General features: G+C 44.9%; 3 protein-coding genes and 1 long non-coding RNA gene across 16 annotated transcripts; 1 reads left to right on the plus strand and 3 right to left on the minus strand.

Annotated features, from left to right (window-relative positions):
- The first annotated feature begins 293 nt into the window (after positions 1-293).
- TSC22D1 (TSC22 domain family member 1) lies at positions 294-72,300 on the plus strand. Of its 7 annotated transcripts, none has more exons than XM_081191585.1 (3): positions 302-3,233; positions 66,192-66,243; positions 70,931-72,300. In XM_081191585.1, exons 1-3 carry the CDS (start codon positions 448-450, stop codon positions 71,186-71,188), a joined length of 3,096 nt encoding a protein of 1,031 aa, XP_081047711.1. In that variant the 5' UTR covers positions 302-447; the 3' UTR covers positions 71,189-72,300. The 7 variants fall into 7 exon arrangements, with proteins under 7 accessions (XP_081047712.1, XP_081047711.1, XP_081047715.1 ...); XM_081191589.1 differs by lacking the exon at positions 302-3,233 and adding an exon at positions 28,826-28,899; XM_081191587.1 differs by lacking the exon at positions 302-3,233 and adding an exon at positions 64,964-65,342.
- LOC308585870 lies at positions 28,906-32,090 on the minus strand. Its single transcript, XR_014007652.1, has 3 exons — positions 30,386-32,090; positions 29,904-30,006; positions 28,906-29,575 (listed from the first exon to the last, which is right to left on the minus strand). It is a non-coding gene; the product is annotated as an uncharacterized lncRNA (long non-coding RNA).
- A 5,461-nt stretch (positions 72,301-77,761) lies between the features above and the next one.
- CRACR2A (calcium release activated channel regulator 2A) lies at positions 77,762-124,483 on the minus strand. Of its 2 annotated transcripts, none has more exons than XM_081191660.1 (19): positions 124,125-124,483; positions 114,124-114,231; positions 107,208-107,459; positions 106,947-107,058; positions 104,733-104,898; positions 102,581-102,727; positions 100,447-100,537; positions 98,207-98,302; positions 97,130-97,317; positions 96,277-96,348; positions 95,842-95,887; positions 94,068-94,156; positions 93,420-93,741; positions 87,995-88,127; positions 87,313-87,394; positions 86,464-86,578; positions 84,685-84,786; positions 82,182-82,258; positions 77,762-78,455 (listed from the first exon to the last, which is right to left on the minus strand). In XM_081191660.1, exons 3-19 carry the CDS (start codon positions 107,379-107,381, stop codon positions 78,365-78,367), a joined length of 2,103 nt encoding a protein of 700 aa, XP_081047786.1. In that variant the 5' UTR covers positions 107,382-107,459; positions 114,124-114,231; positions 124,125-124,483; the 3' UTR covers positions 77,762-78,364. The 2 variants fall into 2 exon arrangements, with proteins under 2 accessions (XP_081047786.1, XP_081047787.1); XM_081191661.1 differs by lacking the exon at positions 124,125-124,483 and adding an exon at positions 120,975-121,055.
- Positions 124,484-126,385: 1,902 nt separating this feature from the next.
- Positions 126,386-134,359, minus strand: PARP11 (poly(ADP-ribose) polymerase family member 11). 6 transcript variants are annotated; one of them, XM_081191857.1, is made up of 8 exons: positions 134,230-134,359; positions 133,418-133,520; positions 132,202-132,322; positions 131,363-131,438; positions 130,052-130,124; positions 129,834-129,964; positions 128,153-128,304; positions 126,386-126,761 (listed from the first exon to the last, which is right to left on the minus strand). In XM_081191857.1, the coding sequence occupies exons 2-8, from the start codon at positions 133,478-133,480 to the stop codon at positions 126,448-126,450; spliced, it is 930 nt and encodes a 309-aa protein (XP_081047983.1). In that variant the 5' UTR covers positions 133,481-133,520; positions 134,230-134,359; the 3' UTR covers positions 126,386-126,447. The 6 variants fall into 6 exon arrangements, with proteins under 6 accessions (XP_081047983.1, XP_081047980.1, XP_081047984.1 ...); XM_081191854.1 differs by having other exon boundaries at positions 133,374-133,520; positions 134,230-134,351; XM_081191858.1 differs by having other exon boundaries at positions 134,297-134,350.
- Positions 134,360-135,849: the final 1,490 nt, after the last annotated feature.

Raw genomic sequence — 135,849 nt, forward strand, 5'->3', positions numbered from 1 at the left:
GAGCGCGAGAGGGGCGGCTGCTGCTGCTGCTGCCCGGGCTGCGTCAGCTTCCCCGCCCCCCCTCCCGCCTCGCCATCCTGGATGGGGAAGCGCCCGGCGCCCGACGGCCCCGCCGGGACTGCGCGCACGAGCCTCGCCGCCGTTCCGGAGCCGGCTGCTGCTGCTGCTGCGTCGTCGGCGAACCCTGCTCCGTTTCGCCGGGAGGATTGGCGAGGCCGGGGGCCGCGGGGGCTTTCTGATCTCGTCGGGGGCGGCGAAGGGGCCGGGGCCTGAGTGTCACATTGCCCGGAGAGGCGGCTGGAGAAGCCGGGCAGGCAGCGCCTCTTGTGTGTCTGCCTGTCTCTCCCTTTCTGTCTGGGCTCCTCCGCCAGCTGCGCCTGCTCCGCCTGCGCGCTCCCTTTCCCTCCTCGCTCTCCGTCCGGGGCTCCTTAAAATAGTGCTCGTTCAATGCACCAGCCTGACTCAGCGGCAGACACCAGCGTCGGGAAGATGGCGCACCCGGCGATGCTTCCTCGGAGGGGCAGCAGCAGCGGAGGAGGAGGCAGCAGCAGCAGCAGCGTCGCGGTGCCGGCCTTGTGTCCGGCAGGCATCGGAGGCAGCAGCAGCAGTGGCGGCTTGGAAGATTACCCGCCGCCCTTGCTGGTTCAGCCGCCGCCGCCTCCCTCCTCCGCAGCGCCGTCGTCTTCTCCCGGGCTGCCTCCTCCGCAGAGCCTGACCCTCCTCTCGACGCCGCAGCCCCTCAGCCAGGCAGGGGCCCAGATGAAGAAGAAAAGCGGCTTCCAGATCACCAGCGTGACCCCCGCCCAGATCTCGGCCAGCCTCAGCTCCAACAACAGCATCGCCGAGGACACGGAGAGCTACGACGACCTGGACGAGTCGCACACCGAGGACTTGTCCTCTTCCGAGATCCTGGACGTCTCCTTGTCCAGGGCCACGGACTTGGGGGAACCGGAGCGGAGCTCCTCGGAAGAGACTCTCAACAACTTCCAGGAGGCCGAGAGCCCTGGCGCTGTCTCCCCCAACCAGCCTCGCCTTCTGCAACAGCAGCAGCAGCAGCACCCCTCTTTGCCACATCCCTCCCAGCATCAGAGTGTGGCCATCAATGGCAGCATGCACCCTTCTCAGGGACATCATTATCACCACCACCACCATGGACATCACCATGCGCCACACTCCGGGATGGTCGGCCCAGCGGCTCCCGGAGGACCGCCGTTTAGCCCTTCGTTTAGAAAACTGTCTACCGCTGCAAGCTCTGATAGCGTTGTGGCAGCTGCCGTGCCCGTTTCTGCTGCATCATCTGCTGGTATGCCTGTGGCCGCTCTTGTGTCTCATTTCCACGCTGCCGGTACACCTGGGGTCACTTCAGCCGGCGGAGCTACGACCAGCACTTTAAGCAGCGAGACTAGTGGTAGCTCCAGTGGGGTGAGCAGCATGCCTGGTCCCGTTAATGTGAATCTAAGTAACTTCACAAGTACTGGTAGCATAACTAGTGGCAGTGTTAATGTGGCGGTCTCGAGTGGGCTTGGCAATGGCACGAGTACTTCCTCTAGCGCTGGGAATTCCAGTGCAGGAGGAGTTGCTGCTGCAGCAGCAGGAACATATAGTCAACTGCAGCCTGCAGCCAGCACCTCGAGGTTTAGAGTTGTGAAACTGGATTCTAGTTCAGAACCTTTCAAGAAGGGTAGATGGACATGCACAGAGTTCTACGACAAAGAGAACCTCGTGCCAGTTGCAGAAGGAGTAGCTGCAAATAAAGCGTTAGACACTCTCAAACAAAATTCACTTGACGTGACTTCTGAAAGGGAGACCACCAGTGGGAGCTCAGTTAGTAGCAACGTAAGCACACTGAGTCACTATACTGAAAGTGTGGGAAGTGGGGAGATGGGAACACCAGCGGTGGCACAGCCGCCGCCATTTCAAGCAGTAGGTTCTCAGCAGTTGGATTTTGGCAGCACCGGCCCTCAACCCAGCATACCCCAGAGTGCTTCTCAGTCACAGCTTGCACAGCCACAGCTTCATCCTCAAGATGTAAATTATCCTCCTCAAAAGCAAGGGGTCCAGCCTCCTGCATCAGCTGTCCCTCCTCCAGTAAATATAGTAGGTGGCCATCAACAGCCTGCCATGGCACAGCAGCTGCCATACACCCAATCAACGCAGCCTGTGCCACCTGTTCCGGTTGTGCCACAACTGCACCAATTGCCGTATGGGCAAGGACACGCACAGCATCCACCACCACAGCAGCAGCAGCAGCAGGTACCTCTGCAGATGGCCCCAGGGCATGTTAAACCAGTGAATCAGAATTCTGTCACAGGGCCTATGCCAGATTACGTACAACAGCAGCAGATGCTTCAGACTCCAGCTTCTATGCAGCCAGGACCTACAATGGTAGGAACGGCTATGCCTGCGCCTGTTGCTCAGGCACCAAGTATGCAGCCTTCTGTACAAGCACACCTGGCAGTAGCATCCTCTCAGCCTGCTGCACATGCTCAGACAGCAATGCTGACCTCTGGAGCTGGTGCTCAAACAGTGAATGTTGGACAACAAGGAAGTGTACCTCCCATGGTGCAGCAGCCAGCAGTTGCAAATGCAATTGCTCCTTCGGTGGTGGCACAGAGCGCTCCTCCTCCATCTTCCCATGTGGTGCCCCCTGTTCCAGCAGGCGTCGTTCATCCTGGGTTGCAAGGTAGCACATCAAGCCTTCCTCAGCCCTTGGTTATTGTTCCACAGAGTACTTTGTTACCTGTGCAAGCAGCAGAATCCCTTGTTCCAGGAATGGCTGGTCAACAATTGCCTGCTGTTAGTCCTGTACCTTCTGCCAGTGCTGCTTCTGTCCCATGCCAGTCTGCTGCAAACGTGTTGCCCACACCTATGAGTTTGCCTCCTTCAAAGAACATAGCACAATCATCATCAGGTGCGCAAAATGGGAACTTGGTCCAAAATGTGTCTACTAGCATCAATTTGCCCGCAGTCCAAAATGTGCCACAACAGGTACCACCACTGAACTCTGCCCAGTTTTCTGCCCAGTCTCTTGTTCAGTCAATTACAACCCGAAGTGAAGATTCCAAACGCTCTACGGAACCCACCTTGGTTGGCCTGCCCCAAACCACCAGTGGAGAAAGTGCCGCTGGAGCATCTTCAGCCATGTCAGATGGAGGCAGCAGCATGGCCGCCTCTCTTTTCCCCCTGAAGGCACTTCCGCTGACAGTGCAACTTGTTGATGGTGAGGATGAGAGGTAAGATCATGCCAAGTAAAAATGTTGTGATAGCTTGTTGTAAACTCCACAGACCTTATTGACCCGTTTCCCAACCAGATACGGGCTTTGTAAAGTGCTTTAGTAACTGATGTTAGCACAAACTGTGTTTGTTCATTCTGGTGCTTTTGTTAGTTACCTTGTGCTATGAATCCTTAGCAGTAGTGCCAAAAGGACGAACATGGGAGACTTGAGGCAGGGAAAGTAACTTCAAGCTAGGAAGACTCCCAGAATCGTAGTTCATTGTCATTGTCTCTTTGTAGGAGTTAGGGTCTCCTTATTGTCTCTTTACGCTACTTCATCTAGAAAGTGCATTGATTTCAAGAACACAAGGGAAATATAATCATTAGCATAATCAGCAAGATTTGGATCCAAGCTAAGGCTACTTCAATCTCTTAACTTACATTTAGATAAGCCTGAATGCATTCAAAGAAGCTGTCGAAGCATTTACTTTCCAAACACTTTCACTTACAAGTTTTCTTATTTTTTTGGCTCAGAATCGCTTCTGGTTTCTCCTGTGTATGGAATGAGATATTGCAGATGTTCATCACACCCCAGACACTTCCAGTGATAGGGGGCGGGAGCAGGGGACAGAAGGGGTTGGGGGATGAATTGAGGGGAAAGTTACTTCATGAATTATGTCCTAATACATGGAGGTATTCTTTTCCATTATGCTCCCTACTTCTGTTTTGTAACTTCAATATATATATTTTAAGGTGGTGCTCATTGCTTTTCCTTTACAGAGAAACCAGTTGCTACATAAGGTTTGAAACGTTTTGAAAGTGATGTTGTGCTTGACATACAAATGGTGTGGTGCTGGTGTCACTCTCTGTTGGAGCAATCTTGCTATTGCATTACATGCTTCATTAATCATTTGACTTCAATAGATGATTCTAGACTTCTTCTTTACAGCCATCATGGTGCTAGTTAAAAACTACCAGTGATGAAAAGCTGTCAGTACAATCAGGTTCATGGTGTTGGCAAAGGGTTTTTCAGGTGGTAGGTCATGAGTCCCCAACCTTTCTGGGCCCAGGGGCACATTTGGAAGTCTAAGAAGCCGTCTTGAGCACCACATAGTAAAAGCTGGTGATGCTCCAAAACAGGCAAAACACACAACCAAAGTAAAGGCAAAGCACCTCCTTCAAACAAACTTAAGCTGACAAAACACGCAGTTTCAAAAATAAAACATCTAGTGCAAAAGACCCACCAGTTGCTGCACTGTCTCCCAAGTTCGCTAGACAATAGTGCGCTGGGAGGGTGGGTGCGTGGGATCTCTTTTGCAAGTGACTGGAGGCCTGCGCTGTGCCCGGTGCAGCCCAGGGGGCATGGAGGGATGTACCACACCAAGGAATCCAGGAATATGATGTCTCTTGTAAATTCAAATCTTCTGCCCTTTCAGTTGTCTTCTCAAAGTACTCAGTTGGAATCAAACAGGTCCATAGGCTTTCAGTGCATCTCATCTCTCTGTATGGCATCTGGTTCTGAGCTTGCTGTGTCAGAGATATAAAAATATGGCTGGGTTGATCCATTATTTGTTACAGTTTTATCTAGTTCTCTTTTAAGGAGTTCAGAGCAAACTTGTATGTGCACGTCCCCATCCCAGTGTTCGAAATTCCCTGGTCGCTAGTCGCTTTCTGCGGCTCAGGCTCGCCCCCTTGTCACCAGTTTTAGAATACCTGTTGTGAGGTTTGTGACCGAAATCTCCTCTGCAGGCAGCATCCCTGACTGAAGTGTTGCCTTTCAGCCTGCGCCCCAGGAAGCTTTTTGATAACCTTTCCATTGTACGATTTGCAAAAGGAAGCAAACAAGCTGTGAAAAAGCTCTCTGATGGACCAAGGAGATTGGCTGATTTCCACCCCTCCCCTTAAAACAGCTAACTTTGCAGGTAGAAACTCAAAACAGTCTTTCAGTGTTAGACATGTTGTGGTTTGCAAGTTTTACTTGTGGGGCTTCTGATTTCCTGTGCTGGCTGGTTATTTAAGGGTTTCAAATAGTGATCTTGCTTCTCAAAAGTGGAATGGCTCTAGCAGTAAAGATGCGCCTCTTTTCTTGCTTTGCCTTTCATTTCTTCTCATCATAATATTTTTTCTGGCTTGCCTGGAAGAATAATGGTTTGCCCCCTTTATTTAGATTCTGCTGCATCATTCCCCCCTCCCCTAGGAATACAGGTTGAGCATGGAGGTGGGGAGAGAAGACTGGAAATTATGACAAAAAGAGGGTTTTTGCAGCAGGGGGTGCCCTCCCTGTGTACCTGCCCATTCTGAAGTTTGTATCTGATGGTGTATTTGGTATGGAGGGAGAAGTGTAAGTAGAATAACTATTCTTATGTCTTGAAATAGATAAGAAAACCATTCTGGTCTAGTTCTCGGTTCTGGTCTTGCCCATTTGTGACAGCGAGTGAGATTTACCAGAAGCGTGTTTGCTTTTTGAACCCAAGTCTGCAGCGTGAGACAGAACATCTTTCTAGCCTTTCCTGGAGATGAGTTAGCAAAGTCTGCTGATGACACCAAGTTGTTCGGGGTAGTTTTTAACTAAAAGAGGCTGTGAGGTGCTCCAAAAGGATATCTCCAAACTGGATGAATGAGCATTAAAATGATAAATTAGGCTCAGTGTTAAAGTAGCTCAGTGTTTGATTACCACCTATTTTCCTATCTTGGACTATAATTCCCTCCTTGCATCATTTATTCTCCTATCACCAGTTTGGGCACTGCTTTCTTCTTGCGTGAAGATAAAGGCAAAGTAGGCATTGATCAGTTCCACTTTTCTGTCACTCAACAGCATTTCATCATCTTCTCAATGCAGAGGTCCTACTATTTGTTTGTTCTTCCTCTTGCTTTGAGCATAGCCCCTGTAGGGATATCGCGCAGTGGGGAGTGGGGTCTGGAGGGAGCACACTTCCCCACCAGCAGGCAGCCACGTCTGCCTGCACGCGTGACCTTGGGGTGCAGGGAACCCCCCCCCCAGACAAGCCACAGCTGTCTGTACATGTACATCGTTCCACCTATGTCTGACCTTTTGCGGTCTCAGTAGTCAGCGGTGTCCTGTCTGTAACCTTTTGTCCCTGAGACCTTTTGTCTCCTTCGTCATACACTGTGCAAGGGGGAAATGACGCTGTGGAAAACAGGTGCCAAAATAGCTTTGTACCACCCCACGATCTTGGGACGGAAGATGTGTAAAGGTCAGCCCAAAATGTATTTGCCTGGCTTCCATATTTGTCTCAATAAAAGGAGTCTCCGCAGGAATGGCAGTAGCTCCCTCGCTTCAGACCACCTGTGCGCAGCTCACTTGATGATCAACACCTGTCTTGGGCTTTCACTTCAAGCCCCCACCCCACCCCTTTTTATTATTTTTAACATCTTTTGCAAGCCTGAGCTCATTTTTGAGATTTAGCCTGCCTGACCTTCTCCCTGCAGATGTTGGCCACTCATTTACCCTCTTCTTTCGCGATTTGCCCCTTCCATTTCTTATACAAGCCCCTTTTAAATCTCAGCTCATCCGTAGTAAGCTCCTTATATGCAGCCGCACTGGTTTCTTTTGATGCCTCCCACTTTTCTTTCTGGTTGGAATTGTTTGAAATTGTCCCTTCAGTATCTCACCTTTAAAAAAACTCCCATCCATCTTGGACCCCCTTCTCTTTTGAGTATTTCTGACCATGGGGTTTCACCCAATGGTTTCTTACATTTTTTGAAACCAGCTTTCTTGAAGTCCATAGTGTGCATTCCAGCTTTCCCTTTCCCCTGTATAATGAATCCCAAGAGGACATGGCCAAAATGTTTTGTGTATATTGCTGAGAGTTATGAATTTTCACATGTTTGTTGATTGTTGTTGTTGTATATTTCTAGCTTGGTTTCCCCCCTGGCGCTCAAGGTTGTGAACATTGCTTTTACCTTTCTCCTTTTCTGCTCACAATACCCCTGTGAGGTAGTTCAGCTACCAAAGATATGAATGGAATATTTTTTGCTTGTTATTTAGTTGGCAAACTTTTCGCTTGTTTCTTCAATTTGGTATTTTGCTATAAACAGCAAGGCTATGAGATGTTGCAGTGAGAGCAAGGAGGCTGCTTCTCCAATGTAAATTGGGGGTGTAAAGAGCTCCCCAAGGATCAGCACTGGGACTTGTGCTTTTTAACTTGTTCACAAATGATCTAGAGTTAGGGGTGAGTAGTGAAGTGGCCAGGTTTGGTGGTTATGCTAAATCGTCCAGGGTTGAAGAGCTCTGAAAGGACCTCCCCAAACTGAGTGAATGGGTGGTAAAATGGCAATGGCAATTTAATGTAAACAAGTGAAAAGTGATGTATGTTGGGGATAATGTCACATTATACGCTCATGGGGTCTGAACTGGCAGTGACTGACCAGAAGTGAGGCCTTGGGGTTGTAGTGGATAGCTCAATGAAGCTGAATGAAGATGTTGACCCAGTGTGCAAAAGCTGTGAAAAAGGCAAATTTCATGCTCGGGATTGTTAGTAGAGGAATTGAAAATAAAATGCAAATACAGTGGTGCCTTGGTTTAAGAACAGCTTAGTTTATGAACAACTTGGATTAAGAACGCTGCAAACCTGGAAGTGGTGTTTTGGTTTGTGAACTTTGCCTTGGAAGTAGAACACGTTTCGCTTCCTGCTGAGTGTGTTCCGTTTGTAAATTGAGTCCCCCACTACTATGGGAAAGCACGCCTTGGTTTAAGAATGCTTTGGTTTAAGAACGGACTTCTGGAACAGATTTTCGTAAACCAAGGTACCACTGTACCGTAATACCATTTTACAAATCTATGGTGCCATTGCCTTTGGAATACTGTATATAGTTCTCACCTCAAAAAGGAGTTGGAAAAGGTTCAGAAAACAACATCCTGAATGATCAAGGCTCTCTGAGGAAAGGTTGTGGCATTTGGGACTTTTTAGTCCAGGGAAAAGACAAGTAAGAGGCGACATGGTAGAAGTACTTAAATTATGCATGGCATGGAGAATGTGGCTAGAAAAAATGTTGTTCTTCCTCTCTTGTAACTCTAGAACTCACTGACATTCAGTGAAGGTTCATGTTGGGATATCCATGATAGATAGAAAGAAAGGATATCTTCACACCGTGCATAGTTAAACTATGGAGGTAGTGGTAAACCACAACTTGGGTGTCTTTTAAAGAGCATTGGGCAAATCATGGAGGCTAAGCCTAGCTATGTTCTTCCTCCACAGTTGGAGAATGTTGCTTCTGAAAACCAATCGCTGGTGGCACAAGTGCTTTCGGTCCTCCATCTGCAAAACACTTGACTTGCCTTAACAGGGTTTTGCAAGGGTTATAACAAGTATGTGTCGCACTCTGAGCATTTTGAAGTGCTTTATCAACTAAGGAGGAGGAGGAATTGCAGCAGTGAGACTCCTCTGTGCCAGGTACTGAAATGAGCTATTTGAATATGCAGCTATATTAAAACTTAAAAAATGGTCTGTTGGAGTGAAGTGAAGCGAAGCAGACAGACGGAAGCAACCTCATTAAACAACCTATGGAATTTGCTACCACAAATTTTACTGTGTTTTTTGCTCTATAAGACTCACTTTTTCCCTTCTAAAAAGTAAGGGGAAATGTGTGTGCGTCTTATGGAGTGAATGCAGGCTGTGCAGCTATCACAGAAGCCAGAACAGCAAGACGGATTGCTGCTTTCACTGTGAAGCGATCCCTCTTGCTGTTCTGGCTTCTGAGATTCAGAATATTTTTTTTCTTGTTTTTCTCCTCCAAAAACTAGGTGCGTCTTGTGGTTTGGTGCATCTTATAGAGTGAAAAATACGGTAGATGATGATGATGATGATGATGATGATTATTATTATTATACAGCTACTTATACCCTGCCTTTCTGGAAACCATTCCAGTGCATTTTACCATTAAAAAAATCAATAAAATATAACAATTTATTTAAATGAAATATAGGAATTCCCAGAGACCAGTTGGTGGTAGATGACCCTGCTGAGAAGGGGACAATCCTAGCTAGCTAGAGCAGGCTGTGTGGTGCTGTTTGCCTTCCTGCTTTTCTCTCCTGGCATTAAGATGTGTCTGCAGTTAGGGTGGCTTGAAAGGGATTTTTAAAAGTCCATTAAGTGTAGCTCTATCAACAGCTATCGGTTATACAGGTATCTCTCATCTTACATGGGGTTATGTTCCTGATCATCGCACATATAAACAAAATCATGTAAAGCCAGAATGCCCCCTGGAAATGTGTAAAAAGAACCAGAAAACTATAAAAAGCCATTTTAAAAAATCACTGCGCTTAATGGTGAGAGACAAATGCGGCTCTAAATCTTCTGCTTAGTCTTTGTGCTTTCCTCTTGCTCAGCCTTTCTGCTTTCCTCTTCCCCTTGCTGGATGCTGCTGCAGATGATATAAGGAAGGGGTGGGTTTGACTGGTAGCCAGAAAAATTTGTGGCTGTGGCTCAGATCCAGAGGTGGGTTTCCTCGGCACATCTGGTCTCCTTGTTTCTTTGTGAGGAACATTATGATTGACAGCTGCTGCTGTTGTCTCTTGAACTCATCAAACATTTCCTTGTACGTTCTCAAGAGTGTCTGTAATCCCATGGATGATTGTGAAGCTGCGTTCCATGGAGGGGTCAAACTCTACAATCAAATCATTTGTATGCTTTATGACTCCATCTCTTCCACTTCTTCCTGGATGAGGTCAGCAAAGCCATCACTACCCATTTGCCTGGCCATCTACCTCTGTGGCAATTCTTGGAAATCCCTTGAAATTGGGCATACATTACTCCCACAATTTCTGCCGGTGTGCATCCACTGTTTTAGCCTTGATTGCATCCACTGGTTGTTTGATGTAGGTGATGCGACGTGCAATGTTAAAAGAATTGCAGTATGCGGTCAGGTCAAGATCCAGATCAGCATCCATCACTGATCATCCAGGAGAAGGTGAGCTTCGCGTAAGCAGCCTTGAAGTAGCAAATCACACCTTGATCCTGTGGGTGGGTGGGTGAGAGAGGTCGTATTGAAGAGGAGGAAGACAATCTCTACCTCGCTGTGTGCAAAGTGGAGTTCATCGGGATGCCCAGGAGCAACGACCACAAGCAGCATCACTTTAAACTGCAGGTGTTTCTCCTCCAGGTAACGTCTCACCTCTGGAATGAAGCCCATAAATGATGAAGTCGCCCAGGCCTTTTTGTTAGATTGCCAAAACACAGGAGCACATTCTTGTTCTTGTCTTTTAGGGCACGGGGTTTTTGAGGGCTGTACAGCAAGCCTGGCTATATTAAGCGTACAGCCGCATTGCCACAGAGCAGCACAGTCACTCGATGCTTTTCAGCTTTGGCAATATAAGTCCGCTCAGAACTTCCAGAAAAGTCTTGTCTGTGTTGAAGACTTGCTTTGGAAGATATGCCATGACACTCAGCAGCCACTTTAGTTGTGCAAGGTGGATTTTTTGCAGCCTCCTTGTCTTCAGATGCAGCCTCCCCTATCGTTCAGACTTTCTTCAGGTTGAAGCAGAGCTTAAGGCTGTTAAGCCAACCTGGGCTGGCTTTAAATCCCTTGGCAGGCTGGTCCCCATCTGTGGTGGAAGGTTTGAAGTGGTCATCAAAGCTCAAGAAGCTTTTGATGCGAGATGTTGCCATCCACAAGAACATGTTTCTGGTTCATGTATTTCAGCCACAAGTTCAGTGACTTCTCCATTGTCACCAAAGCTTTGCCGTGCACCTGACTGATCACCTTTGCAGTCACTAGTGCACTTGCTGCCACATCCCCACCAATCTCCTCTTCACGCACCTTGATGGCACAGATACTGGGCCTGTTCCAGCCAGATTTGTGTGCCACAGTACACACATACTTGTCATCTCTCAAGTGGTCCAGCACAGCCAACTTCTCTTCCAGCGTGGGAGCCACCATCCGTTTCTGAGCAGCTGATTATGACAATGATGATGCTTTATGTTTTAGGGCTATTCAGCAGTCTGAAGCTCTGCCAAGCACCTCCTCAGCACTCCAGGGCTGCTGCCCCTTTCCCCCTTCTCTCCGGCTCCCTTTCCTCCCACGTGCACCATTTTCTTATTCCTCTCCTGTGTGCACCATTTTTGCATTGTTCTTAAATTTCTAGAATTATTTTGGGGTGGTGTGTTTACTGTGTAAAATGCAAGTCACCTGTAATGTATAAAAAGTACCCCTAGGCCAGGCATGTCCAAAGTCCATTTGGGGGGCCTAATCTGGCCCACTGGTCGGTTTAATCTGCTCCTGTGGTAGTTCCCCCCCCCCCCAAAATCTGAACAACTTCAAGAACTTTGGGGTAAAATAGTAAAAAAAGCTCAACAACTTCTTTGTTCGGCCCTCATGCATGTTCACTTCATCAAATCTGGCCCTTTTTGAAAAAAGTTAGAGCTGCTTTTCTGTTTTTGTGAAATGACGGCTACCAATGCCAAGTATTGATAACACAAGAGCCATTGTGATTTTGATGTCGTCAGTGTTATAGTCTGGTGTGGGGATTTCTTTACAGCCCGAGGGCCACTTTTTATCGTTGGTAACCTTCCAGGGATTGCAGTGCAGTGGTGGATCTATCCAAAGTGGACAGAACAACAGATGTGACTTAAATCTTTACAGAGGAGACTACATACATTCCGGTTATGGAAATATCAAGGGTTTATATATGCCTGGGATAGGCATCCTTTCAAGATGACTGCAAAGCATTTGAGTGGAGCAGTTTGAAGAAGCAGGGCCTATTCACACCAGTAATTTAAATCATGCTACACTCCAGGTGACTGTCTGCAATGAAGATATACCAGGTTTACTGGAAGATCTTTCCTGAGTGGTGCGAATCTCAATGGACTTAAGTTTCTGCAATCTTGCTTAGAGCAGGGTCTGAAGCCTAACACAAGCAGCAGCTATTTCATCAATTTTGGCCAACTGCGACTGCAGCCTTCTGTCTGCTCGTCTGCTGCTGAAAAGGTCCCTGTGTGAAGCAAGGTTGCAGCCCACACCGGTTGTTCCCAACTTCCGTACATGGGACCTGCATAAAATCTTGTGGCTGATTAGCTGTTTTCCCTGTGTAAAGGTCAGAGGGGGCAGGGTTTCTGTTGAGGCAGGGGATTAGCTGTGGGAGGAGCTTATCAGAGTTTGTAGGGCAGCAGTTGAAGAAGGAGCAAAAAGGGTTTTCTTGTGTGTGTGTGTTTCTTGTGGCTGATTAGCTGTTTTCCCTGTGTAAAGGTCAGAGGGGGCAGGGTTTCTGTTGAGGCAGGGGATTAGCTGTGGGAGGAGCTTATCAGAGTTTGTAGGGCAGCAGTTGAAGAAGGAGCAAAAAGGGTTTTCTTGTGTGTGTGTGTTTCTTGTGGCTGATTAGCTGTTTTCCCTGTGTAAAGGTCAGAGGGGGCAGGGTTTCTGTTGAGGCAGGGGATTAGCTGTGGGAGGAGCTTATCAGAGTTTGTAGGGCAGCAGTTGAAGAAGGAGCAAAAAGGGTTTTCTTGTGTGTGTGTGTGTTTCTTGTGGCTGATTAGCTGTTTTCCCTGTGTAAAGGTCAGAGGGAGCAGGGTTTCTGTTGAGGCAGGGGATTAGCTGTGGGAGGAGCTTATCAGAGTTTGTAGGGCAGCAGTTGAAGAAGGAGCAAAAAGGGTTTTCTTGTGTGTGTGTGTTTCTTGTGGCTGGTTAGCTGTTTTCCCTGTGTAAAGGTCAGAGGGGGCAGGGTTTCTGTTGAGGCAGGGGATTAGCTGTGGGAGGAGCTTATCAGAGTTTGTAGGGCAGCGGCGCGCGCCTAGCGGCGCGCGCAGTTATATCCATCTTTTAGATTTAGGGGAGCTAGTCTCAAACGTTTGTTGGGGGAGACCTAGGTTTTTTTTTTGTGTGTGGGCGAAGTTATTTGTCCTGTCTTCAAGCTTTTTATGATGGAGGACCTCTGTAGCCACCCCCAACAACACGATCTCAAGATGGAAGGGGAGGGAACAGCTGCAGTCGCCTGCGATTCCTGCGCAATGTTTGCCATCTTGCCAAAGGTTGCAGGCAGCTTCACCTGCAGCAATTGCATGTTGATTGCCCTTTTAAAAGACAAAGTCCAGCAACTGGAGGAACGTGTAGCTACGCTCCAAAGAAGCAACAGAGCACACCGTCCCCACCAAGGAGGAGACAGGGGACTCCCCTGAGAAGGAGGCTAGTTCATCAACACAGGAGCCAGATATATGGAGAAACGTGACTCAAAGAAGTAGGAGGCCCAGGGTTCACTCTGATTGTTTAGAAATACACAATCGCTTTGAGGTCCTCTCCCCTAGCATGGAAGACGAAGAGCAGACCCCATTTGAGGATCTCTCCTTCATTACAGTCGATCAGGTATATGAAGACGAGCAGCAAAGTCAGTCCTCAGGGAATGTGCAGGCGACCTTGGAACGGACAGCTCACGGAAGAACCCCGACCAAACCCAAGAGGAGGCGTGTAGTGGTGATAGGGGATTCCCTACTGAGGGGAACAGAAGCAGTGATCTGTGGGCCTGACAAGATGTCTCGGGAAGTGTGCTGTCTCCCCGGGGCTAAGATCCAAGATGTAACTGAACGACTGCAAGGAATCATAAAACCCACTGACAAATACCCCTTCCTCTTGGTTCATGTGGGAACCAATGACACTGCAAGCAATAGCCTCCAGAAGATCAAAAGAGACTACGAGGCTCTCGGCAGGAAATTGAAGCAACTAAATGCACAAATTGTCATCTCGTCTGTCCTCCCAGTTGAACGACGTGGCCCAGGGAGAGAGGGGAAAATAGTGGAAGTGAACAGCTGGCTTCGCAAATGGTGTAAACAGGAACGGTTTGGATTCTTAGATCACGGACTGCAGTTTCTTGAAGATGGACTTCTGGCAAGTGATGGGCTGCACCTCACAACGGTTGGGAGGAATGTTTTTGCCAAAAATCTCAGAAACCTCATCAGGAGGGCTTTAAACTGACTAATGTGGGGGAGGGAGACAGTGCTCCTGAAGGTAGGAGTCTATCAATTAATGAAGATGATCATCCAAATGTCATAGACCAAATGGAGCAAACAGCACGCGGACCTAGTGGTGGGAGGAAAAAATCCTTAAATAAGAGACACGGGGGAATGATTAATGGACTTCAATGTCTGTACACTAATGCGCAAAGCATGGGAAATAAACAAGATGAGCTTGAGCTCTTGGTACAGCAAACTAAATATGACATAATAGGCATCACTGAAACCTGGTGGGATAAGTCCCACGATTGGAATGTAATAATGGGGGGATACAATCTATTTCAGAGAAACAGACCAGACAAGAAAGGAGGAGGAGTGGCGTTATATGTCAGGGATGTGTATACCTGTGAAGAGATCCAAGATTTAGAACCTCAAAGCCAATGTGAGGGCATTTGGGTCAAAATTAAGGGAGAGAAGAATAACAGAGACCTCATTGTGGGAGTTTACTATAGATCCCCAAGCCAAACGGAGGACATAGATGATGCCTTCCTGGAACAGATGGCCAAGCATGCAAAAGGAAGGGAGATAGTAGTAATGGGGGACTTCAATTACCCGGATATTTGTTGGACGTCAAACTCAGCCAAGAGCATAAGGTCAAACAGATTCCTCACTGGCCTTGCAGACAACTTCATTGTCCAGAAAGTGGGAGAAGCAACAAGAGGAACAGCCATTTTAGATCTGGTCCTAACCAATGTTGATGACCTGGTTAGTGGGGTAGAAGTGGAAGGATCATTAGGCGCGAGTGATCATGCTCTTCTGAAGTTTACTATACAGCGGAAAGGAGCAGCCAAGCATACTAGGACTCAATTTCTTGACTTTAAGAAAGCCGACTTCATAAAACTTAGGGAAGTGCTGGGTGAGATCCCATGGACAGCAATACTAAAAGGAAAGGGAGTTCATGATGGCTGGGAGTTTGTTAAGAGGGAGATAGTAAAAGCACAACGTCAGGCAATACCAATGAGACGGAAACATGGAAGGTGCCTAAAGAAGCCAGGGTGGCTATCTAAAGAACTTTTAACTGAATTAAGATTAAAAAAGGATGTGTACAAAAAATGGAAAAGGGGGGAAACCACCAAAGAGGAATTCAAACAAATAGCCAGCACGTGTAGACACAAAGTCAGAAAAGCTAAAGCACAGAATGAACTCAGGCTTGCTAGAGAGGTTAAAAGCAACAAAAAAGGCTTTTATGGGTATGTTCGTAGCAAAAGGAAGAACAAAGAAACAGTGGGGTCACTCAGAGGAGAAGATGGTGAAATGCAAACAGGGGACACAGAAAGGGCTGAACTCCTCAATGCCTTCTTTGCCTCAGTCTTCTCCGATAAAGAAAACAATGCCCGACCTGAAGAATTTGGAGCAAATGATTCAGCAAAGGAAACACAGCCCAGAATAACTAAGGAGACAGTACAAGAATATTTGGCTAGTTTAGATGTATTCAAGTCTCCAGGGCCAGATGAACTGCATCCAAGAGTATTAAAAGAACTGGCAGATGTGATCTCAGAACCACTGGCAGTCATCTTCGAGAAATCCTGGAGAACAGGCGAAGTCCCGGCAGACTGGAGGAGGGCAAATGTTGTCCCTATTTTCAAAAAGGGGAAAAGAGAGGACCCAAATAATTACCGCCCAGTCAGTCTGACATCAATAGCAGGGAAGATTCTGGAGCAGATCATTAAGCAAACAGTCTGTGAGCACCTAGAAAGGAATGCTGTGATCACCGATAGTCAGCATGGATTTCTGAAAAATAAGTCATGTCAGACTAACCTGATCTCATTTTTTGACAGAATTACAAGCCTGGTAGATGAAGGGAACTCAGTGGATATAGCCTATCTTGATTTCAGTAAGGCATTTGACAAGGTGCCCCATGATATTCTTGTAAAGAAGCTGGTAAAATGCGGTCTTGACTCTGCTACCACTCAGTGGATTTGTAACTGGCTGACTGACCGAACCCAAAGGGTGCTCATCAATGGTTCCTCTTCATCCTGGAGAAGAGTGACTAGTGGGGTGCCACAGGGTTCTGTCTTGGGCCCGGTCTTATTTAACATCTTTATCAACGACTTGGATGATGGACTCAAGGGCATCCTGATCAAATTTGCAGATGACACCAAACTGGGAGGGGTGGCTAACACCCCAGAGGACAGGATCACACTTCAAAACGACCTTGACAGATTAGAGAACTGGGCAAAAACAAACAAAATGAATTTTAACAGGGAGAAATGTAAAGTATTGCACTTGGGCAAAAAAAATGAGAGGCACAAATACAAGATGGGTGACACCTGGCTTGAGAGCAGTACATGTGAAAAGGATCTAGGAGTCTTGGTTGACCACAAACTTGACATGAGCCAACAGTGTGACGCGGCAGCTAAAAAAGCCAATGCAATCCTGGGCTGCATCAATAGGAGTATAGCATCTAGATCAAGGGAAGTAATAGTGCCACTGTATTCTGCTCTGGTCAGACCACACCTGGAGTACTGTGTCCAGTTCTGGGCACCACAATTCAAGAAGGACACTGACAAACTGGAACGTGTCCAGAGGAGGGCAACCAAAATGGTCAAAGGCCTGGAAACGATGCCTTATGAGGAACGGCTAAGGGAGCTGGGCATGTTTAGCCTGGAGAAGAGGAGGTTAAGGGGTGACATGATAGCCATGTTCAAATATATAAAAGGATGTCACATAGAGGAGGGAGAAAGGTTGTTTTCTGCTGCTCCAGAGAAGCGGACACGGAGCAATGGATCCAAACTACAAGAAAGAAGATTCCACCTAAACATTAGGAAGAACTTCCTGACAGTAAGAGCTGTTCGACAGTGGAATTTGCTGCCAAGGAGTGTGGTGGAGTCTCCTACTTTGGAGGTCTTTAAGCAGAGGCTTGACAACCATATGTCAGGAGTTCTCTGATGGTGTTTCCTGCTTGGCAGGGGGTTGGACTCGATGGCCCTTGTGGTCTCTTCCAACTCTATGATTCTATGATTCTATGATTCTATGATTCTAAAATCCTGATTGCTGTTCAAAAACCACTGATTGAGTCACTGCGCAAAACATCCTTAAGGCTCATATCTCCCGAAGTCCATTTTATAGTGTTTGTAACCACAGCCAGGCTGGTTTCTGATTTCAGTGCTTTCCGTGGCATAATAATAATAATAATAATAATAATAATAATAATAATAATAATTATTATTATTATTAATTTATACCCCACCCATCTGGGCGGCTTCCAACTGAATATAAAAAACAATACAGCATTAGACATTAAAAACTTCTCTAAACAGGGCCGCCTTCAGTTGTCTTTTAAAAGTAAAATAGTTGTTTATTGCCTTGACATCTGCTGGGAGGGCGTTCCACAGGGTAGGCGCCACTACCGAGAAGGCCCTCTGCCTGGTTCCCTGTAACCTTACTTCTCGCAATGAGGGAACCGCCAGAAGGCCCTCGGCGCTGGATCTCAGTGTCCGGGCAGAACGATGGGGGTGGAGACGCTCCTTCAGGTATACAGGACCGAGGCTGTTTAGGGCTTTAAAGGTCAGCACCAACACTTTGAATTGTGCTCGGAAACGCATTTTTTACTCGGACTTAGTGGTCATAAGGACTGGTCCTTCCATGTTAATTGTCACATATAATTGCAGTCAGGGTCCTGCCCTAGTTGGGATTAGCTGTTGTCCAGCCCAACAGTCAAACTCCCACTTCATGAGATTGTATGGTTGGCACCGACCTGAAGTGTAGATCTGTGAGAATTGTGAGTTGGCCTGTTGGGGACATATTCTGTTAACCAACTGCGACAAAGTATTAAGTGTTGACTGCGATCCCTACCTCATTTATGCAATTTTAAGTCCTACCTCAAGGCAAATTTTTAATGCTACAGTTTCACTTTGGGAAGGAGAGTTTTGTTTTCTTCTCGCTATTGTTTCTTTATTCATAATTGTCTGAGTTTTAGTGCCTGATTTCTGCTTGATGAGTGTGTAGACAGAGGAATGCTGGGATCACTGCCTCCTTCCCTGGTCTCTTCCCTGCCTTCACTCTACCATTGGGTCTTTCTTTTTCGAAAACTTTTTTTTATTAGTTTTCACAATATTATAAACAAACGGACAAACACATAAGACAAAGAAACATAAATCATAGACTTATTGAAAATTACAGTTATTAACTTTAAGTGACTTCCTCGCTTCCCCTTGGTTGAATTTCATTGCATGTCCTTTTAACGGTTTTCCAAATCCCAATTCTTATAAAATTTAACTTAGACATCAACATCCTTAAATCTTCACCTTATGGAATTAAACATATTAATTCATCACTTAACATAAATAAAATCCCAAGCCAATTAAGTATCTGCAAGCTGTTTTCAGTTAATTTCACTTAACAAATTTAGCTAGATAATCATTAAATTTAATCCACTCTTCCTGATGATACTCCTCCTTCTGGTCGCGGACTCTTCCGGTTAGGTCGGCTAGCTCCGAAAAATCCATCATCTTCATCTGCCATTCTTCTATTGTTGGTAATTCTTGGGTTTTCCACTTTTTAGCTAACAAAATACGGGCAGCAGTTGTGGCATACAAAAATAATTTAACATCTTTCTTTCTACCATTGGGTCTTTAGGCCCAGCAGGCTCACTCACACTACACAGATCTGCATTTCAGGAAGGTGTTAACCATACTTTTCTTGCTATTGTTCCCCAAATTTCTGTTGACGTTTTGGTGATCACTGAGGTCCAGCACCGAGGGCCTTCTGGCGGTTCCCTCACTGCAAGAAGCCAAGTTACAGGGAACCAGGCAGAGGGCCTTCTCGGTAGTGGCACCCTCCCTGTGGAACGCCCTCCCACCAGATGTCAAAGAGAACAACAACTACAATTTTAGAAGACATCTGAAGGCAGCCCTCTTTAGGGAAGCTTTTAATGTTTGATGTATCACAGTATTTTAATATTTTGGAAGCCGCCCGGGGTGGCTGGGGAAACCCAGCCAGATGGGCGGGGTATAAATAATAAATTATTATTATTATTATTATTATGCTAGAATCTTTACTGTTTCTGCTTCGCCATTTGGAAAATATTCCTTAAAATTAACCACAAAATGGGAATTGGGTTATTATCAGTTTATTTAAAGTAAACTAAAGGAATCGGGGGGGGGGGGATCTGCTGGCAAAGTAGTAACAATTACTTTGTAAATATCAACAGCCTTGAAATGGTCGCATATAACAAAATGTGTGGACTATGTAAGCAAACTGGATCTCTTTATTCTTAGAAAGGCATCAATAATAGATTCGTAGCTCAAACAGTCTGTTTGTGTTCATGAGAAAGGAGTTACTGCTACATGTTAAAGTTTACAAGCAGCAAGTATGACTTTCTTTAAAATAAAAACAGATCAGTCTTAAACTTGTAAATTTTACTGCTTGTGAAGTTTTTGGAGATTTGAGCAGCCTGTGATCCAATAATAGCTAAACTCTGAATGGGGGAATCTTCTTCATACAATAGAGATAAATGACTTCATTTAGTTATGCTTTAGAGAGATGTCATAGTATACATGAGATCTTCATTCATGCAGGGGTTTCTGTCTTGAACTTTGAGCTCCTTTAAAAAAATATTCCAGCACATTAGCTAAATTAACAGTTGACAGAAATTGAAAAATACTCATCTGCCCAGTATGCCATCAGTAGTAGAACAATATGGGCTGTACCCAGTTGTGGTTTTGCACTAATACCCATTTAAACATACATTAACTTCTTCTGTTTCAAATTCCAACAAAAGTTTATATGTGTTCACAGTAACATGTTCATAATCAGTACACAGTTGAATTTCAAAATCCGTCTTTACATTCTCTGAACCAAAAGTCTTTTTATCCAATTTAAACCTCTCTGCTGATTGCATATAAGAAAACCACTTCAGATTATAACCTTCCACTATTTGTTATTCCCTTGTTTTAATTTTATATTCTCCTTGATGCAGTTCTAATAATTCTTGGTATTTTGTCCATTTCTCTTTGCCTCTCATCTCTTTTCTGTAGAAGACTTCTCGTGATGAAATCCATAAAGGTGTCTTTTGGTACAACCCAAGTTTATATTTATGGACGCGGATGGCGCTGTGGGTTAAACCACAGAGCCTAGGACTTGCTGATCAGAAGGTCGGCGGTTCGAATCCCTGCGATGGGGTGAGCTCCCGTTGCTCGGTCCCTGCTCCTGCCAGCCTAGCAGTTCGAAAGCACGTCAAAGTGCAAGTCGATAAATAGGTACCGCTCCGGCGGGAAGGTAAACAGCGTTTCCGTGCGCTGCTCTGGTTTCGCCAGAAGCGGCTTAGTCATGCTGGACACATGTACACCAGCTCCCTTCGCCAATATAGCGAGATGAGCACCGCAACCCCAGAGTTATCCATGACTGGACCTAATGGTCAGGGGTCCCTTTACCTTTACTAGGAGTTTATTCTGGATTCTTAATATGGCACTTCTAATAAAGTAGCTTTTAAAGTCCACGTTAAATGTAACTTTGTCGTACTGCAAATATCCAAGCCATCCGAACCTTAAATCATGTCCTTCTATTTCCAGGAGCCTCTTACTTCTCAAGTAAGGGGTGCCCAAACTTTTTTCAAAGTGGGCCAGATCTGATGAAGTGAACATGTGTGAGGGCCAACCTTTTTTCTTTTTTTCTTTTTTGGATTTAAGTTGTTGAGCTTTTTGGGGAGATTTTACCCCAGGAAATAAACTGCCACAGGGACCGGATTAAACCGACTGGCGGGCCAAATTAGGCCCCAAAGCGGACTTTCAACATGCCGAATCCACACTAAACAGCAGGCTGCAAAATAGAATACAGTTTCCCTCACACAAGACCCCCCCCCAAACCAGATTTGTTGTTGTTTAGTCGTTTAGTCGTGTCCAACTCTTCGTGACTCCATGGACCAGAGCACGCCAGGCACTCCTGTCTTCCACTGCCTTCCGCAGTTTGGTCAAACTCATCCTTTCAAGAACACTGTCCAACCATCTCGTCCTCTCTCACTTCCATACATCACTACTGGGAAAAACATAGCTTTAACTATACAGACCTTTGTTGGCAAGGTGATGTCTCTGCTTTTTAAGATGCTATCTAGGTTGGTCATTGCTTTTCTCCCAAGAAGCAGGCGTCTTTTAATTTTGTGGCTGCTGTCACCATCTGCAGTGATCATGGAGCCCAAGAAAGTAGAATCTCTCACTGCCTCCATTTCTTCCCCTTCTACTTGCCAGGAGGTGATGGGACCAGTGGCCATGATCTTCGTTTTTTTTTATGTTGAGCTTCAGACCATATTTTGCGCTCTCCTCTTTCACCCTCATTAAAAGGTTCTTTAATTTCTCCTCACTTTCTGCCATCAAGGTTGTGCCATCTGCATATCTGAGGTTGTTGCTATTTCTTCCAGCAATCTTAATTCCGGCTAGGGATTCATCCAGCCCAGCCTTTCGCATGATGAATTCTGCATATAAGTTAAATAAGCAGGGAGACAATATACAGCCTTGCTGTACTCCTTTCCCAATTTTGAACCAATCAGTTGTTCCATATCCAGTTCTAACTGCAGCTTCTTGTCCCACATAGAGATTTCTCAGGAGACAGATGAGGTGATCAGGCACTCCCATTTCTTTAAGAGCTTGCCATAGTTTGCAGTGGTCGACGCAGTCAAAGGCTTTTGCATAGTCAATGAAGCAGAAGTAGATGTCTTCTACTTCCAGATAGCATGTGGCAAATTGTAGACATTCATTTAATTAGCAGACAGTGAGGTGGGCCCGCTATATTTAATTGGGAGCAGTTAGTGAGGTGGGATCTGTGACAGCTACTGACATGTGGTCCCATTGGACTGCCCCACTTACTATCTGTATTAGCTTCAGCCTGCGGCCTATTTTATAGGGCAGCCCCATAATAGATCACATTTTTCTAGCCTAAGCAGGTGGTCACTAGACCATGGACAACCGAGGCCAGGCTGGTCCAGGAGTGGCTGTGTTGTTGTTGTTGTTTAGTCGTGTCCGACTTTTTGTGACTCCATGGACCAGAGCACGCCAGGCACTCCTGTCTTCCACTGCCTCCCACAGCTTGGTCAAACTCATGTTGGCAGCTTCGAGAACATTGTCCAACCATCTCGTCCTCTGTCGTCCTCTTCTCCTTGTGCCCTCCATCTTTCCCAACATCAGGGTCTTTTCCAGGGAGTCTTCTCTTCTCATGAGGTGGCCAAAGTATTGGAGCCTCAGCTTTAGGATCTGTCCTTCCAGGGCTGATTTCCTTCAGAATGGAGAGGTTTGATCTTCTTGCAGTCCATGGGACTCTCAAGTCTCCTCCAGCACCATAATTCAAAAGCATCAATTCTTCGGCGATCAGCCTTCTTGATGGTCCAGTTCTCACTTCCATACATCACTACTGGGAAAACCATAGCTTTAACTATACAGACCTTTGTTGGCAAGTTAATGTCATAGAATCATAGAATCATAGAATCATAGAATCATAGAGTTGGAAGAGACCACAAGGGCCATCGAGTCCAACCCCCTGCCAAGCAGGAAACACCATCAGAGCACTCCTGACATATGGTTGTCAAGCCTCTGCTTAAAGACCTCCAAAGTAGGAGACTCCACCACACTCCTTGGCAGCAAATTCCACTGTCGAACAGCTCTTACTGTCAGGAAGTTCTTCCTAATGTTTAGGTGGAATCTTCTTTCTTGTAGTTTGGATCCATTGCTCCGTGTCCGCTTCTCTGGAGCAGCAGAAAACAACCTTTCTCCCTCCTCTATGTGACATCCTTTTATATATTTGAACATGGCTATCATATCACCCCTTAACCTCCTCTTCTCCAGGCTAAACATGCCCAGCTCCCTTAGCCGTTCCTCATAAGGCATCGTTTCCAGGCCTTTGACCATTTTGGTTGCCCTCCTCTGGACACGTTCCAGTTTGTCAGTGTCCTTCTTGAATTGTGGTGCCCAGAACTGGACACAGTACTCCAGGTGAGGTCTGACCAGAGCAGAATACAGTGGCACTATTACTTCCCTTGATCTAGATGCTATACTCCTATTGATGAGGCCCAGAATTGCATTGGCTTTTTTAGCTGCCGCGTCACACTGTTGGCTCATGTCAAGTTTGTGGTCAACCAAGACTCCTAGATCCTTTTCACATGTACTGCTCTCAAGCCAGGTGTCCCCCATCTTGTATTTGTGCCTCTCATTTTTTTTGCCCAAGTGCAATACTTTACATTTCTCCCTGTTAAAATTCATTTTGTTTGTTTTTGCCCAGTTCTCTAATCTGTCAAGGTCGTTTTGAAGTGTGATCCTGTCCTCTGGGGTGTTAGCCACCCCTCCCAGTTTGGTGTCATCTGCAAATTTGATCAGGATGCCCTTGAGTCCATCATCCAAGTCGTTGATAAAGATGTTGAATAAGACCGGGCCCAAGACAGAACCCTGTGGCACCCCACTAGTCACTCTTCTCCAGGATGAAGAGGAACCATTGATGAGCACCCTTTGGGTTCGGTCAGTCAGCCAGTTACAAATCCACTGAGTGGTAGCATAGTCAAGACCACATTTTACCAGCTTCTTTACAAGAATATCATGGGGCACCTTGTCAAATGCCTTGCTGAAATCAAGGTAGGCTACATCCACTGCGTTCCCTTCATCTACCAGGCTTGTAATTCTGTCAAAAAACGAGATCAGGTTAGTCTGACATGACTTATTTTTCAGAAATCCATGCTGACTATTGGTGATCACAGCATTCCTTTCTAGGTGCTCACAGACTTTTTGCTTAATGATCTGCTCCAGAATCTTCCCTGTTATTGATGTCAGACTGACTGGGCGGTAATTATTTGGGTCCTCTCTTTTCCCCTTTTTGAAAATAGGGACAACATTTGCCCTCCTCCAGTCTGCCGGGACTTCGCCTGTTCTCCAGGAATTCTCAAAGATGACTGCCAGTGGTTCTGAGATCACATCTGCCAGTTCTTTTAATACTCTTGGATGCAGTTCATCTGGCCCTGGAGACTTGAATACATCTAAACTAGCCAAATATTCTTGTACTATCTCCTTAGTTATTCTGGGCTGTGTTTCCTTTGCTGAATCATTTTCTCCAAATTCTTCAGGTCGGGCATTGTTTTCTTTATCGGAGAAGACTGAGGCAAAGAAGGCATTGAGGATTTCAGCCCTTTCTATGTCCCCTGTTTGCATTTCACCATCTTCTACTCTCAGTGACCCCACTGTTTCTTTGTTCTTCCTTTTGCTACGGACATACCCATAAAAGCCTTTTTTGTTGCTTTTAACCTCTCTAGCAAGCCTGAGTTCATTCTGTGCTTTAGCTTTTCTGACTTTGTGTCTACACGTGCTGGCTATTTGTTTGAATTCCTCTTTGGTGGTTTCCCCCCTTTTCCATTTTTTGTACACATCCTTTTTTAATCTTAATTCAGTTAAAAGTTCTTTAGATAGCCACCCTGGCTTCTTTAGGCACCTTCCATGTTTCCGTCTCATTGGTATTGCCTGACGTTGTGCTTTTACTATCTCCCTCTTAACAAACTCCCAGCCATCATGAACTCCCTTTCCTTTTAGTATTGCTGTCCATGGGATCTCACCCAGCACTTCCCTAAGTTTTATGAAGTCGGCTTTCTTAAAGTCAAGAAATTGAGTCCTAGTATGCTTGGCTGCTCCTTTCCGCTGTATAGTAAACTTCAGAAGAGCATGATCACTCGCGCCTAATGATCCTTCCACTTCTACCCCACTAACCAGGTCATCAACATTGGTTAGGACCAGATCTAAAATGGCTGTTCCTCTTGTTGCTTCTCCCACTTTCTGGACAATGAAGTTGTCTGCAAGGCCAGTGAGGAATCTGTTTGACCTTATGCTCTTGGCTGAGTTTGACGTCCAACAAATATCCGGGTAATTGAAGTCCCCCATTACTACTATCTCCCTTCCTTTTGCATGCTTGGCCATCTGTTCCAGGAAGGCATCATCTATGTCCTCCGTTTGGCTTGGGGATCTATAGTAAACTCCCACAATGAGGTCTCTGTTATTCTTCTCTCCCTTAATTTTGTCTCTGCTTTTTAAGATGCTGTCTAGGTTTAGGAGTGGCTGTACCTGGGCATTAAATGTTGCTGGTCACAGAAGCCGCTTGAGAATAGTGGCAAGTTAGAATCCAAGAGCCAGGGCTGTTGAGAGGGGGGGGTGCACATATACCAACCCCGAAGCCAGGAGGGCCCCAGACTCTTAGCTTTCTTTCTTTCTTTCTTTCTTTCTTTCTTTCTTTCTTTCTTTCTTTCTTTCTTTCTTGTCTTATCAGACCCCTAAAGCAAAACGACAGGCAAGTCTTAGCTTTTTAAGCAGTTTCTGTGGGCTAAGCCAGCCTTGCTCTTCCTGCCTTTTAGATAATAGGTAGAGTCAGAGCTATGATTGATGGGCGAGTTGTCTGGACACCAGGAATCCCTGGAGTCCTAAAAACTGCAGTTTCCCCCTCCTTTGCCTTTCATTTCTGGCCAGTGGCTTCTGTTTCTTTGTAATCTTGATTTCAGATCAGATACTCTCATTTTCTGCAGAGTTCACTACACAGAAAGTGTAGAGGATTGTTAAAGAATCCTCCACCCCATGTGGGGAAAAGCATCTGTGGGGAAAAATAAATCTGTAAGCATTTTGCTATTTTGAGAGGGCAGGCAGAGAACAAAATCTGTCGCTGTACAAAGATGCATCACTTTGCTTCAAAGGAAGGAAAATTTGGTGACTTTTCATGCATTTTGTACCACTTCCTATAGCCTTACAACAGCCGTGACAGGTAGGTTTGCATGAGAGTTGTTGAGAGGAAGTGAGAAAAAAAGAACGATGACTTAGGTGAGCTTAAAATGTGGAACAGCATATGTTCATAGTTTTTGTGTGTGTGTGTGAAGTTGGCAAACTGGTTTTTGTTTCGCTTGCTGTCAAGCATTAGGAGTTGAATGTAGCAAATAAAAGTTTGGAGGGGGAATTCCTGGTTTCCCGGTTTAGTGTGTGTTCTCTTCTCCCCCCCCCATGCTATATTATAAATTATGCAGTTACAGATTTTAATATGCATCAAGTTGCCCCAATGTTTCGTTGCTGTTGTTTTCACAATGTGGATCAAGGGGGTGGAAAGAAATAATCACTGAGCGCTTCACAATTGGAGGGTTATTGATATCCAGTCTCTTGGTTTGTTGTCTTTTCTCCTATGGAAATGCAGCAGTGGTATTGGGGAGGGGGGGCGGACTGGCTAAGTTGATGGTTAATTTTTATTTTATTAAATTTCTATACTGCCTTTCATCCAGGGATCACAGGGCTGTAACACAGGAAATTTAGGAAAGTAAATTATGTAATCCCAGCTCCACCTTTAGTGATGACATGATGGCCTGTGCATCTCAGGAGTTGTCCAGGGAGCTTCAGTTGCACAGCAATTAGGAGTAATTATTTTCAGCAGCAGCCTTCTCTATTGCCTACTACTCTCCTAAAAGCTGGAATTGGGACCAGTTGGCTTTGTCATAGTGTTGGAAGTGATGCATGTAGAAAATTGGGAAGTGCGTGTATTTAAGAGTCTCCAGATCTTGGTCTTGGTGTAAAAGCCACTTGCCACACTTTCTGGACTTTGCCTCTTAAACACATATGCTCCAGAAGATTTAGTTTCTTGTGAAACAACAACAAAACCATACATCTATAAAAAAAAACCATACTCAAGAACCAATTAATCTTCAGCATGTCTTGCTTCTTCCCACCTATGTTCTGTGTTGGCGGTAAAAGGAAGCATACTTGGTTTCAGTGATGATATATGTTTAGTCAGAATCTCCTTGCTTGCAACTTGAAACCATTAGTTTGAGTCCTACCCTCCAGAGCAGGGGAAAAAAAGCTTGTTCCATCTTCCTTGTGACAGCCCTTTGGATATTGGAAGATGGCTATGGTATCTCCTCTCAGGCTCCTCTTTTCCAGGCTAAACATACCCAACTCCTTCAGTTATTCCTCATAAGGCTTGGTTTCCAGACCATTGATATTCTTGGTCGCCCTCTTCCGCACGCATTCCAGCATCTCAATACACTCCTTAAATTGTGGTGCCCAGAACTGGAGACAGATATCCAAGTGTGGTCTGACTAAGGCAGAATTGAGTGGTACTAATACTTCCCTTGATCTGGACACTAGACTTCCATTGATGCAGCCTAGAATAGCATTAGCTTTTTTGCTTCTGCATCACATTGTTGGCTCATGTTAAGATTGTGGTACACTAAGACCCCTAGATGCTTTTCACATGTATAAAGTGAAGTGTCCCACATCTTACATTTGTGCATCTGGTTCTTCCTGCCTAAGTGCAGAACCTTACATTTGTCCCTGTTAAAATTCATTTTTTTGGCTTAGGCCCAGTTCTCCAATCTGTTAAGATCATTTTGAATCCTGATTCTGTTTTCTGCAGCATTAGCTCCTCCTCTTGCAGAGGTGGCACACAAAAACGGGTCTCAGATTATCTCAGGGTCCAGTTCAATTCACTATACTTCTGCTAATTGCATAGAATTGCAGTTACCGTATTTTTCGCTCTATAAGATGCATCAGACCACAAGACGCACCTAGTTTTTGGAGGAGGAAAACAAGAAAAAAAATATTCTGAATCTCAGAAGCCAGAACAGCAAGAGGGATCGCTGCGCAGTGAAAGCAGCGATCCCTCTTGCTGTTCTGGCTTCTGGCATAGCTGCGCAGCCTGCATTTGCTCCATAAGACGCACACACGTTTCCCCTTACTTTTTAGGAGGGAAAAAGTGAGTCTTATAGAGCAAAAAATGCGGTAGCTTTATTTGCTGCTTCATCACTCTGTTGACTCATGTTAAGCTTGCGGTCTGCTAAGACCCCTAGATTTTTTGACAAGCCTGGTGTCCCCCATCTTATATTTGTTTAGCTGGTTATTCCTGTCTCAGTGATCCACACCTTGGTGTGTTTCCCCCCCCGTTATTGGTTTTCTAGCGATGGATTTCCCAGCTCACTTGGTATTCTAATGACTAGGTTGAGTTGAGGTTCCTTGAAGGATGATTCTTGTGGTGTCTTTGCACATTGCAATTATGGCGACAGAAACAATGGATCAAAGTCTCTCAGTATTTACAAAAGAAACAAAAATCCTAATATGCCAATCTCATTTTTGAAACGCTACATGAGGCAGTTGTTCCATTCTGTATATTCTGCAACGCATGAGTATTGATGGTCAGTTCAGGCAGCTTTTGTGTGTTCAGACATGTTTGATACCAGGGTGTACAGCAACGAACCAGAAAAAAGTTAGCAAACAGCAAACGACTGTCCTACTGAAAGGGAATAATTTGTTGTGTTTTGAAGGTGGGTGTACCGGGGGGCGGTATTTTATATAAAATAGGTTGATATAAAATAAAATATTTTTCCCATTTGCCTGCATTCTTATTGCACTGAGACTGATTTCCTTGGCTGGTGCCACTTCTTTTTAACCTTGTTTTCAACCACAGTGTGCGCTGCTTCGGTTATATAGATCTTAATGTATTCTGTAAATATAGCATGTTTGAGTTTTACATCTACTTGACTTTATCTTTTGTTTCTGGGATACTGTGAGAGCCAAAAACACGACATACACATAAAAATGGATTTATGTTTCTACTGCATTTTTCTTTTGTAGTTGTTTCTTCTAATTTGCTAAACTCTCTTAACTTCTGACTGGAGAAATGAGTGGAGAAATGAAACTTCTTCAGAGGCAACAGACAACACTTTCCCCTGACTTTAGAGACTGCCATGAAGGATGCATTCCATAACTTGAATGCAAAGCGGAACACAGCCGTACATCCTTACAGGTGTGTGTGTATCAAACTGTGCTTAAGTTTGAGAACAAACACTGGCTTCATGTTGTTAACAGAAAGCAAACTATAACAGTGTCGATTATTTAATCTGGAACTTAATGGCAGGCAAGTGTCTGGGAAAAAACCCAGTGGGAATATTGCGATACTTCAACAGTATAGTAGATATTTGAAAAAATTGAACAGAGAAGTTCATGGATTATGGTGCACCTTCCCCTTTGCAGGTGGCTAATAATAATAATAATAATAATAATAATAATAATAATAATAATAATAATAATAATTTATTATTTATACGCAGCCCATCTGGCTGGGTTTCCCCAGCCACTCTGGGCGGCTTCTATCTAGAGATTAAAAATACTGTATTTTTCCATCTATAAGACGCCTCCATGTATAAGACCCCCTTATTTTTAGCGACTCAATTTTAAGAAAATGAGGGGAGATGGCCCAAAGTTGTTGAGCTTCTCCCCCCCCCCCCAATGCAGCTGTGGGCAGGAAACACTCTGTGTATTGGACGACCCCTGTTTTTTGAAATGATTTTTGAGTCAAAAAAACTCGTCTAATACATGGAAAAATACGGCACATTAAAACATCAGTCATTAAAAACTTACCTAAACAGGGCTGCCTTCAGATGTCTTTTAGACTTCGAAGTGCAGGGCCAGTACAGTGGTGCCTCGCAAGACGAAAAGAATCCGTTCTGTGATTCTCTTCGTCTAGCGGTTTTTTCGTCTTGCGAAGCAAGCCCATTGACGGATTAGCACTATTAGCGGCTTTTAGCGGCTTATCTGCTGATCGGATCAGCTGATAAGCAGCTTAGCGGCTTAGAAAAAGGGGGGGGAGGAAAAAAACCAGCAGGAACTCGCAAGACATTGTCGTCTTGCGAAGCAAGCCCATAGGAAATTCGTTTTGCGAAGCACCTCCAAAACGGAAAACTCTTTCGTCTAGCGAGTTTTCTGTCTTGCGAGGCATTCGTCTTGCGGGGCACCACTGTATATTGGTACCTCTCAGGTGGGTGCCATTGCCATTATTAAAAAAAGAGGGAGGCGTTCATGGTGAGTTCCGGCAGCACCTTTCCCCAGAAAAACAGCACCGGTGACATCAAACCTATGGGGACGCGGGTGGCGCTGTGGGTAAAAGCCTCAGCGCCTAGGGCTTGCCGATCGAAAGGTCGGCGGTTCGAATCCCTGCGGCGGGGTGCTCTCCCGTTGCTTGGTCCCAGCGCCTGCCAACCTAGCAGTTTGAAAGCACCCCCGGGTGCTTACTGGCGGGAAGGGACAGCTTACTGGTGGGAAGGTAAACGGCGTTTCCGTGTGCGGCTCTGGCTTGCCAGAGCAGCGATGTCACGCTGGCCACGTGACATGGAAGTGTCTCCGGACAGCGCTGGCCCCCGGCCTCTTAAGTGAGATGGGTGCACAACCCTAGAGTCTGTCAAGACTGGCCCGTACGGGCAGGGGTACCTTAACCTTTACCTTTAACATCAAACCTGGTGAACTTGTTAGTAAAAGAAAAAAGTACTTAGTATGTAACACTGGCACTGCTAGAATTGAAAGAGGGAGTGGATATTGATAACTCTTGCCTTTCGGAGCGTGAGGAGTGCTCTCATTCCCTCTGCGCATTCCCTCCCATCAGTGTGCCTTATGGGGTGGGGAATAATCAATGGCAAAACTAATATTTAACATTTTTTCATGTAAGAAGAAATGGTAGTGGCGATTGACCCTTTTTGTGGCCATGAAAGGTACCTTGTAACAATTGACTGACTTCTCCAATACATAGAAATAGCTTTTTGGTTGGGGAACTATTTTGAGTGTCCTAATACTCCCACTCCTGTTCATTGTAAGCTCATATAAAACATGAAGAAAGAAAAATCCTAGTTTGCTCCTCTCCCCCCCCCCATGTTTTTTTTCCTTTTTGTTATTTGTATTTTGGGATTTTCAAACTGAGGATTTTGTGTTTTAGTACACATATTCTGAAGAGAAACGTTGCTTTCTGATAAAAACGACAGATTTCTGCCTGCTTATTTTTATTTATTTAAAAAATCAGGTAACTGAAACTGGTAAAATTAGAAACTCAGCAAGTGTAACCGTACTGGAAATTTTAGTTCAAAAGAAACTGCAACATCTAGAATAATCATGATGGATATTTAATAACGAATGTAACCTTTTGTACTGTGATCCAAGTAAATTTGTGAAATGCTTTGGTTGGGAGAAGGCTAGGAGAAGCCACAATTGTCTCTTCAAATAGGCCGGTGATCTCTGTTCGTTACAGGCTTTATTCATCGTACAAGGTAAAGTTATGTTGTGTCTGCTGGTTCAAGGAAAATATATAGGTATAAAAGGAGAATTCCTGGATGCTAAGATGCAAGTTGAAAATCACAAAATATGCAGCAAAGCAAAGCATGGAAAATAGGCTGTTAGACCTTTAAAAGATATCTTTCCAAGTGAGTTCCAAATAGTCCCCTCTTCCCTCTGCATAGGAAAAACCAACATGTTAATAAGTTAAAAATGGTTTACCAACAAACTCTCCAAAGGTAAGGTTCATGCGCTTTTCAATACATCACAGAGAAAAGTTGCATAGATTGTAAAACTTGGCTTAGGAAGTGGTAAAGTTCTGAGATTATTGGTATAGGAACACAATTATGGCTTGTGAGGGCCATGTTGCTCCAGTTTAGCTTAGCTCCAGCTTAATCACATGCCGAGTTCATCCTCCTGTAGACTGAAGGGGAACAAAGGCTTGATTACCTAGTCCCTCCCAAGGTGAGCTGAACTTGGCAGGACAGCTTTCTCTATGGTCTTAACCCCTTCTGGCATTAATTAGACTTCAGCATGTTGGTTATATGAAACTGGTTATCCCACAGTAACGTCTGACGTGCATGAACAAATAACTAGCTCTACAAAGCTAAAGTTGACAGACTTTCCTGCTTATATCCTAGTATATAACCCTTCCACTTCAGGGACTCTTGATTCTGCTTTTTCCAAAGGATACATGGGAAGTACCGGTAACTGACCTCGTACAGCTAACTTTAATTGCAGATAATAGTGAATTGTGTGCTTGCTGAGTCTTCTAGACAATGAGCACCACATATCTATTTTCCTTTTGAGTTCTGTGATTATCCCCCTCCCCCAATTTTACTTCATGATTTTGAATTTTAGATCAGGCCTTGGTGGCAGGCATATCGGAACCAGTTGTTTAATTTTTTAAAAAAATAATATTGGGTTTTATCAATAGAAAAATTTAGAAAGATACAAAAATGAAAAAGATACAAAATTACAAAATACAAAAATACATTAAGCACAAAAAAGGAAAAAGGAAAAACACATATAAAAGAAAACAAAAATTCCCTCTTTCTTGATTTCTCCTCTTTAGTTAACTTATTTTCCTGACTTCCTCACGTCTCCCATTTTTGTATCCCTTTTAAGAATTGGTTCAGCAAATTCATGTCCTATTAGTTTGTCTATTGTTAATCCAATCTTACATTTTACCTTGTTGCTAGAACCCCTGCAGTTCATTTCAATGTCATCAACATTCAAAAATTTTACAATGTTTCTGCAAATAAGTTTTAAATTTCCTCCAATCTTCTTCCACCGACTCTTCTCCCTGGTCTCGGATTCTGCCAGTCATTTCCGCCATCTCCATATAGTCTATTAGTTGCATCTGCCATTCTTCCAAGGTGGGTAGGTCTTGTGTCTTCCAATGCTTTGCAATGAGGATTCTTGCTGCTGCTGTAGTGTACATAAAGAAAGTTCTATCCTTCTTTAACACCGATTGGCCAACTATGCCCAGGAGAAAGGCCTCTGGTTTCTCGGTTGTTTAATTTTGATTAGTGTCGCTGGTGGGAATTTGTTATTGTTATTATTAGGGTTCCAAAACAGGTAACTACAACCCACTTGGCCCCAAAAGCATGCAGAGCAGGAAAAAACAAAAACCAGAAGTCAAGGTACAGAGGCAGTTCCTACATAAGTATACAGCAATTACATCCAGAGGAGATGCAAAAGGGGTTATCATGGGTACCCTGTTTCCCACACAGTAGCAGTAAATGGCTGGTGGGAAATTTTATTTTGTGAGAGGCTGCATATATACAATTTACTTTATATAAATTTACTTTCCACTGTATACTAAGTCTTAAGCAATGCTTCTTCAATTTTTCATTGTGCGTTTTTTCTAAAATAAAGAGATGTGCTCCTGCTTCTGAAAGGCTTTCGATGAATGGTGGTATATGTGTGGATTGGAAGGACGTCTTAAAAGACTGATCAGAAAACTGACCAAAGGAACATGGGGATTGTGAAGGATCTTTTCGGCTAGCCTTCCTTTTATTTCCTGAGCGCCCTAACAGTGTATGATGGAAAGTCTTCTATTCTCACACTTACTACTTAGGCCTCCTTACCCTCTGAGTTGCACAGGGACCTCCATGGGTAGTTGCCATTGCGCTGCTTATGTGTCATTTGGAAATAGTAGCAAGGTGTTTCAGCCTCTTGAGTCAGTTTTCCTGCAGGCTGGGTATGGGGCTTTGAGAAATTTGGCCCTGGCGTCACTTGCCTATCGCTCCCTGGGAGCTGGTATGGCCCTGGTAACAAGAATCTTGTGGCTCCTTAAGGTTTTAAGAGCGACTGTTGTAGCAGGATCTTTTCTGGATCAGACATGCATCAGACGAAGTGGCTTTTGGTCTAGAAAACGTCTTGCTGCAACAAATCGGTTAGTCTTTAAGGCGCCACCAGGCTCTTTGTGTGTTTCTGTAGCAGATTTATCATGGCAAGCTTTCTAGACTTTGCCAAAGACAAGGTGCGCAGTCATAAAACGCTAGTGAACTACTTTTTCTCTAGTTTATATACTCAAAATAATTTGCATATGAAGCAGAGATCCAGAGAAATCAATGTATTTTTTATAATTGACAGACTCTCGAGCCAAAATCAAATAGGGACATTAAGTAAATAGTTGATTTATTAGATCTATATCTTGGCCTTCCTGAAAAGATCTCATGGTGACATACGTGGGGTTGTCCCACTTTATTTTTGCAGTAGACCTTGGTTAGGCTGAGAGAAGAGCTTTTCCTAGGTCACACAGTGGGTTTTATGGTGAACAAGTATTTAACCCAGATTACCTTCATGCAACATTTTTGCCATGTTACAACATGCTGGCTCTCAAATTTGTGGGAATATTTCATGTGTTTTCTTGATCTGGACTAGGCCTTTAGTCCTTTCTGTTTCTGATTTCTTTCCCCTCGTTCTGTTTTTTTGTAACCTTGTTTTTTTGTGCTCTAAAATGAATGCTAATATTTCAACAGATACAGAGTGACTGAGTCTTAACATTGCTCACTAGTATGCCCATGAAGAGGCATGGCCAAAGTTAATTATGTCTAGAGCAAAATCTGGGCGGTCTGGCTGAGCCAAGCAGGTAGGTAAAGATGCTTTGTTTGTGAAACAAAATAATGTAAGCCAACACATACTTGATTACCAGTATTGCAAAAACCACAGAATCGCTCTAGAGGTGATTTTCTAAGGACAGAGTAGCCCCTTTACATATTGTTGCAGCTATATTTGTGATTTACATTTCCCCCACTCCCAAAACACCCCTCTTCTATAGGAGTGCAATGTTGCTTTGCCAGTTTAGTAGGTCTTTAGCAAGAAGAATCCACGATTATGGATGCCATAATGATATGCCTTTAAAACACAGGCAAACTATTCAGTTGTATGCTTAGCAGTGATTCAAGAATTTGTGGCTCCTCTTTTTACAGGCATTTCAATTTGGCATTTCACGAAAGTATACTACTGTACATATGCATGGAAATAAAATTTAGCCTCCAGTAGATCAAAGAGTATATTATATTCAGGGAATGTGTGATTAGATCACTAATCCGCTTTGAGACTACAGCTAGAGATAAGAGATTGAAGAATATCAATAGGAGAGGTAATTTTGTGTGAAATAAAATTTCAGTAACATGGAATTGTGGTCATCCTCTGAACGATGACAGTATAAATATTTGAAGCCTTCTCTGCAAGAGATGATCACTGTTTTCAAGAACAACAGTATTTCTGAACTTCCTATCAGTTGCAGAGATTCCCAGTTTTGTGAGCTTTTATCTCCCAGATTTATCCCTGATGATGTTTCAGTTTGTAACTTTGCATTACTAGTACATCCATTGGAATAACATGACATTTTCTTGTTTCAAATAGTGTACCCAGTCATGGCTTAGCTTGCTCAGTCTGTTCTGGTGGTAAATAAATACGTCAAGGGAATATTGTGATCTCCAATGTAAAATCTGCTGTTCAGATGTTAAGTTACTGTTAGAGAGCTAGGCTTGTCCAAAACAAATTGTTTTATGAAGTATCATGGTGCCATTTTCTATACAGCCCCTGTTTAGAACAAGAATATGTGCATTCTTGAAGAGGTGCATATTAATTAAGAGACTATTCTCTCTTCAGTGGACGTGTATCATCTGGCTAGAATTAATTAATTTTTTGGAGCATTTCTGATTGCATGTAAAGAAATAAGCATTTCACCATCACTTACTTTATTTGAGTTCTCTTTAGAAGATAAACATCTGAAGAAGTTACAGAGAACATGGGATAAAATGAGTCAATAGCAAATCTGCTAAATCCAATTTTAAGAATATTGATAGAATGACTGAGCAGGTTTCCTTAAATGTTTTGCTCTTCCTGGAACTAGGGGGAAAATGCCACCAGAAATAAATAAGTAAAGGCAGAACTGAAGTCCTGGAGGGCTTGGACCTTTGTATGGAAGAACTGCGAGGATGGCAAACAGCTGAAGAATTAAAGAAATCTGTCTCTTCTGGACCCCATTTTTAGTCACCAAAGCGAATGGCATCATGTTTTTTATTATTGTCCAAAATAAGATTAAGTATTGGACAAAGCATGTAATGTTCTAAGCAATGTTTCATGCTTGCCACTGTTTGGGAGTGGAAGATTATTTTATGACTCCAAGCAACATTTTGAAAATATTTTAAGAGCTCTCACTTGTGCAAGGTGACTAGAGGTTAATACTACCAGAGTAATTGGATTACTGCTAATAAATATTTAAAGCCAGATAAAACATGCTTTTTGGTTGGCCTGTAGAGCTGTGTGGTTTTATTTGCAATTTGGCGCACTTAAACTTGGAAGGTGGTGCTTGGCTTTGCATAAGGGGTTGAATAAGAATGAATTTGAAGAACTTAAAAGTTCCTTGCAAAAAAGTTAGTCAAGTAAATTTTATCATTAGTTCATCTAAAAGATTATATGACTAGGGGTTGTATCCGATGCTGCCGTTCTGCTTGTGCAACAAACTTCTACTTATGCAACAGAAATCCCCCTCTCCTTTCCCCATGCAACCTCAAAATATGGAACAGTTTTTGGGAGCTTGCAGGGTGAAGAAGGGCAAGTTCAGTTGTGTGAGCAGTATATCGCTTATACAGTGTGAAATACAACCCTTACGTTTATAAATGAAGGGGGGGGGGGACACACACAGATTCTGAGATTTGTTACTTTGTTGTATGTACAGGCTGCAGGACCCTATAATACGGTTTACTTGTAATACGAAAAATTTGTTTCCATGTGTTAATAGTCATGGGGTGGACACAGCTGAATCATAGTTTACATGCATTATAGTCCAGGTTTAAAGCTCATTGACTCCATTAAAGGATCTTGCTCAGCAGGATTCAATAGCGATTTCGCTGGATATTTTATTTTATTTTTATTTATTCACAGCTTGATTGTAAAAACCTCAAAGTGGTTTACAAAAGATATAACAGTAAAATAAAATAAAAATTACAACCCAACTTTAAAACATACGAAAGATAAAATACTAAAACAGGTTAAAATTACCTTAACTGTTTTAAGGCTTGTCTAAACAGGAATTTTAGATTAGCTTTTACTAGTCATTTCCTTGGCTATCTAAGCCCAGGCCTGATTGGCAGTAGCTTTCCAAGGTCTCATATTGGGCACGCCTTAAGCAGTTGCTGCCTGTGTACCTAAGCACCAATGTGCGATGCTCAGATAGTGCTAGATTAGGGGAAACTGTAGGATCTGAAAGGTTTTTACGCTCCTCTCATTGCTGTCCTTGAACGTGGTCGTGCAAAGTATTTCTAACTGGTAAATGCTTTTCTGAAACCATAGTTTTGTTTCCTAAAATCTCAAAGGTATTGTTAGCTTGCTTTCACTCATTTCAAATACTTGCATGCTGTTTTGTAGCATTTTGAATTCTGTTTAACAAGCCTCTGTTTCCTTAGCTGTCCCAGCCTTATATCAGGCTTTCTAGTTTAGGGCAACTTCTCTGGTAATTCTGTTCCTGGCGTAGTTTTGGAAAGCATGTTACTCTGGTCTACGTAGTAATTACGTTTGAGAATGTTGTTTTTCACTGTTTGGTTTATGAGCTGCAGGTTGGAATCTGTGAAGGGAGGGTTGGGTACTCATTGTGTGCCTGAGTAGTGAAACACTTAGATGCTGGTATGTGCCAGTACCAAGATGCCTCTTAAGGTCTCTGCAGATACAGCCCTCAGCCATCCACCACGATGCAACTAACCTTTGTAGAAGCCTTCAGATGCTTCTCACCTGAACTGAATTCAGAGGTGAAGTAGTCATGGACATTGCAATTCCATAATGCTTCATGTCTCTGTATTTCTCAGCTGCAAGAGCATTTAGGGCTTAGCATGAGGAAGATTTGACAAAAGCTACTTGAGGTTGTGGCAAACTACAGTCGTACCTTGGATCTTGAACGCCTTGGTTCCCAAACGATCAAAACTCGGAAGTGAATGTTCCGGTTTTCAAATGTTCTTTTGGAAGCTGAATGTCCAATGGTGCTTCCAATTGGATGCAGGAGCTTCATGCAGCCAATCAGAAGCCACACTTTGGTTTCCAAACGTTTTGGAACCTGTCCATTTGACATCCAAGGTACAACTGTACTCCAAAAATCTATCTTTGTTCTGCTTCAGGTAGAATGTGGATATCCAGTGTAAATCTTCACTTGAAGCAAAGCTTTAATGTGGCAAATACAGCCAAAACTTCTGAATTATGGTTAGGGATTGAGATGGACTATGCCTGTGCTTTGTGTTCTGTGAAGACCAGATCCGGTAGTGCAGTGTTGTGGCTTTCTGTGGCTTGCTGCCACTGAGAATATAGTAGTTACGGTCTCAAACAGCAGGTAAGTTTGAAAATGTAATAGTAATATGTGCTCAAGGCTGAATCAAGCTGGAAGAAACTCAACATTACAAATTTCATGATTCGTATGCAAGTTGTTATGCAGAGAGATGTGTCTCTTACTTAGAACAAGTGCAAATATGTTGTAGTTTTTCTAGTCTATTAGTTGTCTTGGTTCTTGTTTTTATTTTCTACTTGCCTTTCTCCCTTTATCTTTTCTCAGTCCCTTATAGTTTTGCAGTACCTCCCATATTTTTAGTTCCTTTATGATACCTTTTTGTGTTACCACTGTGGATTGATTTACAAATTATCAGTGTGTGTGTGTGTGTGTGTGTGTGTGTGTGTAAAATATAAATACCCCCCTTTTTTTCTTTGTACAAAGGTGAGGGGCCATAATTCAGTGGGAGGGCATATGCAAAAAAAAAATTCTCCACATCTCTGAAATGAATGGCATGGGTAGTACTTCCAACGGTATGTGTAAGGTTATTGATAGTAAGTGAATTACTGGAAATCATTTGAAAAAGCCTGATGCAGCTGTGGGACTGATAGCAATTACCTAAACAATACCAAGCCTGATCCTCCTGCTACTTACGAATGAAAACCCAAGAAACACACACAAAAACCAGTGCTTGATTTGCATTCAGTGTATACTCTAATTTTCAAGTTTCACATTTGTGCCCAAATGGTTCGTTTACAACAAATCTGGTTTATGTTTGCACTGGGGGAAAAAATCTTTATCTTCATTAAATTCCCTTGGGATTAGATTTTTTAAAAACATGAAATCCTAACTAATTCCTTTTTACTTATTACAGAGCATTTTCCTGAGCCCCCTTTCTTTGTTTTTTAAAAGTAAATAAATTGTCTGGTGTCATAAGTTACATAGTCATTCACCTATTCTTGCACTGCTTTTATGGACTGCGGTTCCATTCTGTGTCTTAAAACACAGTGGCTGGGGTATAAATTGTGTGTGTGTGTGTTTCTGTGTAAAGAAGAGCTAGGGAAAATTAATCTGATTTACGCTCATGTTCCTAAATTGCCCTATATATCAGACAGGTGAACCTGCATAGGTTAACTTGCATGTTGATGTAAATGCCATGTGTTTCTGTGAACCTTTAAATGTTTTTTCTTTATGTTTCTCTGAACAAGCAAGAATGTAATGTGTTTTTAGTTTTTATAACATAACAGAAAATTCTCCGTACAATAAACATCTCCACATCTCACATGAGAGCAAAGTACGGACATCAGCCAAACATATCCCGCCACAATTGGCATATGTGGCCAGAGGTTGCATGTTGGAATTATTTTCCTGATACGTATGCTATAGAGGCATACCATATTTCTACGAAATCACTTTTGTTTGTTGTCCATTCAATACTGTTGGTCAGTTTTTCCATAAGAGCCAAACTCCAAGTAAGGTAATGGGTAAAGGGACCCCTGACCATTAGGTCCAGTCATGACCGACTCTGGGGTTGCGGCACTCATCTCACTTTACTGGCTGAGGGAGCCGGCGTACAGCTTCCGGGTCATGTGGCCAGCATGACTAAGCCACTTCTGGCGAACCAGAGCAGTGCATGAAAACACCACTTACCTTCCCGCCGGAGCGGTACCTATTTATCTACTTGCACTTTGACGTGCTTTTGAACTGCTAGGTTGGCAGGAGCAGGGACCGAGCAACAGGAGCTCACCCTGTCGCGGGAATCTGAACCGCCGACCTTCTGATCGGCAAGTCCTAGGCTCTGTGGTTTAACCCACAGCGCCACCCACGTCCCTCCCAAGTAGACAGCTGCAAATTATCCAAATCCTTCCAATTCTAAACAATCAGTAGATGATCTGCAACTAGTAGAAATGCAATCAGTTCTTGCTGGTCATTCTGTTAATTTATTAAAATAGGTTATACTGTAAAACCAATTGTAGCATACATCAAACAGACTGAAAGACTGCAATCCAGACTCTATAAACCGTAGTGCAAGTCTATCGCGTATAGAAACCCTGACTCCTCTAGCACAGCAGTAATGTTTGAGCATTAATCAGATGACATTTTTGTAGGGTCAAATATTATCGATGTAAGGTTTTGAATGTGTTTTCTCTAACTTGGGCAGATACAATGGCTGTTTAATGCGCATTCTGCCTGATCACTCTCCACTGACCAATCTCCAGCATGGCTGTTTACAAGAGCAGTTCACAACAAGCTGTGGATAACTTTGTGCAAGATCCCTAGTCATTCCTTACATAATACGATCCTAACCATAGCACTTGATTGTTAAAGAGAACAATAACACCTCAACACAGGCGTACACATCGTTTTCATATACTGCTGTTGCTCCTCCCTGTTTGATCTAGCCCTTTAAAATTAATATATTCCAATTATGGCATTCCAGTAATGAGTCTCATCCCACCAGGTTTCAGTAATGCCTATTATATCATAGCTGCCACCCTGTAAATAAAGATACACCCTGTGTATCTGAAGAAGTGTGCATGCACACGAAAGCTCATACCAAGAACTAACTTAGTTGGTCTTTAAGGTGCTACTGGAAGGAATTTTTTTATTTTGACCCTGTAAATAGCATTTAATAGGTTGGTATCTGTCCGTCTTGGGAGACAATGGAAGAGTGGGCCTTTGGGTGTGAAGTTTAAACTGTTGGGAGAGTTACAGCGCTTGCTGTGGCTGTAGGGACCAATATGGGAGAGACATGTTTTATTGCAGCTGGAGCTGGTGTGCCATGGGGTTTCTTCTTTCTGTGCTCCTTCCCGCGGTTATTTCTCATTCTGCAGTGGATACAAGGCCTGACTGATTGTCTCCAGGCACTGTGTTCAACTGCAAGGGATTCCCATGTGGCTGACTCTCGTCTCCTGGCTGTTACAGCCCACCCCCCGATCACCGATTCCTTCTTCCCAGCCGGTCTCCAACCCCTCTTCTAGTGCCTACTTGTCAGTATCCAACCATCACTCCTCGGTCTTCAGCCAGTCCCTGACAATCAATATTGTCCCCAATATTTGGTGTCCCTGCATCCTCTGAAATATTGTCTCCCTCCCCTTCAGGATTTATTTCAAAGTCCTCCTGACCAGGATTGCGAGACTCTTTGCAAACACATTATTGTGTGGTGCAACCCATCTCTTGCCAGAACTCCTTCTTCGTGGTCCAGGAAGCCAAACCTTTCCTGATCACACGATCAGTGCAGCCACTTGTTTACTTCCAGTATTTCCCCCACCCCTCTCTTCCTTAGTGATGACTTTAGGAAGGCGTGATTCAAAGACCACCTGTGTCCCATGGCTCTTCAGCTTCCTTCCCAGAGTCTCATAGTCCCTTGCTATACATTGGAGGCTGTGTGTACCCACATGAAACAGAAGGGGTCTTGTGGTCAGTGGGCTTCATAAAACTTCTCTGTCACATCATGAATCTTTGCACCTGGAAGACCTCATTGGACATGCTGTTACCTCCACCCACTGCTGTCTCTTTCCCCTTCAGTAGGGAGTCTACTACCACCTCCACATGTCTCTTCCTCCTCAGGGAATTGAACAGGAATCCCATGCTCCTCTGGCCCAGAATCAGTGTTCAAGGGGACGGCCTGGAATTGATTGTGCCGCTCCAGTGACACAGCACAACTCCCGACAGTCCTGCTTTCATGCGCCGCATTCTTACATGTGTTTAACGCCTCTTGCATGTGGTGATCGTCCTTCTCCCTAGAGCAGGGGTCAGCAACCTTTTTTCAGCTGTGGGCCGGTCCACCATCCCTCATACCATGTGGTGGGCCGGACTATATTTTGAAGGAAAAAAATACGAATGAATTCCTATGCCCCACAAATAACCCAGAGGTGCATTTTAAATAAAAGGACACATTCTACTCATGTAAAAACACACTGATTCCTGGACTGTCCGCGGGCCGGATTGAGAAGGCGATTGGGCCGCATCTGGCCCCCGGGCCTTAGGTTGCCTACCCCTGCCCTAGAGTCTTCCCCCATCTTTTGCCCTCCCAGGACAGCCTGCTCTGCTCTGCCAGAACGTCTTCCCTGATAGCTCAACTGTGTCAGGCAGTTGTACTTTCTCTTCCAGTGGGGAACCAGCTGACACTTGTGTGCTTCCTCAGGTAGGAAAACAAACAAACATGTGTGTTGCAGCTCTGGCTGTCCATGTCTCTTGCACCTATGTACTCCTGACACAGTATTCCAGCTCTCCCCTGCTAAACACCCTTGCAAACACCTCTGTTTGCTATTTCCCAGCAATGTAGGAACTGGGGGCTGCTACTTCCACCCCTAACCAGATCACCGACTTACTTCCTCTGAGCAGCAGTCCCTCCCTCTCAGAACATGACGCACACAAAAGTACACAAGCAACCCTCCAAACAGCTTAGATAAGCAACCAGTTTTACTCCCAAAGGCACAAGCTCAGTTTGTTCTGTCTCGTCGACCAATCCCTCTCAGCTGCCCCAGTTTACTGGCCCTGTTTGCCAGCTCCCAGAGACTGAGAGCAGCTACACAGAACTGGTGTTTTATTCCTCCCGGTGGTTTTGGAAGTGCAAGAGTCCTCCCATTTAGTAACTGAATCGGCTACAGTTTTGCTCTGTAAGTTCTCCAAGCATTGATAGGATCACCTCATTAAACTGCGGGTGACTTGGCAAAATGAATTGGGAGGAAAACTGAAAGCAAAGCTCCCCATCAGAATAAGTTGGCTCGTCACTAATTGACAAGTTTAGGCAGTTCTGCTTCGTTCTGATTATTTTGACAACTCCAGCAAATCTCACTGGGCAGGTCGCATGTGCTCGCAATCTGCAGATCCCATTCTTTGCAGTCCTTTCCCACATTTTTGTGGGAACGTAAAAGGGTTGCTCAAGTCGCTACCACTACGTTGCTCTTCTACCCTTGGACTTATAGAAACATAATGCAGTTGGCACCAATATTTTTTTTCAAGTCAAAGTGAAGAATAGCATGACAGATCCAAGGCACAAAATGAAGTATTTCATTTAGTTTAGAAAACTGCTTATTGGATTCATGATAGTAGGATGATTGGGGGGGGGGGAGTTCTCATTTGTTCCAATGAAGTCCCTGATCTGGATCAGTACCATGTCAGTGAGCAAGTTGTTGAAGCTCCTCCCTGACTTCCTATAAAGGTCTGTGACGGGTCGGCAAACTAAGGCCCACAGGACGGATCAGGCCCAATTGCCTTCAAGATCTGGCCCACAGACTGTCCGTGGATTGGGGTGCTGATTCTGTTCGTTCAGGCTGTACCATTTCCCTCCCGTGCCATTCCATTACCCCCCCCCCCACACACACTGTGGTGGCGGCGCCTCCTCCCTCCTCCTGGCTTCTCCCTGCCCCACCTAGAGGAGGAAGGGAGCTGGGTGAGCGCCATTTGAAGCAGCCCCTCTCCGGAGCCAGTGTGGTGTAGTGGTTAAGAGCGGTAGACTCATAATCTGGGGAACCGGGTTCGCGTCTCCGCTCCTCCGCATGCAGCTGCTGGGTGACCTTGGGCTAGTCACGCTTCTCTGAAGTCTCTCAGCCCCACTCACCTCACAGGGTGTTTGTTGTGGGGGAGGAAGGGAAAGGAGAATGTTAGCCGCTTTGAGACTCCTTCGAGTAGTGATAAAGCGGGATATCAAATCCAAACTCCTCTTCTTCTTCTTCTTCTTCTTTCGCACCACTCATCTTCCCTCCGCCGCCGCTGCCCCTGCCCTGGTGCTCCTGTGGGCCAGAGAGTGGAGCGGATGAGCTCGCTCTGCCAACCACGAGAAGCGGTGGCCGTGGTAGCAGCCCCAGGGAAGATAAGCACAGCGGCTGGGGGTGGGGGGTGAGGAGGAGGACTACTTGCCCCCCTCGCCTCTTCTTCCAGCTACCCCCCCCCCCGGTGCCGCTTCTCTGACCCGCCACAAGGTCTGAGGGACAGTAGACTGGCCCACAGCTAAAAAAATTTGCTGACCCCTGGTCTGTGATCTGGGTTGTCGGAATCATTATTGTTGTTGATGTTGCTGCTGCTGTTGTTATTGTTTTGTTTTTGTTTTTGTTACTATTATTTCTTCTGTACCGTCTTCATCCAAGGATCACAGGGTGATTTACAACAACAATAATAATTTATTATTTATACCCCGCCCATCTGGCTGGGTCCCCTCATCCACTCTGCGAGGCTTCCAACAAAACACTACAATACAATAACCTATTAAACATTAAAAGCTTCCCTGAAGAGGGCTGCCTTTAGATGTCTTCTAAAAGTTTGGTAGTTATTTTTCTCTTTGACATCTGGTGGGAGGGGGTTCCACAAGGCGGGTGCCACTACCGAAAAGGTCCTCTGCCTGGTTCCCTGTATCTTGGGTTCTCGCAGCGAGGGAACCGCCAGAAGGCCCTCGGAGCTGGACTTCAGTGTCTGGGCAGAACGATGGAGGTGGAGACACTCCTTCAGGTGTACTGGACCGAGGCCGTTTAGGGCTTAAAGCTCAGTACCAACACTTTGAATTGTGCTCGGAAACGTACTGGGAGCCAGTGTAGGTCTTTCAAGATAATAAAACCACAAAAATCCTTAACACAGTAACAAACAAAAGCAGTTAACACACACACACACACCCCTACAATTTAAGAGACCAGAAATTGTTTTATTAGCCAGAGAACTGAAAAAAGAAGAATGCTTTTGACTGGCACCGAAATATACGTAACCAAGGTGCCAGGCGAATCTCCCTGGAGAGAGCATCTTACAAATGGGGTGCCACTGCAGCAAAGGCCCCGCTCTCGTGTTGCTTCCCTCTGGACCTGTGCAGGAGACACGCAAAGAAGGGGCTCAGAGGGTGATCTCGGGGTCCAGACTGGTTCATATGCGGAGAGGTGGTCTTTGAGGTATTGTGGTCCTGAGCCATTTAGGACTTTAGAGGTTGAAACTGGCACTTTGAATTGGGCCTGGAAACGTAATTGGCAGCCAGGGCAGTCGGGCCAAACCTCAAATTGCCTTGTGCAACCAGGCCGCTGAATTCTGTACCAGCTGAAGCTTTGGAAACATTTTCAGAGGCAGCCCCATGTCTAACGCATTGCAGTAATCTAACCTAGAGGCTACCAGAGCATGGACAACGGAAGTTAGGCTATCCCTGTTCTTTGGTGTGAACGGTGGCATATCTAGTTTGTCTCCCGAGTATTCCTTTTACTCGGAATTCCTGTAATAGTTTCACTTTGGTGGCAGAGAGATTTGTGTACTGTTGCTAAAAGATGAGACTGAGCTCTGTCCCCCTATTTACCTGGGAGTTACCCCTAATGAATTGAGTAAGACTTACTTCTGAGTTGATATGGTTAGGAGTGCACTTACAATGTAGGGAAACGAAACAAAGGAAATGGGGAGAACTGAGTGCATACTTTATGGAGTGTTCAGAGAGAAAGTGCTAATATCAAAGCGGTTCAGAGAGGTCTGTGTTGGTTCAGAGAATAAAGGCTGTATGGACACCACAGGATGCATTCTCTGATATCCCTGCGGCCATCTGTTTTCATTTTTTAGCAGGATGTGAAAAAATACTGGTCCTCTTCTCTGGCACAGATTATCCACAGTTTATTTCGCTCTGCATTCAGTCTTCCTGAATTCTCCCAAGGATGTTTAGCAAAAAAAATCTATTTATTTGTGTGGTTTTTTGCTAATGGCAGATTCAATTCGTCCACCAAAATTGTAGGTAGGTTGATCTCTGCTTTGGTGGATTAATTTTATTCTAGCAGAGAGAAACCCAAACGCTAGCCTCATTAATGGTTGACCTAGCAAGATGTTGCTTCCATCTCTGCAGATGGAACAAAAAAATTTGCTTGCATCACTTTTTATATTAATGATGCTCTTGGCAGAAATGGATCATTTGTTGCCATATTGGTTGCAGCTCTTAACAACTGAAGAGGAAGGGAATTCGTATTAGATGACAATAAAATCTTACAGTCAGTTTGAGACATTTTTTGCTGTAGGCAATGTGGGGTTGAGGGGGAAAGAGGTGGGGAGAAACTTGAGAAAGAGAAAATTAGGAGGAAAAGTAGGGAGGGGAGGGAAACATTAAACTTTCATTCTTTTTGTCAACATCACATGGACAGGTGTCTTATTTTTGCTGGCGGAGCGAGAGATCAGAGGGCACAACTTGTAGGAAGGACTCTACCGTTTAAAAACAGAGACACTGATTGTAATTTTGTTACTTATGGAAAATCTTTCAATAAAAACATATGTTTTAAAAAATAAAAGGGCAGAAGCCTGTTAGAAGTGAATCTGTCTCCCCCTGTTCAAAACACCAACAACAATAACCCAGAGAAGGCAAAAACTATTTCAAAAAGATTTTCTAGAAACCACCACATCAGTGGCTTTGACATAGAATGTCAGTAATGTCAGATGGTGCATAATTGCAATGCTGTTAATAAACTTTAAAAAAATTAAAGGTTGTAAAATAACTTCGTGCGCAATGTTATAAAACTATCATAATTAGCATTAGTTATACATTACTGTCACGTTGGCTCATTAAATGTTTTCAATCCATATCTCACTGGTTCATTAAATTTCAAATCAGTATATCCTGTCCATAAGAATTTTTTGTGATGATGATGGGATTAAAATGTTTTGCTTTTCATCAGTAAAAGTTAAAAAAAAGGGAAGCCAAACTGTGTCAAAGGTATATTTTTTGGAAATGCCTTTATAATTGCCCATTGATAATGTGTGATGCGTTCTGATAGAGATATTGTTGACTCAAGCCTCAATTTGTGTATTGGAAGTTTCCTTCCATTGTTGGGCAATACCTAGCCTAGCTGCTGAGAACAAGAAGAAAACTCTTTAGATTTGAGAGTAGAGTTTGGAGTCAGGTCTAAGGATCTTGTTTTTGTTTTTATTGTGTTTTTATATTGTGATTTTATCTTGTGAACCACACTGAGACCCGTGGGTAGCAGACACTATACAAAATTTAATTATCATCATCATGGCCATCCAGAAAGTTATATTTTCCTGCTGCCTCATCAAACCTGTGCTGCCAGAATTTGTACCTCTCAAACACAGGGCTTTTCCAGGTCTCACCCAAGATTGCTGGTTAAGCACAACTCAGCTGGAAGCTTAAAGCAGCCCGTTTTATACTCCAGTAAGTAAGGTAAAGGTAAAGGGACCCCTGACCATTAGGTCCAGTCGTGGCCGACTCTGGGGTTGCGTCACTCATCTCGCTTTATTGGCCGAGGGAGCCGGCGTACAGCTTCCGGGTCATGTGGCCAGCATGAGTAAGCCGCTTCTGGCGAACCAGAGCAGTGCACGGAAACACCGTTTACCTTCCCACCGGAGTGGTACCTATTTATCTACTTGCACATTGACGTGCTTTCGAACTGCTAGGTTGGCAGGAGCAGGGACCAAGCAACGGGAGCTCACCCCGTCGCGGGGATTCGAACCGCCAGCCTTCTGATCAGCAAGTCCTAGGCTCTGTGGTTTAACCCACAGCGCCACCCGCATACCTCCAGTAAGTAGGGTGCTCCTAAGTGCAGTGTTTCAATTGTCGGATTTGAGAGGCAATAGAGTGTGCCTCTGGGGGTGATGTCAAACAGCTGACTTAGAGACTCTGCTCTGGATTTGTTTCGGGTTGACTCTTTAGCCTTTTCTTCTGCAAGATATTCTGCAAGGATCAGACTTTTCCTTCTCCTTGATGGGCTACCCCATTTGATGAGCCCCAGCAGCCCCTCACTTCCCTCTACAGCAGGCATAGCCAAACTTGGCCCTCCAGCTATTTGGGGACTACAATTCCCATCATCCCTGACCACTGGTCCTGTTAGCTAGGGATGATGGGAGTTGTAGTCCCAAAACAGCTGGAGGGCCAAGTTTGGCCATGCCTCCTCTACAGCATGTGCAGAAAAACTGTCTTCCTGACCGTTGGACCCACTGTTGGTCTCACCTGCTCAACCCCACTGGAACTTGTCTTTGCATGCTAACTGATTGAGGGTGTGAGACCCCTCAGTTACCTTCACCTGGTTTAGCCAGCCAATTGAAGCAGTTTCCTGGGGTGTGGCTGCTGTCGCATGCCGGCACCTTCTAGGAGCCACAGGTGAGAGCTGAGTGTAGGGTGGGGAAGGAAAGGGGGCAAACTACCCCAGAAGGAGCACGATGTGTCCCCCAACAGAGGTGCTAGGTAAAGGGACCCCTGACCGTAAGGTCCAGTCGTGACCGACTCTGGGGTTGCGGCGCTCATCTCGCTTTATTGGCCAAGGGAGCCGGCATACAGCTTCCGGGTCATGTGGCCAGCATGACTAAGCCGCTTTTGGCGAACCAGAGCAGCGCACGGAAACACCGTTTACCTTCCTGCCAGAGCGGTACCTATTTATCTACTTGCACTTTGTGCTTTCGAACTGCTAGGTTGGCAGGAGCAGGGACCGAGCAATGAGAGCTCACCCTGTTGCGGGGATTCGAACCGCCAACCTTCTGATCGGCAAGTCCTAGGCTCAGTGGTTTAACCCACAGCGCCACCCGCGTCCCACAACAGACGTACTACCTCTCCCCTAACACCTCAAGAGTATTGGCTGTTTTTAGTTTTCAGTACTTTTAGTTTCAGAACTGTGTTTAGATTTCCTCACACTATATGGTATTATTGTTTGGGTGTTTGTACTCTTAGGTACCAGGAGTAGGGAGTGATTAACCTACTTTCTGGGGTCTTTTTACTCCCCTGTATGCCCCTTAAAAGGTAAAGGACCCCTGACAGTTAAGTCCAGTCGCGGACGACTCTGGGGTTGCGGCCCTCATCTCGCTTTACAGGCCAAGGGAGCCGGTGTTTGTCTGCAGACAGTTTTTCCGGGTCATGAGGCCAGCATGACTAAGCCGCTTCTTACGCAATGGAACACCGAAACCAGAGCAGTGTACGGAAACTCCAGGCAGAGGGCCTTCTCGGTAGTGGCACCCACCCTGTGGAACACCGTCCCTTCAGATGTGAAGGAAATAAGCAGCTATCTTCTCTTTAAAAGACATCTGAAGGCAGCCCTGTTTAGGGAAGTTTTTAATATTTAATGCAGTACTGTTTTTAACATTTGATTGGGAGCCGCCCTGAGTGGCTGGGGAGACACAGCCAGATGGGCAGGGTGTAAATAATAAATAAATTATTATTATTATTATTATTATTATTATTATTATTATTATTATTATTATATCAGTGCCAAGCTAGAGTCAGAGTGGCAGTTGTGTTCAGTTTGCTCTGCAATCCACAAGATGGTCTGCTTAGTTCCTGCCGCTCTGTGTTGTTTGCAGAATCTAGTTACAAATGAATGAAGCTTTTTTTAAAAGCTTCTTTTAAAAAAACAGATAGTCTGCTTTGGATTCAGTCAAGGCCAGTGATTGTTCTGGTCGATCTGAAAGGCTTGACTAGTAGAAGGAGGAGTTTAGTTAGCAAAGCCAAAAGAAATGTAATAATTAGTGGTAGCTCTCTGTCTGGCCCACTAAGCAGATCTCCTTGGCCCCTCATTTCCAGCTGAAGTGCTCTCTCTCTTGTGTTGGTAGGGGACTTGTAGCACTCCTCCAATAAAGCAAAAGTAAATAACAACAACAACAACAATTTTTATTTATACCCAGCCCTCCCCAGCCAAGGCCGGGCTCAGGGCGGCTAACAAGCAATAATAAAAACAACAACTTAAATGAATACAACTTAAAAACAAGATTAAAATACAACAATTAAAATATTAAAATGCAGCCTCATCACAGGAGGAGAAAGGACAAAGAAAAAAGAAAGAGGGGGAGGGAATCAAATTGACTCCAAGCCAAAGGCCAGGCGGAACAACTCTGTCTTACAGGCCCTGCGGAAAGAAATCAGATCCTGCAGGGCCCTGATCTCATGAGGCAGAGAGTTCCACTAGGCCAGAGCCGGTGTTCAGAAGGCCCTGGCTCTGGTTGAAGCTGATCTAACTTCCTTAGGGCCCGGGACCACTAGGGTGTTGCTATTTATGGACCTTGAGGCTCTCGGTGGGGCATACCGGTAGAGGCGGTCCCGTAGCTACGAGGGTCCTAGGCTGTGAAATCTGTTTTCATTGATGAATTACTGAGTATTGAGTCCATAGCTTCGAGGGATCTTGACTGCTTTTTAAACAGATGCCTCTGATGTGTCTAGTTCCCCCCACCTTTTCGACTGCACACGATCACCTCTCCAACTGCACATGTTGTGTCCATCGGCTTGACTAAAAAAAGACTCTATATGATTGTTCTTGCAAGATGCAGATGTGAGATATATGAGTTGCATGAGCTGGTTCTGGTGCACATGTGTTCCACTGTGAGCAAGATGGAGGCATCCTGTCTTCAGGTTTTGCACCTGGAAGAGCAAAAAGCAGGTGTGCGGCTAAGGGATGCCCGCTTCTCCAATATCTAGAGCAGCTTGAAGTCATTCTGAAAGTAGCACTAGCCTGGAACCCCGTAGCACACAGCAGTGAAATGGCAGCAAGAATATGCTCTGTCTTCTGAAGTTTATTTGTCGGCCTGGTTTAGAAACTCTCTACAGTTCCTTGTGCAATTGTCATGCATTGCAGCAGAACCTGCTTAATAGAAATATTGCGTACTTTTAAATTAACAAATTAAAAAGTGCCGATCCTCGGTATTTTAGACAGGACATCAGTTATTCCACTGTCTGCAGAGTAGTGAAATCTCTGAAGATCTGAGGATTAGTCCTTTCAGGAGTCACTTAATTCTAATTAGGGATGCTTCTTTAATGCTATTACTGTCAGCGGGGTCATTTATGAAAAATAAAATGAGAGCTAGGTTGGAGATCACTGAGTGGTTTGAATTGGGTGATATATTCTCTGTGTACAAAGGAGGAATACAGGAGGTCTACAATAGGATGGAAAGGAGTGGTTGCCAAAATAGAAAGTGAAAGTTTGCTTTAATTGAAAAGACTGAGAGATACTGAAAAAGTAGGACTCCAGATCAGGTCCCCCCCCCCTCCCTCGGTTGATTCGTGTGTGTAATCTATCAATTAGTGCCACCTATAGGTCAATTTAAAGTTTGTCACTAGTTTTGAAGTGTATGATCTAAAGGGGAGAAAAATGAGCAATAGTTTCAAAGGAAACCCACAACCTTGGTCTTGACAAGAAGAAGGGATCATATGTGAAAGGAATGTTAATCACATCGCACAACAAAACTCAAGTCACTGAGATGAAGTTTAGAGGTATCATTTAAAATAAAAGGGATGACATGTCTTATCTGGTTAGCAATAAAATATGGCTCACGGTTTGGGGTGCTCAAGCCTCCTTCCACCGTTGGGAGGGATGGGAGTTTGGCATTAATTCTGGGTCTTTTACAGAAAAAAAAAATTGATGAATTTGTTTTTTCTGCCACTTTCATATCTCGTTCAGTGAGATCCAAATTTGGAGTGATTGGAATAGAAAAAAAGCAGTTTTGGTAGGATCACCATTTTTACCATGGCTAATCCGTCTGGGAGGGTAAAATGGGTTTTTCTCTTTTTCTTTTCTTTCTTTTTTTTCAAATTTTGAAGAATTGTCTGCCATACAGGGGGACAGAGTCCGTTAAGGTTTTCTTGTTCTATTTATTCCCCAATATATAAGCTTTGTGTGCTAGAGTCTAATGCCTTTTTGAGTTCTGTGAATGCGTTTTGGATTCATCTGCAGGTTTGATAATGTTGCATAGGTGTTAAGCTTTTGAGCTATTGCTGCTTCCGTGTTCAAAGGTTCAGGTGTCCTTACCACTAAATCGTCAGCAAATAGTCCAATCTTAGAGTTTTGTTTTCCAATTCCCTTGATGTCCAGCATTGTTCTGAGGAATATACCGTATTTTTTGCTCTATACGACTCACTTTTTCCCTCCTAAAAAGTAAAGGGAAATGTGTGTGCGTCTTATGGAGCGAATGCAGGCCGCGCAGCTATCCCAGAAGCCAGAACAGCAAGAGGGATTGCTGCTTTTGCTGCACAGTGATCCCTCTTGCTGTTCTGGCTTCTGAGATTCAGAATATTTTTTTTCTTGTTTTCCTCCTCCAAAAACTAGGTGCGACTTATGGTCTGGTGCGTCTTATGGAGCGAAAAATACAGTAACTAATGGTTCTAAAGCTAGGATGAACAAAAAGGGAGAGAATGGACAGCCTTGCTTTGTCCCCTGTCAAATCCTCTCTGGGGATGAATTTATATTGTTTGTTCTTACTGTGGCCAAAACTTCGGAGTATGTTTGTTTCAAAATGTGTATGCATCTTGGGGCAAATTGCATTTTAGATAGGACAGCCACCAATAAGTCCCCTTCCAGGCAGTCAGAGGCCTTGAGGAAATCCTAAGCTCTTGACTACTATCTGTAGATTCAATTTTGTTTAAATGTTTTCTAATTGGTTCAGTGATGTTTCAACCGGACAAAACCAGCTTTGTTAGTTTGTGTGAAAATACCTTAATTTTGTTGACAAGCACTGACGTAAATGGTTTATCATCCTGATTAATCAGAGAGATTGGCTGAAAAATTTCTACCTTCTGGTGATCTTTGGGAACAGCTTACAATCTTAGAGTGGTTGTTACATAGGCAGACCATGTATGATAAAAATGTTTCCTTTATTTTTTTTAATCAAAATCCAGAAATGATAGCATAGGTAAACTTTCTTTAAAAATTTTTTTGGGGATTGCAAGGTATATAATTTAGAACAAAAGGGGGCAAATTCTGAGAAGTAATTTATATGTGTCTTGTGGGTTTTTTGTCTTTATCTTTTAAAAAGTTCCTCCAGGTGGCGCCCTCGTACATTAAAGTTGAAGTCGCCCCCCAGTATAGCTTCTCCCTCAGCAAATTCATTGAATTTGCATTACACCTTTTGAATAAAGCCAAGTTGCTTCAGTTATTTTTTTAAATTGCCATTCATTGTCCCTTTAATTAAAAAAAAAAATCTGTACCATTATTGTCTTTCAGTATCTAGTGGATTTTAAAGTTTATTCCTTTTGTCAAAAATGACTGCTATCCCCGGCCTTTGAACCTGGTGCTGTCAATTGATGTTGAAACCAACTAGCAGCTTTCTATAGCTGGTTTGTGGATCTCTTGTAAAAAGGCAATTTGTGGTTTCATTGCGCACACACACACACACACACACACATTCTGGGTATTTCTTTTTTATCAGATCACTAATCCTTCTTATGTTTAGTTTTACAGCCTTTAGTGAACCCATTTCTAAAACTTAAAGCTTTCTGTTTTGGACTACTAACAGTTAGTGAATTATAATATATAATAAACATTGTAAACACACACCCTTTTCCAACTGATATATTTGGTCTGGTGGTTGTTTTCATATACGTTGGAAGCCACCCAGAATGGGTGGGGCAACCCAGTCAGATGGGCAGGGTACAAAGATGATTATTCTTATTAATATTATTATTATTAGGCAGACCTCTGTCCCTGCCAACCATAAGGGGAAAATCAGTAAGCTACATACACAGTGTTGAAAATTTCCCTTCTCTGGGTTATTTGCTGTTTCTTCCAAATCCCAATGCAAGGACCTCCAGGGGAGAGAGGAAAACACGGCGTGGCATCAACTTGCAAACTGCAGAACAAGTCTATATGATGTTCTTACCAATTTCCCCTTAGATCTGCAGTACTCCATGGAGAAAATGAACGTTAACCGCAATGACTAGTTAGTTGGGTTATCAAAAGTTAAGTTTAAAAAGCAACAATGCCAACAGAAAGCTGCATTGAAAGAACTGTCTTAGAATGCGAATGCTATTGCATTAGTTTCACTGAGCTGATACGATACTCTCTGTCCGGAAAAGAGTATAATTGGCATTGCTTATTATTATTACAGTTAAGCTTCTTAATGTCGTACGCTCCTTCCCAACCAAAGCCCCTGAAAGAGCTTTACGGCAGTGTCTGCTAATGACCAGACAATAAAAGTTGGCGAGGAAGGGTTTTTCTAATTAATCCTGTCCTTGTGGTTGTCCTTGAGCTAGATGGGAGTTCTGAGAAACAATGGGGAGATTCATCTTTCTCTCTTCCAGTAGTGCAGGATTGAGAGTTCAGCTGTCTGTCGCCTCCCCGTTCCAGCTTTCTGTGTTTCAGAAAAGAGAATTGAGCAAGTAGATTGTTTTGAAACGAGGGCAGGAGAGCTTTTGTTGGCCCTTCTAAAACATGTCGATGAGAGATCAGTCCAACTGAAAACCCTTTTCTGTGAAATAACGCAAGCAGGAACAATCAGCGTGCGTCTTTGATGCTGAGAAGAGTGATTCATCAGAACTGGAGTTCAGGAAAATTGCTGGATGTAACTGCTGAGGTGGAATGCTGATCAGGAAGATTTTTAATCTCTCTTGATGCTTTATGTAAGAGGGTAACACGTGATCTCAGGCTCTGGGATGGCATTACTTTTCCTTCTTCTCTCTGCTGGCCGTAACCGGCAAATTTTGAATAGAAGCATCTAGCAGGCATTTTTTAAAAAGATTTCCTTTTAAAATAAGGCACTGCCAGATTCAATTTGTATGATAACCTCTAATCCTAAATGCATTCATGCTTACATGTTTATTTTGCTGTCTGGATGTGCAGCCACTTAGCCAATGGACACAAAATAGAGATTGATGTAACTGTCAGTTCTCCAGGGACAAGTCCTCCACTGAATAGGCATGAAAGTGTTTTTGGACTTGGAGCAGCATCTTAAGAGGTAACTGTAAAATTATGTTTGTTGAATTATAAGCTCTTGTTATAGTTTTCTAAAAAGCAAGCCCTGTCTGGAAGCCCGATTGCTTTCTCTGTATAAAACAATGCAGTGGTTTCTCGAACTTTCTTTTTCTCGGCCACACTTTCAGAATAAAAATTTGCTTGCACCACGCCGAAATTTTTTTATTGCTAAGAAATACATTGGAAAACAAAAAGAGACAACTCCTAGCAGTGCTTGGTTTTGAAAGGATATCTATCCATATTCTGTAAATTAAGAAAAATATTTTGATACTATGCTCCACTGAAATGTTTAAATGTTTATTTGATTGTCCTGGAATCTTTGTATCACACCTGCCACCCTCTCCTGCGACACCCTTTGAGAACCACTGAGATAAGGGCTGCTTAGCTCAGAATTGAAATTATTATTATTTTTAACAGAACGATGTCTTGACTTAGCTAAAGAAATTCTGTGTTATTTATAGCTGTGTATTGTCATTAAAACCAGTACTTTTAATCTCTTCTGAATTGTGCTGAATCTAATAGACTCCACTTCCAAAGCCCAGCCCTGCTTGCGAATGGGCTTGTGCTGGTCCCTAGCCCCGTTCCTGAATTTTATCTTATCAGTAGGTATAAGGCGATCATTCTTAACTTTTTGCATTGCGAACCCCTTTGATGATGAGAGCTATGGACCTCCTCCGCAGAAGAATGCACCTAGAATCATAGAATTGTAGAGTTGGAAGGGAACCCAAAGGTCATGTAGCTGAAACTCCTGAAATGTAGGAATTTCAACTAAAGCATTCATGGCAGATGGCATACATACAATATTTTGTGGACAAATTATTTTATTGCACTGGCAATATTAGTTTATTAGTTTTAGGCACAGTGCACCTGCAGTTTCTATCTTTGCAGCTTTCAGTGTTCCCCATCTTATATTCGTGCAGCTGGTTTTTCCTGCCTAAGTGCAGAACCTTACATTTATCCTTGTTGAAATTCATTTTGTTAGTTTGTGCCCAGTTCTCCAGACTGTTATGGTCATCTTGAATCCTGATTCAGACTTCTGTGACATTAGCTACCGTCCCAAGTCTGCAGATTTGATGAGCATCCCCTCAATTACTTCAAGTCATTTATAAAGACGTTGAGCAACAACAGGCCCAGAGCAGAACCCTGTGGCTCCCCACTTGTCACTTTTTCCAGCATGATAAGGAACCATTAGTGAGCACTCTTTGGGTTCGGTCAGTCAACCAGCAACAAATCCACCTAACAGTTACCTTGTCTAGCTCATATTTTACCAGCTTCCTCACAAAAATGTAATGGGGGATTTAGCAAAAGCCTTGTTGAAATCAAAATACACTATGTCCATGGCATTCCCCTAATCCACCAAGCTTGTAACTCTGGCATGGCTTGTTGAGAAACTCATGCTGGGTCTTAGTAATCACAGCATCCTTTTATAAGTGCTCACCAGACTGGCTGTTTAATTATTTGTTCTAGGATCTTTACTGGTATCAAGCTGACCAGTTGGTAGTTACTTGGGTCTTCTCCCTCCCCCTTCTGAAGATGAGGACAATATTTGCCCATCTCCAGTCTGGAGGGACCTCACCTGTTCTCTAAGAATTATAAAAGATTATAGACAGGCTCTGAGATTACATTGTAAACTCCTTTAGTACCCTTGGATGCAGCTCATCAGGCCCTGGAGATAAGAATTAATTTAAAGTACCTTGCATGGGACGCGGGTGGCGCTGTGGGTTAAACCACAGAGCCTAGGGCTTGCTGATTGGAAGGTCGGCGGTTTGAATCCCCGCGACTTGGCGAGCTCCCGTTGCTCGGTCCCTGTTCCTGCCAACCTAGCAGTTTGAAAGCACGTCAAAGTGCAAGTAGATAAATAGGTACCGCTCTGGCGGGAAGGTAAACAGCATTTCCGTGCGCTGTTCTGGTTTCACCAGAAGTGGCTTAGTCATGCTGGCCACATGACCCAGAAGTTGTACATCGGCTCCCTCGGCCAGTAAAGCGAGATGAGTGCCACAACCCCAGAGTCTGCCATGACTGGACCTAATGGTCAGGGGTCCCTTTACCTTTACTAGGAGTTCCCTTGCCACCTCTTTTCCTATCTTGGGCTACAACTCCTTCCTTGCATCGGTTATTCTGTTATCACCAGGTTGAGCACTGCTTTCCTTTTAGGTGAAGACAGAGGTAAAGTTGGTGTTGAGCAGTTCCACCGTCTCTCTTGTCATCCAACAGCATTTCTCTGTCTTCACGCAGAGGACCTACTACTTCCATGTTCTTCCCTTTTGGTTTGAGCATAGCCTGGTGGAAGCCCTTTATTATTTTTAACCTCTCTTGCAAACAAGATCTCATTCTGAGCTTTAGCCTGCAGCTGTTGGCTACTCTTACTTCATGATTTCCTCTTTCTTCTATTTCATATACATGCTCTTCTTAAATCTCGGCTCACCTGTCAGTAGGGAGCCACCTACCGCCAAGAGACGTCTCTTCCTCCTTTGGAGAGTGGCAGGAATCATTCTGTCCGCTGCCCCTTCTACAGCCACCTGGGTGTATTCTGAGGTCAGCAATGGCTGCCCTTGCTCCTCTGGCCCAGAAGCAGTGTCCAAGGTCAGTTTTGCAGTTCCAGTCTCACAACATGACTCCTGACAGTCCTGTTTCTGTGTGTCATACTCCTCCAGAGATTTCTCTCCTGCGTTGGGCAATCTTCCTCCTCCCTCGAGGCACCCCATGTCACTGTTTCAGGACAGTCCACTCTGCTCTCTGCAGAAATTCCTCATTTTGCCTTATGATTCGAAGTGTCGATAGGTGGGCCTCAAGTTGGTGGACCACCTCTTCCTGCAAGGCAACCAGCTTGCACTTGATGTAGGTGTAATTTCTCACGTTCTCAGGCAGGAAGGCAAGCATGGCACAGGTTTTGACGCAGCTCCCTTGCTACCCATGTTTCTTGGTCCTGTGTACACCATGGGGCAGCACTTCCTGCCTTTCACGCTAATTGCCCTTACAAACTGTCAGTTTGCATTTCTTCGTGCAGAAAGTATTGATCTGATGTGTAGAGATCTTCCCTATTCCAATTACAGTGGTACCTCGGGTTACAGACACTTCAGGGTACAGACTCCGCTAACCCAGAAATAGTACCTCGGGTTAAGAACTTTGCATCAGGATGAGAACAGAAATCATGCGGTGGCAGCGGGAGGCCCCATTAGCTAAAGTGGTACCTCAGGTTAAGAATAGTTTCAGGTTAAGAACGGACCTCCAGAACGAATTAATTTCTTAACTTGAGGTACCACTGTAATTCAAGAAGGTCCTGGATGCTTCTCTGTGTGAAAGAAACAAGCAGAAGGTTCATGATATTTGGGTGATTCCTTCAGAGAAGCTGAGTACAGCTGGCTTAAACTGGTTCTCTTATCTCTTTCTGTCAAGGGCATGCTGACTACGAAAGTAAGGCCAGAAGGAGTCTGGGTTTCACTATCTCTTTCTATCTCTTTTCCTTCCGGAAAACACTAACACTAAACATAGTATGCTAAGTGTTAAGGTTTAGACCAGGCTTCCTCAACCTCGGCCTTCCAGATGTTTTTGGCCTACAACTCCCATGGTCCCTAGCTAGCAGGACCAGTGGTCAGGGATGATGGAAATTGTAGTCTCAAAACATCTGGAGGGCCGAGGTTGAGGAAGCCTGGTTTAGACTTACAGTGGATGCTTCGGTTGTGAACGAGATCTGTGCAGAAGGCACGTTCGCAACCTGCAGCGTTTGCAACCCGCAACGCCGCATCTGCGCATGCACAGGTCACGATTCCACGCTTCTGCACATGTGTGATTTAGTGCTTCTGCGCATGCGCAAGCGCCAAAACCCAGAAGTAACCCGTTCCGGTTCTTCCAGGTTTTGGCGCATCCGTAACCCAAAAACATGCAACCTGAAGCGTCTGTAACCCAAGGTATGACTGTATTATAAATTATTGTAAGTTTAAGTTAAGTCTGCTGCAACTGGATTTCTTATGGGCAGTGCCAATCCTGAATATATTCGGTTTGTGACCATTTGCCTTCAGTAGCAGTAAAGCTCTGCTGGATGAAATACAATTGCCTCTGGTCTATCTTTCGAGAATCCTGCAGTGTGTTTTAAGTTCTCACTCTGCTAACTATACACTGGAATATACTCTGGATCAATGCTGAGTAAAATTTCAATGACAAATTGCCCTTACAAACATCCCCTTTTTACAAATCCTGGTCATGAGCTCCTAGACACAAGCTCCCAGAGACTGCAGATAGAAGCGCTCATCTGTTTAAGGATGTGGTGGTCAGCCAGTTCTAGATGATGTTACTTTCAGAAGAATAATTCACAGTTTAGTAGTGCTCATGGATGTGGCCAAACTAAGCTGGCATGAGGTCACAGTTTAGAAAGGTGTGCAGGTCCAACAGCTTCTGGGCAGAGAGAGCCTGGCTCTCCACACCCTAATAGCATTCAGGTTTGAGTTCTGTTTTGTACATGGGGCTACCATTTGAAGACTTGACAAGAGCACTTAGTCCAAAGTGCTGCTTCTAGATTACAAGCAGGGACCAGACACTGGAACATTTCTTACTACTACTGTTGTTGTTTAGTCATGTCCGACTCTTCGTGACCCCCTGGACCAGAGCATGCCAGGCACTCCTGTCTTCCACTGCCTCCCGCAGTTTGGTCAGACTCATGTTGGTAGCTTCGAGAACACTGTCCAACCATCTTGTCCTCTGTTGTCCCCTTCTCCTTGTGCCCTCCATCTTTCCCAACATCAGGGTCTTTTCCAGGGAGTCTTCTCTTCTCATGAGGTGGCCAAAGTATTGGAGCCTCAGCTTCAGGATCTATCCTTCCAGTGAGCACTTAGGGCTGATTTCCTTCAGAATGGAGAGGTTTGGTCTTCTTGCAGTCCATGGGACTCTCCAGAGTCTCCTCCAGCACCAGAATTCAAAAGCATCAGTTCTTCAGCGATCAGCCTTCTTTATGGTCCAGCTCTCACTTCCATACATCTTACATCTTACTACTACTACTACTACTACCACCACCAATAATAATAATTTTATTATTTATACCCCACCCATCTGGCTGGTTTTCCCCAGCCACTCTGGGCAGCTTACAGCAATGCTGCAACACTGAGTTAGCACAAGACTCTTAATATCTGAGTCACGGGTTCAAGCTTCACGTTGTGCAAAAGATGCCTGCATTGCAGAAGGCTGCACCCAAAGACCCTTGTGGTCTACAATTCTACTGGCTGGTGGTCCAGTCCCAAACATACCTCATTGTGTTTGTTTGTATCTTTTTAAAACCCTGTACAGTTTTGGATAACGTCTATCTTCCTTAGTCCTTTGTACATGATGTAGAGATCCCTTTATTTCTGAGATCCTGCGAGAGGCTGTAGCCAGATTGGGAATCGGGCACCATCTGGTGGTCAATAGTCAACATTTCAAGCTTAAATAAACAAAGAGGAAACTTCCATCTTGGCTCCTCCCCGCACACCTTGAGCCAGTTTTTTTTATCTTTGCCTCACAGAAAGCAGTTGTTTTTCCCTGAGACTCCTGGCTTCTCCTCTTCAACTTTCAGGCCTGTGGTTCTCCTTGTTTTCATATTTTGCCTCCTTTTGTCTGTGTTGCATCCGTTTATAACCATTTAGAAAAACGTCTGTCTCTCACGTCTTTTCCCCTCAGCCTTTTCCCATTCTGGGCCTTTGTTCCTCTATGTCCCACCCCCAGTCTCCTCTCTTGTCCCCTCTCTGCCTGTGTTTTTCCTTTATTCTTCCTCTTTGTTCTGTTTGAGCTCCCCCCACAAACACTTCCTTAATGCTATATTTGCCTCTCAAATGCTGCATCTTTCCCTGCCTGCTCTGCAGCATTAAATTACGTTTTAACATACGGAAAGCTCTTGCATAAAGTCTTACTTCCACTCTTAAGCAGCGGCTAACAGCAGCCAAACTTCCAAGCCTTGCAAACCAGGGCTTGGCCCTCTTGCAAGTTCCTCAGCGATAAAAACAGTGGTGTCCACCTGCCATTTTGAACTTTGGGAGAGGGGTGTCTCCCTCCCTCCCATTAAGCAAAATCCTTAATAATAGATCTGAGGGCCAGTTCAGGTGTCCCTCTGACTTCTCCCCTACTATGTATTGACCTCTTCATTGCTAGATGAGCGCGCTCAGTGGAGGGAGATAGGCAAACCAGAGTCTGATGAAGAAAGGAACCAATAAGGCAGCCTTCAGATCAGTATCAAGGCAGCTCTTCTTCCACAGAATTTGTCATACACTTTCCCCATCTCCTCCAGGGTATGTAATGCAGGAAGCTCAAGACTGGCATCCTCACGTCTCCCACAGCAATCCAGCAGCTGTCCTACCCGGGTTGAGAGCACTGCTTATTTGGCTCCTGATACTCGCCCAGATAATAATAATAATAATAATAATGATAATAATAATAAATTTTATTTATATCCCGCCCTCCCCAGCCGAAGCCGGGCTCAGGGCGGCTAACAACAATAAAACAGTACAAAAGTACAGCACAAACAACACTCTAAAATCATTCATTATAAAATTAATTAATTCAATCTATTACGCTGCCTCAAGGAGGTTTTACTAGGGTAGCAAGAGAGTTGGGTTATGCCCACAGCATCTCTGAAGCTCCTAGGCACTCTATTGCACCTCTGCAAAATACACCCAGCGCTAGACAAGAACAAGCTCCATCTCAGACGAAATATCAAATATTTCAAGTATAAAATATCCCCACAAAAATATCCCAGTCCAGAGGCTCTGCTTCCCCTGAGCTTCAGGATAGGGGAACTCGACCCCAACCCATGAGTTCCACTTCCTCTGAAGACCTTGACTCTGACCATCAGCCTACAATGACAGTGATGACGAGTGGAGTGATGAATCAGAAGTCAAGAGTTATATAGAGTGTTTAAAGACTCATTACTTTGCAGAGCGCAGTAGGAGTAGAGGAGGAGACTGTTCCTTAGCTGCGGGGGGCTGGTAGAATTCCCTCCATCCTCTTCCCCGCTGCTCCCAAGGACCAGGAGGGGTTGGAAGAGGCAACTTGCATATAGGAGAGGTTGCAGGCTGCTTGTGTGCACGTTGTCAGGTATGGGTACTTAAGTTTGGGGAAGGCATGGCCGTGCTGTTGCTCCAACTGTCCATCTCAGCTGTTTGTCCTTCTTGGGCAGAGTATGCTCAGGACATTCAGTAGTGCAGCACTGTTGCATCTTCCATAGAGATAGAGTGATTCTTCATATCAGTCCATCTTTCCTACCAAAGATACTCTCCCAAATCCATTGCCAGCAAGAAGAGCTCATTCTTCCATCCTTCTGCCCATCTCCAGTTCACGCCTCCAAAAAGGCATGGCACTCCCTGGACATGTGCCATTAAAGTCTACCTTCATCCCACAAAACCACTTTGTCAGACCACGTCATTTTTTGTCTCCTTCCACCAGCCAAATGCCTCATCTGATTTACTTGTGTCTGGCTATCATTAAACGCCACGCAACTATCTTGGCCAGCCGCCAGTTGATGGAGATGGTCATCCTACCACCATCCCACCATTCTAGACCATCCTTCTTCACTTATAGTCAACATCGTATCTTTTGAGTTGTAGCTGATAATTTGCATGTGAGCATCTTAAATCGTTTTGCATCTTCTGCTTCTATCTAATTACTTCAGGAGCAGGCAAGTTGCTGAAACTTGGAGGGTATTTTAAAAATTATTTGTAGTTTGCATAGAAAGGACTGCTGTGGAATTTGTTTAATGTGTGCACATGCATGCACACATAAAAATTACTGTATGTCAGGAATGGGAAAAGGGAAGGGATAGTGAATTACATAGCTGTATCACATGCTTTGGTTATTGTATTGTAGTACATTCTGTGGTTGCCTTTTGCTTGATATGTGTTTCAGAACCCTATTCAATGTGTCAGTTGTGCCCTCTATGGTTTGGGTCCAGAATATCTGAAGGACTGCCTGAACGCACCTGTTGAAATGTTCTGGGGATCCTCCGTTCCACATATTGTATGTGCTGTAATGTGTGGGACAGGGTCTTCTCAGAGGTGGCACCGAAGCCCCTGGTCTTCTGAAAGATTGTTAAAACAGTTTTATTTAAACATGCCTTTGATGCTGTCTGATCATGGAACTATAGAGTTTGATGGGACCATGAGGGTCATCTAGTCCAATCCCCTGCAACGCAGGGGTCTTTTTGATCCTCAGACTTGTTTTATGATTTTCCTGTTTTTGTAAGTTAGTTGTTTGTCTGTGAACTGCTTGGGAGCAGGGGCCAAGAACACACACACACACACACACATTTTTATATATACTTATAACCGCAGCTTCTTCATGGGAGGGATGTAGATCAAACACATTTATGGCCTGGTTTCAATTGTTTTATCCATGCAATTTTTAAGAGACATTTCAGACATCTCCTTGGTAAGGATTTTAGTGTTATATATTCCTAGCGCTACAGGCAGGGCTCCTTCGGCAGGAAGGGAATCCAGTAAATAAGTACAAAGGTTAGGACTTCTGTTTACTACTATTATGTAGTTTGCTCATAATGACTCACTACTTTGATAACAACAACGCCTAGTGTCGAATATAATGTATTTGAAGCATTCCAAGCACTGCACATACATTATGGTAATATTTTCAACTCCCTGTTGTATTGTCCCCAATTGCAATTCAAGGGTCCTCTGAGAGCCCTTAGTAAATTTGTGGCTGAAGTGAAAATTGATCAGAGGTGTTTGTGGCTGCTGTGCTAATCCTTCACTGTTGCTGTGCTTAACACATCACACCTCATGTATGTTTTCAGTGAGGCTGCAAGTATCTGTAGTACTTTCCTCACAGCCCTTAGGTTAAGTGGCAAAGCTTCAAGTTCTGAGACGCAAGGATTCAAATTGGGTTCGGTAAGCGATGGAAAGATCCCTTCAGGCTAAAAGGGTTCCCCACCCCTGGGTTATTGTAATCTTGCTCATAAATTGTGAATCAATGACAATCTACAGGGGTCCATGCTTGCGTCACTTGCCAACCGCATCTATCCCTTTGCCAAATCTTCCACCGCACCTGACAGCCCCTCCCTTTACACCTCACCTATCATTTCATAGCTTGCTCAATCCACTCCTCTCCCTCTTCCACCCACCCAGCCAGCCATTGCCTGAAACCAAACTGCTCTCTGAAGCATGTTCTACCCTCCTTTAAATGCTTGCCTGGGCCACCTAGCCCTAAGCTGTGAATCTTATTCCCAATCCATAGAAAGATTGTTGTTGAAGTAAATGAAGTAAATCATAGCCTATTTGTTTTGCCATTTCCTCCTTTTTCTTCTTTTCGGCCGAATCTCTTTAAGGCAGAGATGGGGAAATCATGTGCCCTTCAGTTGCTGTCATCCCTGACTACTGGCTATGCTGCCTGGGGCTGATCAGACTTAAGAGTCCAATGTCTAGAAGGCTACAAAAGGCCTTTATACATATATATATATATATATATATATATATATATATATATATATATATGCAATACATGTGTACTGTGGTGTATGTGGTTTAATCTCCAACATACAAAGAGGAGGAGGAAGGAGACTTAACCTTTGAAGACAAACTTGATGAAAACATTTGGCATCTTCTTGTGTATGGGAAATCAAGAATATATTGCTAAAATCTTCATGGGCAGCAGAGCAAACGAGAGCTGCAGACACTAAGAACATGGTGATAAGAGAGTTGCACACATCTAAGTATGGTGTGGGTATTCTAAATAGCTTGGCTCATAACAGCTTTACTCTTCTAGCAGTTGCTAGAAGTCTTCAAGCCTGCACACTTCTTTAACTTTTTTTTGCTACAGGTACTTTCTCCAGAAAGCTGTTGGACTTCAACTCCCATCAGGTGTAGCCAGCACAGAAAGGTGGGGGTTGTATTCCAGCAACATCTAGGGAAGGGAAAAGGTGGGTGAAGGTTGGCAAAGCAATTGGCTGCTCCTGCTGGGAGTGGATCATATGATTGGAACCGATAGGAGAATAATCCTGGGTGCCAGTGGCGTAGCTCGGGGGGTGCAGGGGGGCCCGGCCGCACTGGGCGCAACATCTGGGGGTTAGGGTTAGGGGGCGCAAATCCACGGGTTAGGGGGCACAAATTACTTGCCTTGCCCCGGGTGCTGACAACCCACGCTACGCCACTGCTGGGTGCACACTGGATCCAGTGTTTTGCCTCATTACAATGATCCAGTGTGTATAAAGATTTGTTGGGGTCTTAGGGAGACGCCCCAATAATCAAATTACGCTTTCGGTTTTGCGATTAACGCCGCTGTACGTAAGATAGCATCTCGCCGTTCTGTCCTATGGAAATGTATGCATGTTAGTCATAAAGGGGTGCTCCTACGATCCAGAGATGAAAAGAGGCAAAATTAACAAACAGTTACCATAAAAGGAGTAGCAACCACTTTCCATGGAAAGGAGGCCCTGGCAGACTTGGCTAGCGAGACCCTTCAAAGTAATATTAGTCATTTCCCCTCCACCTTCGCCTTTTATGTGTCATTAGGTGGCGCTATGGGAGGGGCTGCCCAAGCAACGCAATAACAGGCCTCTGGAGCAATGCAAGGGAGATGTTTTTTTAGGAAAATCGCCTCCCAAAGCGGCATTAAAGGCACGGGGAGCGCCTCGTTCCGCGGGACCCCCAAGGCAGGCGGATCTGGAGCGCGCCCTGGGAGGAGACGCGGCTCCTTTCCGCGCGCCCCTCGCCTTTTCCCCTCGGACGTTTCCGCGCACCGCCTTGGCTCCTGCCCAAACTGGCTTCTGACGGTTCCAGCGAGGCTGTTGTGGCAAGTCGGGCGGGCGAGGGCGGGGCCCAAAGCGTCCAGCCCGCCAATGGGCGCCGGCTCCTTTTGCATGGATTATGCAATGAGCCCGGAGCCCCCGCCAGGTTTTCCATCGGCGGAGCAGGCAGGGAAGCGCTGCTTACACGGAGGAGGAGGACGAGAAGGCGCTTGCTTTTGCGCAGCTGCATCTCCGGCTCCCCTTCGCCCTTTCTCCCACTGCCCAGACCTTGCACCCCCCTTTGCCCGCCCCCCCCCCGGGTTGCGGCGCTCCAGAAGCCCGGCCGAGGATTATTATTATTATTTTTGCCCCCCCCACCCCTCCCTTTCCCTGCCATTGCATGACTGCCCAATGGTGTAGGACGCAGGTGGCGATGGATCTAGGCGTCTACCAGCTCAGGCATTTCTCCATTTCTTTCTTATCATCGCTGCTGGGCACCGACAGCTCTGCCCTGAGGCTCGACAGTAGGTAAATGCGCGCCGCCAGACCCGGGTCTTGATCTCTTGTTGTGCACCAGCCGCGATTTGGGGCGGGGGGTGTCGCAGATCGCTTTCCACCATCACCCACCCCGGATCGCGGGCGTGTTTTCTTTTATTTTCGCCGCGGTGTCGGCGGCTCCTTTTGTCCTGCGGGCGAGAGATCTGGCGTGACACCTCCGGCTTTGCACCGCTGCAGTTCCCCGCATTATGTAATCCCGAGGCCATCTTCCTGGTTTAGCGGGAGAAGGGGGTGGCGGGGCGGAGAGTGGGGGGGGGGGAGGTTGGAAACGTCGATCTGGCCGTGTGCGCGATGCCGCCGCCGCTGCTGCTTTTCGGCCGCCGCTAACGCGCTCCTTTCTCCCTTGTGTCTTGCAGCTCCTCCGGTGCCAGCGTCGTAGCGATCGACAACAAAATCGAGCAAGCCATGGTAGGTGCCCGTCCGAGGAATGTGGCGGCGGCGGGGGCGGGAGAGACGGGGAAGAAGGGGAGGGGAGCACATCGGGAGGCTGCAGCCGCTTGCTGGCTGCTTTCCTGCATCCGAGGCGGCGGATCGGAGCGCGCACTTAACATCGGGGGGCAGCTGGCCGCGCCTGCAACCGGAGAGGGCGCCCCGTTTCCTTGCCTCTCCATGGCGCAAGGGCATCGTGCTTAAATGCTGGGGGATGTAGGGACACGGGCATGTAGGTGTGCTAGGAAACGCCGTCATTGTTCAGGGATCGAGGCCTTTCTGCCCCCCCCCCCCGCCCTCCTTTTGGAGAGGGCAGCCAAAACCCCCAAGCAGGCGGAGGAGAGAATGGGGCTGGCTCTCTGCGCAAAAACCTCTGGTTTGATGCTTAAATAAATACATCTAGCGCACACTCGGGTACCTTTTCCTTCCGAGACATCCAGCCCCCCCCCCCCCGCCTTTGGGCTTTGTTGCTGGAGAACTGTTCTCACGGGATCCTCACCTTCTCCCGTCTCCCTTTCCTCCTCCTCCTCTGTTGCTAGGCAAACTGAACTATAACTCGTGGCTATAAATAACCCGGGGCCTCGGATTGGCCCAGGCTCCGAATCGGGGCGGGCTCCTCGGGTGGGCCTGACGTCAGCGAGGGGGGGGCTGGTGGGGAGGGGAATGCGGCAATCAACCCTGCCCTTTAAGAAGCAGCCAGCTGCAGCCGGTGCTCCGAGGAGGCGGGGCTTTGGGGATGCAGGCAGAGAGGGAAGAGAGCAGCGCAGGCAGGCAGGCAGGCAAGGACTGCAGCAGAGGTGATGGAGAGCTACTGCTGCTACTGAGCCACTGCAAGAATGCAAGAGCAGCTGCCGCTGCTGCAGGCCATGCCTGCAGGACTGGAGAGAGGGGGTCTGTCTCAAAATCAGAGCCATCAAGGGGGGGGAAGGCAAATAAGATGGGCAGGCAAGCTCAGGGATGCCAACAGTATTTTTTCTGGGCTCTCTGCCCCCTTGCACGCACAGATTTGCCTAAAAAGTGCAAAGGTTTGGGGTTATGTGTAAATTGATTTCTTGCTTTCGCTGGTGGTAAGGAGGGCCCCAAAATGAATTGTGTGTGGCACATCCAAGTAGTAAGATGTCTGACAGACAGGAATGTCAACTGGTGAAGAGTTCCCCGTAATTGTATTTCTATACTAGGGAACTGCTGAACCTGTTGAATTTCTGCTGCTGCACGACTATTATTATTATTATTATTTGAATTTATTTGCCCTACACCCAGGGGTTTCAGGGCGGTTCACAGAATAAAATCAAGATATAAAACCACAAAATACATGATAAAAATAAAAACAATAACCCAATAGTACCCCCCCACACAAAAAAAACACATTTTAAAAGGGCATAGGATGTTGCTATTGGCAGCAAAACAGCCTTGCTGCTCTTCATTGCCAATCTTAAAAGAACCAAAGAACTCAGATCTAATGACCTATAAACCGCATTTGTTACTGTGGGTCTTGATCTAAAATACTGCCAATTGATCTACAGTATTGATCTCGGGCTGCTAGCGCTACATTCCATGGCTGGGATATTTCAGATGGAGGGCAAATCTAAGTGATTTAAACCAAATTCAGATTGAAATCGTTAAAAGCAAGCAGTACATAAATAACCTCAACCATTTGTTAAGATTATGTGTGTCATCATAACTGCAACGCTGAAATACAGCCCAGTTCAAGCAGCCACACACTTATTTTTCCATGAGCAAAAAGGATTTGAGCTTTTGATATAAATATACCCAAGAATCCCCCTATTTTGTCCCATAGGTGGAAAAGCAATCCCCTTCAGCTTCTGTGGCTGTTAAAAAATAAACATAACAACCAACTGCATTTCCTAAAAACAAAATCTAAGAAGCTGACTAAAACACAACAAGAAGATTTCGCTGTGCTGTACTATACTATACTATACTATACTATACTATACTATACTATACTATACTATACTATACTATACACTATACTATACTAGGTTCCCCCACTCATTTAATCCCCACAGCAACCCTATATACCTCACTTGGTACCTCTTAACCATAGTATCTTTTTAAATCATAGTATTCCCCCCCCCTTCCAAATTCGGATTATATAAAGGTAGTGGGGGTTGGGCGTACAACTTTTTTGCATGAAATAAAATCTGAGTTAGAAAGAGCACGGCCGCCTCCTGTCTTCTGCTTATGTGTGGATGCTGAAAGGCGAGAGCAGGTTCACATCTCACAAAACAATTGCTTTTCATGGTGCCTGCATATTTTGCTTTGCAAATTTAATTCTGCGAGGGCTAGAGGACTGCTGTTTGCTATTTTGCTAAAATTCAGAGCCCTTGCTGAATCTGTGTCTGGTACAGCAGTATTTATTATTATTATTATTATTAACATTTGTATACCGCCCGTTGCCTGAAGATCACAAGGCAGTTCACATCATAGAAATACAAAATGAGAATGCAAAGAATATAATAAAAACAAAAACAAAACAATAACTTCCCTCCCACCAGCACATTTAAAACACATTACTCCTGTAAAAATAACTGAACAGCTTGCTTCCATTTTTCTCAAGAGTAGTCCAATCAGACACAGTCTGAGACATTGATTCTTTTGTATCCATTGTATCTTGTTATTGAATAACAAGAAATATTAGATGTATCTAATGGTGGCAGCACCATTTCCTGGTCCTTTTCCAGGAATGTGAACTTTTGAATGCAATGTTTTAGATATATTTACCTGCTACAGAGCCTAGGGCTTGCCGATCAGAAGGTCGGCGGTTCGAATCCCTGTGACGGGGTGAGCTCCTGTTGCTCGGTCCCTGCTCCTGCCAATCTAGCAGTTCGAAAGCACGTCAAAGTGCAAGTAGATAAATAGGTACCACTCCGGCGGGAAGGTAAACAGTGTTTCCATGCGCTGCTCTGGTTCGGCAGAAGCGGCTTAGTCATGCTGGCCACATGACCCGGAAGCTGTACGCAGGCTCCCTCGGCCAATAAAGCGAGATGAGCGCCGCAACCCCAGAGTCATCCGCGACTGGACCTAATGGTCAGGGGTCCCTTTACCTGCTACTTAGATATTTGTAAGATATATTCAGCTGCTCCTTACGTTGCTTGTGCAAACAAACTGCCATGCTAGTGAGCTCCTTTCCTTCACAAGGAAATCGCCTATCCAGGGTTGCACATAGATACCTGAACAAACACAATGGGGGAAAACACCTAGCAAGGATTTCCATTTGTGGAGTGGGGCTCCCCATCACCATGCGTGCCCCACTAAATTTGTTCTGAGGGTTCCTCCAACCTCCAAGAGCAGATTTGGGAAGGTGTGCATTAGGAGGAGAGGGGAAGTCCCGTTACGGAAGTGGCAATCCTTGCATTGATGGGATGTGATAGTTGAATAACCCCCTATATTGGGACGTTCATGGTTCCCACTCAGCACTCCTTGAGATAACAGGACCCTAAGCGATAGCAGAACTCAAGAGAGCAGGAGGAACGGTGACTTCATTCCTCGTGTGACTGCTGACTCTGTCCTACAGAGGCTCAGTTCTGGTTTATGTTTTTCACTTCTGCTAAAACATAACCATCAGTACGTTTACAGGCTCTGAATTATTATTTTTTTAACTGAGTCTGCTCTAAAACCTTCCATACATGAGCATTCCATGGAAGATTCAACAAATGGAATGTGGACGAAACTGTTGAGTGGTGTTCTGGCATGCATATGAGAATTGCTTGCCATTCCGTTTTGCCTTGATGCGCTTTCCCTTCCTGGAGTCACAGAACTGTTGAGTTGGAAGGGAACCCCATGGGTGATCTAGTCCGACCCCCTGCAGTGCAAATGAAGGAGCCCGCCATCTTCCAAGGTCGTCCATTCCTCTGTCAGACTGCTTTTACTGCCAGAAAGTTATTCCTGATGTTCAGGCATAATAATAATAATAATAATAATAATAATAATAATAATAATAATAATATATTATTTATACCCTGCCCAGCTGGCAGGGTTTCCCCAGCCACTCTGGGCGGCTTCCAACAGAATATTAAAAGTCAATAACCGATTAAACATTAAAAGCTTCCCTAAACAGGGCCGTCTTCAGATGTCTTCTAAAAGTTTGGTACTTATTGTTCTCTTTGACATCGGGGGGGGCGCGTTCCACAGGGCGGGTGCCACCACTGAGAAGGCCCTCTGCCTGGTTCCCTGTAACTTGGCTTCTCGCAGGGAGGGAACCGCCAGAAGGCGCTCCTTGGAGCTGGACCTCAGTGTCTGGGCTGGACGATGGGGGTGGAGACATTCCTTCAGGCATACAGGACCGAGGCCGCTTAGGGCTTTAAAGGTCAGCACCAACACTTTGAATTGTGCTCGGAAACGTACTGGGAGCCAATGTAGGTCTCGGGGGTCGTTCCCAGTCACCAGTCTAGGAGCCGCATTCTGGATTAATTGTAGTTTCCGGGTCACCTTCAAAGGTAGCCCCACATAGAGCGCATTGCAGTAGTCCAAGCGAGAGATAACTAGAGCATGCACCACTTTCTTACCACTGGAATCCTACCCTCTGTAGCAGCAGAAAACAAGTGTGCTCCATCTTCCATGTGGGCGCCCTTCAGATATTGGAAGATGGCTCTCATATCACCTCTCAGTCTCCTCCAGTCCTGACATTTTCTTTTACCCCCTCCAGGATCTCGTAAAGAGCCACTTGATGTACGCTGTAAGAGAGGAAGTGGAGGTTCTCAAAGAGCAGATCAAAGAGCTGATTGAGAAGAACAACCAACTGGAACAGGAAAACAACCTCCTGAAGACGCTGGCCAGTCCAGAGCAGCTGGCCCAGTTCCAAGCACAGTTGCAGACGAGTCCTTCGCCTGCGCCCTCCCAGCCGCAAGGGACAACTCCGCAGCCTTCTCAGCCAACATCACAAGGATCAGGACCGTCAGCATAGTCTGCAGTGTCTCGTTCAGAAGGTTTCTGGACTCTGCCATGGCAGGACTGCCAGGAATCCAGCGTTGCCTATTCCATCCTGCATGCTGTTCCCCAGTCATGAAGACTCTTCTGTGCCCCTGCATCCGTAGCCACAGAATGTTTTCTTTTCCTGCATTTAGCTGTCCATCGGGAATGAGAGAGCCGAGCTTTCTTTTTATATATATATTTTCAAGTTGAGTGGGGGAGCGTCTCGTAAATGTTCAGGGAATTAGCACAAATGCACTGGGGACGTCAGTGGCTTGCACAGGTGGCTGGCTGGCTGCTAAGACACATGGAGCCGTGTGCCTAAAGTCTTTTCCCTTAAGACTTTCCATGTGGCGCTGCAGTGAATGCGAGTGCTGTGAATCGTGGAAATATGAAGAAAAACCGCTGGGGTAATGGGGTGAAGACCCATTCTCCAGCGTGCAACGAAGAAGCCAAAGTAAGGACTGATTTAAAAAAAGGACTGCGGGAGACCGAGTATATTTTGGCTTTCGGCGCCTGCAGCCTTAAAATGCACACAATGCACTCATTGTTTTCTGTAGCCAAGGATGGGTGCAAAAAGTTGTATTTCTAGGAGGAGAGCAGGTAGGTGGCACATCATTGTGACATAGGATCATAAAAATGAAGGCTTATTTGCTTCATGTATATTTGTGTATTTAGTGTAATTACTTTGTAAAATAGAAACTGTAACTACTCATTAAGTTGTACAGTGTGAATTTAAAGAATGAACTGAACAAGTTTGGATAGGGTTTTTTTAATTTTATTTTTGATGCTGCGTGAATAAGATTTGCACCTATTCAGCTCTTCAGAAATTGGCGGATGCTGTTTATGTAAGTTTTGAACATTTCCTCGGAGCCGAATACCTTGAAGTCAAACTCTGTTCACTACAATTCAGTTTCATTCAGAGGGAATCAATTCACAAAATCGAAAACAGTTTCTCACTCGGTCTTTTTTGCATATGATCTGTATAGTACTATGCATATGTTCCTGTGCATGTTCTTGAGAGGGAAAAGGAAAATTGTAAAATGTCAGTATATTTAACTGTTGCACTTCTGAACTTCCAATAAAGCATAAAACATTGATTTAGAAGCTGTGTATCGAGGAGAAAAATTGTTTCCACTTCTGCCTCCAGGTGAAATCCTACAGCCTTTTGGTTTTGATATTTTGAAATATGTACAGTGGGGGTTAATTTATGTCATGAGTGGTTTTTAATATTTTCCTTTTATAAACCACAAGAGTGTGGGTGGGGGCCAGGATGTTACTAATCCTGCCCTCTACGTCAGGGTGTAAAGGCAGCTCATTCCGACACAGAATGTGACTGTCTTCTGCTGTGTCTCTTAAGCTGAAGGCTCCTTGGCTGGCTGGTGAATGATCAACAGCCACCCCACCGAGTTAAAGCAACAGGAGCCGTTCCTTAGCAACCAACTAGCTGCATTGCCTTGTGACTAATGGCATGTTTGTCCATAGTAGCATGGAAAGTGAAGTTGCGGCTGCAGTTTCCTGAACAGATCATTTAGAGACGGACTGGATTTCAACTCACTGAAATAACATTGCTCAGCACTGATGTCTTCAAAGGTGTACATCCTATAAGGTAGATCAGTATTATTCTTGCCCCGTATTTCAGCTGGTGCTAGAGAGCTGCATGCTAAAGGTCACCCAGGGAGTAGTAATAATAATAATAATAAATAATAATAATAATAATAATAATAATAATAATATTTTATTTATATCCCGCCCTCCCCAGCCGAAGCCGGGCTCAGGGCGGCTAACAACAATCAAATAATCCCACATTCTAAAAACATTTCATTATAAAAATTAATTAAAATCAAATTGATGGCAACCGTTAAGCAAAATTCTGTGCAGATTGCCAGAGGAGAGAGTCAGGCTGGGCCCTGACCAAACGCCTGGTGGAACAGCTCTGTCTTGCAGGCCCTGCGGAAAGATGTCAAGTCCCGCAGGGCCCTAGTCTCTTGTGACAGAGCGTTCCACCAGATTGGAGCCGCAGCCGAGAAAGCCCTGGCTCTAGTTGAGGCCAGTTGAGTAGGTGAGCTGAGTTTAAAACTGGACACTAATTTGTAGCTCAAAATCCATAAACATTTGCTCTCGGACACTTTAATGCTCAGCCTTAATTCCTTAGATTATGTGTCTATCATAATCTCATTAGATTATGCATCTAATGAGATCTATGACACAACATCCTCTTAGATAACAAGAAAAACAGTAATAGTTTTAAAAAATAAATAAATTAAAAAACCAAAACAACCCCCAATAGGGTTGTAGGCATCAAATTGATTCAGCTGTTTAGAACAGAATAAACAAAATACCTGCATAATTGTACTGATGGACTTCATTACTGCAAGATGTGACAATGGATGCGATCTTGTGAATGAAAGCAACAAAATTCATGCAGGATTGGTCTGTCACTGGCTACAATAACTGAATGGAAACTATACATACAGAAGCAACGTCTCTGATGCTGAAACAAAAGAGATGAACAAGGCTGCAACTTTTACTTGCTCATGAGCTCTCAGAGACATCTTGATGGGCCACTGTTGGAAAGAGATTGCAGAACTAGACTAGGTTAGCTCGACTCTTGAATAGCGCAGGGAATAACTGTGTGCGACAGGAACCATATTACTATAAGCTTTAAAGAAACCGTATCAAACTGAACTCGCCTTAGCAGATCTTTATAATTACCGTATTTTTCACCCCATAGGACGCATCGGCCCATAGGACGCACCAAGTTTTTTGGGGGGGAAATAGAGGGAAAATTTTTCCCCCCCCCAGGCGCTTGTGGGGCCGGCAGCGGGGAGAAGCGCTCTTCTCCCTGCCGCCCGCCTTCAGACCAGGTCCGGGGAAAGCGGGAAGACGCGCTGCGCCTCCCCGCTGTCCCCGGAGCTTGCGGGGCTGGTGGCGGGGAGAAGCACGCGTCTCCCCGCCATCAGCCTCCAAACCACATCGGGAGACAGCGGGATGGCGGCGTTCCGCCTCCCTCTGTCCCCCGACCTTGTGGGGCTGGTGCTGGGGCTCTCCTGAAGCCTGGAGAGCGAGAGGGGTCGGTGCGCACCGACCGCTCTCGCTCTCCAGGCTTCAGCGAAAGCCTGCATTCGCCCCATAGGACACACACATTTCCCCTTCATTTTTGGAGGGGAAAAAGTGCGTCCTATAGGGCGAAAAATACGGTAATAGAGGATATATTGTTACTTTTATTTAATTATACAAATGTGGCTGGTTTTATACTCGGTCAAACCTGGATGGTGTTGGTAAAAAAACAAGTACAGATATTTGCTGGCAGCAGTTAGAAGGTGACTCAGTTGAAAAAGATAAAAGCTGGTTCTTCCCACCACTAAATAAATAGGTGGATCGTTTTAAGCCTTTAAATAACAGAACAATTTGATATCCACTATATGCAATTTTTTTTTGTTTCTGAAGGGAAGGAAGAGATATACACGAAGGTTGTAAACTCATAAACTGTGTGAACAAAAGAGGGTGAGGTTTTGACTGGCTAAGTGGATTAAAGGTAGACCAGTTTCAAAAATAGTAGCAGCAGTCTGGCCAAAGGACCTACAGACAATAAGATTATTTCCTGGCTCATTAGCTGCTGAGAGATTCAAGAGAGAATGCACTGGCCTAAAACATCAATTTATGGCTGCCACTCTCGCATTTTTACGCTCTTAAGTGCACAAGGAACAGAACCACAAGTCAAATTTGAAAACATCATCTGCTAGACTCTGTAGCCCTTATTTCCATGCAAATGCATTTATGTCCAAGGTCTTTGTGATGTTATTCATAATGGTGATTTAAAACACATTGGTTGATTTGGAAATGGAAAATCAGGATATCGAGTCCTTCCTAGTTTCACCAGATATATTTCCACATTCAGCACGAGACAAACCAGATTCAGAGGATTCACATCCATACATGAAAATACATCATCTGGAAGCTGCATAAATGAAGACTTCACGTTGCAGTCTTCACATTTTAGTGTATTTTTGGTCTCTGTGGAAGTCGCCCAGAGTGGCTGGGGAAACCCAGCCAGATGGGCGGGGTACAAATAATAAATTATTATAATATTATTATTTACTTTTTTCCATATCAGGCTGCATAATAACCAGAAAAGTGCCTCCCTCTATTTTCAGACTTGAGAGGCCTGATAGGAACTGACACAGAGAGAAACAAACTTCAACAGAACCAATGAAATAGCAATGTTTGTTTTCTCTGTAGTTGTTTGTGAGAATACATGTGCGGGTCAGAAAAACTGAAAAATTTCTCAAAATGTGAAAAACTCGTAAAGGGGGGGGGGAATTAAAGCACCAAATGCAAAAAATTGACCAGGAAAAACAATAATTCCAAAAAAGTTTAAAACACCCCAAATACTGACCCACAAGTCCGGGGGGGGGGGGGAATCCAAAAAATGTGGAAAATGGTCTGGAGAATCAAAGATTCCAAAAAATGTCAAAAAGAAAGAAAATAGTGACCTACCAATCTGGAAAAACAAGAACTCAAAAAACTCTGGAAAACGCAATAAATAATGCCCCCAAAATGAAAAATTACAAAAAGAGAGAGTGAAAAATTGTCAGGAGAATAAAAAAATCTCTGACATAGCACAAAAATTGTGACCTGCCTGTAAGAAAAACCAAAAATTCAGAAAAAAATGTGAAAATGAGTCAGGGGAAATTGAAATTCCAAAAACTGAAAAGCGCTGAAACAACAACAATCTGGCAAAATAAAACTGACTGGTTGGTGGTCCCAGAGAGCGTACACCTGAGAATTCAAATGCGAAATTGCTGATCTGCTAACAAAAATATGTAATGTGTTCCTGTGATCGGCCTCTGTATTATATGTACAGTATCTGATAGCTGGAACGTGGCCAAGGTAACAATTATTTTAGAGAGCGATACAGGGGATCCTGGAAATTAAGCTAGTTAGCTTAACACAGGGGTATAGGTAAAGGGACTCCTGACCATTAGGTTCAGTCGTGACCGACTCTGGGGTTGCGGCGCTCATCTCGCTTTACTGGCCAAGGGAGCTGGCGTACAGCTTCCGGGTCATGTGGCCAGCATGACTAAGCCGCTTCTGGCGAACCAGAGCAGCACAGGGAAACGCTTAGTTATGCTGGCCACATAACCCAGAAAAACGGTCTGTGGACAAACGTCGGCTCCCTCAGCCAATAAAGCGAGATGAGCGCCGCAACCCCAGAGTCATTTGCGACTGTACCTAAAGGTCAGGGGTACCTTTACCTTTAAGGATGTGGTGTATGGAAGCAGGGAAAACCATGATGTAGCAAACGAATGTTTTATGACACAACTGAATGCATTTTTTAAAATTTTTAAAAAACACCTTTTCATGTTAATATTGATTAGGCAAAAATCTGGCTTTACCTCCAGTTAAGGGAAACAGGCAGTGGCAAGGCGGATTTTAAGACTGTGAGGATAAGCCCTGAACTTATCAATGTCAAACTGCCATCCCAGGAAGAGGAGGAAGCAGGAGAGTAAATACCAGAAACCAGAAGGAAGTTGTAGGAGAAAAGGGTTTTCGAAAGGAAGCCCTCGCCAACAGAAGTGGGGCTTCACCTGGAATAATTTACAGCCCAGCAGAAACCAAATACCCATTAGCATAATCCAATACGCTAGTTCTCCTCAGATGTTTTCTTATGTTTTGCTGGTGAATGCTTCTGGCTGTACTGTGCGGCAGATGTGGTATTCTATGCAAAGGGGAAAAGACTAAGTTTACTTATTAACGGGAAAAATGGACGTAGGGCCTATCCACACTTACCCTTTTTAAAAAGGATTGGTGTTTTTATTATGTTTTTAGATGTGTTGTAAGCTGCCCAGAGTGGCTGGGTGGGGTATAAATAATAGAAATTCTTCTTCTTCTTCTTCTTCTTCTTCTTCTTCTTCTTCTTCTTCTTCTTCTTCTTCTTCTTCTTCTTCTTCTTTCTATCCCATAAGGAGATACTGTATTTTTTGCTCTATAAGACTCACTTTTTCCCTCCTAAAAAGTAAGGGGAAATGTGTGTGTGTCTTATGGAGCGAATGCAGGCTGCACAGCTATCCCAGAAGCCAGAACAGCAAGAGGGATTGCTGCTTTCACTGCACAGCGATCCCTCTTGCTGTTCTGGCTTCTGAGATTCAGAATATTTTTTTCTTGTTTTCCTCCTCCAAAAAGCTAGGTGCATCTTGTGGTCTGGTGCGTCTTATAGAGCGAAAAATACAGTACAGTGGTGCCCCGCAAGACGAATGCCTCGCAAGACGAAAAAATCGCTAGACGAAAGGGTTTTGTGGTTTTTGAGCTGCTTCGCAAGACGAATTTCCCTATGGGCTTGCTTCGCAAGACGAAAACGTCTTGCGTTTTTTGCAAGTTTGTTTCCTTTTTCTTAACACCGTTAATACAGTTGCGACTTGACTTCGAGGAGCAACTCATAGAACGCGGTGTGGTAGCCTTTTTTGAGGTTTTTGGTGATCTTTGAAGCTTTTCCAAAACTTTTCCGACACCGTGCTTCGCAAGACGAAAAATTCGCTAGACGAAAAAACTCGCGGAACGAATTAATTTCGTCTTGCGAGGCACCACTGTAGTTCCTTTGTCCTCTCTTGGCTGCCAAGAGAGCATCTTAGGCTAAGGAGATGATGCTTCTTCAAGGAATGGAGTCAGAGAGAGAGATGGCTGTTTTGCCCTCTGCTGTTTTGTTACCTGCACAGGTAAGGTCACGCCCACCTCTAGTCAAATGTAGAGGAAGTTTGTCCCAGCCCAGAAGAAAACAGGAAGTTCCGACTGGCTGGTCCAGACATCCCCTTTTTATGTCCACTCTAGGAATGTTGTATTTGACTGCTCTGTATTTCACACCCCACAATTATTACCCTTCATCCACTGTTTCCTTAAAAGGTCTGTGTCTGAGCGGGTTTTGTTGTTTTTTGTCCCAGAGCTTTCCTTGCGAAAAGCTGCTCTTTAGCACTCAAATGGAGGAAACATCAATCTGCAGAAAACCTGAACTGATATTTGCTCAGAATGAGCACTAAAGAGAAGGTTTTCACACGGAAAGCTCCCAGGCTAAAAAAAACCCAATCCCAGTGCTTGGCCACAGTCCTTTTAAGCACAGAACAGTGGCTAGAAAGAGCAGAGGAAAAGTTAAGTGTGTATAAGCCATAAACGCCCCCTACTGCTTGGTACAACAAGTCTTCTTCTTGGAGGCTTGATGTAGCTGAATAGTCTTTTCCTTCACCTTTTCTTCTTGTTCTTTTAAAACCCTACAGAAAGAAACATAAACACTAATTTGTAGAATTGGCTCAAGGTCCATCTGCTTACAACAACACTTAGTTCTATGCATCTAGAAAGCCCACTGAGCAACGCTTGAGTGTGGGGTGCCCCACCAGAAACTGAACCTCTTTGTCTCCAGAAACTGAACCTCTTGACCTATGAATGTGAATATTATGTTCTGTTAACCAACTGAGTTAATAGCCATTGATAGATCTAACCAGTGGCGTAGAATGGATTGCCAGCACCCGGGGTTGCACAGAGGGTGGGTGGGTGGGAACTGGACATAGTATGCATGCCCAATGGCATCCACATTACCCAGCAGATCACAGCCACAGAGATAGGAAAAGAAGAGTTGCCCAGTTGTCTGGAGAGGTCATTTCCTGGTTTGCATGGAGAAGCTGTATGAAGTGGAAGTGTGCAGCTGTATAGAGTGTGATAGGGATTTTGAGGTCTTAAAGGTAAAGGGACCCCTGACCATCAGGTCCAGTCATGGCCGACTCTGGGGTTGCGGCGCTCATCTCGCTTTATTGGCCATGGGAGCCGGCGCACAGCTTCTGGGTCATGTGGCCAGCATGACTAAGCCGCTTCTGGCGAACCAGAGCAGCACATGGAAATGCCGTTTACCTTCCCGCCGGAGAGGTACCTATTTATCTACTTGCACTTTGACATGCTTTCGAACTGCTAGGTTGGCAGGAGCAGGGACTGAGCAACGGGAGCTCACCCCGTCGCGGGGATATGAACCGCCGACCTTCTGATCGGCAAGTCCTAGGCTCTGTGGTTTAACCCACAGTGCTACCCGCGTCCCATTTTGAGGTCTTAGATATATGTTAAATGTCCATAAGTGTACCAATCAAGCACGTACATAGATCAGCACAGGAAGACTGACCTGGAACCATTTTGATTCCCAAACTGAGCAAATGTTTTCTCTGCAGGGTCAAAGGAAAATGGAAAAGCCTCCCCATTGTCTTTTCCTTCACAAATCCTGTCTTAAGGGTATGTCTGTGTTTGAATAGGGTGTGAACCTGTGACATGGCCCAGGAACTACCGTATTTTTCGCACCATAGGGCGCACCGGACCATAGGGTGCACCCAGTTTTTAGGGGGGGAATTCAAGAAAAAAAATCTTTCCCCCCCCCCCGCAGCCCCAAAGAGCAGCGTACAGGCTGCACACAACCTCTCCCTGCCGGAGGGGTTGCGTGCAGCTATGGATCAAGCCAAGGCAGCGAGCGGGATGGATCCCGCTCGCTGTTTTGGCTTCCCCTAGCCCCGTGCAGCCTCTCCCTCCCGGGAGAGGCTGCGTGGGGCTAAAGAATCCATAGCCCCGTGCAGCCTCTCCTTGGCAGAGGGGTTGCGCGCAGCTATGGAGGAAGCCAAGGCAGCGAGCGGGATGGATCCCGCTCGCTGTTTTGGCTTCCCCTTTAGCCCCGTGCAGCCTCTCCTTGGCGGAGGGGCTGCACAGGGCTTTCCTGGCTTTACTGGGAGGTGGGGGGATTCCCTCACCTCTCCCAAAAGCCCGCAGAAGCCATGCAAACCCTTTAAAGAGATCGAGGCTTCTCCTGGATTTCCTGGGAGGCGGGGGGATTCCCCCGCCTCCCGCAAAACCGGCAGAAGCCGCGCGCCTTTTAAAAGGGCTGCACGGCTTCTCCTGGATTTCCTGGGAGGCGGGGGGATTCCCCCACCTCCCGCGAAACCGGCAGAAGCCGCGCGCCTTTTAAAAGGGCTGCACGGCTTCTCCTGGATTTCCTGGGAGGCGGGGGGATTCCCCCACCTCCCGCGAAACCGGCAGAAGCCGCGCGCCTTTTAAAAGGGCTGCACGGCTTCTCCTGGATTTCCTGGGAGGCGGGGGGATTCCCCCACCTCCCGCGAAACCGGCAGAAGCCGCGCGCCTTTTAAAAGGGCTGCACGGCTTCTCCTGGATTTCCTGGGAGGCGGGGGGATTCCCCCACCTCCCGCGAAACCGGCAGAAGCCGCGCGCCTTTTAAAAGGGCTGCACGGCTTCTCCTGGCTTTCCTGGGAGGCGGGGGGATTCCCCCGCCTCCCGCAAAACCGGCAGAAGCCGCGCGCCTTTTAAAAGGGCTGCACGGCTTCTCCTGGATTTCTTGGGAGGCGGGGGGATTCCCCCACCTCCCGCGAAACCGGCAGAAGCCGCGCGCCTTTTAAAAGGGCTGCACGGCTTCTCCTGGCTTTCCTGGGAGGCGGGGGGATTCCCCCGCCTCCCGCAAAACCAGGCTCCCCCCCGCCAGCCTTCTAAGCAAGTCGGGGGACAGCGGGAAGGGCGCGCTGCGCCTCTCCCTCTGTCTCCCGAGTTTGCGGGGCTGGCGACGGGGAGGAGCAGGCTTCTCCCCCCGCCAGCCTTCTAACCAAGTCGGGGGACAGCGGGAATGGCGCGCTGCGCCTCTCCCGCTGTCTCCCGAGTTTGCGGGGCTGGCGACGGGGAGGAGCAGGCTTCTCCCCCCGCCAGCCTTCTAACCAAGTCGGGGGACAGCGGGAATGGCGCGCTGCGCCTCTCCCGCTGTCCCCCGAGCTTGTGGGGCTGGCGGTGGGCCTCTCCTGAAGCCTACAGAGCGAGAGGGGTCAGTGCGCACCGACCCCTCTCGCTCTCCAGGCTTCAGCGAAAGCCTGCATTCGCACCATAGGACGCACACACATTTCCCCTTCATTTTTGGAGGGGAAAAAGTGCGTCCTATAGTGCGAAAAATACGGTATGTATTTATCATTACAAAAGACTGGCCAGGCTCCCCAGGCAATCCAATCAAGTAACCTGCCAGACAGGAGATAAACAAGGACAGGAGAAAAACAACATTCAACTTTCTGTTTTAGACCGCCTTTTCTGTGATGTAGGTATGATGTATCTGGGAGGTGGTCTTAGGTTACACCCCTTCTGTGATGTATGTATGCTGTTTCTGGTGGTGGTCCTGATCTACAGGGTGGCAATTTCAAAAGTCCATATAAGGCCTTGTGCGCCATTTTTCTGGGTTCCTCCTCCTTTCCTGAGGGTGAGGGGAGCACCCTGTTGCAACAGTTCAATAAAGATCAAGCTTACTAGCTGCTTTGCTTCTCAATATTCTCTGGTTGGCCTCTGTTATTTTCTCCTACCAATAGGGAACCTATGTAAGGACTCTATATGGGCTCTTGGATACCCCATAAGGGAAAAAGGTCAGATTTTTGTTTACAACAATGGCAGCACCAGGTGGTTGAAATTTTTTGCCTCAACTATTTTGCACCCTGGGGCAACTGGCCTTACAACTCCCCCCCCCCCAATTACACCTCTGGATCTACCTTCTACGAACTATCCTTTTAAACTAAGCTAAGCTACTTACTACATGCTGAGAACCCTTTTCAAAGTGGCAATGAAACACAGTTAAGATAATGAAATATTGCTCATGAGTGCACTGAAGCGCTACACCAACACTCATAACCATTTGCCGTAGATCACCAAAGAATGATTCTGATATACAATTCCAAATAGAAGCTACACCAATGTTCGCTTTCCCAACTCATGGTGAATGCTCCTATTCCCATTTCAAATCTTATTCATGTACTTGGTATACAATTCTCCTACTGATGGTGGCATAATAGTTTTCTTCACTGAGTTCCTGGTATGAGAAGCAACACCAACACCAGGACCACTGGTCATGAACACACTCGTTCACTGGAACCCATTTATAAAACTTGATGGACCCTAGTTTGCAAAGCATCCTTAACACTTTTCCTTACCTGGCTAAGTGCAGGACAGACTTGTTTATGCCGTCACCTGACAGAGCACTGCATTCATAGAAGATTAAATTGTAATCCTATAATAGAAAAGAAAAAAAGCATTGCTCACATCATTTAGCAACAAGCATCTAAATGCACCCTTAGGGACTAAATCTAAATTTATACATATATCTCAAGAATCTCATTCCACTGTAAAAGCATCCGCCGTCCCCTAAAATATATTTGCATTTATGTAACAGCCACTGTGACTTCCTTTATTGCTGCATCATGGAGGTTAGATTTTTAAATATATAATTTTGCCACTGTAGTCATGTATTGCGTTGAGACAATCACTTTTCATAATGAGACAATATACACCGATAGTTACATAATTTAAGGCCTGGATTTGCTGGAAGAGATTTGCATATGGCCCTTTTGAAGGCTATCTAAATACCCCAACATTTCTTTTGGGTTTAGGAACGGGGAGAGCTCCTTCTGACACATTGATCAATAATACATCATTGGTACAGCGGTACCTTGGTTCTCAAACGCCTTGGTTCCCAAACGCCAAAAACCCAGAAGTGTTCCGGTTTTCGAACGTTTTTTGGAAGCTGAACATCCGATGCGGCTGTCGGCTATTGTTTCCAGGGCGTCTGCACCAATCAGAAGCTGCGCCTTGGTTTTCAAACATTTCGGAAGTCAAACGGACTTTCAGAACAGATTAAGTTTGGTGCTTTTGTTTTAGCTATTTATTTTCTGTTTTTGTGGCTTTTTCAGTTAATTTGTTTTTGTGACTGTGTGAAACCCAATTCAGCTACTGACTGATCGTGTGACTGCAGAAATGGAAAAAAGCCCCCCATCCAAACATCATTAGTGCAGATAAGAAAAAAATGCAATTTTAATTTTTATCATCTACAACATTGTCTTATTTATTTTATAGTACAGTATCAATTGTTGCTTTCATTTTATGGATCAATCGTCTCTTCAGATAGTAAAATCGATGTTAAATTGCTGTTTTCAGAGTTGTTTTTAAAAGTCTGGAACAGCTTAATCCGTTTTGTATTACTTTCTATGGGAAAGCATGCCTTGGTTTTGGAACGCTTTGGTTTTGGAACAGACTTCCAGAACGGATTAATTTTGAGAACCAAGATACCACTATATAGGCTTCAAACCAGAATCACCCTTGTCCTGAGTGTTATTTTTTATTTTTGACTGCTAAGCTTACTCTGGAGTGTTTGGTGAGATACATTGTCTAAAGCTCTTTGGAAGTCCAAGTACACAATGTCAACCAGATTACCTCTATCTGCTTGTTGACACTCTCAAAGAATTCTGATAAGTTTGTAAGATCTACAGGGTTTTTCCTCTTGCAGAAGTCAAGTTGGTTCTGCTTCAGTTGGGCTCATTCTTCATAGAATCATAGAATCATAGAGTTGGAAGAGACCACAAGGGCCATCGAGTCCAACCCCCTGCCAAGCAGGAAACACCATCAGAGCACTCCTGACATATGGTTGTCAAGCCTCTGCTTAAAGACCTCCAAAGTAGGAGACTCCACCACACTCCTTGGCAGCAAATTCCACTGTCAAACAGCTCTTACTGTCAGGAAGTTCTTCCTAATGTTTAGGTGGAATCTTCTTTCTTGTAGTTTGGATCCATTGCTCCGTGTCCGCTTCTCTGGAGCAGCAGAAAACAACCTTTCTCCCTCCTCTATGTGACATCCTTAAAAGTAGTGCACGGCTTAATTTTGGTAGTATCCAGCTTTATATACTATGAAAGAGCTGTGACTTTCAGCTTTGAACCAAGGTGGAGGATGCAATTGCTGGTGCCAGGGATGAGGAGAAGTACCATATTTTTTGATCTATAAGACTCACTTTTTCCCTCCTAAAAAGTAAGGGGAAATGTGTGTGTGTCTTATGGAGCGAATGCAGGCTGCGCAGCTATCCCAGAAGCCAGAACAGCAAGAGGGATTGCTGCTTTCACTGCGCAGCGAGCCCTCTTGCTGTTCTGGCTTCTGAGATTCAGAATATATTTTTTTCTTGTTTTCCTCCTCCAAAAACTGGTCTGGTGCGTCTTACAGAGCGAATACGGTATTTTACTCCTCTTCTCTAGGGCCACAGGGCAAATTTGCAGCTGCCCATAGATTCCCATCCATCTATAGTGCCTTCTGGTCAAAAGGAAAGCTGCTCTTGTACCCAAGATCACGAAATCGATGTACTCAAAGAAAGGTGCTCCCTCACGAAGAGGATAAGTAAACCAGCTCTAATTGAAACAGACAATTCAGAGGGATTTTTTCTTGAAACTTGATCATCACATTGTGAAAGCAAGCCCTTCTTCAATCGTAATGAGATAGCTTCAAAGGCCTCAGCTTAATGAGATATACAAAATCAAATATTTGACTTCATGCCACAGATGGGTAATATTCATTGACCTTGTTATCACAGAAGTTGTTCCCAAGAGGAACATGGAGTTTTTTTGTTAAATGTACATTACTGGTTGTTTTCAGAACTGTATGTTCTTCATACTGTACCTTGGCTAAATGCTCTCCTAATCCCCTGGGGATTTCCCGTTCTTTTTCATTATCTGTTTTGTTCCCAAGCAAGAGGACAGGAATATTCTCCCCTGCTGCTTCCTATAAGATAACGAACAGCAGTTAAAATACGGGTTCTCTCCTGAGAGCATTGAAAGCTCATAGCCAGCACTGCAAGCAAACACAAAAATAAGTACACCTGACATTCCAGATATACCGGTACATTGCGGTTATAATATTCTGTTATAGATTATAAATGCCTAATTGATTTGTTAATAATATGCCTTTTGCTATTGTTGTTCTGTTTAGCTTATGTTTTAGCTGCTGTTTTGTTAATGGTGTTTGACAGATTGCTTTATTGACGGTTCGTTAATTATTTTGTATGATTTATGCTGTATTTGTGATGTTCTATTATGTTATTGTGATTTATTGTTTGTAAGCCACTTTGAGAGTAATTTGAATGAAAACTGGCATAGTAATACATCAATCAACCACATCCCTATTTTAACTACGTACACATTAGTGGTTTTGAACAAACCGCAGCGTTTCCAGTGCTTTTTTATGTTGCTGTTCACACCAGAGAGGGGTGTGTGGATGACCCCCATGCTGAACTCCAAATTACTGATGCTGTCATGCACACACCCAAGAGCTGCCTGAATTGTACGCATCTCAGCTTAACCGTGGCTTCTGTTTTCTAACTGAATGTAAGCTTGTTTGAGGAAAAGCACACCAAACAAGAGGATTTCTCAAGAAGAGACAGGATAACCTTGGATTGTGGCTAATGTCCTGTTTCAAACACAAGCAGTAGAAGTGCGTGGGAGCCAGGGTAAAGGTAAAAGGTAAAGGACCCCTGGACCATAGCTGTCAACTGTCCCTTATTTGGCGGGAAAGTCCCTTATCCCAGCGCCGTGTCCCGCTGCTGTCCCTTATTGATGATGTCCCTTAAATTTCCCGGGTTTCAAAGGAAGCAGCTCCTCTCCCTCCCTCCCTCCCTGCTGGCCAGGGAGGAGGGAGGCTCCAACTGTGTTGGTTGGCTGCGTTGCTCACCCAATAAGGAGTCTAAGAACGACTGGGGGGTGGAGCTTGCATGCCTTGTGCCGATCAAATTGGCCACGTTGCCTGGGACTCGCCTTTGCTCAGCGCTTCCCAGAGGAGAGGTGACGGTGGTTTTCCTTGCTGCATCCCCTTTGCCAGGTTGCTGCGCTGTGGGAACCACCGCTTGAGGCTTTGTTTGGCTGCTGGCTGGGCTTTCTGCCTTTGGCTTGGAGGGGCTCAGAAGTTGAACATACCTGTGCTGGGAAAATCCCTTATTTTGGCTGCTGATCCCTTATTTTTGAGGCTTCTGGTCCCTTATTTTCAAATCTGTAAGTTGACAGCTATGCCCTGGATGGTTAAGTCCAGTCAAAGGCGACTATGGGGTTGTGGCGCTCATCTCGCTTTCAAGCCGAGGGAGCCGACGTTTGTCCACAGACAGCTTTCCGGGTCATGTGGCCAGCATGGCTAAACCACTTCTGGCGCAATCGGACACCGTGACGGAAGCCAGAGCGCACAGAAACACTGTTTACCTTCCTGTTGCAGCGGTACCTATTTATTTGCTTGCACTGGCGTGCTTTCAAGCTGCTAGGACAGAGCAATGGGAGTTCACCCCATTGTGGGGATTCAAACCGCCAACCTTCTGACTGGCAAGCCCAAGAGGCTCTGTGGTTTAGATCACAGCGCCACCCGCATCCCTGGAGCCGGGGTAAGCACTAATGTGCTCATACTCTCAGTCCTTCTTACCTCAATGCTCACTAACCATTGCTTCACAGCTGTGAACGACTCTTTTGCTGTTATGTCATACATCACAACCACGCCGTCAGCTTTTCGAAAGAACTGCTTGGTGATGCTGCGGTACCTGCAAATCAGTTCTCTTTAAGAATCTTCTGTCATTAGCACCAAAAACATACAGCAGATAAAGCCAACAGAACAACAAGCCTAGAAAACAGATGATATGACTATTCAGTGGTACCTCGGGTTACAGACACTTCCGGTTACAGACGCTTCAGGTTACAGACTCCGCTAACCCAGAAATAGTACCTCAGGTTAAGAACTTTGCTTCAGGATGAGAACAGAAATCGTGCGGCAGCAGCGGGAGGCCCCACTAGCTAAAGTGGTGTTTCAGGTTAAGAACAGTTTCAGGTTAAGAACGGACCTCCGGAACAAATTAAGTACTTAACCCGAGGTACCACTGTATAGGGTGACCAGAAGGTTGCAAGATATGACCACAATTCACAGCAGGGCATAGCATATATTCAGTTTCTCACGCCTGGCATAAGGGTTATTGGATTGCTACAGGTAGAAACCACCAGGAAGCAGATAGGCAAGAGTTTTAACTCCTTTAACTGAGGCATCCCCAAACTTGGCCTTCCAGATGTTTTGGGACTACAACTCCCATCATCCCTGACCACTGGTCCTGTTAGCTAGGGATGTACATTTTATTTTATTTTGTTGCTATGGTTAGTGGCTGATGCAAATAACGATTCTTCAACTGCCCCCACCTTAGCCCTCCAGCAGACCCCCATGCCTGGCTCGAATAAATAAAGGGCAGCCCTGCCAGTGTTGCAGGAGGACGTAAGGGCATTTTCTCACCTTTCTTGCCCAGCAGTGTCCCAGAACTGCAGCAGTACTTGGTGGTTATCCACTGGCACCATTTTTACACTGTAATCCACACCTGTAAAGGAACACAGCTTAGATTATCTCCAGGTGTGTGGGGGGGGGAGGACGACACAGGACTTACAGCCTGCAGGCCAGTCTTGAACCACAAGGGAATCCAATTTGCCTTGCCAGGCTGTTCCCCTCAAACCACACCCACCTTTCCATCAGTTGACGTCACTAAAGGTATAATTCAGGAAACTTTTTCAGCAGGGGGCTGGTCCACTGTCCCTCAGACGTTGTGGGGGGCTAGACTATATTTTTTGGGGGGATGAATGAATTTCTGTGCCCCACAAATAACCCAGAGATGCATTTTAAATAAAAGAACACATTCTACTCATGTGAAAACACGCTGATTCCCGGATCATCTGTGGGCTGGATTTAGAAGGCAATTGGGCTGGATCTGGCCCCCGGGCCTTAGGTTGCCTACCCATGGTATAAATAGAAACAATTCCAAAGAAATGAGACACAGCTTTTAAAAAGCCAGTGTTTAGCGAGGACTGAAAATACAAGGACACGTATAAACAATGGAAATAAGTGTGGGTCACCAAGTCTGGATATGTACGAGCAGCCCAGACAAATGTGATTTGTGTGTTCTTTTTTCCTTTAACTTACTTACCGACTGTAGCAGCAGTGCCTGGGAAAAAATGGTCTTCGCAAAAACGCCTTAAAAAGGAAGTCTTCCCCACACTTGAATTGCCTACGATGACAATCTTGAATAAACCATTTGGAGCAAAGTACCCTTGTTCATCCTTCAAGCAAACACAAGAGCAAATGTTCAGTAAGCTGCTAAATCATTTTGCTTTTTGAGGTGAGGAGATATTTAGAAATAAAATATCTATTTATTTAATACATTTCTAGCCATTCTTCAGTACTATGGGCTGGACCCAGAATAAATAAGGTAAATTTTGGTTCCACTTACATCAGTTGCTATCAATAGCTTTTCTAATTGATTTCAGTCACACCCAAGGGCAACTAACGTAAGTCTGATAGTATTTCAAAGTTGGCTTATATAATTCAAATAAACAATAATAAAAAACCCAACACGCTGCGCTCATTGCAAGAGACTCATGACATCAAAAGATAAAAACAATACAGTCTTCTTGTAGGCAGCTGAAAGCTTATCTCCTCATCTGGTAAGAAAGCTGGCCAGTGAGATAAATTTTAATCCCTGTGTTAGAGCATTTTATAATTTGCTCTTTTCAAGCCAGCTACATTACAGAAATCAACTAAATAAGAAAAATCAAAAAGCTTAAGGAAAAAATTAGAAAAACTTAAAATAGAACAAAGCCTTAACGGGATGCCAGTTACAAACCTCGTTTCACTGAACTATTCAGTTTCCTCAGAAGGAAATAGAAAAATCATAAACTTGAAATGACCAAAATTCAAACAAGGGTAGAACCCCAAAAATTCTGATGTATTATAATCCTAGCTCGACCAAGATAAAGCAAAGTGCAGTAATAAAGGATCGAGGACTCAAAAGTACAGTTTCTAATACTGAATTTACAAAAAAGGTTTGAAAACCTAAATAGCAAGTTTTCTAATTTTTTCCTAAAGCTTTTTGATTTTTATTATTTAGTTGATTTCCACAAGATAATATTTATAGTCAATTACTTCTTGTTTCAGGGATTTTCATGGTATTTCATTTGTTTTGTGCAATTTCTCAGTTCCGTGACTGTCTTTTTTTCTATTAGCTACATTACAGAAGGCAGAGTGTTGAGGAGTGAATCTGTCTCCTACTGTTCTTCATATCCCAGTAAAGAGCCCTCTAGATCAACAACTACAATCGGGGGTGCCCAAACTATTTTTAAAGAGGGCCAGATTTGATGAGGTGAACATGCTTGAGGGCCGACCAAAGTTGTTGACCTAAAAGTTGTTGAGCTTTTTTTTTAGGATTTTACCCCAGGAGATAGACTGCCACAGGGGCTGGATTAGTCCCTTGGAATGGACTTTGGACATGCCTGAAGCAGCCCCACTCCCCATTTAGGATTGCTTGGTCCATATTTCACTATGTGCACTAGAGGCAAAATGCAAGCACATACAGAAGGTGGAAAAAGCAACGAGGGGATCACCTATCTTGGACCTGATCCTCACCAACAGGGAGGAACTGATCAGCAAAGTGGAAGTACTCAGAAACCTGGGAGGAAGCAATCACGCCCTCCTGGGTTTCACGAAATAGAGGCAAGGGAAAGGTCTTTTTAAAGGGAGATGTCCACACCTATGTGTTTGAAGGTGCTTCGTAATAATAATAATAATAATAATAATAATAATAATAATAATAATAATTCTATAATGTTAGAGCTCTACCTCTCTTTTAAATCAGAACCAGTGAAGGCGGTGAAGGTCCTGTGTGAGTGTCTGGAGGCGGTTGGAGGATGGATGGCGGCTAACAGATTGAGGTTGAATCCTGACAAGACAGAAGTACTGTTTTTGGGGGACAGGGGGCGGGCAGGTATGGAGGATTCCCTGGTCCTGAATGGGGTAACTGTGCCCCTGAAGGACCAGGTGCACAGCCTGGAAGTCATTTTGGACTCACAGCTGTCCATGGAGGCACAGGTCAAATCTGTGTCCAGGGCAGCTGTTTACCAGCTCCATCTGGTACGTAGGCTGAGACCCTATCTGCCTGCAGACTGCCTCGCCAGAGTGGTGCATGCTCTGGTTATCTCCCGCTTGGACTACTGCAATGCGCTCTACATGGGGCTACCTTTGAAGGTGACCCGGAAACTACAACTAATCCAGAACGCAGCAGCTAGACTGGTGACTGGGAGCAGCCGCTGAGACCATATAACACCGGTCTTGAAAGACCTGCATTGGCTCCCAGTACGTTTCCGAGCACAATTCAAAGTGTTGGTGCTGACCTTTAAAGCCCTAAATGGCCTTGGTCCAGTATACCTGAAGGAGCGTCTCCACCCCATCATTCAGCCCGGACACTGGGATTCAGCGCCAAGGGCCTTCTGGAGGTTCCCTCGCTGCGAGAAGCCAAGTTACAGGGAACCAGGCACAGGGCCTTCTTGGTAGTGGCACCCACCCTGTGGAATGCCCTCCTACCAGATGTCAAAGAGAAGAACAACTACCAGACTTTTAGAAGACATCTGAAGGCAGCCCTGTTTAGGGAAGCTTTTAATGTTTGATGTATTACAGTATTTTAATATATATTTTTGGAAGCCGCCCAGAGTGGCTGGGGAAGCCCAGCCTGATGGGTGCGGTATAAATAATAATAATAATAATAATAATAATAATAATAATAATAATAATAATAATAATAATAATAATAATTCACTTTGATTTTCAAAAAGATTTTAATAAAGACTCCTGAGTTTAGCAGATATAAGATAAGAGGGCAGGTCAACGATGGACCGGTAAGTGGCTGAAGAACAGTGAGCAAGAATAAACACACAGTTCTCACTCTGAACCAATGCTTTTTAACTTGTTCTTAAATGAGCGGGAGCTAGGGAAGAGCAGTGAGGTGGCTAAGTTTGCTGGTTATACCAAATTGTTCAGAGTGGTAAGACAAAATAATAATAATAAAGTGAAGCACATTGGAACAATAAATCAGTCTTAAATTCACATGTACATTCACGAGGTCTGAATTAACAGTGACTGACTAGGAGTCATACAGGATAGCTCAATGAAAACATCACGCCAATGTGTGGTGGTTGTGAAAAGGGTGAATTCCCTACTTGGGATCATTTAGAAAGGGATTGAAAATTTTGAACCGATTATAATGCCACGTGAAAAACTAGGTACAGTTCTGTTGCCACGCTTTGCAGGATACTGAAGTTTCAGAAAAGGGCAACAGAAATTATCTTGGGGTGGAACAGCTGCCTATGAAGAATAGTAAATATATTCAGGCCTTTTTAGTTTAGAAAAAAGGACATGATAGAAGTGTATAAAATCATGCATGGTGCAGAGAAAATGGATGGATGAAACTTTCAGTCCAACAGAACTCAGAGCTATCCAGTGAAGTTGAATATTGGGATATTTTGGATACACAAAAAGAAGTACCGTATTTTTCACTCTATAACACGCACCCGACCATAACACGCATGTAGTTTTTAGAGGAGGAAAATCCGTAGGCATGTCACCCGTAGGCATTTCCTCCATAACACGCACAGACATTTCCCCTTACTTTCTAGGAGGAAAAAAGTGAGTGTTATGGTGCAAAAAATACGGTATTTGTTCACACAGTGCAGAGGTAAACTATGGAATTTGATTCCAGAAAAAGTTATGATGGCCAACCATTAAAGGTAAAGGTAAAGGGACCCCTGACCATTAGGTCCAGTCGTGGTCGACTCTGGGGTTGCGGCGCTCATCTCGCTTTACTGGCCAAGGGAGCCGGCATACAGCTTCTGGGTCATGTGGCCAGCATGACTAAGCCGCTTCTGGCGAAACCAGAGCAGTGCACGGAAACACTGTTTACCTTCCCACCGGAGTGGTACCTATTTATCTACTTGCACTTTGTGCTTTCAAACTGCTAGGTTGGCAGGAGCAGGGACTGAGCAACGGGAGCTCAGTCCATCGCGGGGATTCGAACCGCCAACCTTCTGATCGGCAAGTCCTAGGCTCTGTAGTTTAACCCACAGCGCCACCCGCGTCCCTTATGGGGCCATTAGGATAGCTTTAAAGGAGGATTAGACAAAATTAACCCAAATTGCCACTGCTATGCCTCCAGCTACAATTGTGCAGCAGCTCTGCTGTCTAATAAATGTTCTAATACAGTACTCAACATGGTGCCCTCCAGATCTCTTGGACTACAGCTCCCATAATCCACAAGTGTTGGCCGGATTAGCTGGGGCTGAGGGGAATTCCCCAAACAAGGAGAAAGCACCACACTGGCTCTAGCTGCTGTATCCTCAATACACACTCACTATGATTTTTTTTGCTGTTGACACAGCTCAAATAGGCTTAATAGTGGGAAAAGTCGGATAGATATAAAACATATGTTCAAAAATACAGTAAAGGTTCGCTATCTATGCTAGCATTTGACTGACGTTGGAGTGAGACTGAGTTGAGAAATAAGACTAAGAGCACATATTGATATAGGAATGTATTAGATAAAATGTAAAGAAATATGCAATAATAAGAAATATACATTCATTTGTAAAAAAGGAATAGACAACGGGATAGACAGGAAGTCTAGTGTGTTGGCATGTATATGATTTGGGGGGGAATTGTTATTGTTTTTTCTCTTTGTTCTTTCTTTTTTTTGTTTCATTTTCTTTCTAGGTATATAAAATTTGTATATCATTTTTGTATACATGTTGGAAATTATATTATAGTAAGTCCTGTAATGAAATACAACAACGTTTACCGATGTAATATAAGAATGTTAACAAATAAATAAAATGCAAATTCAAAAAAAACAAAAACAACAAAACAAATAGAAACTCCAGCGGGTGCAGAATGCTGCAGCGAGGCTCCTCACGGGGTCTCTGCCATGGGAGCATATTCACCCAGTGCTTTTCTAGCTGCACTGGCTCCCGGTGGACTACAGGGTCAGATTTAAGGTGCTGCTTTTGACCTTTAAAGCCTTTCACGGCCTAGGACCCTCGTACCTACGGGACCGCCTCTCCCGGTATGCCCCACGGAGAGCCTCAAGGTCCATAAATAGCAACACCCTAGTGGTCCCGGGCCCTAAGGAAGTTAGACTGGCTTCAACCAGAGCCAGGGCCTTTTCAACACTGGCTCCGGCTTGGTGGAACGCTCTGCCTCATGAGACCAGGGCCCGGCAGGATCTGATTTCTTTCTGCAGGGCCTGTAAGACAGAGTTGTTCTGCCTGGCCTTTGGCTTGGAGCCAATTTGATTCCCTCCCCTCTTTCTTTTTCCTTTCTCCTTTTTCCTTTCTCCTCCTGTGATGAGGCTGCATTTTAATATTTTAATGTTTCAATGTTTTAATGTTGTATTTTAATCTTGTTTTTAAGTTGTATTATTATTATTATTATTATTATTATTATTATTATTAATGTAATGCACACAGCGGAGATAGCCATAAATTAGCCAAAATCCACCTCCAAAATAAAAACAATGCGGTTTTGTTTCTTACATTTGCTAGTGTTTCTTTCCCTACTGGTTGCCCCCTGGGAAAGGAAGGTGTCTGTTCAGATGGTGATTCTGTTTGGATCTCATTCATTTCCAGTTCTGGCAAGTTAGTTTCATCTTCTTCAGACCATTTGGTTAGGGTCCTATCTCCCGGTCTATTTAGAAGCTGGGGCAGGTGATCTTCTTCAATTGATATTAGTCTTTGTAGAGGCCTTCTTTGAGTCAGTCCCTCACCGGCAGCAGAATCAAATGAAAGATACCCGTTCAAACCAGTGGAATTTCTTCTCCTTTCAGTGTTAAATGTATCCTCGTCTTCTGAAGACTGGCTAGAAAAAGCATTATGAAACATAACGTATTTTAAACTCTCTACACCACATCTCTGTATCATTTAAACTCTCCTTATCACATCTCTATATCACGTTGGATGTCTGTACAAATTTAATTCGGAACTTTGAATTTGAAATTTGGGTTCATATTTTGAATATGTTTTGACTATGAACCCTATCTGAACAGGACAGCAAAGAAATATAAAAGCAATCTATATTTCTGTATGGAGAAAAACTATATAGATGCAGGAATAGTATCTAACTACAGTACATTCTGCACCCTACGTTAAGAATAAATGCGCCCAATAGCAAAACTAAGACCTTACCTTTTTGGCAAAACCTTTTTCTCCATATATTTGCCGATGATCGAGCCTGATCTTTCTTTCAACCTTGCAGTTGGAACGTTCTTACATTTCTGTAGAAATATTATAGAAACTGCCTCAAAATGAGTTACATAAAATGGCAGACTCAACACTATTTTCAGAGCAGTATACTCCTGTGAAGGAATGTGGGTGGCGCTGTGGGTTAAACCACAGAGCCTAGGACTTGCTGATCAGAAGGTCGGCGGTTCAAATCCCTGCAACGGGGTGAGCTCCCGTTGCTCAGTCCCTGCTCCTGCCAGCCTAGCAGTTCGAAAGCACGTCAAAGTGCAAGTAGATAAATAGGTACCGCTCTGGCGGGAAGGTAAATGGTGTTTCCGTGTGCTGCTCTGGTTTCGCCAGAAGCGGCTTAGTTATGCTGGCCACATGACCCGGGAGCTGTCTGTGGACAAACGCCGGCTCCCTCGGCCTATAGAGCGAGATGAGCGCTGCAACCCCAGAGTCGGCCACAACTGGACCTAATGGTCAGGGGTCCCTTTACCTTTTTATACTCCTATTAAGGTGTCATTTAAACAGTGGATGAGGAGGGGTGGAACTGTACAGGCATCCTACTGTGCTCCTGTGGGACAGCCATTCATTTCAATGGCATTTGCACATGAGAACTTTCCATAAATTGTGTTCTGGATCTACATCAGCAAGGAAACTTCCCTGTCTCTTGGTCCACCCCTTAGCTAGTTGACAAAAGATGTTCTGTTAGGGCTAGATTTGCGGGCTAATGTTCTTGGATGTACCCTAGAAAGGCCTGGGGATATCAACCTTTGGAATATCTGGGCGCCAAGAGGAAATGGAAACCACATGAGCATTAAAAGCACCAAGATGGGAATGGGTGCAGGGAAGGAGGTGAAAACAGAAAACCAGAAGTGGGATTCGGAATAATCAGAAAAACAAATATGCAAGGATCTTTGGAAGAGAGGAGCTCGTGCCCAAATTGTTGCCTCCTGCAGATTGATAATACACCAATGCCCCAAATCACCTGAAAGTACAGTAGTTTTCCGTGTCTAAGATAATGTTTTTTTATTATAAAATAATGTTTAAAATTGGGGGGCATCTTATACACGGATAGTGCAGAGGGGGGACGGGCGACTGGTTGCAGCCTTGAGCAGGAGATTGTCAGCGGCGATTGGTGGCTGTGGCAAGGGCTGCTGTCGATTGGCTGCTGTGGCAGCAATTGGGCGGGTGATTGGTGGCTTCAACGACGCATGCGATTGGCAGCGTCGGTCGGGTGGGTGATCTATTTTTGGCAATCAAAAAAAAGCTCAACAACTCTGGGCAATCTCCCCCTATTTTCTTAATTTAGAGTCTCCGAAAATAGGGATCGTCTTATACACAGGAGTGTGTTATACACGGAAAAATATGGTATTGTATTTGGTTTTTGATGATGTTGTTAGCACTTGTGGTAAAAGTGGGTGCAAATAAGCTGACGATGAGGAATATGCACATTTGTGAATCAGTAACACAGGAAGTCGCCATCTACAAAGTCCGGCAACTGGTCCATCTGGCTCAGAACAGACAGGCAACAACTTGCCAGGAATTCTTGCAGGAAACTGTCCTAGCCCCACTTGCAAATGTCGGGATTTGAATTTGGGACCTTCTGCATGCTCAGAAGGTGCTCTTCCACTTAACTACAGAGGTGTGTCGCCACAATATAGTTAAGAATCTGTCAAGGCTAAGAAAAAAACCACACGTTTTATGAGAAGGTAGTCTGGAGCAGCCCACTCACCTGTAAACATTCGTCGTGTTCATCTCTCAGATATTTGTTCCTTTCTCTGCAGTGGTGGGGCACGAAAAGAAAGGAAAACAACATATAACTTACAACGTATCCTCCAACTCTGCCTGCTTATCAGTGGGGGAGTCCAGTGTGTTAAGAAATTGATATGGTATTGTGGTAAGAAAGCTGAGAGGATATTAAACCAAACCGTATTACAGGGGAATCCCAGCTTACACGGTGATTCTGTTCTGCGGGATGTACACAAGTCCAGTCCAGTTTGCCCCGCCCTGCTCCACCCCCTTTCAACGCTGAGAATGGCATGCATGTCAGCAGTCATAGCCATGCTGATTGCATGTGAGTGGGGAGTTGCCTGTATAGAGGTTTTATAATATTTGCTCTGGTTCCTGCTGCTGGCAGGGGTGGATTTGCCGCACCTTATTTTCTTACCTTAAAAAGTCCAGCTGCTTAAGGAGCCCTGACTTCTCCCTCTGTAGCATTTCTGTCACTCTGTAAACCTCACTGAAGGAGAAAATAAAAAGCATCACAATAAAACCTAATAATAACCATTCTTAGAGAACTGGGATCTGTGTTCTGGATTTAGTGTTGGGGTTTTTGTAACAATAACCGGCAACCTTAGGGACGCAGGTGGCGCTGTGGTCTAAACCACTGAGCCTTGGGCTTGCCGATCAAAAGGTCGGCGGTTCGAATCCCCGCGGCGGGTTGAGCTCCTGTTGCTCGGTCCCAGCTCCTGCCAACCTAGCAGTTCGATAGCATGCCAAAAAGTGCAAGGAGATTAATAGGTACCACTCTGGCAGGAAAATAAAAGGGTTAGGGTTTCGTGGCCGACTCTGGGGTTGCGGCGCTCATCTCGCTTTATTGGCCGAGGGAGCCGGCGTACAGCTTCCGGGTCATGTGGCCAGCATGACTAAGCCGCTTCTGGCAAACCAGAGCAGCGCACGAAAACGCCGTTTACCTTCCCGCCGGAGCGGTACCTATTTATCTACTTGCACTTTTGATGTGCTTTCAAACTGCTAGGTTGGCAGGAGCAGGGACCGAGCAACGGGAGCTCACCCCGTCACGGGGATTTGAACCGCCGACCTTCGGATCGGCAAGTCCTAGGCTCTGTGGTTTAACCCACAGCGCCCCCCACGTCCCGTAATCAATAAAGTCATGGCCTAATTCAACCCAATACCAGTCCCCTGTGTTTATTCTTGTGGCCCTCCCTTCACCTGTTATGTGCCTGTGCCAGCAATGCAAATTGGACACATTCAGCTGTATTCCAGCTCTGGGAACCACTCACATTTCCTTTTCTTCCTGCAGTTTTTTGGCCTCATCCTGTAGCATCTGCAAGTGCTGCTGTGCAATGAGGAGCTCCTGGGATGTTCTCTCCAGTTCTTCCAGCAGCCCTTTGTTTGTAAGTTTCAGCTTGGTATTTTCTACTTTGGTTTCCTGCTTGTCATTGTGCAGTTCTTTAAATTGTCCCTCTAACTGGGTGGGAAAGAAAAACAACAACAAATGTATTTTAAAAGTCAATCAAGTTCATTTTTTAACTGAATGGATTGGGAACAGCAACCATCGTGCTATTAAATTTGTTTATGTGTGTGTATGCAAATTATGATGAAAATCCATCATGATCATACTTGACTTCATAAGAGGAAACTTTACGCAAATGAAGTGATTGGAAAAGAAAGGAACAGAAAAGCCAAGGGAGTCAAATCTCTCCAAAATGCTAGGGAGCTGTTTAAAAACACAGTATTAAAAGTTCAGCTGAAATGTATAATGTATGTCAAGAAAGCAACCCAGAGACAAAAAGATGCTAGTGTGCTTAACAACTAAAGTCAAAGAAGCTATTAGGCGCAAGGAAACTTCCTTTCGGAAATGGAAGTCTTGTTCATACGAGAACAAAAAGAAACAAAGTTTTATGTTAGATGGCAGCTGCTTTCATTCTGACTTGCCTTTGTCACAATCAGCGCTGTTTCTGTTCGACTGCAGTTCGGTTTCTGCTGAATACTAAGTTATTCATCTTGCTGCCAGCTATTTAACATAGGTTACGCAAGTTATGCTCCTTATTTACATAACTTAGGTAACTTATATTCATGTCAGGTTAAAGAAAAAATCAAAACATTGAAAAAAGAAACCATTGGATACGTATCAGGAACGCACTCTTTCAAAGATAGCTGCAAACAGATGAAGACAGAACAGAACAAAGCAGCCTCTTGGTGATTTAGGACGTGAGAGCTGCTTTACCAAGAAAGCAAAAAACAAAATGGTATCCTGCTGTAATAAACATAATTACAATTCTCCCACTCGCATGTCAAGTTTTGCCAAGCAAGCAAGCAAACAAACAAAACTTTCTCTGTATCTGCATCTCACTTACTCTTTTCTGTTTCTGAGCCAGTTGTTCCAGTTCTTGCTCTTTTGCTGTAAGCTTATGCTCCAGATCCTGACTTCGGGACTGAAACCTTTCTGTGTCCTGTAAAATTAGAAGAAATTACCGTAAGAGCATCAGGGTATTAATTAAGAAATCTAGGCATGTGATCATGTTCCCAGTATTCCATCTGTATATTATAACCACTTTTTGCCTGTTTAATAATGCATTCTTTGTTGAAATTGAAATGCAAGAAGAACACATTAAACGGTTATAAATTTTTGCAATAACATATCCGTCATCTATACACAGTTGGTTTCGAAATATCATTTTCTGTTCTATACCAAAGGTCTTTTTATCCAACTTAAATCTCTCTGTTAATTGTAAATGAGAAAAAACAATTGAAGGCCATAAACTGCTATTAACTGTTTCCTTGTTTTAATTTTACAGTCTCTTTGACTCCGCTCTAATAACTCTTGATAAGTTAACCATTTCTCTTTGCCTGTCTCCTCTTTTCTAGGAAACGGTTCTTGTGTTGAAATCCATAAGGGTATCTTTGCACATAACCTATATTTATTTCTAGTCCAAATTCTTAATATGGTGTTGGTGTTGTTGTTTAGTCGTTTAGTCGTGTCCGACTCTTCGTGACCCCATGGACCAGAGCATGCCAGGCACTCCTGTCTTCCACTGCCTCCCGCAGTTTGGTCAGACTCACTGTCCAACCATTTCGTCCTCTGTCGTCCCCTTCTCCTTGTGCCCTCCATCTTTCCCAACATCAGGGTCTTTTCCAGGGAGTCTTCTCTTCTCATGAGGTGGCCAAAGTATTGGAGCCTCAGCTTCACGATCTGTCGTTCCAGTGAGCACTCAGGGCTGATCTTCTTAAGAATGGATACGTTTGATCTTCTTGCAGTCCATGGGACTCTCAAGAGTCTCCTCCAGCACCATAATTCAAAAGCATCAATTCTTCAGCGACCAGCCTTCTTTATGGTCCAGCTCTCACTTCCATACATCACTACTGGGAAAGCCATGGCTTAATATGGTACATCTAACAAAATGATTTTTGAAGTCCACATTAACTTTGACTTTATCATATCACACGCATATTGTACAAGAATATGAGCAAGGTTTGTGTGCATTAAATATCAGCTTACTTCACTTTGAACGGGTTTTTTGTTGTCTGTTCCCCCTACTTGAGATAAATCATTTAAATCAGTGTCTCATATCTCTATGCTCTTTGGTTCAAATGAACTTGTGTCTTCACTCTTCTTATTTTTTTAAAACATATTTTTTATTAAAGATTTCTTGGTTTACAAAAGTATGTGCAATGTCTCTTTTTTCAAGTTACATTTTCTACAGATCAGTTTCATTTGCTGAGACATTAGTGTTACATTAGGAAGAAAAGGGGGAAAGGTGGAGGGGGCCGTGGTGAGTGGAGGTGCGGTGGCGATGTTTCTATTCTACTTAATGTATGTGTGGAGTTTTGTGTCAGCGTCGCTTGTGTGGGTTCTCTTTACTATTTGCTTGTGTTCCTTTGGTGGTGAGAGAGGTTGGGATTGGACTAGGGCGTGGTTGTTTGTTTGTGACTGGCTGTGGTGAACTTTGTTTGCATGTGTGAGTGGGGTGGGTGTTTTTGAGTCAGGTCAGCCATATTGATTTGTATACTGTTGGTGGATTCTTGCCGTTGTCTTGTTGGGCTGTGTATTTGATAAAGGGGAGCCATACCGGGGTGAAGGTGTCTTCTTCGATTTGTGCCAGTGTCAGTTTCAGTTTATTGGTTAATTTTTCTAGTAGGGCTGTTTCCCATACTATTTGGTACCATTGGTCCATGTTGACTCCTGACAGGTTTCTCCAGTGTCTGGCTATGATGTTTCTGGCTGCTGAGAGTAGGTGGGTTATGTGCTCTTTGTGATGTGAGTGGGCATTATAATCTTGGAAGATGTTTAGTAGGGCCAGTTCTGGGGTGACTTCTAATACTTGCTTAGTTATTTTACATATTTCTCGTATGGTTGTTGTCCAGAATAGTTGGATTTTGGGGGCACTCCCACCACATGTGGAGGTATGTGCCTGTGGAGGTGCACCCTCTCCATCATTTTGGTGAGGTTCCTGGGCATATTAGCGCTAGTTTCCTTGGTGTTAGGCACCACCTGTAAGTGAGTTTCAGAGTGAGTTCTTTCCTTTTCGTTGATTAATAGAACATTAGAGCAGCTGAGAAGAAATCCATGATAAAATGCTGCAAATAAGGAACTTGCCTTCAAAAGGAATTTTTCTTTCTCGTTTTTGATCTGCTGTTCCATTTCCTCATAGAGATGCTGAATTTCCTCATCATAGGCGGCAATCTTCCTAGACAGAAAGAGAAAAGTACATCAGGTGAAATTCTTGCTGTAGTAGTGGCTTTTGGATTCATATATAAGGAGCCAATCGCACATTTTTACTTCTGAGTACCTGTGTGTGTGCGTGTTTCAGTGGGAGGAGGAAGATTTCTCTGAATAAAAGTTGTGTTGTGCTAAATTCTGTCCCTCGTGCAATTATTTCTTCATTCCGTTTTTTATCTTTATTCAGCTCTTCAGCCAAAAAAGGCTTACAAATCATGAAAATAGGGTAGGTTACCCACCAGCCAGAGTTACCTTGTTTTTCAGAGCTGTGAGAACCTCATTTACTCCTCTCTTCCTTTTCATTTTATTGTACAACTATGTGCAAAGCCAAGAGTCAGAGCAGGCGTCACAAATGTGCTGCCTGTAAGACTTTGTTAAGAGTGCTGTAACTTTGGTACCCCATAAATTATTACAAGTTGTTGATCACCAATTACAATTGGTGGTCTGTGACAAAGAAAAAGAAAAACCTTTTAAGTGCACTTGTTAGTAATGCTCCCTCGACCCTTTCCTCCTAAAAGGTTTAAAGTTGTGAAAACCAAGTGCTTTGGGCTACCAGCACTCTGTTCTCCCAGAGCCAAAACAGAAGTCTGAGGACAGGAAGATACATGGATGAAGAAGCAAGGTGTTTTAGTAAATATTTCCCGACCAACTTTGACCTCTTAACTCAGACGGAGCAATTTTTGAGAACCATTTCAGTAATTGAGAGGGCGGGCAGGCAGGGAGAGATGGGTTATAGTGATTTCCAGCTGTGGATGGTTGCCAAGAAAATCACCAGCAGTAGCAGCTCTTCCTTCTTTCTCTGTTAAACTTAAGTTTTGCAGCGGGAACAGCCCAGGAGGTAAAGTTAAAGGTAAAGGACCCCTGGACGGTTAAGTCCAGTTAAAGGAGACTATGGGGTTGCGGCGCTCATCTTGGTTTCAGGCCGAGGGAGCCAGCGTTTGTCCACAGACAGCTTTCCAGGTCATGTGGCCAGCAGGACTAAACCATTTCTGGCGCAACGGAACATCATGATGGAAACCAGAGCACACAGAAATGCAGTTTATACCATCCCGCCGGAGAAGTACCTATTAATCTACTTGCACTTTTTGACGTGCTTTCGAACTACTAGGTTGGTAGGAGCTGGGACAGTGCAATGGGAGCTCACCCCATCGCGAGGATTCGAATCACAGACCTTCTGATTGGCAAACCCAAGAGGCTCAGTGGTTTAGACCACAGCGCCACCTGCACTGTTAAACTTAGTTTTGCAGTGGGAACAGCCCAGCATATTCAAGCGATGGATGGGAGCGAAGTAGCTGCCTCTTGTGGCAGCAACAAAACTGTTTAAGAAAGGCAACAGGAGGGGCAGGTGCTTTTGTCACTGTTTTTTCCAGGCAAAACACTGGAAACTGTTAGGATTTTCTCTCTCACACCCCCACACATACTTTGGTCCACCTCCATCCCCAAATCTGTGATGACAAAGTGCTACACAGAACCTTAGTGCTGCTGTTGTTGTTGTTTGGTCGCTTAGTCGTGTCTGACTCTTCGTGATCCCCTGGACCAGAGCACACCAGGCACTCCTGTCTTCCACTGCCTCCCGCAGTTTGGTCAAACTCATGCTGGTAGCTTCGAGAACACTGTCCCACCATCTCGTCCTCTGTCGTCCCCTTCTCCTTGTGCCCTCCATCTTTCCCAACATCAGGGTCTTTTCCAGGGAGTCTTCTCTTCTCATGAGGTAGCCAAAGTATTGGAGTCTCAGCTTCAGGATCTGTCCTTCCAGTGAGCACTCAGGGCTGATTTCCTTAAGAATGGATACGTTTGATCTTCTTGCAGTCCATGGGACTCTCAAGAGTCTCCTCCAGCACCATAGTGCTTACTTACCTTAAGTAAGTACTTACCTTAGTGCTACTCAAAGCAAACTGCTACCCTGAGCCCTGGCAAGACAAAACCTATGGGTGCTTTTGCACCAGCTATATACTTCCTATCTGCTCCGCCCCCCCCCCCAAGCTTTTAGGATATCATAAAAAGCACTAACCTATTCAGGACACGCTCCAATTCACTCTTTTCATTATCAGCTTCTTGAAGCTGAGAGAAAACCTTTGTCAGGAACTCTTCAAAACTAGACAGTAAATGTGGCTCATCTTTCCTCAGGTGAGACCATAGTTGCTTTATGTCACTCTCGCTGGAGAAAGAAAGAAAAAGGAATCTGTGTTACTTGCATGGTTCCTGTAGCAGCAAAAGTTTCAGCATTTGCGTATCGCAAAGCAAAAATCACAATCACTATTATAGTCATGAGGCCTATTATATGCTTACCGCCACGATGAAATTATAAAATCAGGACAATGTATCCTATCAATATGAAAGTTGGCAGGGATAATTGACCTTGTGAGAGGCATGATAGGATAAAATTATAAAAGAAAGAATGGTCAAGGAATAATAATAATAATAATAATAATTATACCCTGCCCATCTGGCTAGGTTCCCCACTCTGAGTGGCTCACAGCACATATCAGAACATACTAAAACACCAGACATTAAAAAACTTCCCGATGCTGGGCTGAGGTGAGTTTTTATGCTCATCCAAAACGTAACAGAAAAAGGAGAAATTGAAGGTAAGATTTTTGTCATATTTTAGCAGAGTCCTGTGGTGCCAACTGGTAGGTTTATCTGCTAGTCTCAGAATGACTAAGTGCAAAAATAGAAGATGGGAAAAGCTCATTTTCTCCTGCTCGGGATGGTAGGACCAAAACAAATAGCTTGAAATTATGACCTGCTTTAAAGCAAAGATTGGATGCTGTCCTGTGGAGCTTTCAGCAACCAAAGGAAGGGACTTAAGCTGACTGTCTTTGCTTTGCTCTGTTCTTTATTACTTCATCCTATTAATAAAACCTGTTTCTTAAACAACTGGCCTGGTGTGTTTTGGGTCCATATCTAAAAACAACCTCTGCCCCTTGGCTGAACAACGCCCCTGTAGCTTAAATTCATTAGCTGCAGTCCTGCCCTCTGGGGAGGCTGAAGACAATTCGTTGTACTCGTCTTTGTGACAATAATTCGGGTGTTTGAAAACTGCCTTCATGTCTCCCTCGCAGAGTTACCCACTCTATGCTAAACATACTGGTTCTTCATGGACCTTATTTTGCATGACTTGGCTGTCCTCCTCTGAATCTGTTCCCATTTGCCTGAGGAGTGGCACTACCCATGGCTTCACTGGGCCTTCCTGCGGCTGCTGTGAGCTGCGCCAGACCTCGCCAGGCCTCCCCGCAACTGCAGCGGGCCTCGTGGCCTCCTCCCGCTGTGTGACGTCACACATGCGCATCATATGCATGACATCACACACATGCGACAGCCCCCCAAAAGTTGGGCAGAACTTGGCACTTATGGTTCACTTCTCTGCGTCCAAGCAGTCCATGAAGCGGGGAGGCCAAAGTGGAATAGGAAGGCTCCAAAAAGACTGAACCTGTGAATTTAGCTCTGAATTAGCTGCTTAATGTACTGAAATGGAGAACTCTGTGAAACCTCAAGACAAAGCAACGTAGAGTTTAGGGCTGCAGGGCTGCACAGAAGGTAAGCAACAGGACTGAGAGGAACCACAGCTATCTTGTTTTCTGCTGCACTGAGAGATTTGGTGTCCAAATTGCCAAGTGGAAAACCTAAAGAATGTCGCTCTTTGAATCATAGAATCATAGAGTTGGAAGAGACCACAAGGGCCATCGAGTCCAACCCCCTGCCAAGCAGGAAACACCATCAGAGCACTCCTGACATATGGTTGTCAAGCCTCTGCTTAAAGACCTCCAAAGTAGGAGACTCCACCACACTCCTTGGCAACAAATTCCACTGTCAAACAGCTCTTACTGTCAGGAAGTTCTTCCTAATGTTTAGGTGGAATCTTCTTTCTTGTAGTTTGGCTCCATTGCTCCGTGTCCGCTTCTCTGGAGCAGCAGAAAACAACCTTTCTCCCTCCTCTATGTGACATCCTTTTATATATTTGAACATGGCTGTCATATCACCCCTTAACCTCCTCTTCTCCAGGCTAAACATGCCCAGCTCCCTTTGTGTTGTGTCTTTTTCACAGTTATCTTGCAGGTGCAGATAAGTGATACTGCACATACAACCTGAGATGGTACAGCCCCCAAAGTACAGCGCCGTGTGATTCTTGTGATTCTCGGTTGTTTTTTGAGAACACTTACTCTTCTAAGATATTGTTAGCGCCAAGCCTCTCCATAAGATTCGAGAACTGATATTCCTCTTCATTGCTTTCCATGCTGTTTTGCTTCCATTCAGACTGATACACATTTTCAGTTTCACATTCTTGTGTGTCGGAAACAGATGCCGTCCGACCCAACAAAAACTGACCTACAAATTAAAAAGAGTTCATTTTTAGAGGAGGTTTTTCCTCTGGTGGCAGGTGACAGAAACTACAACACCACGAGGCCGGTGTAAAACAAATCAAATAAAGGTTTTATTACAAAAACAACAAAGCTTGTGGGTGTTTTCTCTCTGCAGGCAAAATTGAAATTGCAACTTTTCCTCCTTTTGTAGTCATGACCAGCTGTACCTAATCTGCCCAGAGCTCACGCCCAGAACTCACATAAACAGCTCTTAAAGTTACAAACATCTTTACTGTTTCTTTGCAGAATGACTCCCAACATTCATCTGATAAAATGTTTGGCCCTCAGGATAATTCCAAGGAATTGAAAATATTGATTTACTACAGCCTGGAAAATGAACTACGCAACTCTCAAAACTAGGTTCTACAAGGGAACAGTAAAGGTAAATGTAAAGGATCCCTGGACGGTAAGTCCACTCAAAGGCGACTATGGGGCTGCGGCGCTCATCTCGCTTTCAGGTCGAGGGAGCCAGTGTTTGTCCACAGACAGCTTTCTGGGTCATGTGGCCAGCAGGACTAAGCCACTTCCGGCGCAACGGGACACCGTTACGGAAACCAGAACACACGGAAACGCCGTTTACATTCCTGCTGCAGTGGTACCTATTTATCTACTTGCACGGGTGTGCTTTTGAACTGCTAGGTTGGCAGGAGCTGGGACAGAGCAATGGGAGCTCACGCCATCGCAGAGATTCGAACCGCCAACCTACTTATCGGCAAGCCCAAGAGGCTCAGTGGTTTAGACCACAGCGCCAACTGTGTCCCAGATTCTACAAGAGGAATGTTGTTGGACTCCCATTGGTTCCTGGCAGTCTGGTGAAGGATGGATGATGATGGAAGTTGTACTTCAACAGCATCTGTAGGGCCAGATTTCCATTGGGTAAAATCGATAGGGTAACAATCAAATCAATTTCCATTGGGTAAAATCAATTGATGCTTTTGAATTCTGGTGCTGGAGGAGACTCTTGAGAATCCCATGGACTGCAAGAAGATCAAACCTCTCCATTCTGGAGGAAATCAGCCCTGAGTGCTCACTGGAAGGACAGATCCTGAAGCTGAGGCTCCAATACTTTGGCCACCTCATGAGAAGAGAAGATTTACTGGAAAAGACTCTGATGTTGGGAAAGATGGAGGGCACAAGGAGAAGGGGACGACAGAGGACAAGATGGTTGGATGGTGTTCTCGAAGCTACCAGCATGAGTTTGACTAAACTGCGGGAAGCAGTGGAAGACAGAAGTGCCTGGTGTGCTCTGGTCCAGGGGGTCACGAAGAGTCGGACACGACTAAACGACTAAACAACAACAAAATCAATAGCCGTTGGTGAGGATGGCAGAGCTGTAGAGCCACTCACCTGAAATCTGCATCACTGCAGCAGACTTAGATAGGGCAGGAGTGGAGCAGAGCAGCATTGAGGCCGAGGCTGAACTGGCCAAGTCAATCTGGAACTGGCAAGGGCACAGTCACAATATTGCAACTGCCCTGCCCCACCCTTGTCCTGTCCAAGTAAACTGCAGTGAGACAAGTGCCAGGGAGGAGAGCTTTTCCCTCCCCCCAACCACCCAGGCCACGATGGGATAATCTGAACGAATGAATGGGTGTGCTCCGCAAGGCCACCAAATTAGCTGAGTGTGGCTATTTAGATCAGTTAATAGGTCATTGGCCCTGTTATAGCTGAAAGAGCGTCTCCACCCCCATCATTCAGCCCGGACACTGAGAGCTAGCTCCAAGGGCCTTCCCTCACTGCAAGAAGCAAGGTTACTTAGTGGCGCCCGCCCTGTGGAACGCCCTCCCAGCAGATGTCAAGGAAATAAACAACCACCTGTCTTTTAGAAGACATCTGAAGGCAGCTCTGCTTAGGGAAGTTTTTAATGTTTGATGTTTTATTGTGTTTTTAATATTCTGCTGGGAGCTGCCCAGAGTAGCTGGAGAAACCCAGCCAGATGGGCTGGGTATAAATAATAAATCATCATCATCATCAGAAAGGTCTTTGAAGCACCATTTTCATTTTAGAACTTACTAAATCCTGTGGAAAATTCCTCTGGAGTAAGTGAACCATTGCCGTCTGCATCCAGAGTATCAAATACATTCTCCAGCTCTTCCAGACTAAGAGGTAACTCACCATGAAGCCTCTGAAATGACAAATTGTTCCTCGTATAAAAATGAATTTTAGTTAATGTAAATCTTAAAGTCAGACAACAACAAATAATTTAGATTTGGAGAAGATTGCCTGGTCAATTAAATGATGAAATGCAACACAAAGCCGCATTGTACACTTTACCTGCATGTCACAACGAGCAATGAATCCTTTGCCTTCCACATCACAGATCTGAAAGCACTCGTGTGCTTTTGCTAACATATCCAGTTGTGCTCCTGAATTTCCATCTGTTGATTTGCTACTTTCTGCATTTTCTTGTCGCTCACGAGGAGCATTGACTCTTTTCTTTCTTTCCATCTTCACCGCTTTGATTGCAGAAGCATTTCAGGAAGCAACCATATAGTTTGGTCTCCAATTTCGGCCCCGCACCTGAATCTGAAAGAAATAAAACATATCTCAACGATGCTCTCCTTCAACTTTTAGCAACCACCGCTCTTTAGGTAGCTGCTGAAGCACAGCAGAAGGAAGGGGTCTCTTTTATTGAACAAAATGGCCACCACGATCTCTTCCTTTCATAGAGTGAGCAACTCAAACTGCAAATAGGTCAATGAATGGAAAAGTGGGGCTGGGGAAGATGGAGCACATCTAGAAATTATATCAAAAATAAAGCCAGCCTGATCAAAAATGGTAAACACAGAATTTTTACCTTTAATACTGTTATGAATTTGTGGGTGCCAGACAGTTATAATCTCTGGATTCAGGAAGTGTTAACAGCTAATTAAGACGGGCTGCCTTCCTGTTTTGAGGTGATCGCCTGGGTGATGGGCCATTAAGGGAACAAGGGATCAAGGGGCTCAGTGTGAGACGTCTCCTCTCTAAACCAGAGTTTGGAGTAGAGAGATTAGTAAGATGTGATGTGAATTAGAAGGAAAGCAACAAGCTACAAAGCCAGATAGGCACAGAATGATATTTGATGTCTGTTTGAATGCAAGGCTGTAGCTATAGGAGAAGCACGACCCTTCAGAGGTGTTGATGCTGTGAGCTCCTCCACCGTAGGCTCGGGCTGTATATATGTGTAAATAAACCATATATCCTAAAGACACTGCAGTCTCCGCTGTGCCTCATTCCCAAAAGGAAACAGAGATGCTGGATAAGTGCCTGGAACCCCTGACATATTGCACAACTCAGAGTTTGGGGTTGCGTGCAACAAAACCTTCCCCTATTATAGGGTTGGGGAATCTGTGGCCTCCCAGATGTTACTGTACTCCCGTTTCCATCAGCATGGCCAATGGTCAGGGATGATGGGAAATGTAGTTAGAAGTCCTCCCTAATTCTAATTCCTTCGTTCTAATCTATGTCGTTGCAATATTGTCCTCTGAACTCAATGTATTTTCGTGTTTAAAGGTAAAGGACCTCTGACAGTTCAGTCCAGTCGCGGACGACTCTGGGGTTGTGGCGCTCATCTCGCTTTACTGGCTGATGGAGCCGGCGTTTGTCAGCAGACATTTTTCTGTGTCATGTGGCCAGCAGGACTGGCAAAACCAGAGCAGCGCACGGAAATGCCGTTTAGAATAGAATAGAATTTATTATTTATACCCGCCTATCCGGCTGGGTTTCCCCAGCCACTCTGGGCGGCTTCCAACAAAGTATTAAAATACAGTGGTCTAAAAATAAAATAAAATAAAAACACCGTGGTCTGTTAAACATTTAAAGCTTCCCTAAAGAGGGCTGCATTCAGATGTCTTCTAAAAGTCTGGTAGTTGTTTACCTTCCCGCCAGAGCAGTACCTATTTATCTACTTGCACTGTGTGCTTTCGAACTGCTAGGTTGGCAGGAGCTGGGACAGAGCAACGGGAGCTCACCCTATCATGGGGATTCAAACCACCAACCTTCCGATCAGCAAGCCCTAGGCTCAGTGGTTTAGACCACAGCTCCACCCGCCTCCCTTTTCTTCATGTATAGTTCACAGGAAGAGTAGGATGTGCAGGTGGGACCTCCAACGCATGGAGGGGAGAACATTAAATGTTCACTGACAATTTTCAGACCATTTCACCCAGAACGTAAAAATGCACTGAGCACAATTTTTCATCCATCACCTGGTAATATATCAGACTTAACTAAACAGAAGCTCCTCCCTTTATATTACCTTTGCTTTTCTCTGTCCCGTGTTAGATCCTGTTTGTATAAAAGTGTAAACACAGGTCACTTGAGTCACAGGACAAGAGAATAAACTCTTAAGAGCCTTATCTCCAAACACGCTGCAGCAGCAAATAATTACTTAGGGTGGTTTCCACTTCTATAAACTCACTAGTGTTTCTTTTATAGTTCCTAATAGTTAATATAGTATAATATTGTTATGAGTTGGGGCAGCTGTATGCCTGAGCCCGCTTCTGATTCCTGGATCCAGCACGGATTCAATTCCTGGTATAGAAAGACTTGTTTCCTGGTGAGGTAATGACCCTCTAAATATGGGCCATTAAGCTAACAAAGGAAGTGGCTGTGTGCCAGATATCAAATGGGTGGGCCTTCCTCAACTCACTGGTTGTTAGAACGAGAAAGGCTAGAGTTAAGAGTTGAACTTAATGAGCTAGAACCTGGAAACTGGAAGCTGACAAGGCTGCAGGCTGGGAGACAGAACCAGGCCTGGTTGCTGCTGGAATCCAAGGCTGTGGCTATTATTATTATTATTTATTAAATTTATATATACCCCCCCTAAACCCGGGGGTCTCAGGGCAGTTCACGGAATAAAATCAAGATGTAAAACCACAAAATACATAATAAAAATAAAAGCAACAACCCAATAGCCCCCCCAAAAAACCCCCACACATTTTAAAAGGGTATAGGATGTCGATCAGGTCAATCAAAGGCCTGGTTAAAAAGGAACGATTTTGCCTTGTGCCTAAAGGTATACAATGAAGGCACCAGGCGAACTTCCTTGGGGAGAGCAGTGCCATCAAGAAGGATGCCATGGGTATACCATATATCATAAAGACACTACTGTCTCCGCTATTCCTCATTCTAAAGGAAACCAAATCCTGGGTTAAGGCGCCTGGAATGGCTGGAATTTTGCACTGCTCAGAGACCGGGGTGGCAGGCAACATTATACAGCAGTACCTAAGGACATGAGCTTTGAGCTAGCATGCTCATGTGTGGGAAGTGGCTGTGGCTCGCAAGCATGCGCCCTTGCCGTTCAGAAACTCGCATGTGCCTGTAGCATGTCTAAGTTAGGTGGGGGTGGGTGGGTGAGGAAACTGGTGTGACCACAGGAAACATGACGGCCACTTCAAGTGTGAGTTCATTCTGAGCGTTTCCACCCACCCCCAAACTTTTTGTAACTAAAAGAAAGAAATATGGAAGATGGGAGAGAAAATAAGAATGAACAGAGAAAGACGAAGGAAGGAAGGAAGGAAGGAAGGAAGGAAGGAAGGAAGGAAGGAAGGAAAATAACACAGGAAGGAAGACAGGAAATTTAGGGAAATGAAAAATACAGCGAGTGAGCAAGAAAAATAGAAGTGCTTTGAAAAGAATGGGGGAGTAATGGGGTGTCTTCTGTTATCTGGGGTATTATTATCAACCTTCCTTGACCTATTAGTTGGGTACTGAGACTTCCCTTTCTCCACAAAGCATAACCACATACTCTTCAATGTTCCTCAGATGAAAATAGGGACATTTCTCACTCCCCCCTCCAGCTGACCCTCCTCAACACAGCAAATGAAGTGTTAGTTGAGAGAGATATTTCTACACACATATTTGATTTTTTTTTGTTTGTTTTTTTGTCTCAAGCTGGTGAGAGGATGCCATAACACTAGAATTCATGGACATCTAATTGAGCCGAATGTTGGAAGATTCGGGAAAATCCTGAAAAGAAAATTCTTCTTCACCCAGAAGATGGTCAAACTATGGCACTCGATCCCACCAATGCCTAGGACTTGCCAATCAGAAGGTTGGCGGTTCGAATCCCCGCGACGGGGTGAGCTCCCGTTGCTCGGTCCCTGCTCCTGCCCACCTAGCAGTTCAAAAGCACGTTAAAGTGCAAGTAGATAAATAGGTACTGCTCCAGCGGGAAGGTAGATGGCATTTCCATGCGCTGCTCTGGTTCGCCAGAAGCGGCTTAGTCATGCTGGCCACATGACCCGGAAGCTGTACGCCCGCTCCCTTGGCCAATAAAGCGAGATGAGCGCTGCAACCCCAGAGTCGGTCACGACTGGACCTAATGGTCAGGGGTCCCTTTACCTTTCAAAACGTTTAGACGAATTCATGGAGGTGGAAAGGGCTCTTGATGGCTACTAGCCATGAGAGCTATGCTTTGCCTTCACAGCAACACTTCTAAATACCAGCAGCTGGAAAACTAAGGAGGGGAGGGATGTTCTTGGGTTCAAATCCTGTTTACATGCTTCCCACAGAAATCTGGTTGGACACTGTGGGAACAGGATGCTGGATCAAATGGGCCATTGGCTTTTCACAGAACCATAGAATTGTAGAGCTGGAAGGGACCCCAAGGATCATCTAGTCCAACCCCTGCAAAGTGGGAATCTCAAAAAACACCCATGGCAGATGGCCATCCAATCTCTGCTTAAAAACCTCCAAGGGATGAGAGTCCACAACCTTCCATGGGAATCTGTTCCACTGTCCTTATGTCCTAATAATCTCAGGTTGCTGAGCTATGTTTGAACCTATATCTATCTATTGATTCATTGTCAAACTTTTTATTCCACAGACATTAATGCACAGGGGATTTTGAGAAGGCAGGGGTTCACGTAGAATCATTCCTGCAACTGGAAACTTTTTATATAAAATAGCTTTGATGTTTTTGCACTCAAGCAGTGTATAAGTTGTATGAAATAAAATAAATAAAATCAACTCTCAACAAACAAACAAACAAATGATAATAAAATAATAATAATAATTACAGTGGGGTCCCAAGCAAAGGGAAGATTCTACGTGCATTTACCTAAGCCCACTTAAATACACCCTGCTAAATATGGGAATGTTTGATATCAATCTAGCACATGGCAGCCCTGTTTAGGGAAGTTTTCAATGATTAATGTTTTACAGTGGTACCTCAGGTTAAGAACTTAATTCGTTCCGGAGGTCTGTTCTTAACCTGAAACTGTTCTTAACCTGAAGACCACTTTAGCTAATGGGGCCTCTGTGCTGCCGCTGCACGATTTCTGTTCTCATCCTAAAGCAAAGTTCTTAACCCGAGGTAGTACTTCTGTGTTTGCGGAGTCTGTAACCTGAAGCATATTTAGCCTGAAGCGTATGTAACCCGAGATACCACTGTATTGTGCTTTTCATTCTGTTGGGAGCCACCCAGAGTGGCTGGGGAAACCCAGTCAGATGGGTAGGATATAAATAATAAAATTATTATTATTAAGTATTATTATTATTAGGAAACCACTGCCTTAAAATTTTTATGCTGTCTAGTTGAACTAGTACTGGCAATTTTCAGGGATGAGTTGGAGGTTTGCCCCAGAAATGGATTTTTTATGTATTGGTTTTAACAACTACATACAGTGGTACCTCGCAAGACGAATGCCTCGCAAGACAAAAAACTCGCTAGACGAAAGGGTTTTTGTTTTTTGAGCTGCTTCGCAAGACGATTTTCCCTATGGGCTTGCTTCGCAAGATGGAAACGTCTTGCAAGTTTGTTTCCTTTTTCTTAACACCGTTAATACAGTTGCGACTTGACTTCGAGGAGCAACTAATAGCACGCGGTGTGGTAGCCTTTTTTGAGGTTTTTAAAGACTTTGGTGATTTTTGAAGCTTTTCCAAAACTTTCCCGACACCGTGCTTCGCAAGACGAAAAAAATCGCAAGACGACAAAACTCGCGGAACGAATTAATTTCGTCTTGCGAGGCACCACTGTATACTACATGAGAATAATTATATACCCCCCTTTCTTCTGTTATGGAACCCAAGAAGCTTACATGTAATTCCCAGATAGTCAGCCATCCAGGCACTGACCGGACCCAGACCTGTTTAGCCATAGCAAGTTGATGGTCTCATGCACCTTCACACCATAGCCTGGAATAGCATCCTTTTTAAGATGCTTCAACAACTTGGTTGATCTTACACATGCTTAGCTGTAAACAAGTCCCACTAAATGAGATTCCCGAGCACTGCGCCACAAATTCCTGTAGTTCCAAACAATTCAGAGTGCAATCACATACTCACTTACCTGGGAGTAAGATCCATTGAGTTTTGAATTCAGTGGAACTTACTTTGGAGTAGACCCATTTAAAATGGTGGTGCAAATGGGCCTACATGCTAGCTGCCCACATCAAAGAGAACAAAAAACCCTTTGCTTAAAGAAAGGGTGCCTATTTGGTCAGGTTTAGAATATTCACCATATTTTTCGCTCTATAAGACGCACCAGACCACAAGATGCACCTAGTTTTTGGAGGAGGAAAACAAGAAAAAAAATATTCTGAATCTCAGAAGCCAGAACAGCAAGAGGGATCGCTGGGCAGTGAAAGCAGCAATCCCTCTTGCTGTTCTGGCTTCTGGGATAGCTGCGCAGCCTGCATTCGCTCCATAAGATGCACACACATTTCCCCTTACTTTTTAGGAGGGAAAAGGTGAGTTTTATAGAGCAAAAAATAAGGTATATTGTTATAATGAGAAAAGGAAGAGAAACAAACCCACCGATTCTATTAAAACAGGTTGAGATTGCAACTAAATCTACATAACTTTTAGATTGTCCTGAATATCTGTCCTCCTCCCCTGACAACCCACCAAATAAAACTACTCTCCTTTTCTTAACAGCACCCAGGAGGAAGTGCCATATTACTTGTCTTGTCATCTTCAGTGAGTTACGCTTACATCCTTTGAATTTACTCTAAGCCAGGGGGGCCCCCGCACTGGATCTTCGACACAGGAAAGAGATTATGGCTTTGCCACATTTCAACACATAAAAGACAGAGGAAGTGGAAACCAATGCTCTTCAGCTTCAGTGACAGACATGTTCCAGTCGTTCCTGGCAGGCTTATTCCTTCAGCTAGCTTTGGCTTCAGCATATGTGTCATTAAACATTACCCTGCTTGCTTTCTGGCCAGTTATTTGTAGTTTATTTTTTAAAAGCCCCCCGACAACTTACCTCTGCTCACTTCCCTGGAAGAACAAAATACATATCCGCAGATGGCTCTCGTGCAGAGGAACACGCTCAGCCGCGTCCGGCTGCAAGTCCTAAGCTTGTTTTCTGAGGCTAGTTGTGTGCACATAGAGGAAGAAGGAAGAGCGAATCAGAGGGGGCAAAGCACTTCCAAAACATTGCTGAGTCAACATGAATTTTATACAAGAAGCTGTGGGCGGGACAGAGCGAGTCTAACCTGTTCTGCCTCTTCTTTTTCCTCCCATCTTGTCAAACCCACATATACATGCAGTTTTGCCACAAGAGTATTTTCATTTTATATGCGGTTGCTGCTTTGATCCTCGAGTAACAGTAGTTAGGTCATGATAGCTGGTATTGGAATGCACAATTTTAAAGACACTTAACTCATGTTTTAAGGTCTTCTTCTTCTTCGTTAAAGGTAAAGGGACCCCTGACCATTAGGTCCAGTCGTGACCGACTCTGGGGTTGCAGCGCTCATCTCGCTTTATTGGCTGAGGGAGCCGGCGTACAGCTTCTGGGTCATGTGGCCAGCATGACTAAGCCGCTTCTGGCGAACCAGAGCAGCTTACGGAAACGCCGTTTACCTTCCCGCCGGAGCGGTACCTATTTATCTACTTGCACTTTGACGTGCTTTCGAACTGCTAGGTTGGCAGGAGCTGGGACTGAGCAATAGGAGCTCACCCCATTGCGGGGATTCGAACCGCCAACCTTCTGATCAGCAAGTCCTAGGCTCTGTGGTTTAGTTGACTCCTAAAAAATGTGGGAATTACACAAACACATATTTGGAAACACGTGGATCATATAGCTATACTCATCAGAGTTCCAGGGCATCTTTTGGACAAACTGTATGTTTCAAGGTAGCTGTCCCTATAGAAATTTACTGTAAGAAGGGGAGAGGTGTTCTACGCATTACATGAAAACAGAAAATTGCCTTACACTGAATCAGACCATTGGTCCATTTGGCTCAGTACAGAATCAGACCATTGGTCCATTTGACTACAGTCTGCAAGTTTTCACAAAGAAATCTTTAAAACCCTACCTGGAGGCACCAAGGAAAGATGGAACCTTAGATCTGCATTGCAAAGCGGGTTCTACCACTAAACTGAGGCCTCCAAGGAGAGTTAAATCTCCTTCTCTCCCATCTTGCCACAAACAGTACAGATCCGGCTAGGTGGGTGGAGCTGTGAGGGCGCAATGAGATAGCGGAGTCTAGAGGACTTTGATCATTGCACATGGTGACAGCAGTCACGAAATTAAAAGATGCCTGCTTCTTGGGAGAAAAGCAATGATAAACCTAGACAGCATCTTAAAAAGCAGAGACATCACCTTGCCAACAAAGGTCCGTATAGCTAAAGCCATGGTTTCCCCAGTAGTGAGTGATGTATGGAAGTGAAAGCTGGACCATAAAGAAGGCTGATCACCGAAGAATTGATGCTTTTGAATTATGGTGCTGGAGGAGACTCTTGAGAGTCCCATGGGCTGCAAGAAGATCAAACCTATCCATTCTGAAGGAAATCAGCCCTGAGCGCTCACTGGAAGGACAGATCGTGAAGCTGAGGCTCCAATACTTTGGCCACCTCATGAGAAGAGAAGACTCCCTGGAAAAGACCCTGATGTTGGGGAAAATGGAGGGCACAAGGAGAAGGGGACGACAGAGAACGAGATGGTTGGACAGTGTTCTCGAAGCTACCAGCATGAGTTTGACCAAACTGCAGGAGGCAACGGAAGACAGAAGTGCCTGGCATGCTCTGGTCCATGGGGTCACGAAGAGTGTATAGCTCTGGACGTGTATAGCATTAACTCTGGGGATGCGGGTGGCGCTGTGGGTTAAACCACAGAGCCTAGGACTTGCCGATCAGAAGGTCAGCAGTTCGAATCCCCACGACGGGGTGAGCTCCCGTTGCTCCGTCCCAGCTCCAGCCCACCTAGCAGTTTGAAAGCATGTCAAAGTGCAAGTAGATAAATAGGTACCGCTCTGGCGGGAAGGAAAACAGCGTTTCCGTGCACTGCTCTGGTTCGCCAGAAGCGGCTTAGTCATGCTGGCCACATGACCTGGAAAAACTGTCTGTGGACGAACGCCGGCTCCCTCGGCTTATAGAGCGAGATGAGCGCGTAACCCCAGAGTCGTCCACAACTGGACCTAATGGTCAGGGGTACCTTTACCTTTACATATTCAGGACCGTGTCCAGTATTGGCAACACACTGCTACCTGGGTTGTATAAGGATTAGGCCACTGGGTTGCACTCCCTTTTTCTGACATGTGAGCAGCAATTTGGATTGCACTGAAATATGCAGATCTCCAGCCTTTTAGAGAAGACCAGCTACATGAGCAGTGCTGGCAGGTTTCAGTGACAGTGCAATTTTGTTGTGCTGAGGTCTAGTCGTCGTCCATTTTTGCAGGTACTGTGGTACCTCAGGTTAAGTACTTAATTCGTTCCGGAGGTCTGTTCTTAACCTGAAACTGTTCTTAACCTGAAGCACCACTTTAGCTAACGGGGCCTTTTGCTGCTGCTGCGCAACCGCCGTGCAATTTCTGTTTTCATCCTGAAGCAAAGTTCTTAACCTGAGGTAAAATTTCTGGGTTAGCGGAGTCTGTAACCTGAAGCGTATGTAACCTGAAGCGTATGTAACCTGAAGTGTAGGTAACCCGAGGTACCACTGTACTGCATGTTCTAGTATTTTCTTCTTTGAGCTGGCTACCTTTCGCTGCTTGGCTTATCTGCTAGATCCCTTTCCAGGAAAGGCTTATGTGTTTGGCACACAGACAATTGGCAAATAGCACCCCAGGAAATGACATTGTTGTGCTTGATGTGAAATAAGAGAAAGGGCTTCATCCCTGCTACATCACAACACAGTCTATCGTGCAACTACTCTTGAAATACTGCATTCGGCTTGCTCCATTTCATGAACAATATCGTAGAGCGAGAAAAGAAAGGGCAAGTCAAATGATCAAGGGCTGGAGCGCTCCTCTCCTAGGAATGGCTATGACATTTGAGGGGTTTTTTTGTTTAGAAAAACAGTGAATATGATTGATGAATACAAAATCATGATGGGGTGACTTGGATGAAGGAATTGAGGGGATGCTCATCAAATTTGCAGATGCCACCAAACTGGGAGGGGTAGCTAATGCCCCAGAAGACAAAATCGAGATTCAAAATGCCCTTCACAGACTGGAGAACTGGACCCAAGCTAACAAAATGAATTTCAATAGGGACAAATGTACCGTATTTTTTGCTCTATAAGATGCACTTTTCCCCTCCGAAAAAGTAAGGGGAAATGTGTGTGTGTCTTATGGAGCGAATGCAGGTGGGAGGATCTGCTCAGCGCTCCCTTTAAAGAGTGCATGGAGCGTGTGTGCGGCACTTGGGGGCTTTTACCCACGGAGGGAGAAGGGCTGCCCTCCTCCCTCCTTGGGGAAAAGCCCCCAAGAGCCGCACACATGCTCCACACGCTCTTTAAAGGGGGCGTGGCTCTTGGGGGAGCCTTCATCCTGCTGTCCTGAAGAGGCTTCGCCCGGCTATCCCAGAAGCCAGAACAGCAATAGGCTATCCCAGAAGCCAGATCCCTCTTGCTGTTCTGGCTTCTGGGATTCAGAATAATTTTTTTCTTGTTTTCCTCCTCCAAAAACTAGGTGCGTCTTATGGTTTGGTGCATCTTGTAGAGCGAAAAATACGGTAAGTTTCTGCATTTAGGCAGGAAGAACCAGCTGCACAAATATACGATGGGGGACACATGCGAAAGGGATTGAGGGGTTTTAGTAGACCATAAGCTGAACATAAGTTAGTGCAGCCGCAGCAAAAAAGAAAAAGCTAATGCTATTCTAGACTGCATAAAGTGTCCAGATCAGAGGGAGTAAAAGTACAGTGGTACCTCAGGTTACATACGCTTCAGGTTACATACGCTTCAGGTTACAGACTCCGCTAACCCAGAAATAGTGCTTCAGGTTAAGAACTTTGCTTCAGAATGAGAACAGAAATCGTGCTCCAGTGGCACGGCAGCAGCAGAAGGCCCCATTAGCTAAAGTGGTACTTCAGGTTAAGAACAGTTTCAGGTTAAGAACAGACCTCCGGAACGAATTAAGTACTTAACCCGAGGTAACACTGTACCACTCTATTCTGAGTGAGACCACACTTGAAATACTGTGTCCAGTTCTGGGCACCACAATTTAAGAAGGATGTTGACACGCTGGAATGTGTGCAGAGAAGAGGGTGACCAAGATGATCAAGGGTCTGATAACAAAGCCTTATGAAGAACAGTTGAAAATTGATTGATATTTATTACGGCCATTGGCCCGTCACACGACAGTTTCCCACCAACATATATATACTTAAACCTCCAAATTTAAAACAGCTAAAAACTTACAAAAACAGACAAGAACCAAAGCAAAATAAGCAAAAGACCAACAACATACATTTACAATAAATTTGCAACATAAACATCGCCCTCTGCTCATAAATTAATAAAAGACATCAGTGGTGATATCACCTAGTTACATCCTAAAACATATATCATGGTTTAAAAGGGTTATCCGAGCCGCACAGGAGTCCGTTTTTCTTCTTTAGGGATAGGACGGCTGATCAAGAATCTGGCAACCGTGAGTGATCTTAGGGGGTCTTCATCATTTAGTAGATATCTCAGTTTGGCTTCATTCGAATCATCGGCGATTCCCTTTAGATATGGATCAAGAAACTTGCTCCTGGCCGATGAGTGAGAAGCACAATCAAAGATTATGTGATGCAACGATTCCGGTGCCCCACAATTACAATCACATAAGAGCGATATCTGTCCATTGGAAAATCTATTTCTCAGCACGTTCGGTGGGAAGGCATTGAATCTTGCCTTTATAAAGGCATATCTATGAGCCGAAGAAGTTAAGGAATTCAAATAGTTTGGGAGCCTTAAGAGGGGTAATAAACCAAGATTTTGAGGTGAGCAGGTACCATTGCCCAACACCATTTTCTGCTGCAAGTCCATCTCCTCTAGTTTACAGGTTACTGTTCTTTTAGCTGGAACTATGTCCTGCTCTAGTAATTTAGATGGGGAGATTCCCATTGCCGTAATTTTCAGTTGTAAATTTTTTACCCATGGGCTCTGGAAAAAGAACAGTTGAAGAAGCTGCATATGTTTTGCCTGGGAAACAGGAAACTGAGAGGAGCTATGATAACCATCTTCAGATATCTCAAGGGCTGTCACATGGAAGACGGAACATGCTTGTTTTCTCCTGCCCTGGAGGGTAGGACTTGAACCAGTGGCTTCAAATTACAAGAAAGGAGATTCTGAGTAAACATCAGGGAAAACTTTCTGACAGGAAGAGCTGTTCAACAGTGGAATGGTCTTCCTCAGGAGGCTGTGGACTCTCCTTCCTTGGAGATTTTAAAGCAGAGGTCGGATGGCCATCTGCCATGGATGCTTTAGCTGAGATTCCTGGATTTCAGGGGGTTGGACTAGATGACCCTCGGGGTCCTTTCCAACTCTACAATTCTATTGATTCTACGCAGGGGTGCCAACTTGTGTGAAATACTGGGGGAGGGCCAGGTAAGCCCTACCCCACACAATCCATCACATGACACAGTGCATATGCACCATTTGAATGGCAATGCCTATCAACTTGGGAGTGACGGCCCCCTCAAATATTTTATGGGGAGGACCACAAAGGGACCTTGGCCCGTGATGAGACATTTTCCTCCCCTTTTCGTAATATTATAAACAGGCAGGTGGCATCAATTGAATTTTAAAAAAGGAGGTACAGTGGTGCCTCGCAAGACGAAAATAATCCGTTCTGTGATTCTCTTCGTCTAGCGGTTTTTTTGTCTTGCGAAGCAAGCCCATTGACGGATTAGCGGATTAGCGCTATTAGCGGCTTTTAGCGGCTTATCGGATCAGCTGATAAGCGGCTTAGCGGCTTAGAAAAAGGGGGGGAGGGAAAAAACCAGCAGGAACTCGCAATACATTGTCGTCTTGCGAAGCAAGCCCATAGGAGATTCGTTTTGCGAAGCACCTTCAAAACGGAAAACCCTTTCGTCTAGCAAGTTTTCCGTCTTGCGAGACATTCGTCTTGCGGGGCACCACTGTACGTCATACAGCGCACATATTTTGTCACAGGTGGACTTTGGTGATAAGCTCTCTTAATCAGCAGGTTCTCTTTATGTTCTTAATTCATTACCACAAGATGTAGCGACATTCATCAACTGGGGCAGCTTTGAACAGGGATTACATAAATTCATGAAGGGCAAGGTTATCAAGGCCTGAGACATTTGCAAACCACATTATTCAAGGCATTCCATCGTTATAAGGCAACAGCAACAGAATAGTACAATTCTAAAACAATAAAATCCTCAGTAACCTAATAATTATACTTATCCCATATCAAGACACAGAAAGGCAAATAGCATCTTCATTCCTTATTATAGGGGCATGGCAAAAACAACAACAATCCCACAAATAGTTCCACCATTAGAAGCCTCAATATTATGCTGCTTAAAAAATTATACCTGTTGACCTAAAAACTTGAATCTTGGCTTTCATGGTCTACAAATGTGTCAATTTTTGGCCCAATCCAATAAAGATTGCAGGTTAAAACGGATACTTATCCTTTTTATTTCATTTAAACGGGGATTTCTGATTTTGGTGAAAACTACTGTTGAGGTACTTTCCTCATGCTTGTTAAGAAATGCATGTTTTCATTGGTTTAGAGACATTCTGAGCAGCGGTTCAAATGTCAAGGTTTTGATGCCTGTTATAACCCAGGGGAGCAGCAATGTTTGCTGCAAAGGCCACCTGCTGCAAAGGCCACCTGGTGGAAGCTGTGTGTTTAGCTTACTATTCCTTTAGCTTACTTTATCATAGAATTGTAGGGTGGGAAGAGACCTAGTCAACCTCTGCTGAAAAAACACCAATAAGAAGAATCCGCTTCCTTCAGTGGGAGTCTGTTTCACTGTTGAACCGCTCTGGTCACCGGAAAGTTCTAATGTTTAGCATGCCTGCTTGAAGGAGGCAGTAGTGAAGCCAGTCCTTAAGAAAGCCTCCCTGGACTCAGAAATCTAAGTAACTGTGGTCTAAACCAGTGTTTTCCAAACTTTTTTGGGCAACGGCACACCTGTTTACTGAAAAAAAATCTCGCGGCACACCACCATTAAAGCCCCGCCCCGTGACGTCAGCGCGCAGCGTCACGCCGGGAGGGACGCACGAAAGTGAAAGTTTTTTCCCTCCCCCCTCAGTCCCTCGCTCGGAATTCAGCTCGTTTGGGGCATCGCTCCGGCTGCTCCCTCTCCCGCCGCGCAGGAGCGATGCCTCTCTCTGGCTCTCCCTCCGCGCAGGCTGAGGGAGGGAGGGAGGTGCGCGTGTGACCCGTCTCTGCTGGGAGACCAAACCCAGCGAGGCAGAGTCGCGCGGAGGCGCCCAGGCAGCGCTGCCGGCTGCGAGGAGGAGCGCCAGGCAGCAGCAGGAGGCGCGGCCTCTCCTCGCCGCCGCCGCCCCGCCTCTCGCCGCCCGACTCGCCCGCCTCCCTCCAGGCATCTCGCGGCACACCAGCCGATGTCTCACGGCACACTCGTGTGCCGCGGAACACCGGTTGGGAAACACTGGTCTAAACCACAGAGCCTAGGGCTTGCCGATCAGAAGGTTGGCGGCTTGAATCCCTGCAACGGGGTGAGCTCCCGTTGCTTGGTCCCTGCTCCTGCCCACCTAGCAGTTCGAAAGCATGTCAAAGTGCAAGTAGATAAATAGGTACTGCTCCGGCGGGAAGATAAACGGCATTTCCGTGCGCTGCTCTGGTTCGCCAGAAGCAGCTTAGTCTTGCTGGCCACATGACCTGGAAGCTGTCTGTGGACAAATGCTGGCTCCCTCGGCCTATAGAGCGAGATGAGCACACAACTCCAGTCGTCCGCGACTGGACCTAACGGTCAGGGGTACCTTTACCTTTACCAGCCAGTTGCAAATCACCCCTTCTTGGGCAAGGTTCTTGAGTCATGGATCAGATCCAGGCACTGGAGGAATCTGATTTTGTAGATCCATTTCAATCACGGTTTAGACCCGTGTTTTGGCACAGAAATGCGTCCTTGTTAATTTCCCACAACCTTTCAGCAACTTTCACGTTGGTTATCCTTCTGGAGCAGCTGTACGAGTTGCGGATGAGTGTCACCGCTTTGCGGTGGTTCCAGTCCTCCTTGGATGGTCGTTTCCAGAAGGCGATGCATGGGGAGTGTTCTTTGGCCCCATGGAGCCTTCAATGTGGGATTCCTTGGGGCTCAATTTTATCCCCTATACTATTTAACATCTACATGAAACCGCTGAGTGAGGCTAGCCGGAGTTTTGGAGGATCTGGGGGGTTTTTAGTACACCACAAGCTTAACATGAGCCAACAGTGTGATGCAGCAGCAAAAAAAGCCAACGCTATTCTAGGCTGCAGCTTAGGAACCACAGCATCCTAAGTGCTCACGGACTGACCATTTAATTATCTGCCCTAGTACCTTTCCTGGTATCAACGCCAAGCTGATTGGTTGGCTGCAGCTGCATTCTGCAGTGTTTTTGCTGCGCTACCAGCACTGAAGTGACCCCCCCAGGGTGCAAACCTGGGCAGTGTTCCTGGACGTCCTGGGCTGCCCAGACGACAAGACTCCCCCCCCCAACTCACTGATGTGGTCGAAAGTAAATCAGAGCAATACACTTTGTCACCAGCTTGTATGTCTGCAGGAGTTACAGGAAGGAGGAGTACAAAGCACTGTCCAACTGTCTTAGGGACTCCACTCTGGACTTGTGTAGGGTTTGATCTTTAGCCTTTTCTTCTCTGAAAAGTATCCCGCAAGGCAGCTGACGTTTAGGATCAGTTTTCTCCTAGATGTCTACCTTCCCAGGTTGACGAGCCCCATCTGCCCCCCCCCTCCACTAACAGCACATAGAATCATGTAGAAGCCACCTTGACCATGTGTGGAGAACCTGAGCTTACAGGGTTAAACAGCTCAGAGTGTACGCCCTTGCCTACTATTTGGGAGGGGGGAGATTCTGCGTCATATATCCGAGAGTCTCCAGCCTTTTGTTCTCTCTACTTTCGCTTTTGAGGAGAGTGGATGATGCTGTTCGACAATGGATAGTCTGCTGTAAATAAAAACTGCTTCTAGCTGCTAATATCCTGTCTGGACTTTATTTAAGCACACTGAAGAAAGCACTGAAGTTTGCAGCTTTCTCTTACCGCTGCTTAACTCTGCGTTTGCTCAGAGCATCAGAATGTGGCCCTTTGAAGCGCGGAGGCCTGGCCGGTAGCGGGCTGGACGCCAGGACTTATCTGAGCAATAAATCTTCTTCAGACCATTGGATACACTATTAGTCCCGGGTTCAAGACCCATCGGCTATCCTCACCTGGTTTAGCCAGCCAGCTGAAGCCGTTTCATTTCATTTCACTTTTAATTCGTATACAGTGGTACCTCAGGTTACAGACGCTTCAGGTTACAGACTCTGCTAACCCAGAAATAGTACCTTGGGTTAAGAATTTTGCTTCAGGATGAGAATAGAAATTGTGCAGCAGCAGCGGGAGGCCCCATTAGCTAAAGTGGTACCTCAGGTTAAGAACAGTTTCAGGTTAAAAACGGACCTGCAGAATGAATTAAGTTCTTAACCCGAGGTACCACTGTACCGTCTTTCTATACTACTGTACACTAGGCGGTTTACAAGCTGAAAAAACAACAAAGATCTCACACACCACATAATCTGATCCAATACAAAAATGGCATAATTAAAAAAACTTTAAAATAAACAACTTATATCTAAAAAAATGTCATATTAAATAATCCATTAGATTATAATAGCACACAATAAAATTAAATATCAGCAAACATTAAACAGAAATTCACTCTTAACAATTACAATAAATAATTTCTGAAACTAGAATCCATAAAAATAACAGCAAGTCAACAGTGCATAAAATAATGCAATACAAATTGAGAAGCAAACACACACAACTTATAAAATTATTTTTTAAAAATACCCCTGACCTCTTCTCTCTTCCCAGCTGCTTCTGCTGTTCCTAATGTCATGGTGTGGGAAAGGCCCCTGGGGCTGGAGGGTGGCGCAAGGCAGGTGGGAAAAGCCATCGCCTGATGAACAGCACAAAGTCTCTCTCCCCTCACAGTGCTTCCTCTAAAAACAGCCGCTTCCTTATCGAGGCTCCACAGATTGCCATTTCTTCCAATTTAGTGGTAAACATCACCTTTTCGGGGGGGGGGGGGAATAACCGTATGTTTCGCTCTATAAGACGCACCAGACGACATGACGCACCTAGTTTTTGGAGGAGGAAAACAACAACAACAACAAATTCTGAATCTCAGAAGCCAGAACAGCAAGAGGGATCGCTGCGCAGTGAAAGCAGCAATCCCTCTTGCTGTTCTGGCTTCTGGGATAGCTGCGCAGCCTGCATTCGCTCCATAAGACGCACACACATTTCCCCTTACCTTTTAGGAGGGAAAAAGTTAGTCTTATAAAGCAAAAAATACGGTAATCCATAGGGCAAATGCAAAACCGCTCAGACCTGTGCCTAGAAAGTACGAGGCAAATGGAAAACCTCTTGGGTCCCTGCTTTCCATGCATGTGGGCAAGCCCCAAGTATAACACAGAGAAGCGTCCCAGATATCATTGAATTCAGTGGGATGATGTTGGTTCACCTGGCTACATCGTCCACACGATAGTGCATTAAATATGGGGCTGGGGCTGGGGCGGGAGAGCTGAAAATAATGTAACACTCAAGCCCAGAAGAGACAGCTTATCTATAATTTTTTCTTTAGTGACAGCGTGAATCATGAGATGGGATGCTGTTAAATTGAGTAAGGGGGGAATGCAGGTTTTACGGCCGTTATTTTCAGGGGTGGACTAAATGACCCATGGGGTCCCTTCCAACTCTTCAGTTCTATATTATTCTCATATATATATATATATATATATATATATATATATATATATACATACACACACACACACACACACACACACACACATATGGGGGGTTAAACCTGATCTATATTTTGCTTTAGGAGGCTTAGTTTGGTCAGAATCGAGTATACACATCCAGAGTTAATGCTAAATACATTGCTTCTGGTAAATGAGCCACCATAGCTGCTAGAGGGTCGTGAACATTTGTGCCCTGGGCTTTTTAAACCATGAACTATCTCAAACCAAAGGGGTGCATGGGTTGCCAGGTGTGAATTTTTCCCCAGCACTCCCATCCCACTACAGAGAAGTTCAGACACAGGGTAGAGCCCTCGTTACATGACCATGTTGTCATGTACCCATTCTCATATTCCTGTGCGAATGTAGGCTTTTGGTTTTTCTGAGACTGGAACAAGATGCTACCACAAATATTTGGTCTGACTATTAGCTCTACCCCATACTGCCTACCATCCCCTTGGACTTGTGCCCCCGTTCCACTTCAGTGGCTGTAATAATAATAATAATAATAATAATAATAATAATAATAATTTATACACCACCCATCTGGCAGGGTTTCCCAGCCCCTCTGGGCAGCTTCCAACAGAATATTAAAAACACAATAAAACATTAAATATTAAAAGCTTCCCTAAACAGGCCTGCCTTCAGATGTCTTCTAAAAGTCATATAGTTGCCTATTTCTTTGACATCTGATGGGAGGGTGTTCCACAGGGTGGGCACCATCACCGAAAAGGCCCTCTGCCTGGTTCCCTGTAACCTCACTTCTCGCAGCGAGGGAACCCCAGAAGGCCCTCAGAGCTGGACCTCAGTGTCTGGGCAGGATGATGGGGGTGGAGACACTCCTTCAGGTATACTGGGCCGAGGCCGTTTAGGGCTTTAAAGGTCAGCACCAACACTTTGAACTGGTGGCTGTAGGAAAGCTGTAGGATTTATAACATGCCAAACTAATTCCCATTTTTAAAAAAATGTCCATTTGCATATGAGCAGTATATCTCACTTTCAGTCACAACGGCTGATCATCTTATCACAGGGATAAATTTAAATTAGATGTTACAATCCTACTGAAGAACCACCCAGCTCTGCCGGTTACTTGAATTTTATGATACAGCCAGTTTTGACAGGTGACGGATTGTGAAGTAAGCAAGCTGAACCAATTGTTGCCCTGATATTTTCAATTCCTATTTGGCCCAAGTTCCAAGATTAATGGCCATATGTAATGTAGCACGATCAACAACAGTGCTTATGAAGGATTTGAAATTTAAATGATCTGAAATTTGAAGTTAGTCAAGCTTCATACTTCCATTCTGCCAAACACTTATCCACGAAGTAAGTTTTATTTTCTTTAGCAAACAAATTAAATATTGCCGCTCAGCTCAGTCAGCTGAACTCTATTAAATATTCTGGATAGATCTGGTTGGCATCAAAGATGACAAAAATCCTTGGGTTCCAGGTGCTGTCTACACAGCTGTCATATAAATTCACAAAGCTCCCATCTTTTGAAGGTGGTCTCACGTATTTGGAGTCCCCATTGACATAGTCCCCCGTCAATACACGAGCGAGAAACATCACTTTATGCTTCCAAAACATCTGAAGTTGCAGGTCAACTCCATGAATCTGTAATGTGCTGCCATGCTTCAAGTCATCTTTGCAGAAGCGGCTGGAATATAAAGCATCCCTTGCAAAATACGTCCCTACAGAAAAAGAAAAGTGCTTCAGCATAGTCCAGAAGTACAGTCATCCTACTTACTGAAGCCTGAGGGTGGAACCACACATGATCAAAGGCATGGGATTGCTGCCAAAAATGGCAACTCCCCACTTCTAGGGATGCGGGTGGCACTGTAGGTTAAACCACAGAGCCTAGGACTTGTCGACCAGAAGGTCGGCGGTTCAAATCGCCGTAACGGGATGAGCTCCCGTTGCTCGGTCCTGCTCCTGCCAACCTAGCAGTTCAAAAGCACGTCAAAGTGCAAGTAGATAAATAGGTACCACTCCAGCGGGAAGGTAAACGGCGTTTCCGTGCGCTGCTCTGGTTCGCCAGAAGCGGCTTAGTCATGCTGGCCACATGACCCGGAAGCTGTACGCTGGCTCCCTTGGCCAATAAATCGAGATGAGTGCCGCAACCCCAGAGTTGGTCATGACTGGACCTAATGGTCAGGGGTCCCTTTACCTTTACCTATCGCCTAAAACAGGGGTCAGCAATTTTTTTCAGCAGGGGGCCGGTCCACTGTCCCTCAGACCTTGTGGGGGGCTGGACTATATTTTGAAGGGGAAAAAATGATGCAAGAGCACCACGAGCCCCGGTGGCTGCTTACCTGTGTCGTGCGAGCAGCAGGGGCTGGCGGCAGGGGTGGAGGGATGATGAGCAGTGCGCAAAAGGGCTCCGGAGAGGGGCTGCTTAAAATGGCAGCCGCTCGAGCGCTGCTGCTGCTGGCACCAACAAAGCCCAGCCCCCTTCCTCCTCTAGGCAGGACAGGAAAAAGCCAGGAGGAGGTGCCGCCACTGTGTAAGGGAGGGAAAGAACGTGCACACTGGCGGGCCACACGGCGATTCCCAGACTGTCCTTGGGCCGGATCCAGAAGGCAATTGGGCCTGATCCGGCCCGCGGCCCTTAGTTTGCCTACCCATGGCCTAAAACATGTATCAATGGAAACACACGATAAAATATAATGATGTCACGCACTTCCTGACCCGCACCATTGGATAGCAGCTGGAGGTGGAGGCAGTATATGCACCACCTGCGCTGCGATGGGTTGCTGGGACTATGTGGAAAGCTTCCAGAGAAATCCAGATCGTGGAGTGCCAATTCCAGTCCTTGCTTACTTTTCCTTGGAACACCCCTCACTCGAGAACTAGTGGGTGTGCTTGGGAACTTGTTGGTGATTTGCCGCAGGTCTAATTTCTGGGATTAGCTCTAATTTATGGCTCTCAATTATGATCCTTAGCAAGACTTTTTTTTTCAGATTAAGGGATGCTCACAAGGGCAGCATGAAACTACTTTGTAGTAAAACATTTAACTAGGAGAAAGCTGCAAGAACATAATGTGCATGAAAACCCATAAAAGATATCTCATGCAGCTCCTTGCCTTTTCCATATACAGCGGCATGCATGCCATTGATTCTCCAGTCAAAGTTATGAATGCAGATGGCTTCCACGAATTCACTGCTGGTGCCATGAAACAACATATGTTCATTAATGAAGGAGACACCTCTTTTCTTCTTTAGCTGAGCCTTTTTCCTGTCAAAAGGACAAAATAACAAACAATTTGTAATGGAAATACGCTATTAGAATAAAAATGTGGGCAAAGCAAAAGCCAAGGTCGGAAAGCCATTGCCATCTCACAGTTGAAGAGGTAGTAAATTCCTTTAAAAAACAGACTGCAGACTGCAGGTAGGAGACTGCACTTGAACACAGGGAGAGGCCTAGGCCAGATCACTGATAAACTAGTCTTCTACTTGCAGAAATGTTTTGTGGCTTTTTTTAGTTGTACACAAGGTAACATTTCAAAAATAATATTCTCCATACACCAGCTGCCTGAACTAATACAGTCCTTTCTACCACACAATCGCACACATTAGAAATTTGATATTTTATAAATCAGAGCCCTAAATAAATTTTAAAAAACAACACTGGGATATCACTATAATTCATCATGCAAAAACCATTAACGGATCTACTGCTAGCAAATATTGTTGGTGCTAACCTATAAAATAGTTTCAGCGCAACCATTGGAGACCAATGAATTCCCTGTTGTGGGGTTCTTGGCTGAGAAATCATTACGCAAAACAAATAGCAGATCTTTGCTTAATGCATTTCTGTAAGCATCTGCATACAGCTAGGAAACTAATTATAAAAAAGCTGATTAAAAAGGCTCCAAAACGGCAATTTCTAAAACATTTTACAGGCATGTAAGCAGACACTTGCCCAGCTGCCTGTGGTAAGACATGTTTATAGATAACCAGGCAGGGATGTTGTTGTTTTCCTCTGGCAGGTAGGCTACTTAAGTTATGCTGGTCTAATTGAAAGGATGAGTAAATCATACTGGTTTCGACAAGGTTTCTGCTGCCAGAGCACTTTATGAATTAGCACATTAATGACATGGATATATTTTGGCATGGAAATACAAAACAGATCAAGGGAAAATCATGATGAGTCAATGTTATGTAAAAAGATCATGCAAAGAACATTTCAAGTGGCATTTCTGTGATGAAGAAAACGTGTAGACTGGTCCAGTTTTTTTAAAATACTGCCTTCAACTCCTGCAACCTTCAACAACAATATTTGGGGACTTTGAATTGAAATGTGACATTTGAGCAGGCCAATTCAAGTCAGTTAAACCTAAATAATTGAATTTGTTTGTTATTATGCGATGGATTTTTGTGTTTTTATACTGTAAACTGCCCTCTGATCCTCAGATGAAGAGCGGTAAAGAATTTTTAAAACAACAACCACCAAAACTTGTAGAGTCAACTGTCAGGACCACAATAACAATGTTGTCTTTTAATTAAAACATTACCAGGGTGAGCTAGTAGGAGATATGGGTTGACACTGGCCATTTATGTAGTTTGAGGCTCAGTGCACAATGTATTAATAGAGAAAAGAATGAAAGACATGCACTGCAAGGCAGATAAAGACAGGTCTGATTAAGAATGAACGAAAGGTAACATGAATTTTAAGCTTCAAATTAAGTCAATGTAAATACTGAAATGATCTGTCTTTAAAAGAGATGCTATTTAGCACAAAAATCACTTTAAAAATAGTCTCACCTGCAAAAGAATTCCCACAGGTCTAGATTCTGAATTCTCTGAATTCTTCTAATCCGATTACTATCCATTGTTTTCCCAAACTGGCTAGCAACCTCCTTATATTCATTTGTCAGCTTATGCAAAGTAATTAGCTGAAGGAGAGAGAAACACGGAACTTTACCCAGATGCATTAAGTCCTTTGCTTCTAACGATTTCAAAATAACCTACTAAGGTCTTACCTGGTATGGCTCTTCTGAATTTACGTTCTCCCAGTGTGAAGGCATGGGGATAGACTGATTTTCACAGATGAAACTTTAAGCACAAAAGGAGTAGTCAGTACGCTGTCACATCCCCCACTCAAGACAGAAATAGTACACAAAATGCAAAATGTACATTTACAAAAATGTAAAGGATTGGAAAGAGTTTTAGTTTCCTCTTTGGATTTTGTTTTTGAACAATAAGGGCAGAATAAAAAGAAAAATAATCAGTCAATCAGGTGCTTTAATGATTTGCTGAATTAGAAGCTTAAGTTTAAGGTTTTAGATGTGCCTATTTAGTTATGTTTTCTCCAATTTTCCTACAAGGGGCAGAGGTTACTTAACTTATTCCCACTTCTTTGTCCTAGGAAGAACCCAGAACACTAAGTAAATGTAAGAGGTCACCTGAAGAGGAAATGATCTTAGATTATTTTTAAAAATCAGTTCTGGAAAGGTTAGGAACACAGGAAGCTGCCTTAAACCTAGTGATACCACTAGTTCAGTGCTGATGAGGCTGACTGCTAGTGGTTCTCCAGGATTTGGGGTGGGGTCTCTTGCCTGCAGACGTCAGGCTTTGGTCGCGGCACCTTTTGCATGCAAAGCAGAGATCTATGGCCAGAAACCAGAGACTGAAGGAATGGGTTTCCCAAAAGACTAGCGGCTCTTTCCCTTGAAGTAATTAAGTCTGATTCACCTACCCATTCCTTTTTCCTTATTGAATATCTTCCTCGTTTAGATGATCAAGAAGTTAATCAAAACAGGAAGAGAGATGAAAACAAGGAAATAAATAATGTACTTTGCACAGCTTCTATTCAATGAGGCTTGAACAAAATAACTTTTGCTCGGCGGAATGCAAGAGAGTTCATTCAAAACTGAATGTTTTCAGGGATGCAAAGTTAAAAAGAAAAAAAGAGAAATGAAGTAAATATAGGGCTGGTGTATAAATTGCATCAGACATTGCAAAATGGCTACGATAATCTGTTTCCACAATGTCTGAGGTGAACCAAGTGATGAACTGTGAATATAGTTTCATCTGTCTTTTGCATTTTAATATACTCAAGGTAGGGGGAAGACTATCAGAATTAACCTAAAACAGGCTTCCTCAACCTTGGCCCTCCAAATGTTGAGACTACAGTTCCCATCATCTCTGACCACTGGTCCTGCTAGCTAGGGATCATGGGAGTTGTAGGCCAAAAACGTCTGGAGGGCCAAGGTTGAGGAAGCCTGACCTAACACTAAAACATTTAAAGAAAAACATAACTATGTCACAAGGAAAATGTGAGTGACTGTTACCTGAAGGCAGAGATAGAAAACGGAGCTCTTTTTATGGGACGTTCTTTTCCAGTTGTTTGGTTAGTTTGTTTCATCCCTGTGTAAAAAACCAGAGTTAGCCAAAATCTAAATCAGCCTGCCACACGCTGGTGCCCTCCAGATCAGGAGTAATGAGAGTTTTAGTCCCAGTTTTTGGAGAGCACCAGGTTGGGAAAAGCTGGTCTAGAAAATGGACAGACAGAATTTTGCCGAGCACTTTTTTCAGTGTTCTTTCATGGGAATTTTAGTTAACAGCACACAAAAGTGCACCAATGATCAGTTCAGAAGCCAATCAAAATCTATTGTAGGTAAATCGATTTGATCTGTTCAAATGTAGCTCTTGCCCTTTCTTACAAGCTTAAGGAAACGCACACTGGGGGCGGGGGGATGACTTTCCCTTTTGCTAGTATCCTGCTCTCCCTCCTGATTCGCACTACATTTATACGGAGTTACTGAATTCTATCCTATCTTGTCTTCAAGGCCTCTAGGCAGGACACATAGGGCAGCTCACAGAATAAGCCATACCAAATGCTAAGGTACTGTGAACTTAATAAGGGTGTAAGAATAAGTTAAAACTTGTGTTTTAAAATGTCGTAAGCCACTGATAATGTGATAAAAATCAATCAAGTAAGTCTCCCAGGCAGTAACCCATACAAATGTGCTTCTCTTCAACATAGTCACTGCATCATATGCCTTACTACAAGTAAAAGTTCTCTGTTAATTATTCACCCACGCAATCAGAAAACTTCCCAATTACAACATAGGGTATTTCCCCTGGCTTATAAATGTCTTATACCTTCTCAGTAAATAGATATACATACCTGAAAAGTCCAGCACATAGTCGAATTTTGCAGTTGTAAAAGAAATGGAACCTTGTGGATTAATTTTGAACATTCCTTCAATGTCTTCACTGCTAAGTGAACACTGGCTAGTAGAATCAGTCTTCAAAACAAATGAAAAGCACACTTTTAAAGGTTATAAAAAAGTGACCCAATAATTATTAGCACATAAACAACATTTTAGAGTGAATTTTAGAAGAATTTAGGAGAATAGATGCAGAGGTGCCTCAGTAGTTTTAATACTTTCAGCTACAAGATTATGTAAATGTCGGAAGTACAGAAGAACTGCCAAAGTTCTCATTTAAATTTTAGAACATTCCTTGTTTGAGATTTTGCATTCATGGCATCTTACACCTAGTAAACCCAGCATAATTCTGCAAAAGCTGTAGGCTGGGGTCTCCTTCAACCTTTATTATTAATCGGAACAATGTCCTTGTTTTGAACTGCAATACTACACACAACTGGATGTGAGTAAGCACCACTGAAGTCAAAGGAATTGATTTATCCACTATCACAAAATCAGTTATTGCAAGTAACTGGCATTCTGCAAAATTTCCTACAACAAAATAATTGATAAAGAAAGCATGGCAATAAGCAAAGCTATCTAAATTAAGTGAAGGCAAGAGTAAACAATATAATGCAAAAGGTTGCTAAGAAGAAGAAGAGTTTGGATTTGATATCCCGCTTTATCACTACCAGAAGGAGTCTCAAAGCAGCTAACATACTCCTGTCCCTTTCTCCCCAACAACAAACACTCTGTGAGGTGAGTGGGGCTGAGAGACTTCAGAGAAGTGTGACTGGCCCAAGGTCACCCAGCAGCTGCACGTGGAGGAGCAGAGACGTGAAGAACTGGCAATCAGTTATCTGATTTTTGTAAACCAAAATATGGTATTGAAACTAACACCTAAAACTGTTTTCCAATTGTGCATATATTTGTATTTGTATAAAAGTTGATCCCTCTGATACTTCCAGCAGAGCACGTTGTTGTTCATTCATGTATTTTAATGTAAAATTTATAAAATATACTACGACTTGCAAGAGATTCTTAGCCTCACTTTTCCATCTGTGAAATGAAAACCACAACCTACTTTGCAGAGTGCGAGGACAGGAAAACAGAATGTTGAATAGGGTGGGCTATCTACAGAAATGACTACCTCAAACATATGCCACTTGCCACATTCAGCCAAGTAAAACCAACCCCACTGGGTATCCGACGTGTCCATTTCTTCGAGGTGGTCTGCCATATCATGAGAGAGCTCATCTGCTCCCTGAGACATCTCTTGAAATGGTCCAGACATTTCCTGAAAGAATCAGAGCAGTTGCAGGAGTGAAATTCTGGTCGCAAAAAACTTTCGCTGGCTTGCAATTCTTGAGGGGGATGGGGAAGAAAACATTTCCAAAGTTTAAAACCGATGCAGAGTTCTTACAGATCCTCATAGAGGACTCAAATCACAGGGGAAAGCCCTTTAAGGACACTCCGGGTGGTATCCTGTCAACCTCTGCCTCCTAATCCCAACACCTTGTTCTGCAATTTCACCTGCAAATATCCACGGGGGGCGCATCCTGGGAGGAACAAGTGGTCCCCAAGTCAACCGGGAAGCATCGGAGCCAGCTCTTGGGGGGGGGGCGTGGTCCCTTTGCTTCTCCCCACCCCAAATAAAATATTTGAAGGGGGCCGGATTCCCTTCCAAAAGTTGAGGGGCATTGCGTGTGCCACGTCTGGTGATCGATCAGGCTTACCTGCCCCCTCAATACTTCAAGTTGCCCCCCCTGCTCGGAAGGCGCCTCTTCGGCGCTAAACCCCGAGCCCCCCGGGGAGGGCTCCGCTGGGCGGAAGCGCAGCCAGCCTCCCCAGCGCTATCCGGGGCCGCCCCGCTGCTCTGGCCTTTTCAGCGGCGGCGGCGGCGCCCCAGAGCATGTGCAGAGCGCGGGCTTCTCCCTCGCGCCCAGGGAGCCGGGGAGGCGCCTAGAGGAAAGAGGCCGCGGCGGCGGCGGGAAAGGGATCCCCACCGGCTTCTCCTCGCGCCGAACCGGCAGCTCCGGGGCCGTTTGTTTACATGTAACGCAGAAGAGCCACCTGGCGGCCGCTCCTCCTTCGCCCCCTCAGGCGGAGCTTCCCTTCTCCAGGCAGGGGGCGGGGAGGGGGCGTGGCCTGCCCCGCCTGACGGACGGACGCGCGCCCCGCCCCCTCTTCCCGCCCCTTCCGCCCTCTCGTGCCCGCCCCTTCCGCCGCCTCTCAGCTGTCAGAGCCATAGCTGTCAATTTACAGATTTGAAAATAAGGGACCAGAAGCCTGGAAAAGAAGGGATCAGCAGCCAAAATAAGGGATTTGGGCTTAGTTTATGCACTGATGGAGCCAGGCTGCTTTGGCTGCCACTGACTGTGTTTTGAGGGGGTTGGACTAGATGACCCTAAGGGTCTACAGCTCCCACCAAAGACAAAACTGGTGAACGGCGTGGAGATGGCAAAGCTTACAGGCAGAATTAGAAACCAGGAAGAGGACCTCTTTAATAAAGAATGGGGAAAGTTTATCATTTAGTGGAAAAGCTATTGTCAAGAGTTACATACGTTGGTAGGATTGACAGAAAACTTGTAGTAGAAATTTGGACTATGGATGGGCAAATGATTTATAAAAATAGAGTTATGAAAGGGATGCAGAGGGGGAAATCACTACATTAAGATGCTGCACTGGTTGGAGGGGATGCTAAGCAGCACGTCGGGGCTGCCGTCGTCCTGGTGCGAAGAGCTCCATCCGCCCTTCCCCGACTGAGAGAGAGGGAGAGGGACTCTGCCCACGCCGCCCACAAGCCCGGCATGAGGCGGTTGCGGCGCCACGGCGGCCGTTGATGTGCCACCCTTCTGCGTCTCTCCCCATCCCCTCCTCCCTCAGGTCGCCTCCTCAGCCACCGCTGCAGCCTCCAGCTTCCCCCGGCAGCGCAGCAGAGGTCTCGCAAGAGAGGGGCTGCCTGCCTGCCCGCCGCCACCCATCTCCTCACGACGCGCCCCTGAGAGGGAAAAGGGAGAGACACAGACGTGGCAGCTTGTGTGCACACTCTCGAGGCGGAGGACCCCGAGCCGCTGCTTCCCTCCTGAGCCGGGCAAACATGAAACCTGGGAAATTTAAGGGACATCATCAATAAGGGACACGGTGCTGGGATAAGGGAGTTTCCCGCTATATAAGGGACGCTTGACATCTATGGTTAGAGCCCGCGAAGCCACAACACCGGACAGTGCTAGAGTGACTCGCCTGCGAGGAAATGCGAGCTCGCTTTCGCGCTTTTTCGGGTGCTCTGGAGCCGCTGCCCGTTGCTTTTCCTGCTGTGCCTTTGAAGGGCACCACCGCCTGCGTCCTGCTGCCTCCGCTCCACACGCCGGGCCCGTCGTGTGCTGCTGCTGCCTAAGGCCCAGGCGGCAGGACCGTTTCCCGTGCCAGTCACGGTTGCGAAGATGCCACGTTGCGCTTTTATGCATTTCTCTCTCTCTCTCTCCCCCGGAAGCTTCTGGTCGGTCATTTGCCGCGCGAAGCGGCCCCTGCCACCAGCGGAGGAGAAGGGCAGACCTGGTGCCAGGGGGAGAGCGGGAAAGGCTGCGATCCCAAGAATGCTGCAGGCACAGGGGAGCAGAAAGCAC

The sequence above is a fragment of the Podarcis bocagei genome (genome assembly GCF_964188305.1).
Source record: "Podarcis bocagei genome assembly, chromosome: 4".
In the NCBI taxonomy this organism is placed as follows: domain Eukaryota; kingdom Metazoa; phylum Chordata; class Lepidosauria; order Squamata; family Lacertidae; genus Podarcis; species Podarcis bocagei.

Coding starts and splice junctions, on each gene's coding strand:
- TSC22D1 (XM_081191585.1), top strand. CDS start 448: ATGCACCAGCCTGACTCAGCGGCAGACACCAGCGTCGGGAAGATGGCG. Junction 3,234..66,191: donor GTTGATGGTGAGGATGAGAG/GTAAGATCATGC, acceptor TGTGTCTTGCAG/CTCCTCCGGTGCCAGCGTCG. Junction 66,244..70,930: donor ACAAAATCGAGCAAGCCATG/GTAGGTGCCCGT, acceptor TACCCCCTCCAG/GATCTCGTAAAGAGCCACTT.
- PARP11 (XM_081191854.1), bottom strand. CDS start 133,517: ATGTCTGGACCATTTCAAGAGATGTCTCAGGGAGCAGATGAGCTCTCT. Junction 131,439..132,201: donor CTATGTGCTGGACTTTTCAG/GTATGTATATCT, acceptor TTTTTTACACAG/GGATGAAACAAACTAACCAA. Junction 130,125..131,362: donor TTTTCTATCTCTGCCTTCAG/GTAACAGTCACT, acceptor TTGTGCTTAAAG/TTTCATCTGTGAAAATCAGT.
- CRACR2A (XM_081191660.1), bottom strand. CDS start 107,381: ATGGAAAGAAAGAAAAGAGTCAATGCTCCTCGTGAGCGACAAGAAAAT. Junction 107,059..107,207: donor TTGCTCGTTGTGACATGCAG/GTAAAGTGTACA, acceptor TTGTCATTTCAG/AGGCTTCATGGTGAGTTACC. Junction 87,395..87,994: donor AGGCACTGCTGCTACAGTCG/GTAAGTAAGTTA, acceptor GTTCCTTTACAG/GTGTGGATTACAGTGTAAAA.